Source organism: Equus asinus, chromosome 15 (genome assembly GCF_041296235.1).
Source record: "Equus asinus isolate D_3611 breed Donkey chromosome 15, EquAss-T2T_v2, whole genome shotgun sequence".
Classification (NCBI taxonomy): domain Eukaryota; kingdom Metazoa; phylum Chordata; class Mammalia; order Perissodactyla; family Equidae; genus Equus; species Equus asinus.
In genome coordinates this window covers 10,751,505-10,895,683 of record NC_091804.1, presented here as the reverse complement: position 1 = coordinate 10,895,683, position 144,179 = coordinate 10,751,505, and the positions used below count along the sequence as shown (strand labels likewise).

The 144,179-nt window shown below is 38.1% G+C and overlaps 2 protein-coding genes across 5 annotated transcripts; one reads left to right on the top strand and one right to left on the bottom strand.

The window, feature by feature from the left end:
* Positions 1–41,800: 41,800 nt before the first annotated feature.
* Positions 41,801–100,483, bottom strand: ESF1 (ESF1 nucleolar pre-rRNA processing protein homolog). 2 transcript variants are annotated; one of them, XM_014832765.3, is made up of 14 exons: positions 100,330–100,483; positions 98,248–98,929; positions 94,060–94,442; positions 93,348–93,461; positions 90,878–90,978; positions 89,748–89,900; positions 87,462–87,576; positions 85,619–85,766; positions 80,411–80,572; positions 55,633–55,754; positions 53,248–53,335; positions 45,959–46,035; positions 43,938–44,084; positions 41,801–42,634 (listed from the first exon to the last, which is right to left on the bottom strand). In XM_014832765.3, exons 2-14 carry the CDS (start codon positions 98,885–98,887, stop codon positions 42,341–42,343), a joined length of 2,544 nt encoding a protein of 847 aa, XP_014688251.2. In that variant the 5' UTR covers positions 98,888–98,929; positions 100,330–100,483; the 3' UTR covers positions 41,801–42,340. The 2 variants fall into 2 exon arrangements, with proteins under 2 accessions (XP_014688251.2, XP_044603913.2); XM_044747978.2 differs by having other exon boundaries at positions 100,251–100,332.
* NDUFAF5 (NADH:ubiquinone oxidoreductase complex assembly factor 5) lies at positions 100,384–132,447 on the top strand. Of its 3 annotated transcripts, XR_011494550.1 has the most exons (12): positions 100,410–100,742; positions 102,922–102,962; positions 105,426–105,489; positions 110,132–110,179; positions 111,351–111,454; positions 114,633–114,672; positions 117,408–117,605; positions 123,771–123,831; positions 129,057–129,153; positions 131,646–131,729; positions 132,080–132,162; positions 132,336–132,447. XR_011494550.1 is itself a non-coding variant. In XM_014832766.3 (11 exons), the coding sequence occupies exons 1-11, from the start codon at positions 100,521–100,523 to the stop codon at positions 132,426–132,428; spliced, it is 1,038 nt and encodes a 345-aa protein (XP_014688252.2). In that variant the 5' UTR covers positions 100,384–100,520; the 3' UTR covers positions 132,429–132,447. The 3 variants fall into 3 exon arrangements, 2 of the variants coding, with proteins under 2 accessions (XP_014688252.2, XP_044603914.1); XM_014832766.3 differs by lacking the exon at positions 129,057–129,153 and having other exon boundaries at positions 100,384–100,742; XM_044747979.2 differs by lacking the exons at positions 100,410–100,742; positions 102,922–102,962; positions 105,426–105,489; positions 110,132–110,179; positions 129,057–129,153 and having other exon boundaries at positions 111,356–111,454; positions 117,430–117,605.
* Positions 132,448–144,179: the final 11,732 nt, after the last annotated feature.

Genomic DNA, 144,179 nt, shown 5'->3' with positions numbered 1-144,179 from the left:
CTACCCAATTGCATCCTGGAGCCATTCTCCCAAGAAGGGGTTCCCATACTCCACCAAAGGTTAGAGTTTGGTACTTCCCTTGAACTGGAGCCCCGAGTGGGACTTTCCTCGCAGTTCAGAGCGTGGTCAGGTGCCAGAGGGAGGGATCCCAATCCAGCCTTAGGAAAAGAAACCTTCCACGGGAGTCTTGGAGATTGGCGGCCGTCCTAATGACTTAAGTGGCCGACCCGCGCCCACGTAAAATTTGTCTATTAGAGATAGAGTCAGGAAGGAATGGATTAATTCATTTTCCATCACCCTGAGGCTTAAGGTACTGATTCTCTTCAAGCTGAATGCCACAATTTGCCCCATGGAGTAGCCATGGGCAGCAAACGTGGATTCATACAGCTGTCCGAGAAAGTTCCCGATGGAGCAGTGAATCTAGATCCATCCTTGAAAAAGAGCAGGAAGGAATGGATTAATTCATTTTCCATCACCCTCAGGCTTAAGGTACTGATTCTCTTCAGGCTGAATGCCACAATTTGCCCCATAGAGTAGCCATGGGCAGCAAACGTGGATTCATACAGCCATCCAAGAAAGTTCCCGATGGAGAAGTGAATTTAGATCCATCCTTGAAAAAGAGAAAGGCACAAGGAATAAAAGGGCACTTACCAGAACTCGAGCTCACAAGCCGATGAAGCAATTCCCCGTACGGGCCACCAGAAATGATGCGGGGTCGGTGAGCCGAGGAGTCGAAAGAAAGATTTCTTAGACTCTCAAGATCTGGCAGTAGTGCTCTTTTATTTAGAGAATAGTGTGGAATAGCATGGGGACAGGACCCATGGGCAGTCGGAGCTTCTGCTGCCGCCGCTTCTGCTGCCCCCGCTGGCATGGGGACAGAGCCCATGGGCAGGCAGAGCTGCTGCTGCTGCCCCCGCTGGCATGGGACAGGACCCATGGGCAGGCAGAGCTGGTGCGTGGGGACAGGACCCACGGGCAGTCAGAGCTCCTGCTGCTGCTAGTTGAGGGTTAGGGCTAAATTTAAGGCATGGGTATGTGAGTCATCTCTTTACAAGACAAAGGAAAAAAGTTAAAATGGTACCAGTGCCGGTAGGGTCCGGCCATTGGGCGGTCCCACAGCTTTTAGATAAGAATCAAACCGGATTGAGTAAATGGCAGAAGTCACCGCTCAAATATTATCTTCAACTAAAGACAAAGGAGGATTTTGGGGTGGGGGGTCAGTTACATGAGGTTGCCAGACAGTAAACGACTTAAGTTCTTGCCTTCCCCATTAAGAGTTTCCAGAGATAAGGCCATCCCCCCTTCCTTCTGGCGCAGAGAGGGAGGCATGGAGATTTCCTTCACAAATGCAATTGTCTCTGATCAAAGGGCAAACAAATTCCACTCCTTGGAGCCTGCTTCTTATCTGTAGTTTTAAAAGTAACCAGCCTAAAAATCCTCATCAATTCAGTTGAACATTAACAAATATTTATTGAGTGCTGACCATGTGCCAGGAACTGCTCTATGAGCTGGGGATTCATCCGTGACAAAGCTGTCTGCCCTTGTGAAACTTTTATTCTGGTGCAGGGAGGCAGGCAATAAACTAGATTGGTAAGTACTATGTTGAAGATGGTAAGTGCAATGAGAAAAAAAAGAGCAGGATATGTAAGATGGAGTAGGGGTGCTATGATTTAAATTGGGTGGGTAAGGTAAGCTTTGCTTTAAAAAGTGGCATTTGCAAAAAGACTTAAAGAAGTTGAGGAACCCAGCCATTTCAGACAAAGGAAACAACCGGTTCAATGGCTATGAGGCAAGAGCAAGCCAGAGGGTTCAGGAGCAGCAAGGTCAATATAGCTGGAGCAGGAGAAAAGGCGGAGAGAGTTAGGAGATGAGGGAAAGGCAATTGAGGGGGAAGACTGACCAACTTTGAATGAAATAGGAAGCTGATTCTGCACCCAATTACAATGTGTGAGTTTTTACCCCACACCAAGCAATTGTCTGACACCAGCTGGATGTCCTACAATTCAACTCAATTCTGACACTCTACTTGGAGATAGTGTCAGATTCCACATGTTAAGGGCTCAGTCCCACAAGACTGTCCCCTGTTCCAGATGCCAATTATAAGTCCTGGTTGTCACCTGTGCTTCTGACTCACTGGCTGTATTCAGAGGTGCCAACAACCCCCTCTTTAGGTTCACATAATTTGCTACAGCAGTTCACAGAACTCAGAGAAACATTTTATTTACTAGAGTACTGGTTTATTATAGAAGGATATAACCCAGGAACAGCCTGATGGAAAAGATGCATAGGGCAAGATATGGGGAAAGGGCGAGAAGCTTCCATGCCCTCTCTGAGCATGCCATTCTCCCAAATCTGCAAGTGTTCACCAGCTCAAAGGCTCTCCAAACCCTGTCCTTTTGGATTTTTATGAAGGCCGTATTACAGAGACATGATTGATTAAATCACCCACCATTGGTGATTGAACTCAATCTCCAGTCCCTCTCCCCTCCAGAGAGGTTGGGGGATGGGACTGAAAGTTCCAATCCTCTAATCACTTAGTTATTCCTTTGGCAATTGGGTCTCATTCTTAGGTGCTTTCAAAAGTTCCCTCATTAACAAAACTAAAGACATCTTTACTGCTCTCCTCACTTAGAAAATTCCAAGGGTTTTAGGAGCTCTATGCCAGGAACAGGATGAAGACCAAACATATATTTCTTATCTTAAGTCCCAATATCACCAGAGCCACTACATAGCTTTAAGACCAAGAATGACGTGATCATCTGTTTTAGATGGATTGTTCTAGTTCCTGAGAATTGACTGTACAGGAACAATGGAAGAGCAGGGACACCATTCAGGAGGCAATGTTAGTAGTCTAGGTGAGGGATGATGGCAGATGGGGCCAGGGTGGTGGCACTGGATGTGGTAAGAAGTGGTCAGATTCTGTTTATATTTTGAAGGTAGATCCAACATGATTTCATGTTAGACTGCATGTATGTTTTGGGAGAAAGAGAAGGATAATAGAGCATCTTGGCCTTAGCAACTGGAAGGATGGCATTTTCAATCATCGAAATGTGGAAGACCATGGACAGAAGACTCTTTGTAGGGGAAGGGAAGATCAGAAGGTCAAGTGGGATATAACTTTGATATATCTAATAGATATCCAAGTGTTTTATCAGCTTAGCAGGGAGATATAAGAGTCTAGAGTTCAGGGGACACATCTGGTTTGGAAATATATATTTGAGAGTCATAAACGTATAGTTCATATTTAAAGTCATGAGAATAAAAATGAGATCACCTAAGGTAGATGAACAAGAGAAGTGGCCAAAAACTAAGCTCTATGGCATTCAGGATTAAGAGGCCAAAGAGATGAGGAAGAACCCACAAAGAAATATGAAAAGGAGGAGTCAGTGGGGTACAAGGAAAACCAGTAGAGTGTGGGGACCTGGAAGCCAAGTGAGGAAGTGTTCCTGGGAAGAGGGAGTGCTCAGGTAAGATGCACACTGGGAATTGCCTAGTAGATTTAGCAGCATGGAGGTCAGTGATTAACCTTGACTGGAGCGGTTTCTTGAAGTGCTCATGGCAAAGCCTAATTGGAGTAAGTTTAAAGGAGACTGGGAGGAAAACATAGACAGTTCCTTCGAAGAGTTGTGTTTATTCAAACTAAAGTGAAGAAAAGAATGAAGCTATAGCAAGAGAAGTGAGATCAAGAGAATGTTTGTTTTACAATGGGAAAAATAACAGCATGAATAAGTGTGCTGAGGGAAATGATCCAATGGAGAAGAAGAAATTGATGATATCAGAGCAGAGGGAAGAACAGTTGGAGCTATGTTGTTGAATAGGCCAAAGGAGATGGTACAGGGCAGTGGTTCCCAAGCTTTAGTGTGAGTCAGAATCTCCCAGAGGGCCTGTAAAAACACAGATTGCTGGGCCTCACCTCAAGAGCTTCTGATTCAGTGGGTCCTGGATGGAACCTGAGAATTTGCATTTCTTGGTTCCCAGCTAATGCTGATGCTGCTGGTTTGGGGACCACACTTTGGGAACCACTGGCATATTGGGACAGGCGTTGTTGACTCTAAATAGGAGTTCATTGATTACTCTGTAGTAACAGATTCATTCATTAAAGTAGTTATACAGGAGGGTTTATTTTGGAAAGCTGTAGTCAAGAAGACAAAAAAACAGCTAATATAGCCAATCTCTGTCTTAGGCTATATGATTTACCAAGAGCCTGGCAGTGTTTCCCAGGAGAAGTCACTCAGGATAAGTCTAGGTTTGCAGGCACACTACCTTCTCTTCCAAACTAGCTGGGCCATTTTTCTGATGTCCAAGCCAAGTAGAAACACTCGGTTCACATAATCACTCCGTTTACATGATTGGAACGCCTCAGTGGCCTCTCCTGGCTGAGCTTCGGCAGCGTTCTTGGGAGTCCCAGGTGCATCATACCCCCGGCCTGCTCTTTCCAGCGCATGTTCCATAACATCTCAAAAGAGCCTAACTAAATGTGATGGTATTGTTTTGCTGGCCAGCATTTGGAATCAGGACTAGCTGGGGGCCAAGCCAAAAACCTCAAGAAGCCTAAGTCTTTCACTTTTTTTTGTTCTTATTGCAATGTTCATTGCTTGCCAGAAGTGGCCACTAGCAATCAATCTTTCCACAAAGTTTTTTCTTTTTTCTTTTAGTCTCATTGAGGAGATGAGTATGGCAAAATATAGTCAGAATGTAACAACAGCAGCTGTCCTCTGCATAGCTGTTTAGGGTTTAAAAACCTTTTCATATCCAATTTATTATGCCTATCTTATACATGAGGAAACTGAGGCTCACAGAGAAGAAGCCAGGACTCTTAAGTCTTTGAATCCTAACTTTTTTTAACATACAGAACTGTATAAATTTCAGATGTACAGCATAATGACTTGACTTACATATGTTGTGAAATTATAACCACAATAAGCCTAGTTAACATTCATGATCTTGTATAGATATAAAAGAAAAAAAAAGTGTTTTCCTTATAATGAAAACTTTCAGGACTTACTCTCTTAGTAACTTTCAAATATACCATACAGCAGTGTTAACTATAATCATCATATTGTACATTACATTCCCAGTACTTATTTATCTTATAACTGGAAGTTTGTACCTTCTGACCACCTTCATCCAAATCCCCCACTCCTTACTCCCTGCCTCCAGTAACCACAAATCTGATCTCTTTTTCTATGAGTTTGTTTTGTGGTTCTTTTAGTTTCCAAATATAAGTGAGATCACACAGTATTTGCCTTTCTCTGTCTGACATTTTCACTTAGCATAATGACCTCAAGATCTATTCATATATTGTTGCAAATGACAGGATTTCCCTCTTTTTTATGGCTGAATAGTATTCCATTCTGTGAGTGTATGTTTGTGTGTTTGTGTGTGTATAAATACGTTTATCTCTATATATATACCAAATTTCTTTATCCTTTCATCTGTTGGTGGATACTTAGATTGTTTTCATGTCTTGGCTATTGTAAACAATGCTATAATGAACACAGGAGTGTAGAAATCTCATCGACATAGTGATTTTGTTTCCTTTGAAAACAAAGAAGTAGAATTGATGGCTCATATAGTAGTTCTATATTTAACTTTTTGAGGAATCTCTTTACAAAAACATCATTATTTGTATCATTCCCTTGAGGCCCAATGCTTCTTTCTTTTTTTTTTTAATAGAGTTCTTTTTTATCTTTTTTTTTTTTAAAGATTGTAGGTCCTGGTAGTTCTGCTATGTGGGATGCTGCCTCATCCTGGCTTGATGAGCGATGCTAGGTCTGTGCCCAGGATCTGAACCGGGGAAACCCTGGGCCACTGAATTGGAGTATACAAACTTAACCACTCAGCCACAGGGCCGGCCCCTCAATGCTGATTTCTAACCTGGTTCCACTCCTTGCTTCCCCACTTGTGAAGGCACGCCAGACTCCTCATGTTGAAAAATCTGGTCTCTTCTAGAAAGACAATGTTAATGTAGGTGTAGAGAAGGAAAGATTTTTCCAAAATTATGAAAACTGATTTTCTGATTAACTCTTTGTTGATGTGACTTGGTATAGTTTCATAGAAATATTAACATATAGTTTCCTGGGGGCAAAAGCTCCCAGGGCTCCAGAGATTTTAGAGCTTTAGAAATAAATTTAAAAGGCTTTTATGTTCTCAAATGATATTTCTCAGATGAGCTATTTGTGCCAGTCAGGATTTTTGTTTGCAAACAACAGAAATGAATGTGACTAACTGAAGCAGAAAAGAAATTAGTCAGTTGTTCATAGAATTGATAGGAAAGCTGGAAAATGGGCAGCAACCATGGGAAGCTAGGCTTGCAAAATTGCAACCAAAATCTTTTTTCTTTTTTTTGAGGAAGATTAGCCCTGAGCTAACATCTGCCACCAAGCCTCCTCTTTTTGCTGAGGAAGACTGGCCCTGAGCTAACATCCGTGCCCATCTTCCTCTACTTTATATGTGGACACCTACCACAGCATGACTTGCCAAGCGGTGCCATGTCTGCACCAGGGATCCAAACTGGCAAACCCTGGGCCACCAAAGCAGAGTGTGTGCACTTATCTGCTGTGCCACCAGGCCAGCCCCTGCAACTAAAATCTTACTCTAGGAAGAGTTTTGGTATGATATCATGCCCACCCTGCTACCACCAAAGAAATTAATTCCAAACTGTCTCTTCTTATCTGTATCACGTGCACCAGGTTCAAGGTTCTGGGAGGAGGACAGCATCCTATTGGCTTAGTCAGCCAATCATACGTAATCATACATAGTCATACACAGTCATAACACGACTGCGTTATCGCTCTTGGGAACGGGAATCGTCAGGGGTACTTGCCTCCCACCAAAATTCACACAATGACAAATCTTAGATGTAAAACTGAAGAATGTGTTCATTACTGGGAAAACAAGAAAGCTCTGTATCAATCAGCTATTGTTGAAGTAATGCTGTGTAACAACAATAAAAATTTCAGTGGCTTATAAAAAGGATCACTTATTTTTCACAATCTTTGATGTGCAAGTTGGCTGGGGAAGTTCTGCTTCAGGTTGTGAGTTGGCTGGGCTTGGCTGCAGACTGTGGGTCAGGTTCAGGACTGCTCCACATGTCCCTCCTTCTAGAAACAGCAGCTACCTAGAACATGCTCATGGAGACAGCAAAAGCACAAGAGTCCAAGCCAAACCATGCAAGCACACTTAAAATCTCTGCTTATATGGTATCTGTTAACATTCTGTTGGCCAAAGCAAGTCACATGGCCATAAGACAATAACGTGTGGTGTATACTCTGTCCCTTCTGCTGGCAGGCACTGGAAAGTCACCAGGCAAAGGCCAACAATATATAAATCCTATTATAAGCAGTGAAAAATTGGAAACAATAGTGCAATCAACTCAGACCCCCTGGGGTATAAAAAGCAGGATTACCAAGGAGGCTGGTAAGTAGTGCTTTGACTTAAACAAGGGATGAGACAAGGTTGGAAACCAGCATTGACCCTCAAGGGAATGATAAAATGAGAATGTTTTTGTATGGTTACACCAAACCCTGGATGGAACCTGAAGTCAGAGTTGGAAGGTCCAGAAAGCCTGAGTGGCAGGAAGACTTTTAATGCTTGTTGCTATCATTTTACTCCTGTTCTCAACATCTTACTCCCTAGAATCATGCAAAATGAAATTCTATAGTTGATGGCAAAGCAGACTGTGGTTATGGACCTGAGAAGAAGAAAGGAGACAAGAGAAGAGAAAGGAAGAAGTGGGAGAACAAAGAGTATAGAAGAGGAAATTTTAGGGAATTTGCTGTCAGAAGATAGAAAAAAGGTAAAATCGGAGATGATCCTATTTAGTATAGGGTGGCCCACCTCTGAGGTAGAAATTCAAGCAGAGGCACACGACGCTCCTCCTGAATGCCCTGAGGGTGCCATCCCCTCAGGCCCAGTCAATGCCTCACTCTAGGACAGAAAGTCCTCTAAACCTCTTCCCCAGTTAAGGCTTTGATTCCCAGAATTTGGTCGTGGCCTCCTTTTCCAGTTGCAGAATATGAATTAGAATCATAGTTAATGATTCTGAAAAATAAAACTTGAGATACTTCTCTGTACTTGGAGAAAGGAGTAAGTACACTACGCAGTGATTTCCGATGCATTTGAGAGTAATCTTCAAGTTAACTCAGCAGGAAAGTAATTAGATTTCCTCTGAAAGAGAGAAGAACATATCTCCCACATTGAAAAAAAAAACAAAACACAAGATCAATAGATTCCAGGGCCAGGAGCTACTACAAATGTTCCATTTTTGAAAAGAATTTGTTCTGACCTCACTTCTAAGGGACTCAGCATATGTGTCTTGGTCTTATTTTCCATTTGCTAATTAAAAGTTCCTTGTCAGCAGTATTTATCACTATTATTATTGGTGAGTGAATCATCCAATTTTTCCACCAAATCTATTTTCCAGGCTCACCCATTCTAAATGCTGGCTTACAACTCACTCATGGGCGCCAAAACAACCCACTCAGATGAGCCTCCTCCGCATTTCTCTGTCAAATCCTTTTGCTCTCCAATCTGAATTGAAACCCTTATTTGAACAATTGCCTGCTTTTAAAATTTTCTGGATTGACATCTGTCTTACTCTCAAACCGAAACATTTTTGCGTTCTTCCAAGCCCAGGTCAGGGACCTTAATAAGACATCATAAAAGAAATAGATTTGGCTTCAGCTTGGCATCTTCCAGAGTAGAACAATGAATTCTGAGTCTTGCAAATGCATGGGTTTCCAGGCAGTTTTGTAGACTCATACGCTCTCTGTATTCATGAAATATCACGTCAATGAAAATTCTAATCAGTGCATTAACAAAGGGTCAATCCAAACCTGTTCTTTATTTTTTTAATTAAAAATAATTTTTTCACTTTTCATTTTGAAATAATTTCCAACTTTCAAAAACTCTGCAAAAATACTACAAAGATGCTTGTATATCCTTCATCCAGCTTCCCCAAACGTTGACAATTTACATAATCCCAGATCAATTCTCAAAATCAGATAATTAATATTGATTCAAGACTATTAACTAATTTACAGACCTTATTCAAAATTTGCTAATTTTCCCACTAATCTCCTTTTTCTGGTCCAGGATCCAATTCCAGGATCACGGGTTGCATTCAGTTATCATATCTCCTTAAGCTTCTTTAATTTGGGAGAGTTACTCAATCTTTGCTCATCTTTCATGACCTTTTCACTTGTTTTTCTTTTCTTAAAGATTGGCACCTGAGCTATCAACCGCTGCCAATCTTTTTTTTTTTTCCTGCTTTTTTCTCCCCAAATCCCCCCAGTACATAGTTGTATATTTCAGTTGTAGGTCCTTCTAGTTGTGGCATGTGGGATGCTACCTCAGCATGGCCTAATGAGTAGTGCCACGTCCGCGCCCAAGATCCGAACCCTGGGCCGCTGAAGCGGAGCTAGAGAACTTAACCACTCGGCCATGGAACCGGCCCCGACCTTTTCACTTTCGAAGAGTCAGTTATTTGGGTCCAGTTATTTTATAGAATGCCCCTCAAATTGGGAAATCTATTCTCAAAGAATGACCTCTCCCTTTTGTACTCCTCCAACCAAAATTCTGGAAGGGTATTAGGGTTCTACTCTTGTAAGCACATGTGTCTAGGGGGAAAAATGGTGAAATCATGTCAAATACATATTTATTTATTCTACAGTTTGGGGACATCCTGAAAAATGAGGCCTCGTGATTAATAGTTATATGGTTAATTGAGTCTGAAAATTTGGTTATCCTTTACAAAAAAGCAATCAAGGAGAGTGTAATCAGTCACAAATAACAGAAAACCAAAATCAAACTGGTTTAAGCCAGTTTGGGAGGCTTATTGGCACATGTAACAGAAATCTGGAGGTAAGTTGAACTTCGGGTAACGGCTGATCCAGGCCCTCCAGAGTCTTTTTACTTTAACTCTACCTCCCACACTTTTGGCTTCTTCCCAAGGCTGGCTCTGTCTGTGGTCACAAACTGGTTACCAATAACAGCTGGGGTAACAGGCTCCTTCATCCACATCCGGAAAATCACCAAGAGTTGTCTCTAACCCAGTCACTAGGGCTGGGTTATGAAATAACCCAGAATATGGAAGGCACTGATTGCCTTAAACCAATCATAGCTCACCTTTTGAGCTAAGAGTAGGACCACTGTCACTCAATTCACATGTAGGGTGCTGTTAAGAGAAATGTATGCTATATAGGCAATTAACTTATGTCCACCACAAGCCAGAATCCTTAGTGGTAGAAGTGTAAGTGAGGGTGTATATGGGGGAAAGGAGATTTTGTGCAGGTGTGTTTCAATGGGTGCTCAATCAGTGCTAAGACGGACTCAACCAGAATGTCAGAATGAACACAGTCTATAAGAAACCAGGCGTGATAACTGGGAGATGGCGGTTTTTATTGTTTCAGTATAACGTTGTCTTTAGTGGCTGTTTAGACCTATGTACTCACAACTGTGTTCTGCACAACATTGCCAATGGCAGGCACCATTATCCATATGAAAAGTGGGGTCCTTAGGAAGACAAGTTTGAGAAATGTTACTTATATAAAAATACCTTGTGCCTCAACCACGTCTTCTCAGCCCACAGTTTTACTCCAGCCATTGCTGTGACAACCCCACCATGCACAAGTACCTTGCCGCAGTCACCAATGTTTCAGTTGCTTTCTGTCCCAGGGCTTCTTTGTCACTGCAGCCTGAGATGCCTGAAGGAACCTTTTGAGTGTTTCTGATGCATGTTCAGTCCTAGACATGTGAAAGAGGTAACAACTATGGAGAAAACTTTGACAAATGTGGGTTGCAGCCAGTGAATAAAAATACCTTCCATCTCTCAGAGAGAAAATTCTGAGGTGCGTTCTACACAGCTCACTAGTGGGATCCTATCCATATGGAGCCTCCATTGCCCACAGTGGTCATCGACTCACCCTTGGACTGGCTTTTTTTCTTTCTCTCTTTCCACTCTACCTATTCAAGGTTGCTTCATCAAAACAAAACAAAACTACTTGCACATAAACCCTTGTTTCAAGCTCTGCTTTTTTGGAGTAATCTAGGACATGACTCTAGATGAAACAATATCACATGAGTTTTGTTTTTTCTTTTTTTGTTTTTGAGGAAGATTAGCCCTGAGCTAACATCTGCCACCAATCCTCCTCTTTTTGCTGAGGAAGACCGGCCCTGAGCTAACATCCATGCCCATCTTCCTCTACATGCTGTGGAACACCTACCACAGCATGACTTGCCAAGCGGTGCCATGTCCGCCCCCAGGATCTGAACCAGGGAACCCTGGGCCACCAAAGCAGAACGTGTGCACTTAACCACTGCACCACCAGGCCAGCCCCAAGTCTCTAGTTTTTAATGGACAGCATGATATTCTAAAATTGTTTATAGCATGTAACATTTTCTAAACTAACTGAACCGGCAAAACTTTTTCTTTTTAAGATTGGCACCTGAGCTGACAACTGTTGCCAATCTTCTTTTTTTTCCCCTGCTTTTTCTCCCCAAATCCCCCAGTACATAGTTTCACATTTTAGTTGTGGGTCCTTCTAGTTGTGGTATGTGGGATGCCGCCTCAACATGGCCTGATGAGCGGTGCCATGTCCACGCCCAGGATTCGAACCGGTGAAACCCTGGGCCACCAAAACGGAGTGCGAGAACTTAACCACTTGGCCATGGGGCCGGCCCTGGTAATACTTTTTTCTTTCCTGAACATTTTGTAAGGTTAGTATGTGATAGAAACATTTTGGGCAAGGCTGGTCCAGACCAAAAATCTTGGGTTTCCTATGATGTGGTTTTGGTAGCTGGTCTCCAAAAATGACCCCCAGTGAACCACTCCTGGTATCCTTGCCCTTGTGTTGGACCATTTCCTGTTCCCACATTGAATCTGGGCCGGCCTGGGACTTGTGTCAGCCAATAGAATGAGCAGAAATCACACTGCAGGCTTGGCCTTTAAGAGGACTGGCAACTTCTACTTTCTCCTTCTTGAAACACTTACCTTTGGGAGCCTTGTGCTGCCATTTAACAAGTCTGGCTACCTTGCTGGAGAGACCATGTGGAGAGGCCCTGTGAAGAGGAGAGGCCTGTGACCATGCAGAAAGGGAAAGAGGCCCAGCTGCCCCAGGATCCCAGGAGAATCTCCAGATGACTCCAGCGTCAGCCACCATCTGACTGTACCCAAGCAAGGCCAGAGGAATAACTGCCCAGCTGAGGCCCGTCAACCTACAGAACCATGAAGAGAATAAAATATTTGTTGTTTTAAGCCACTAAGTTTTGGAGTGGTTTGTTACATTGCAATAGGTAGCTTGGAACTGTTGAATTTTAAGCTAGCAACATGGAACCCTAAAACAGGGAATTAGGCACAAGAATTTGATTTCTTGCTTGGAGGATTTCTTTCTTCTCTTAGGGTCACCTGTTAACCTATTTTGTGGGGTTTTCTCTTAAAATTTTATTACAAAAGTTTGGGTTTCCTGTTTTGAGTCCCAGATCTACCACTGATTTTTCACAGTTTCTGCCCCCCAACATTTCCTTCAAGCTTCTTCTCATCGTAGTTCTCTGAGGAATCAATATTTCTCACTCTCAGTCCGTATGCTGGGCCCACACTGGCTGAATGGGGGAATTTAGGACAAAGGCCTGGCCAACCAGAGCTTCCCTTTCCCCTGGCCACAGAGAATGATGACAATGATCCAAGGCAAACAGGATAAAATAGATTTATGCTTCAATGACCAGAAAATAAACATTTTCTCTTCCACTGGAATTGGGTTTGTGAGGATCTAAAGCAACAAAATTGAAGAGTTTATATTGAACCAACAGATCGCACACTGCAGGCTCCAGCCTGGATCTCTCAAAGTCAAGACATGTGTACCCAATGGACTGCTTGACATCTCTACTTACATGTTGAATAGGCATTGCAACTTTGCATGTCCAAAAACAACTCTTGCTATCCACTCATCCCAGACCTGCTATTCTCTACCTTGTAGATGGCTCCACCATTCACCCAGTTTCCTAGAGCAGAAACCACGGATTCATTCTTGATTCTTCTCTTCCTCTCGCAACATACATCTGATCCATCAGGAAACACTTTCTGCTCTACCCTCACAGGATATCCAAAATCCAATCACTTCTCATTTCCTCCACTAGCCTGTTCCAATCTATCATTATCTCTTGCTTGGATTATTGCGAGCGTTTCTTGAAGTTCTATCCCTTCTAAGCTGATACCTAGAGTTCATTCTCCACAAAACAGCCAGAGTGATCCTTTCAGCCAAAAGTCTAACCATCTCACCCCAAATTATTTGAAATCTCCTTGGTAATCTCCTCGAAACCTCCTGCTGACTCAGCAAAGTCTTTACCTCGCTTGATGCTCTCTGAGGTCTGGTTCCCAGTTAACCTCAGACCTCTCTCCTCCTACTCACCCCCTGCTTCCTTTGCTCCAGCCACTCTGTCTTCTACGCTTTTCCTTAAACATGTCCCCCTGCAGAGCCCTTGGACCAGAGCCTGCAAAGCTCTTCCCCTGGATAACTGGTGATTTGTTCCCTCACCTCCTTCAAATATCCCCTTATCATTAGGTATTCACTGATACTGAAGATTGTATTGTTAATTCTACCAGGTGCAATAATGGTATTGCAGATTATGCTAAAAATGTTCTCATCTGTCATGACTACATACCCATGGATGGAATGGTATGATGTTTTGGATTGGCTCTCTACATATGATTGCGATTGTGTGTGTGTGTGTGTGTGTGTGTGTGTGTATGATATGTGTGGAGATGGAGGGGGGATAGGTGGAACATGATTAGAAAAATGTTGTTAACTGGTGAAACTGGGTGATGGGTCCATACTGTTTTCTCTCCTTTTACGTGTTTGAAAATTTCCATACTAAAATATTTTTTTAAATTACCTTATCACAGATGCCTTTCTGACCACACTGTATAAACAGTAGACACATGTCTCCTCACTCTTACCTTCTCCTGATTTAGCTGTCTTCATAGTCCTTATCACCATCTGACATAACACACATTATTTATTTGTTTGTTTATGCCTTCTTTTTCCAGTAGAATGGAAGTTCTGTGAATATTTCTGTGAGTGTAAGAATGTAAATTTCATATTTATTGAACATAGCTGTGTGTGAGTCACTATTCTAAATGCAATGTTTTATGCACTGTGCCTACAACAATGATTAACACATAGCAGGCGTTCAATAAATATTTGTTAATTTAATGAAAAATATACAAAGAAGACAGTGATGAAATTATGGAGAAGAAACAAAGTGCTAATGCCATAGTTTGAGCTCTGGGATCCAGCTGAACCTGAGGACCTACTCCTGGGCTTTGCAATTGCATCAGCCAATAAGCTCTCATTTTTTATTGGGCCTGTTTGAATTGGGTTTTCAGGAAGAACCTGTGACTGAAGGAACCCTGATACACTACATAACTAAATGTCTCTAAACTTCTTTCCATGCAGGAAAATGGGAAAACTATTTCTATCTGTCCAGCCTACCTTATAAGACTATTAACATTTGTGAGGCTCAAATAAATTACTATATATGGAAGCGCATTTCTGACTTCAATATAACTCTGCAATGTGTAATATTGTTACTTACAACAATGTAAATAATAAAATCTCCGCATTAAAAGGAAAGTTAGACTGGGAAACTGTATTACTTACAACTTATCAGAAAAGTCATTCCATCTGCCCAAGTTTTCAACCAGGAACAGAAAACAACCCAGCTCCACTGAGTAAACTTAATGGGATGAAGGAGAACCAAGAACAAAACTGTTTTACAAGTTAAAAAAGAAAAGAAAAAGAAGTGAGTGGAGGGGGGGAATTGACAGATAACCATGCCCAGACCCCTTCCCTTTATAGAAGAGGCCAAGAAAACGTCAGTGCTTTGTTCAAGGTCACACAGCTACTTTCAGTGGCAGAGTCAAGCCCAGAAACCCAAGTCTCTTGGCTTGCAATCCCGTGCTCTTTCCAACACCACAAATGCACAGCTTCATTCTTCTGAAGTTTTTCTCTTTGTTTTTCCATCCTCTCAACTTTTGGAGATAAATCGTAGTTTGGAGAATCAAATTTGATCTCCTCCATTTAAATATTTGACCTATGGAACAATTTGCAAACAGAAGAGGGAGAGAGAGAAAAGGCAAGTCTCATTCCAGTATTTCAGAGTTTTCCTGCCCAAAGAAATCTTAATAGCTGAAGCTGTTGGCTTCCATCTATGCTTTGAAGGCCTGAAACTCTTTCTTCCAAAGTCTTTTGGCTCTGAGATCTTTAAATCACATTGGTCTTGTATTAATTCCTAAAGGTCTTTTCATAAACACTGAACTATGTAATAAAAGAAAAGGAAGAAGATCAACTTTCAAAGCAAAGGGAAAAAAACATCTACACAATTGTGTGAAATGTGAGGAGTACAAGAATTGGGGGGCTGTTGGGTGGAAGAGCTGAGGCAACAGGGATGTTTGAAGGTCTGGGGTCCACGCTTCATGGAGCCATTTCCAGGAAAATGGTCAGTCCTTGGTAAATTTGTGAAAGGGGTGATACAAGCTGTGGTACCCTGGCCTTCGTCTTCTGTGACTTTTCTGCAGCCACCATCGTTGTCTTGCTCTCTGTGTTCCCACTCCTGGATCTCGATCTCTTCATTCATTTTGAGATGGGAAAGAGATGTCAAGTTGGCAGTTGCATGCAGAGATCTGAAGCTTGGAAGATGTACTTTTGAGTCACTCATGCCTCAAGGATTGCCTTGGCTGCAGGGAGTTGACTCATCCAAGGCCACCCGCATCCAGGGGCAGTTCCCATCCAATGACTAATCAGTGCTGGAGCACAAAGGCCGACCATCTCAGCTTGACTCAGGACAACTCTGAAGATCCATTCTGGCTTCTGAGCTTCCCATGGAGTGGCTGAGTCTGCCATTAACCCCACATTGCCACTCGACTTCTTTCCTCCCTCTGTCTACTCCTGCTCCTTCTCTTTCTTTCCTCAGGCTTTGATCCCAAGGACACTCTCCAGTAAATGTCCTGCACACCAAATTCCATCTCAGAGTCTGCTTCCCAGAGAACCCAACCTGCAGAACGCTCCCTCATCTCATTCTTGTTTCAGCTATGCTCCTGGGTTCCTTAATTCCTGATATCCTGATGGCACCTCCTCCCACTTTCCAGAGACCTAACTTGACAACTTGTTCTCCTGCTCAGGGTTTTTCAGAACCTGCTACTCCAGCTGTCCTCTGTTGGATTCACCACCAGCAAACACTCTCCAGTTACCTGTTGAATCCTACTAGCCTAGGCTCTATTTTTTGGGCCCTGACATTAGCTGCCTTGGGACAGGGTGAGGACCCCTCCCACTATCTGGGGTAGATGAACATAGAATGTATAGGGGAGACATACTGAAATAGCCATTGGGTCTGCTGAAGTGGAGTAACCACAGTCTGAGATAGACGATATGACCATCTATCCATTACCCGTGTACACAGGCACCACTTGAAATCCTGTGAATGAGATCTTGAACTGCTGAGCCATTCCTGAAATACCAGAGAGGGCACTAGAGTTGTGAGGTCTCAGATGAAACTTGTATAGGAAATAATATACATGGTTTGGTGGGGTTTTTTAAAATTGGCTGCATTTTGAATAGATTCATTCAAATTTCTGAGCTTGTCACAGTTCCCCAACTTGTAAACATATATGCACTCATTTTATTATTATTCATTTACTTACCAATACATATTTAATTATTTTAAATTAACTTATAATTTGTCCATAGGCAATTTCTTTTCTCAGTTGAGTTAACCTGCCAACTACTTCTTTGGTTTAGTTTTTGGAAATAAATATTTAATGACTGTATATAATGCACAGAAGAGAATGGCCAGACTGTGGTGTTAATGTCATGGTTTGAGTGTCTGGATCAAGCTGAATCTGAAGACCTACTCCTGAGCATTTTAGTTACATGAGTCAATATGTTCTCTATTTTGCTTGAGCCAGTCTGAGTTGGTTTTTTGATAAAGGAACTTGTGGTTAGAAGAAACTTGGTATACCGTATGACCTTGGGAAAGCCATTAAATGTCTCTAAACTTATTTCCCAAAGTAGCAAAATGGTAAAACTACAAACCCTGCCTACTGCACAGGTAGCAGAAATTATCACGTTCTCTCGAGCATTTCTATCATAATGCAGGCCCACCTAAATTCCACCTACCAACATTTCAATCCCTTTGCCTGAAGGCCTCTTAGCTAGACCAGGCTCTGCCCCACTTCACTTGTAGTCAGACAGGCGCCTGAGAAGACCTCAAATAATAACTGGCATATAAATGCCTCACTCCGTCTGCCTCAGGGGGGACCACGCTAAAGTGATTGTTCTGTGCTTTCCCAACAGCATCCCAGCAGGGTTAAGCTTTAGCTGTCCTCAGTGGTAACCTGCTTATCAACCAACTCGCCCTTCATTGGCTTCTTTCCCTTTCCTGTCTCCCTTCCCTACTCCTCCATCAGTGTTCCTGGGATGTCATCCCAAATGGACTACTGGCACTCAGATTCCAGTCTCAGGGTCTGCTTCTAGGGGAGACAAAATGAAGAAAGTTACACCTTTCTGATGCCTGGGAAACTCAAATCTCTCCATGTGATTTGCCTGTGATCAGGACGTTGCTGAATTTTGATTGGCTGAAGTGGTTTAAACTCAAGTCCTCCGTGCACATTTGCAAGCACAAAAGCTGTGAGAACCCCTCTCATGTTAAAGCCATGTTGTTTAGCTCTTCATTTTATTCCATCACAATTGCGTTTATTGAAAGATAGCTCTCCAAAAATGTCCTCTTTAACAGATTCTGCATATAAAAGGATAAAGAACTTCTAAACACATCAGCTTGCTTTAAAAACAGCTGAAAGGATGTGTGCATTTACAGAATCAATCACATAAACAGCATTAAGGGGAATGAAGCTGGAATATATTCCCACGTGATGTCTGAGAGTGCCACAGAGCTGTGTTGGGTAGAAAAGTATTTAGTATGGCTTAGAGTGGCTCTTGCACATGGGAGGATGAGAAATGAGATGCCTTTTAATGAGCCCATCCACAAGTCTAAAAGCTAACTGCACCTAATGTAAGACTGTGAGTGGCAACCACAGCCCCAAAGCAAAGAGGAAATGCCATATGTTTCCAGTGTGGGAAGACCGCTGGGCCCCGCTGGTCTTATTGGCAACACCTGCTCTCCCAGCTGGGGAGCATTACTGGTGGTGTCATCTTCAAAAGCAAAGGACAGAAAACACAATCCAAGGAAGAACCAGAAGTCTGGGCAGATGGGGCTGGTAGCTTGATTAGCAGGTCCCCGTACTTAGGGAACTGGACTGGGGCCATCACATCTTCTGTTTCCTGTGCTGGTGGTCCCCAGCACTCATCTTGGCAGCAACCCATCACTTGCAAAGTTATTTCACGTGGTCAGGAACTTCCTCCCTCAACACAACCTTCTCACCCCTCCTCCAGTCCACTCCAAACCACATCATCCAGGGTTCCCTTAACATGAGGCAGTGACCTCTGGGTTATAATTTATGGATGTCCTCCAACCTATTTGCTCCTCCACCTCAATTTCCACCAATATTAAGAGAATATCAGAGTTGCAGCCCTCCTTAAAAATAAGATAATGATGCAAATATCTATATAAACATACGCACATAATAGGTAGGTAGCTAGATGATAGATGATAGACAGAAAATAAGCCAATGCAGCAAAATTTATTTTTATTTTCTTTTCCAGCTTTGTTCAGATATAACTGACATACAACATTGTGTAAATTAAGGCGTACAACGTGTTGATTTGATATACATATATACTGCAAAACGATTATCAACATAGTGTTAGTTAACACCTCCATGACATCACATATTAAAATTTCTTTCTTTTTTTGGTGAGGAAGATTGGTCCTGTGCTATAACCTGTTGCCAATCTTCCTCTTTTTGCTTGAGGAAGATTGTTGCTGAGCTAATGTATGTGCCAATCTTCCTCTTTTTGCTTGAGGAAGATTGTTGCTGAGCTAATGTATGTGCCAATCTTCCTCTATTTTTGGTATGTGGGACACCGCCACAGCACAGCTTGATGAGTGGTGTGTAGGTCTGCGCCCAGGATCTGAACCTGGGAACCCTGGGCTACCGAAGCAGAGCATGCAGACTAAACAACTATACTACCAGGCTGGCCCCTACAATTTATTTTCTGTGATGAGAACATTTAAGATCTCCTCTTTTAGCAACTTTGAAGTATATAACACAGTACTATAACTATAATTTCCACACTGTACATTAGACCCTTAGAACTTATCCATCTTCTAACTGGAAGTTTGTACCCTTTGACGAACATCTCCCCATGTCCCTTGCCCTCCCATCCCCTGGCAACCATCATTCTACTCTTTCTTTCTGTGAGTTTGCAAATTAAATAAAATTTTAACAATTTGGGAATATGGGTGGAGTGGATGTGGAAGTTCTTTTTACTCTTCTTGCAAACTTACTCTGTCTGAAGTCATTTCAAAGCTAAAATCTTAAAAAAGAGACAAATCAACCATCAGAGCGCTACTATAATTATGATCACAGTTGGCAGTATTTTTTAGTTATTATGAACCCACTTTTTAATGGCAAAACACCTAAGATATTTTTAATAGATTTTCTTTTCATTTTTGTTTTGAGGAGGATTAGCCCTGAGCTAACTACTGCCAATCCTCCTCTTTTTGCTGAGGAAGACTGGCCCTAAGCTAACATCCATGCTCATCTTCCTCTACTTTATATGTGGGATGCCTACCACAGCATGGCTTAATGAGTGGTGCCATGTCCACACCCAGGAGCTGAACCGGTGAATCCTGCCCAGGCTGCTGAGAAGCGGAACGTGTGAACATAATTGCTGTGCCACCGGGCCAGCCCCTAGTTTTCTTTTTTTTTATGTGAGGAAGATTGGCCTTAAGCTAACATGTGTTGCCAATCTTCCTCTTTTTGCTTGAGGAAGATTGTCCCTGGCTAACATCTGTGCCAATCCTCCTCTATCTTGGATGTGGGACACTGCCACAACATGGCTTAATGAGTGGTGCATAGGTCCACACCGGGCATCTGGACCCACAGATCCCGGGCCGCCAAAGAGGAGCATGTGACCTTAACCACTACACCACCAGGCCAACCCTGTCCTTTTCTTTTAACTTTTATCAAAGTGAGATTCACATAACATAAAACTAACCACTTTAAAGTGAATAATTCAGTGGCATTTAGTTCTCTGACAATGTTGTGAACCACCACCTCTATCTAGTTCAAAACGTTTAATCATAACAAAGGAAAGCCTATACCCATGAAGTAGTTACTTCTCATCTCCTGGTCTCTGGCAATCTTTGTCTGTCTCTATGAATTTGCCTATTCTGGCATTTCATATAAATGGAGCCATTCAATATTTGTCCTTTTGTGTCTGGCTGACTTCATTTAGCATAATGTGTTCAAAGTTCATCCATGTGACATGTATCAGAACTTCATTTCTTTTCATGGCTAAATAATATTCCATTGTATAGATATGTGACTATTTATATATTTTTCTGTTGATCGATCTTTGGTCTGTTTCCACCTTTTGGTAATTGTGAATGGTGCTGTTATGAACCTGGGTGTACGTGTATTAGAACGCCTGAAATCTTGATGTTTGTTAATGTCTGTTGTGACAAAGTATAAACTCATGCCTGATGCCCTCCCGGGTTTAGACTTCTCAGATATGCAAGCAGATTCTCTTTTGTGCTTGAGCTGGATTGGGTTGCTTTTCTGTAGACTTGAAAGAATGCTGACTGCTACAAAACTTCAAAATACCTTTCAAAATGCAGAGTTTTGGATCTATGGGGGAAAATCTGCTCATTAAGAATACCTTTTGAAACAAAGCCAAGTAAAATTTTCTGAAGCTCAAAGCCCTCCTGTCCCCTAGAAATTTGAAATGAATAAGAACCCGAAATATTTCTGAACTAGAAGAATGAGCTCAACTAAGCATAGCACATTCCTGAACTGTGTCTGCCGCCACAACCGGATAATCCTAACACAGTCTTGAACCTGAAGCTTTTTGTGTGTGCCAGATTTAAAGAACTTCATAGCACTTTTTGTGAAAGAATTATAACTTTAAAAACCAGTTCTTTCCTAAATCAATGGGTAATCATTTTTAGCAACTCGTCTGAACAGAAGTCCCCAAACACAAATGTTGCCCTTTATTTCTGCTTTCCCCATGTGCTTCCTGCCATCCATCTTTCATCTCTTGTGGTCATAGGAATTTTAGTATGTTTTTTTCAAAAGGCTTCTAGGAATTGCCTCCAGTTTACTTGATGAAATCTTGCACCACAAACACTTCTTCAAAAGGACATTGTTTCATCTGATTTCTGTTGAAGAAAAACCAAGTAATTGGAGAATTTATCTGCTGACAATTTATCTTTCACTTAAAAACATATTTTATCACCTTTAGTTCCCTTTGATCTTGGAGTCCTTGACTCACCTGGTTTGATCTGAGTTCTGCCAAGCTTCCCCCCAAGTGACTGATGTGAGGGATCAGCAACGGACTTTGGCCCTCCTTCTGCCGCTCGAATCTCTCCACTCTCTCACTCTTCCCTCGGGACTCCTGTGGACTGAGCCAATCAAATCCCTGATTTCCAGAAATGTGACATTGATGCAAGACATTTTGATCTAATCTGGCCTGTTCACTTGAACTGAGGTGAACCTAGGAACTATCAGTCATTTTGAGGAACCATGTTTGGCTATATGGTCAGTGAACACGGTCTGAAGAGTAAAAGGAGACAAGAGAGGACAAAAAGGAGGGGGAGGAGCAGGAAGCGAGTGGACAGGTGAGAGGGAAAGGGAGAGAGGGTGAGAGAGAGAGACAATTTTCTTGGGTTATGTGACTGAAAAGACAGGAATCTCATCTCAGGTGACACTTTGATCAAGTAGATCAATGACATCACCAAGGACTTGAATTTTGCATCTCTTCTCTGTAATGAGGCCACGATAGCTGCCACAAGCCCTCAGAGCTATATGCTTTCTTTCTTTCATCCAAAAGAGATCCAGAATTCCCACTAAAGTCCCATGAGTCATGCTGACTGGTCCGAGGTAGGTCACGTGCTCATCTCTGCATCAATCACTGTAGCTGGGCCGGGGGGGCGGGGCAGGGATCGGTGGCAGGGGGGGTTGAGGAGTGGGATGGATTATGTTGATTGGATGAGTCTAGGTCACATGCCCCCCCTCTAGAGTTGGAGCTGGGATGAGCACCCTCAGACCCATACGGATCCTCAAGTGGAAACCTGAGACTATTGGCAAGGGGGCAGGAGGGAAGTGCAAGATCGGAAAGAAACCAATGAATGTTCATCACATTGATTTTCTGGTTTGGCCAGACACCTCCATATTTATATAAGTCCTCCTTTTTTTTCTTTTTTCTTTCTTTCTCTCTTTCTTTTTTTGCTGAAGAAGATTCTCCCTGAGCTAACATCTATTGCCAATCTTCCTCTTTTTTTGCTGAGGAAGATTCACCCCAAGCTAACATCTGTTGCCCATCTTCCTCTTTTTGTATATAAGCCTCCTGCGGCGTCATGGCCACTGACAGACAAGTGGTGTAGGTCCACGCCCAGGAACCAAAGCCAGGCTGCTGAAGCAGAGTACACCAAACTTAACCACTAGGCCACTGGGGCTGGCCTGATATAAGTCCTCTTTTTAATCTACATTGGCTTCTGATACAGCCAAAGAACGTTAACTAGGACATCTGACTAGAACAGTGAAGAGAGAAAAACTGATGGTGGCCTAAGTTTCAGGGGAGAGGTTGAACACAGTGGGGTTGTATCACATGGACACTTAGCTTATACAAGAGGACAATAGCAGCTTAAATTGCTTGGGTGGCTCTGCGCACCATTGCACTTTCCATCAGAAATGGCAGGTGTGAGCAGCTCTTCCCTCAGCCCCTCTCGGTTCTGTCTTTCCCCCCATGGTGTGAGCATCTCACCAAACGTAATATGATTCTAGTATACATTTCATAAAAATGGCCCTACCCAGCCACTGCTTTAACTGGTACTCAACAAAAGGAATCCAAATGGATGGAGGAAGAACTGACCCAGCAGCGCTTATCGGGATGTCACTCTCCAATGTGGCGTATTTCTGGGGGACTTTCAAAGGTAACTTTCCTAAAAGGTTTCTAAGGAATGTTTTTCTACAACACTTCCGAGAAAAATTTTGCTGATTTATTAAATAGGACTCCATCGTATCCAGTCAGATAACCATGACTTACATGAAGCTAGTGAAGCTGGTCAGTAGGAGGAATAGCATATCACTGTGTCTATGAACATGACCAGTTTGATGGTTTGGCCCATATTGAACAATTATTAAAATGGTTCTCGGTACTTTGCACATGGTCAGTACTTAATAAACACTGTGAAATGAATATGGTTGATTTAGGCAAAATGGTCTTTCTCGGGGGACACAGCTTGGTGAGATAATCAGGACCCAGCATTCTTGAATGCTGTTTTGGGGCATTTCACAATGGTTTAGTGGACAGAGAGAGGTGTCCTAACTTCTAATACCACTTCTGCTATGAGCTATTTGTGTGATTTGAGGAAAGTTATGTAATTTCTCTGAGTATCAGGTTTCCCCCCTGGTGAAATGGGAAGAAAAATGCTTACTCTACTTGTCTTTCAGAGTTATTAAAAATCAGTGGCCTGTGCTCTCTTGGGCAACTGCTGGATGTCTTTTAGGGCAGAATGAATGCCATACAGAAGGAAAAATATTCAGATGGAAAAAAATGTCAGTGCCTCCAGAGATGGTCTTTGAACAGTTTATCCTGCCTAATGCACCCTTGGATGTTAAAATAGAACTAAGCACAAAATACAGCCCAACAGTAAGCACAACAGTCCTAATGGAGAGGCTATTTCTGATACTATATTCCCAACTCCCAGCTTAGGCTCTTTTACCCAAAAAGCTCAGGCAAGGTATAAATTATGAAAAATAGTCTCTGCTCCCCAGAACAAACCCTGATGCTAAATCAAACAATGAAAGAGACAGCAGAAGCCAACCACCCAGTACTAACTTTTCCAAGCAGAAAACGTGAATATAATGGAACCTGCTTATGGTGAATTTAGCTGTTGTGATGAACAGTGAAGTAGAATGGGGCCTAGGTTGTTCTAGGTAGAGCTCAGTTCTGGGGTTACTGAACCCCTTTTCCTCGTGAAGTTCTTTTACAATTTAAAAATTAAAAAGTTATGTCTTTCCTACATCACCCTAAATCCTGTCCTTAGGTAGCCACATGCTCTCTCAAGAGTCCGACAAGCCTTGTGATGCTAACAACCTGTCTTCTGTCCATCAAAGGGACTGCTTTCACTATTTCCCATTGCTCTGAGGAAGTAACTACAACTCTGTATCTCCAGGAACCCGGCATATCCTCTCTTGATATCTACTGAGCAGAAACGGTTGTGTGCGTCCACCACAGACACATCAAGAATGTTTACAGCTGTACTATTTCTAATAGCTCCAGAGTGGAAATAGGTAGGTATTTAACTCTTCAGCTTTATTCACTATTATTTTAGCATCTGAAAACTGTAGGAAATTAGATTAGATTAGAACCCAAGGAGAGTGAATAAGAGTTGAGTAAAATGGAAAGCTTTATCTGTTTCTAGACTGAATTTTTTTGGTAAAAATGAAGTTATTTCAATAAACCCACATCCCATGTCACAGGTAAAATTACAACAAATTTGTTAAGAACTGACACCATTTGGCTGTCTCAGAAAACAATGAGTAAGAAGGAACAGAAATCTCCCCAAGCTAACGCAAGTAAAGATGGATTTATATAAGGATACCAGGGAAGCCTGAGGATCTCAATTGTAGAAATACGACTTGGCAACCACATTCTCTCTGTCTCTGGAGTTGCATGGTGGCTCGCCTCTGCATCTTTCTGCGTGCTGGTTTCATCTCATTTGTCTTTGATGCCTGACTCTCTTTGATTGCTTATTAGCCAGCATGTTGCCAATCAACCCCAAACAATGGCCTTGGCCTGAGTCTATATGAGCCTCCAGCCTGGCTGCTTGACTTTATTTCTTTCTCCCAGGAGATACTTTGTACACTCAAAAAACATTAATTTACTTGGTAGACACTCAGTAAAACTAAATTCCCATGAATCACTTGGTAGATAATAAATACTAATTTTCTTCTCTCCTTCAGAGAATGAATACCATTTGAGTAGAAAAGAATGTTTGTTTGATGATGGGTTAATGAAGCAATATTTTTTTCCTTGTCCTCTACATATACAAGGTAGAGAAAATACTTCCAGTTGGGTGAGTCACGCTTCCAGAAAGACTTGAGGAATTCTCAGACAAGGTTGGCAAATCTGCAAGATTTAACCAGGCCACCACTGTTTCTTAAATCAGCATGCTCTTGTGTCCGTGCAAATGTTTTTCTTTTCATATCCCAAAGGTTGAAACTTATGATTTTATTATATGGTAAAAGAAAGAATAATAAAAACCATTCAATCCTCAACCTCCGGATGAGGGCTTTGGTTGCCCTTTGTGTTAACTCTGCTGTGAATAAAATTCTAAGTCTTTGACTGGGAGTGGATTGAAGTGGCACATAACCTAAATGCTCAACTCTTTCTGATGACGGCTGAGTTTCCATAGAAGCATAAAATAGGATGAGGTCAGGGACCTTCACCAGGTATTCCAGAGATGACATATATGACAATTTCCACTGGCTCACAGACTAGCTCTACAGAGTAAATAGATGTAAGACTATTCTGTGTTTTTCCACAGCCTCCATCCACCCCCCGACTCACATCCATTCCCTACCCTTCGCTTCCCTGCTCTGTACTGGGAGTCTGACCCTTGCTGACCAGAGCTCCTTAAAACTGCTTCTTAGTGTGTTTTGCCAATGGCAGCCACTGGAAGTCTTGCCCTTAGACCCAGGCTATACGGGCAAGCCCTGAGTATAGACAGCACCACGTATCGTACACACACACAAGAACAAAAACTTATTAAAGGACACATGGTCACCTGTGTCACTTTGAGGGAGAGCTCTCCCATCAGTGAGGACAATGCTTGGAGTATGGGAGAATTTGATGGTAGAGCCCTTAGACAAGAGAAAAGAAGCATTAGTTAACTTGTTAAATCCTTCCCTCTGCAGGAAGGCAGCAGGTTTTTGAATAAAGGAGTATTGTTTTCTAGTAGTGCTCGGGATCGGTTTTCTTGCTTCTCTTTGGATGTTCCAATTCACACTCCAGAAGTATTCACTATTTAGTATGGTATTTACAACAGTTTCACGTGGTGGCTGAGGAATATCCCATGTTGTGTAGATGCAATCTAGATGTCGCTAATTCTGATTCTGATTCTTTACATTTAACAATTGGATGGCCATCAAATGCTAAAACTGCAAACAGATTTATGTTATAAAAACATTTTTAAAGGTTTTATTAAATTTAAAAAAGTAAATACAAATGAGACCTTTATGTAGTTTTTATGTCAATTTGAAATTAATTAATAATTTATTTTTAAAATTTTAATATATTTTGAATATTTTAAAACTGTTGAAGAATAAAATTCAACTGAGTACATTTGAAAGACGTCATAGGCTCTACTCAGCCATTCGTGAATCGGGCAGCATCCGATCTAGCAGATAGAAAGGAGCGCCAAAGAGCTGCACAAGGCAAGAGATCTTTATAGAGCAAAGTGAGCAGGAACAAGGAGGTGACACTGGGCATCTGCTGATTGGTTAAAGCAGGATTACTTTCCTTATATGGAGCGAAGGGAAGTCTTCGAGCCAGATCAGGTCATTCGTGCTGAGCAGGAAAGCAGTTTGGTTGAGCTAGGCCCTCCTTTTCTGGGAGAGCCAAGTGCAGAAACTGAGTTAAGATTTTGTTTGCTGACATGGGGCTGAGCATGAGCGACTCCATCTTGGGCCTAATCTGGTTACTTTAACAGAACAAAAACAGTTTTTGAAGCAAAATATTTTAAAATTATTATTTTTTACATTTACGTTGCAAGTTTCATGAAAATGCATTGGACTACTGAGTACTTTAAGTACAATTATATTTTATTTTTAATCTTTTAAACTTTACTATCAACAAAACATGAATTATGTGAAATCTAGACATAAAATATAGTAATTTTGGTGAAATTAAGACAAAAAATAATTTTATGGAATACATATACATATGGAATAAATTTATAAATTTATTTTGTATTTTTTTTATTATTTATCCAAACCCTGTTGGTCATACATAAGACCAGTCATATGTAATAATTAAATTTAGTTGTCTCTAATATTTTGCTGGTTTTCAATTATATAAAAATCACAGGTTTACACATATTTTTCAATTTTATTGTTATAAAGGTGTATTTGTTGTTTTGGGGCAGGGGTTTGCAAACTTTTTTTCTTAAGAGCCAGATAATAAATATTTTAGGCATTGTGGGCCAGATAGTTTCTTTTGCAACTACTTGGCTCTTAGAGCTTGGAGTATGAAAGCAGCCATAGACAATACATAAATGAGTGGGCGTAGCCATGTTCCAATAAAACTTCACTTACAAAAATAGGCAGTGGGCTGGATCTGGCCTACAGGCTGCAGTTTGCTGACCCCTGAGACAAGGGAAGCAGACTCTGAAATGGAGATTTGCACGCAGGAAGTTTATCGGGGAGCGCTCCCAGGGGACAACTATAGGGGAAGCAGAATTGGCAGAAAGAGAAGTTGAACTGGGATGCAGCCACAACGAACACCTCAGCCGATCCCATGTGGAGCTCACGATCGGGGATGGCCCTTTAGTATTGCCCCAACTTGAGGCAAAGTGTCCTGGCCTTTATACCTTGACATGCTCGGGTGGGGAGGGTTGGGGTGTGATCTTGGACAGCAGAGGGCAATGCCTGGAGAAGGACTTAGCTGCAAGCTGTCAGCACCTGGAACTTCCAGCAACTGAGAACAAGTGCCTCCATCTTGAGGGATGTGATAATTTTATGTGTGAACTCGGCTAGGCCATGGTACCCAGATAGTTGGTCAACCATTGTTTCGGATATTTCTGTGAGGGTGTTTTGGGATGAGGTTAACATTTAAATCACTGGACTTTGAGTAAAGCAGACTGTCCTCCACAGTGTGGGTGGGCCTCATCCAATTAGCTGAAGGCCTGAATAGAACAAAAGACTGACTCCCTGAGCAAGAGGGAATTTTGCCAGCAGAGAGTCTTCAGACTTGAATTTCAACATTGGTTCTTCCCTGGGTCTCCAGCTTACAGCCATTCCTATAGATTTCGAACTTCCAGCCTCCATAATCACAGGAACCAATTCCTTAAAATAAATCTCCCTGTGTACATATATATATATATGCATCCTATTGGTTCTGTTTCTCCTAAGAATCCTGACTAATACGTGGGAACTAGGTGATGCACCATAATATTTACTACGATTATCAAAGTAAGAGGATAGAACATGCGCAGTGTGTAATCTTGCTTTATAGCTTTTGTGTATCTAGACATCTGTGGGCCTCCATTTGCTCTCTTGCCCACTCTAGTTGTGTGCTGGAGCCAGCTCATACTGGACCTCGATAACTGTACGCATCTCTTTCCCACTCCATGTTCAGTGACATCAGATTGGCAGCTTGAAATTTTCATGGTGGGAGTATTTATAACAGAGAAATCAGCAAACACTACAAATCAAGGCTGTTTATTTATTTTTCTGAATAGCTGGTTGTTAAACATTTACTATATGTGACTGCCTAGGTGCCACAAATGTTAGAAGGAGGCTTATCTCACACCAGCAGTTCCACCAGAAGTCCTTGCTGTGTGGTTCCATCTCTCCCCAGCTCTCCTAACTCCATTTCCTCCCCATAACCCTTTGCAATAGGGAGGTAACAGCTTCCCATTGTTGCTTTGCTCTGAGTGCCTTCCCACGCTTTGATTGTTCCCTGGTGAGTGGGTGCACTACAGCCTCCTCATTTGAACCATCTGGGATGAACTCTGTTTCCTGCTGGGACCTTGATACAAAAGGTGACTGGGAAATCTGCCTCTTACTCTACGCTAACCCTAAAGTTCATTGGCTATCTCCTTCTCTCCATCTCCAATTACCATCTGTAGGATCAACAGCTAATAAGATGTTTCATTTTTCATCTTCCTCCTTTCTACCCTATTCATTTCTCCCTCTTTGCCAAAGATACAGGAGAAAAGGGTTAGAATCTGTGCTGTGGCTTAAGTCCTGGTACAGACTTCCAAGATGCACTCCACGGGGACACCACCACAGCCAGTCATTTTTTCTTTGGCCACCTTGGCTATTTCAAATATGTGTCAGTATTGCCTAGTGAGGTTGTTTTTGGAATCCTCAAATATATAAAAGGAAGACAAAGCCAACTGTCACAATTAATTAGAAACAATATGTTTAATTTTAGAAGGCAAGAGTAATAGAAATCATGTGGGACTGTTCATCTCTGTTTGTCTCGTCTCTTGCAATTATTTTAAAAATAAAAACCTCTTTTGGTTTTAACCTGTAATCTTATATCCCTGCATGTCTGACTTATACTTTCAGTAATCACTCCCAATGGCGGGCCCAGGCTTAGGACAAGAGCATGGAGCTCCTGTAGGCTCTCATACCCTGTGCGCATCATGCGAGCGCTCTCATTGCCACCCAATAGCTCTGGAGTTTGGGAAGTTTTTCAGGTCGCCTCTGCTTTCCTAAGCACCTCCGGTCACACTACTTCCCTGAGTTGCATTAGTGACCCTAGACACAACATAGCTTTGGTGAGGTGTAATCAAGAGCAATAAGGAGGAACATCTCTGTCTTCTTTTTCATTTGGTTTTGCTAACAGTTCATGCTTTTTTGCTTCTCAGAAAAAAGAAGAAAGAAAGAAAGAAGGAAGGAAGGAAGGAAAGAAAAAGAAAGAAAGAAAGAAAAAGAAAGAAAGACGAAGGAAGGAAGGCAGGAAAGAGGGATAGGGGAGAAAAAGAAAAGAAAAGAAAGCAGTGGCTATTGGATTGGTCTGTTCAGCTGCTCTGCCTTCTTCTTCTTTTGAGAATAGACCCCAGATCCTCCCACCCTGCCCTCCACCCCAACCAGTGAGGGGTAAGATCCAAGGGAGTGGAGTAGACGAAATCGTCCGACACAAGCTGGACCAATCACATTTTGTTTCCAAGGATATTGCCACTGGAATACAGTTGCTGAGATGTAAGACAGTTATTTCTGAGACAACTAGAAGTGGCATCCTTGGGAGAAGGTCCCCATGCTACTGTTCACTGAGATTCCTAGAGACACCTGGGGCCTGTCATTCAGCAAGTTGTTTAGCTCTTCCTTTGAATCCATGCGCTGTGCATCGTCCTGTCAATGCATCTCTTCATTTACTTGCAACCCATGAACATTAACTGACCCAGAAATGAGGCCAAGCTTCACCAAAGGATGATATTAGCTTCCTTGAAGCTAGTCTTGGGTTCTTATTGTGTTTCATATATCTAATCCCCATTCCTCCGTCCTTCCCCCAAAAGGAAAAGAGAGAACTAACAAGTGCATGATATACTGACGGGTTACCAACAAAACCAACAGTATAAAACCAGTGAAATATGATACAATCTACTGTTGGTGAGCGCACGTCTCCTGGAGCTTTCCCCTGGTCTCTGTTTTAGAACCTGTTGAAAGACCCATCTCTAGGCTCCTGCTGACTACAGCTGATGGGTGAGCAGGGAACAAAAACTGGACCTTAACCTTCGCCAATCACATCATCTCTCTGGAAATTTATAAAATAATTTAAAAATTAAATTAAAAACAATCTCGAACTTATAGAAAAGTTGCAAGACAATACAAAGATATTTATTTGTCCCCACATCACATGAGAGGAAGCTGCCGACATGAGGCCTCATCACCATTAAACCATTTAGTGTTTATTTCCTTCGTACAAAGACCTCCTATATAACCAAAATTCAGCCATCAAAATCAGGAAATTAACACTGATACATTGCTACCAGTTAATCCTCAGGCCCTTCAGGTTCTACCACTGTTCCAGTAATGTCGTATAAAGCAAAAGGGTCCAGTTCAGAATCACTATTACATGTCTCTTTATTACAGATTGGACTATTTAAAGACTCTTTAAAGTGATATACAGCAAAACAAAGCCATATACAAAGGTGTGTAGGGAAAAGCAAGTTCCTCCTTTCCCGTCCCCCAGAGGCAATCTCTGTTACCAGATTCCTGGAAATCCTTCCCTACGGTGTATCATAACACAAGCATATGTGAGTACATGGTTGACAAGGCACATCTAAGTTCCTCTTAGCTCAGGGTAAAATAAGATCAGATGTAAGAGTTCCTCCTTTAAGAATGCTGAGTCTCTGTTAAGAACTTTATTGCTTGCCATCCAAACAAAGGTTAAAGAAAAATGTTTCCAAGTGAATACATTTTCCCAGATTTTAACATGAAAGTCATTGCTCACTTGGAGAAGATAAAAATTCTTCTTTTGCCAATAGATTTAATATTTTACTTCTCATTTTATAGAAATTAAGGATCGTTTGTCATTTAGTTGTTTCAAATGCTTGGAACATCTTTTAGATTATTATATGTCATAAAATAACAGTAAAAATAGTTTTTGTTTTTTAAATTGTACTCGTTGATATATAATATTCACAAGTAACAATACTAAGCTGTTCTTAATATTGCACTGTATGCAATCATATAAATGTTTATCTTTATTTTAATAGTATCATGATGAAAAATTCAAAATTCATTCCTGAATCTTAAATATAAGACAAAACCTTGTTTTAAAAACATGAAAAAATGGGCCTGTAACTTAAAATGTGGAGACTCTGATGAGGTCATCTTATTCCACTTGCCCATTGGTCTAAGGAAGGAGGCCTGTCGGCAGCAATCTGAGGAAAACAAGATGAAGAGAAGGAAACAGAGACGAGTGAAGGAGAGTTTCTGAGAACAGTCCAGTTCCCACTAACACTCTAGTTCCCGCTTCCAGTCTCTTCCTGAAAGCTGGTTACTTTCTTGCCTTTGGATTCTGTGCTGTGAGATCCCACAGAGTCCTTATAATAAATATCTACCCTCAGGTCTTTAAAAGCTTTTTTTTTTTTGGTAAGATTAGCCCTGAGCTAACATCTGCTGCCAATCCTCCTCTTTTTGCTGAGGAAGACTGGCACTGAGCTAACATCTGTGTCCATCTTCCTCTACTTTGTATGTGGGACACCTACCACAGCATGGCTTGATGAGTGATGCCATGTCTGCACCTGGGATCCGAACTGGTGGACCCCGGGCTGCAGAAGCATAACATGTGAATTTAACCACTGTGCCACTGGTCCGGCCCTAAAATTTTTGCTTAAGCTAGTTTGAGTTGGTTTATGTTACTTGCAACATTTCTAAGGCAACGGAGAGGGGAATTGAGGTTCACTTGAATCCAAAGAAATCTGAAGGAACACAACAATTTCTAGGTGGTTTCTGATATTATGTGGGCTCTCCAAAAGACCCCTAAAATTGTCCTAGAACAAGTCTAGATAATAGATCCAAATAGAGGAACGTATGTCACCAAATCTTCGTATTTCGAGTTTTTCTTTAGTCAAATAATGAGCTACAGTCAGATTAAACTTTTTCTATCTTCTAGAGTTGCTCCACTTCTTAACTTCTTTCCTAAATAATTCTTAGTTTATTTCAATAATTTTCCCCAAAATTAAAAAATATTTTATTGCACTTTATTGGCCATTTCCTGCCTTGCTCATCAGACGAACTTTTTGAAATATGATAGGGTTTATTATTTCATTCTGGTATAAGAGAAAAGACTGCTAATTAATTTCAGATTTTAGTAAAAGGGGTTTAAAAAACTCATGACAGGGTATTCAAGGCAAAAGCGTGTATAGTGATGAAGAATAATGACTCAATTTAATTTAAAAAATTCATGAAAACAGCTCATAACCCAAAGCTGGCATTTCTCACAACTTTCCCTAACATAATATATCTGTTAGTCTATTTGCTTTGGCACTGTCATGCAGCATGGAGTTTTCATCTCCACATTTTGGCAAAATCTGGATAGCACAGAACCCATACTTAAGGCTGAGCACAAACTCTCGTTCATGCTTTTTCATTTTCCCATGGGCCTGATTGCGGCTTGCTCTTGGCAACTAGTCCTTCATAAACTATTTGAGGAAGTGATAATGTGAACCCAGAGATGCTGAATATAGATTATGTAACTCTAATGTCAGTGGGGTTTGTAGAACAAAGGGTTCCAGCTGCCTTCTGAGGGGATTTGTCTCACTTCTCTTGACTCGTGACCATATCCAGAAATCTGGGAAACTTACATTACTGAGCATCCTATTCTGGCACTTTCAAGTTGCAAGCACTCTGACCATAATGCAATATCAAGAGTTTCTTTAAGAATATGGAGAAATGATCTGCAATAGTCTCAAAATAGGGCAAAATATAAAGATTACAGCCCAACACCACTATATTTGTCTTTGTATTAGTTAGGGTGTAGGTAGAGCAGCAAGTAACAGTGGCAGGAGAAAGCAGTGGCTTAAATGAGATAATATTATATTTTTCTGTCACATAGATGTCTCAAAAAGACAATCCATGGATGATATGGTGACTATGCTCTGTAAAGTCCTCAGGGATTCTGGCTCCTTGCAGCTTACCATCCATTATCCCTAGATAAGGAAGTGTGGCTTTGGTCCTCAAGACCCAAGATGGCTGTTGGAACTTTAGCCATTACATCTGTATACCAGGCAGTGGAGTGAAAGAAGGGAAGAAAGGAAAAGGTAAAATTTACTAGTCTGATGACTTCAAAGAAAGGTCCCTTGAAGCTGTCAGTTGCTTCTGTACCAGGCAGCAAAGGAGATGGGTAAAATAGTCTTATTATGCAAAGCCCTATGTTCTATTACTATGGAAGATGGAGAGGACAGATATTGGAGAACAAACATTGGTCTCACCCATGGTCACTTAAAGATCCTTGGGGAGCATGCTTAACCTTTCTCCTGGTCTGACTTGCTTAATGATCCTATCTACTATGGTCCAACTGCTGGTGGAGTTTTCTCTGCTGATCTGGGGTGTGACCTAGACTTTTATGGTTGCAGAGAATAAAGACTCATTCAGATGATCTCAAATAATGGAGCATTTACTGTAATCATAATATACATTTTTTAAAAGATGAGGGGTAGACGTTCATTAAATGGTCTGCGTGACAAATCTCATTTCCTAAAAATGGCTAAAACAATATTTCTGAATATGCATACTGTTCCAGAACTTTGCCACTTGCCCCATTAAGGGGGTGGAGTTTATATTCTCTCACCTGGGAAGACCTTTTTGACTGCCTCAACTAATTAATTATGGATGGCAGGAGCACTACTATGTGACATCTGAGTCTGAATCCTAATAAGTTGTATAGCCTCCATCTAATTCCTCTGGTTTCTGACCCAGCTACCATGTTCACAGTCAACAGCTGGCACCAACTTGCAAGCCACATGAAGGAACCATTTAGGAAGCAAACCCTCTAGTGCTCGGGATAATCACTGCAGCTGATGCCACATGGAGAATATGTCAGCCTTCCCCACTGAGCCCTATGCAAATTGAATATTTTTGAGAAAATAAGTGACTGTGGTTGTCTTAAGCTGCAAAGTTTTGGCATGGTTTGTTATAAAGCAATGGATAACCAGAACAGTCAGGCTTCAAGGAAAATTTTGTGATGTGGAAGGGCAATACAGCTAGGCCTCATGAGTACTGGAATATAGATTTAGGAATAAGAGGACCAGTCAGGATCCAGTATGGTTCAGGTGAGTAGATTCTCTTTGTATCCTTGAGTATCAGTTAGAATCCAATCAGGAGACAGAAACAATAATTTGAACAAGGAAAGTTTAAATAATTATTCATTGTGACAGGATATGAGAGTAACAGGATTTACAAAAAAATGGGTAACTAAAGGAAAAAGAGAACTCTAACAAATACAGGAATTGTAAATACAGAGAATAGCACCCATCCCTAGGGCTGAGGCAGAGCACTCAAATAAGGAGCAAATCTGGAAGAGCCTCTTCCCTCAGACTGAGCTCTAGACATCATCAGAGGAGCAGCAGCTGTGGCCTACTGAATGGGGAAGTTTACTGAGGTGCCACACTAACGGGACATTCTGGGAATCTGGCTTCAGGAGAGCTAGGGAAAGACTTCCATAAAGACGTAGAAATGAAAAAGCAATAGAGAAAAATGAATGAAATCAAAAGCTGATTCTTTGAAAAGATTGATAAAACTTTATCCAGATTAACTAAAAATAAGTGGCAAAGACACAAATCACCAATATTAGGAATGACAAAGGGGATAACAGACCCTTCAGACATTAAAAGAATAATAAAGGAATACTACAAAAAATATTATGCATACAAATTCAGCAACTTATATGATTTGGACTAATTCCTTGAAAGACACAAACTACCAACATTCACTCAAGAAGAAATAAATAACCGGAATAGTCCTATATCTATTAAAGAAATTGAATTTGTAGTTTAAAACTTTCCTACAAAGAAAACTGCAGGCCCACATGGTTTCATTGGTAAATTCTACCGGATATTTAAGGAAGAAATAACACCAATTCTACACAATGTTATACAGAAAAATAGAAGAGGAAGGATCACTTATTTTTTGAGGCTAGATCTATCCTGATATCCAAACCAGACAAAAATATTACAAGAAAACTACTGAGCAATATCCACAAATATCTCAAAATCCTTAACAAAATATTAGCAAATTGAAATTAACAATATATAAAAAGGATAATACGTCACAACAAGGGGAGTTTATTCTGGGAATACAAGGCTGGTTCAATATTTCAAAATCAATGTGATTAACCATATTAACAGACTAAAGAAGAAAAACCTCACATCAAGTCAACAGATGCTGAAAAAGCACCAGAAAAAATTCAACATCCTTCCATGATCTAAAACTCACAGAAAACTAGGAATAGAAAAGAACTTTCTTGATCAAGAGCATTTCTGGATAACATAATACTTAATGGTGAAAGACTGAATGAACACTCCCCTCCTAAAATGAGGAACAAGGCAATAAACTTAGCTATCACCATCCCTATCTGACATTGCACTGGAAGTTCTAGCAAGTGTACTTATAAGCAAGAAAAAGAAATGAAAGATATACAGATCAGAAAGGAAGAAATTAAACCGTCTCTATTCACAGACGACAAGACTATCTGTGGAGAATAATCTCAATCCACAAAAAACTTCTAGAATTAACAAAAATGAGTTTAAGCAAAGTTGTAGGACACAAGGCCAATACATAAAAATCTATTGTATTTCTATATTTTAGTAATAAAAAATTGGAAATTGAAATAAAAAAGTACCATTTACAATAGCACAAAAAATAATGAAATATGTAGGTATAAATCTAAAAGAACATGTGTAGGATTTGTGTGCTGAAAACTACGAGATACTGATGAAAGAAATCAAAGACCTAAACAAATGGAGACATAACGGCATGTTTACGATTTGGAAAGATTCAGTATTATTAAGATGCCAATTCTTCACAGAATAATTTATACATTCGGGTACCATTTTAATCAAAATCCCAGCAGGATTTTTCATAGGTATCAAGAAACTGATTTTAAAATTTATATGGAAATGAAAAGGAACTAGAATAGCCAAAGCAATTTTGAGAAAGAACAAAGTTGGAAGACTTATCAAGTTATAGTAATGAAGATAGTGTGGCAAGAGGATAGACATGGATTAAAGGAATAGAGAGTCCAGAAATAGACTCAAACAAAAATTGCCAATTGATTTTTAATTAAATGTTTTATTTTGAAATAATTGTAGATTCATTTGCAGTTGTAAGAAATAGTACAGAGATCCTGTGTACCCTTTACCCAGTTTCCCCTCAATAACATCTTATATAGTACAATATCACAACCAGGATACTGACATTGATACAATCCACTTGATTTTATTATAGACTTCTTGTTTCACTTAAACTCATTTGTGTGTATTTAGTTCTATATAATTTTATCACACGTGTAGGTGCATATATCCACCACCAGTTATGATATGGAACATTTCCATCACCACAAGGATCTCTCATGTTGCCCTTTTATAACCACACTCACTTTCTTTCATATCACTCCCCTTTCTTAACCTCTGGCAACCACTAACCTGTCCTTCATTTCTATAATTTTGTCATTTCAAGAATTATATAGTATGTAACCATTTGGGATTGGCTTTTTTCACTCAGCATTATTCTCTGGAGATTTATCAAAGTTGTTCCATATATGAATACTTCAGTCCTTTTTATTGCTCCATAGTACTCCATGGTATGGATATTACACAGTTTGTTTATTTGCCCTTTGAAGGACACCTGAGTTATTTCCAGTTTTTGGTTATTACAAATAAAACTGCTATGAAAATTCATGTACAAGTTTTTGTGTGAATATACATTTCCACTTCTCTAGCATAAAATGCTCGAGTGAAATTCCTGAATTATATGGTAATTGCATGTTTAGTTTTGTTTTTTTTTAAGATTTTATTTTTCCTTTTTCTCCCTAAAGCCCCCCAGTACATAGTTGTGTATTTTAGTTATGGGTCTTTCCAGTTGCGGCATGTGCACGCTGCCTCAGCATGGCCTGATGAGCAGTGCCATGTCCACGCCCAGGATCTGAACTGGTGAAACCCTGGGCCGCCGAAGTGGAGTGCGTGAACCCAACCACTCAGCCAGGGGGCCAGCCCGACGTGTTTAGTTTTACAAGAAACTGCTAAACTGTTTTGCAGAGTGGCCGTAACATTTTACATTTCCACCAGTGATCCAGTTTCTCTGCATTCTTGCCAATATTTGGTGTTGTCACTATTTTTTATTTTACACATTCTGATAGATATCTAGTGATATCTCATTATGGTTTTAATTTGCATTATCCTAATGGCTAATGAAGTTGAATATCTTTTCACAAGCTTATTTGCCATCTGTATATTCACTTTGGTGAAATGTCTGTTCATGTCTTTTGCGTGTTTTCTAGTGAGACTTTGTTTTTTACCATAGAGTTTCGAGAGCTATGTATATATTCTAGATATTAATCCTCTGCTGGATATGTGGTTTACAAATACCTTCTTTCAGTTTGTAGCTTATCCTTTCATCCTCTAAAGTGGGCCTTTCACAGAGCAAAAGATTTTTTGATGATTTATCAATTTTTCCTTCTATTGATTATTCTTTGGGTGTCAAGTAAAAGAACTCTTTGCCTAACCCTAGATTCTGAAGAATTTATCCTATTTTTGTCTAAAAGTTCCATTGTTTTACATTTTGCATTTAAGTCCACGATCCACTTTGAATTTTTTTCATAAAGTGTGAGGGTTTTTTTTTCCTGGCTGTATTTCCTCCATTAAATTGCTTTTGCACCTTTGTCAAAAATCAGCTGGGCATGTTTGTGTTGGTCTATCTCTACATTCTCTATTCAGTTCCACTAATCTGTGTCTGTCTCTCTGCCAATATCACACTGTCTTGATATAATAGCTATATAATAAACAATATAGGGTAGAGTGGTTCCTCCCACTTTGTTTTTTAAGATTGTTTTAACTATTCTAGGGCCTTGCCTTTCATTACAAATTTTAGAATAAGTTTGCCTATGTCTACAAAAAACTTTGCTGAGATTTTATTGAAATTCCATTAAACCTATAGATCAATTTTGGTGAAAACTGACAGCTTTACTATGTTGAGTTTTACAATCCATAAACAGAGAATGTCTCTTCATTTAAGCTGTCTTCGATTTCTTTCAACAGCATTTTGTAATTCACAGCATACAAATTCTATACATGTTTTTGTAGGTTTTTATCTAAGTATTTTATTTTCTTTGGAATAATTGTGTTTTTCAGTTTCCACACGTTCACTGTTAGTATATAAAAATGTGATTGATTCTTGTGTGCTGACACTGTATCCTGTGCTCTTGCTGAACTTACTAGGTTTTTTTGCTCATAGATTCCTTGGGATTTTCTATCTAGACAATCATGTCATCTGCAAATACGAAGTTTTATTTCTTCCTTTCTGATCTGTATACTTTTTATTTTTCTTGCTTTATTGCACTGTCTAGAACTTCCTGTATTGTGTTGAATAAGAGTAGTAAGAATAGACATTGTTTTAAGGGTAACTGGGGTTTACTCAGATATGGTAAGATATGCAGACATGGAAATGACTGTCATGAAGGAAGAACTTTTTTATACTCCCAGTTCCCTAGAAAGAGGCATAGCATGCAACAGAGAGGTACCACAGGGATGCCATGGGGTTGGTCAGGAGGCAGACAGAGCAGGGGGAAATGTGGGCAAGTGGCTTTACTGTGGTTTCTCTGGGAAAGGATGGGCAAGGCAGGGTAAGTAGGTTAAGGATTGGCTAATTTGAATTTCAGTAGGCTCTATGGCATTGGGGCTGTCCCTAGTTGTCTGGTGCCTGGCCTTAGGGTGATTACAGGAGGGGATAGTGGCCCAGAGTGCGAGAGCCCGATAAAATGGAGGTGGTTGGAGGCATGGGCTCTAGATCTGTTGGTTTGCACTTGCAAGGCATGCCTGCCTGCAAGTTATTTATTGTCTCTAGGAATTGGCGAGCTCTGGGAGGAGGCAGTTTCTATAGTGTTAGCAAGACGCCAGTGGTCAAAGCATCAGAATATAGAAAATAAAAGACACGGTTAAAACAGTTTTGCCTTGTTCTCAATCTTAGGAAGAAAGCATTCAGTCTTTCACTAGTATGTTAACCGTATGTTTTTTGTAGATGCTCTTTATCAAGTTAGGCATTTCTTCCCTATTCCAAACTTTTCATCATGACTGAATGTGATTTTTGTCAAATACTTTTTCTCATTGATTTGATCTAATTTTTATTCTTTAGCCTGTTGATGTAGAGGATTACACTGATTGATTCTGAATGAACCAGCTTTGCATACCTGGAGTTAAACACCATTGGTCATGGTGTATAATTCTTTTTGTACATTGTGGGATTCAATTTGCTAATATTTTCTTCAGGATTTTTTAAAGATTTTTAAAAATTTTTTCCTTTTTCTCTCCAAACCTCCCCAGTACAGTTGTGTATTTTTAGTTGTGGGTCCTTCTAGTTGTGGCATGTAGGATGCCGCCTCAGCATGGCTTGATGAGTGGTGCCATATCCTCGCCCAGGATCCGAACTTGCAAAACCCCAGGCCACCGAAGCAGAGCGCACGAACTTAACCACTGGGCCACAGGGCCAGCCCCATGTTGAGGATTTTTATGTCTAAATTTAATCACGTTTCTATAATACTAACAATGAAGATCAGTCTGTAGTTTTCTTTATGTGTACTGTCTTTGTCTGGTTTTGGTATCAAGGATACCACCAGTACCACCAACAAATATCAAAACAAATGTAACCTTAACAGTCACTCAAACTACCCTCACATTGTTTGCTGAATTGTGACAGTGGCCCTTTTTTATCCTGAGTTTTACTCCCAGCAATTATTTATTGAGAGCCTAATATTCTTCGTGTAGAATGTTTATTTAATGCAGCACCTGATAATGCGCTTCTCATTTTTTTTCCTACCTAAAAAATAGCAACTCTTTGAGAAAAGGTGTCAGGGTTGTGCATAACTTACATGCTCAATTTATCTGTTATAATCAATTATGTGCCTGACTATAAAACGAGATTTACAATTAAATAATGACTTAAAAACAAAGGGCTCAAAAACAAAAACCCAAACAAAAACAACCAAGAAACCAAATGGGCTAAATTTCACAGGAATCTTAAAACAAACTGAGTAATCCCTACACTATAATTAAACAATTTAAAGGAAACAAGCTTTTCCCCCCTGCGTAAATGAAATATGAATAACTATACAACTGTTTATAGACTATATTCATAAACATATTAAGATTCATTATCTTTCTGTGATGAGCAGATAAATACTGGGAAGTTAACAGATGGACCAATAGGAACACTGCTTTATTTGGCTGAATTAGATTATCTAACAGTGTCAGTGATTTATGATAAAAACACAATTTCCTGCACTTTTCTCTCTATTATAATGAACAATTTTTTTTTTTTTTAAATATTTTATTTTTTCCTTTTTCTCCCCAAAGCCCCCCGGTACATAGTTGTATATTCTTCCCTGTGGATCCCTCCAGCTGTGGCATGTGGGATGCTGCCTCAGCGTGGCTTGATGAGCAGTGCCATGTCCGTGCCCAGGATTCGAACCAACGAAACACTGGGCCGCCTGCAGCAGAGCGCGCGAACTTAACCACTCGGCCACGGGGCCAGCCCCTATAATGAACAATTTAAATGTGCTCTTTTTTTCCTTCCCTTTGCAGAGTGTTGATACATCTTTATTATCTTGGTATCATTGAGTTTCACATCCTTTTATTCTTGAAAAAATACACTACATTGGTAGACACGAATTTTTGTACCAAAAATGTCAAGTTTACTATTAACCACAAACCTGGCCAAACTCCTATTGCCTTTCAGAGGCTATCATATTTACAATTTGTTCCAAGTGACCATGCTGGTTTTTATTTTCATTTATTTATACAGCACACCTAATTCTCTTCTCTAAGTGGTCAGTTAATAGTTTATAAAACCTAGACCAGATGAGATCCAGGAGTATTAGGGCCTTGAAGGTATGTTTTAATTTAATTTTAGAAAGAATTAAGATTCCTTAAACTCTAAAGCAGCATATCCACCCTTCCAAGCATTCCAAAAATCTGCAGGGCAGACATAAGAATTTGTTACAAATAGAAAAGTCACTGCAGAGCTCATGAACATTTCAAATGCAATATGAGCAGTGCAAACCTGAAACTGCCTCTTCATGGAGTTGTCCTCTTAAAGAGTTAGTTAGTTTTTCAGATATTTTTCCAGACAGTAGTTTGAGGTGCATAAAATGAAATAAAACAGTGCTATACAAAATAATAAAATTTTGCACTTTTATTTACAAATTAATTTCATAAACAAACTATAGTAAAACATGACCAAACAACAGAGAAAGTTATTGGCTTCTATCCATTATGGCTAGAAAAATAACTTATTTAAATAGATATCTAAATCTGCCTCCTGCTTCCAGAGAAATTAACGTATTGCATATACATATTTTCTAAATGTTATTCAGACTTAGGCTGGGCACTGCTCTATTTTTTACACAGAATTCTCAGAAGTCTAAAAAAAGCTAAGAGTAATTTTCTACTAGTATGAAGTGAATTTCATAAAATACAAAAATTTTACAAATCCCATAATTTGGATTAATTGAATTATGATTAATGTGTGGAAATATATAGTATAAATCTGTCAATCTTCCACAATTAGGTCTAACTGTTATATACGGAGAGAAATTTTGCAATAGACAGAGTAAGATTTTATTCATATTCTTGAAAGGTAGCTTTGTTCCCAATAAATATTCCCTCTACCACTTCTGTATACTTTAGAAGACATTCTCAATCCAAAAAGAACATACAGCTACTTGACTTTTTGTTTTTTTCTTGCTTGAAACTGCTCTGTTTTGCTTTTCACAGATTTAATCAAAATTGACAAGGCAGGATCAATGGACCTCTTTTGTGATTCCTTTTGAATTTCATTCTCTTTTTTCTTTATTGCCTGAGTAAGTTCTTGTTCTTTTTGCTCTCTCTGTCGGGCTTTCTCCTCAAGGATTTTTTCCATAGCTTTTGTTTTCTTGAAATTAGGATCTGAAGGATCCAAATTGAACAAGTGGGATGTATACATTGCTTGAAAGCGTGTATCCTTAATATTTACCTGCAAATCCAAAAGGAAAATATAAATAAATAATTTAGTAAAGAAAAAGGTCCAGAAATGGAGCCAAATTTTCAAAGGTACATTAAAAAAATTTTCAACATTGGTGCCAAAATGAGTAGCTATTGAGGGAGATTCATAGACTAAAAGATTTAAAGACCACTATGGGAAAGACGGTGCCCCTGACACCAAGTTCTGACGTGACACAAACCCCAAATTTATCTTCTATCTTTTGACAAAAAACATTGTGGTTCCACATTTAAGAGAGTACCCTTAACTCCAGCCAGGCTTTTGAGTGTTGCCAGGCACAGAAATGATCAGCAAGAAAGGGAGCATGACTCACTGCCAGCCAGCATTCCCATGGGAAAGATGAGTCCACCTAGAAACTGACTGGAAAGTGAGTTAGTTATAGTTAAGGACAACAGATGTGATCCTACGACCACCATCACCAAGAAAACACTGATTAAAAATGTTTTTGTGTATGATTATTAATGTGTGAAGACAGTTCTAATAGAGGATTTGACTACAAATTGTTCTTTGCTTTTAACTTTTCATAAGAAAACCAAGTCACCAAAAAGTTCATTGGAACAGCAACATACATGGAACTGACTGACAGAAACTGGAGCTACAGAGTGGTCTCAAAGTCCCTCTATGTGCAATTAGAAGTTCTCTCTATGCTCCTCTCCATTCTTTAAACAAATTCAAAATTTCCCCCATGTTGTTCTGGGACTATTCTTTTATGCTGAAGGTTGGGAGTTATTAAGTAGCTCTTGACAGCTGTTTGTAGGTTTCCTATAGAGGACTCAAATTCATGCAGAGGGACTTTGTGGCCATCAGGAATATGTACTCAGCAAAAAGAGGGAAAAGAGGAAGAGATGGAAGTGAGAAATACAGTAAACAAACAAGCACATCCTACTGCACTGGCCATTGTACACAGTGAGAGCGTCACACGATGTGATGTGAACCTGCTATTTCTCAGTCGCGCTTAATTATGCGTATCTTTCTCAATGTGAGCATCACACGGCATGTAATTCTAACATTAAAAGCTACATATTTTTGGTGCAACACAGCTACCAAAATACAAGCCAGCTACTTCACCTTGTGCTCAACCAAAGAAACAGTGATTTGATCCACCTTGGCGATAAACTGGCTGTGTTGGATTAAAAGATGGTAGCTTTGTCTCTACCACGGGCCCTTTCCTAAGACATTTCAAGGCTAACTTTGACTATGCTGACTTTTTATCTCCAGAGTTGACTTTAGAGTCAATACCAGCCTTAAGAGGCTAATGACTTTTGTCCCTGGTTACCTCAAAGTCATCCTCTAATAATTCCTTCTTTTTCATAAGCTGTTTTTTCTTCTTTTTGCTCAGATTCTGGTGCTCCACAATCTTGTCGTAATTGAAGTGTTTCTTGCTCTCTTCCTCCTCATCCATCATGAGTAAACTCATTTCAGCCTGTGGAGAGGAAAAAAAGTTTAAATATACAACGTTTGTTTTTTTCCCCCAAATAGGAGTATGGGGGGCACAGATAACCCCTCTAGGAAAGGAAAATCTAGTCACTAATTGCCCTGCCATCCGTAAACTGATTGTAGATTACCAAAACTCATAAAGAAACCCAGAAATCTTCATATAGCAATAAGGTAAAATGTTTAGAAGCAACATCTCTGAGGGCAGGAGTGGGGCGAAAGTTTGTACAGTTATGGACTGCATAACAACATCTTGGTCAACAACGGACCACACACATGATGGTGCTTCCCTAACATTAGTACTATATAGCCTAGATGTGTAGCCTAGATGTGTAGTAGGCTATACCACCTGGGTTTGTGTAAGTACACTCTATGACGTTCCCACAACAACAAAATTGCCTAAGTGACATGTGACTGTATTCAAAAACCAGACCATATTTCACTTAGCATAACTGGTTAGTAGGCTGTAGGAATAAGTCTTCATTCAAATCCCCCGAATAAAAATTTCTTGTTTTTAATTTGGTCTTTTAAGGACACTAAATCTAGCAAACACAGCACTTTGTGATACAAACTAGACTTTCCAAACATGTACTTTAACAACAAAGAATTTCTTTTTTCTTTTTCTGCCTTTACTTTTTTCAATAGTGATGTACTTCTACGAAGGTAGAATCTTAATATCTGCTTCTGAAATCTACTATAATGTGTTTCTACTAAATAGCTATCTTCTACTGATCATGGGATTAAACATGGACCCTGAAGAATCAATAAGCAACCATATATACTAGAGAAAATACAGAGCATGCTGCTGGACTTTTGCGAATCTTCCCATATTACCACGTTAGACTGCTTTAATTTCCTTTCACTTCCACGCCTGGCACCTGCAGCTGGCTTTCTTTTTAGAGCCATTTTCTACAACCGAAAGATTTTCTCTGTGCTCCTTAACTCTACAAGCATTACTGTATATGCAACAAACAGAGAACAGAAAAGATACATTAAGATACAGAATTTAGGTGACCAGTCAGGCTCACTCCCAGATAGTCACGCGAACATCAGTCATAGGGGACATTGCTGGTTCCAATTCCTGCCTCAGCAAAAATATATATTACTTCTGTGCCATGAACCTTCGGAGCCACAGAAGTATAAAGTTCACTGCATTTCCAAGAAAGACTTTAATTTTGTACACTAAATCTATGTTATTTGCAATAATAAAAAGAGAGAAATTAGTAGCTGACGAACCATAAAAGCAGTATGCAATAGCACAGTTTCAAATTGAATTAAAACTATGGCAATATTATTTTGAGGTTTTAATAGTAATATTTTTGTCTCAGCTATAAGTAAGCATTTTTAATAATGAGATTTTTTTTTATTTTGAGGAAGATTAGCCCTGAGCTAACATCTGCTGCCATTCTTCTTCTTTTTGCTGAGGAAGCCTGGCCCTGAGCTAACATCCGTGCCCATCTTCCTCTATTTTCTATCTGGGACACCTACCACAGCATGGCTTGCCAAGCGGTGCCATGTCTGCACCTGGTATCTGAACCGGTGAACCCCGGGCCGCTGAAGTGGAACGTGCGCACTTAACTGCTACGCCACCGGGCCGGCCCCTGAGATTTCTTCTAATCACAAAGAGACGTGTCTTGGGTTTGAGGTAAATTATAACTTTGTACTAGTTGGAGAAATGTTTGGTAAAAAGATGATATTTGAAAGCTATGCTGCTAAAATATTTAATTGTGTGTTTTATAGTTTATAAATTTCATTGCTAATATCAGTTATTTTTTTAAGGGCACTAGAAACTCATGTAGACAACTTCATTTAAATTGTACATATCAATTATCCACAAAGCATGTAACAATGATCATGTTTTACCCTTTGTCTTTCTATTTCAGTTTCTTCCTCAGGAGACATGCCATCTTTTGCAGATTTCATTGACTTTTTCCTTACACCTGGCATAACAAACCAACAAAGGGTAAAAATTACAAGACTATCAGCAACAATCTGTATACACTAGGAACAAAACTGCAAGATATCTAGGAATAATCTTATCAATAAATTTACAGAAACTAAAGAAGTAAAAAAAATTTTACTGAGAGATGCCTATGGTCATGAATGGAATAAATACAAAACATCTGGATGGGGTGACTGAATATCGTAAAGAAGGAATTTCCTCTGCAAGTAATGTATAATTACATCATCAACTAAAAAAGAAAAACCATAAGATCATTTCAATAGATATAGAAGCAACTGATAAAATTCAACATCCATTCATAAAATATATACAGTTAACAAAATTCTAAATAAAATTTCATTCAAGGAAGTCTTTACACATATTAGCAAGACAGATTTGATACATCAGCGATACAGTGTAGTAAGATGTACTACAAAGTGAAAATAACCAAAAAATAATTTACTACATAATGAGAAAAACAGAACAGTATGGCTTGTATATACAATAAATTGTAGCATCATACATCACTGGAAAAAGAAGGGATTATTCAATAACTGGTGCTGGGCAATTTGTTTTATTCCAGAAAAAAAAACTGAGTTATAGCCTTACCTCATAAGTTAGAAGAAAACAAAATGCAGATGGATTAAAGAATTAAACATTAAGAAAAAAAAAACCCTATGAGAAAATACGGGGGAATAGCCACCTGATCTTAAATAGAACAAATATTTTGTTAGCATAAGAATAGAAGAAATCACAATGAAAAAAACCCCCAAGTGATTTGAAACTTAAAAGTCATCTTAAAACTGTATACAAAAAACTCATCTGCAAAATGAAACATTCATCTTTACAACTAACAGTTTAACAATAACTACCTGTACGTAAAAGTTTAACAAAACCCTTTCTTCTTCTCTAAAGACAAATCTAATCTTCAGTTAACTTTCTAGCTCTATTATAAGGGAAAACTACCTATGGTAAAAGTGGCTCCTGATTGGGAAATTGTGTGTATTTCCAGGGACACAGGGACTTCTGGAGACCACATGATGTTAGGTGAGATGCTCTCCTCCTGCATGAGAGGTAGTAATGCACAGCAGTTACGGGCACTTGACTCTGGAGCAGTTGGCCTGGGTTTAAATTCTGACTCGACCACATTCTAGCTTTGAGAGTGTGCCTGTGCCCTTAAAATGCCTGTGCCTGAGTCTGTAAGCCAGGTATTATAATAACATCTACCTCACAGGGTTATTATGAGGACTAAATAAACTAGTAAATGTAAAGAGTTTAGTTAATGCCTGGCACATGGTACTATAAAGTGCTTGCTATTCTTGCTTTGATAGTCTGACTACAAAGACGCCCTGGGTTCCTCGGTGATCATGCTGATGTCTGTTTTTTCTTCCTTTTTTGTGTCTGTCGGAGTGGGAGGGATTCAAAGGGAGTTAAAGTATGAAAGACTAGTCTGAAGAGTAAGAAGGTGCAGAATCTACAAAGCCATATTCTGTTACTCTAGAATATTATTACACAATGTCAGTCTTCTCTGAACTGTTGAACACTGCCTTTGGACAAGCTGTCCTCTATCCTTCCAATGCAGAGAAACCAATGGTCTCCACAGTAACAACTATTAACGCTTTCACAGCACTGACTGTGTGTGAGGCAGTACTACTGTTCTATTCACTTCACATTGATTAACTAATTTAATCCTCACAACAATGCTGTGAGGTAGATCCTCTTATTTTTTTATAATCTTCATTCTGTGCATGAGGAAACTGAAGCACAGGGAGGTTAAATATTTGTCTCAAGTTTAGTAAGTACAGGAATCAAGATTCGCAGCCAAGCACTCTGGTAATTAACCACTACACTACACTCCTTTGCTATGAAATGTCATTCGCCCTTTAACAGCCCCTCCCGTTTAAGTGTATTTTGTTGTGAAACAACAAAGTAAAATTCACAGAACATGTAATGCTAGTTGACTAACAGCAGCTAATGAGGGATAAGAGGAAAAGCAAAGCCTACAGTTTAGAGAGGCTTTAGAAACTTCCGAGTGTGCATTATGTCCCCGTTGTACCTATGCAGCCAAGCCCAGGCGAGAGAACCTGTCAGCATAAATGCTGCTGCCTAGCAGCCTTTCACCCCTCGTGCTACCAAGGCATTTGTCTGCACCTCCAAGAAGAAATACTATTGTATGCAACCTTTCTCCCTAAAGTGAAAATCTTTGTCTCTATCTCAAATGTTTTTCAGGAAATGATGTATCTATCCACTATAACGATTATAACTTTTTCTGTTTTAAAGCACATGTATGTATTTTTACGTATAATAATCATCAAGGTTCCACTTTCTTAGGGTCTGACTCCCGCATCCTAGGTTCACCTCTGCTCCTATGCTCTCAAGGAAAGAGCTCCTTTTGAAGTGAGTGGACAAGTGATACATGCAGGAAATTGTCCTGTGGCAGGAAAAAAATCAGGCTGCATATGATTAATACATAAAGAAGATAAAGATCTTCACATACATCTGTGGGAAATAATTTCAAAGAGCCCACAATGAATTGTTCCAGATTTTATAACAACCTGGTGAAAAGTCATAAAAATAAACTTGAAAGGAAGACTGCAACAAGGGAGAAAAAAAGAATCTTCAAGATGGTCAGGGCTAAAAATGATATTCAATTTTAGTGTGAGGAAAATTTCTTTGCTCACAAAGAATTTACTGTGTGCTAGACTGAACTGTTTAACCAAAAGATAAATAACGTGTAGAGATCCCTTCTGCACTGTTAATAAGATCATACTAAGAGGGCACAGCTTAATCCATTTTTTTAAAAAAGCAGTTTTTTCCCCTTTGGAAAGTTTTCAGACCTAAATTAGATGAAGAGTAATGGGGAAAAGGAAATCCCTGTTCTGAAATGTTACTTTTATTTATCAATGACTCTTTTAGCAAGTAAGAATTCACATCTCCTAGGACTGCTGCAAAAACCTCATATGATGGATTCCAATACTAACAGGGACTCAAAATCAGCTATTAGAGCTTTATAGCTAAAAAAAATCTAAACGATCCTTACTGAGACTATGATCCCTTTAAGCAAAAAAATGTAAGAATACATCTTTGGAAAAAGATGTGTTGCAAAAAATTGATCTGTACAGGAATATCTGTAAAGGAAATTCCGTTTTCCATTACTTGTAACGTCAGAGGAATTGTTCCCATAAAAAACTTCCTCCAGAGTGTTTAATCCAGCACTTGTGAGAGAGCAGTCAAGAGAATTCACTGGAGAACAGACATGGTCAGTACTGATCAGACCCGTCAGTGGTAAGCCCCCTAGCGATTCACTCTTTTTTGTAGCAAGTTCCCGCATTTAAAATCACTTGCCCATAATCAGATGCAGTCTGTTAATCTTCCTCTGGACCTGGGCATTCTGGTTTGCTTGCAAATCCAGCAATTTACAATGTACTTGTAGAGTTACAAAAAGTAAAGGGAGCCCATTAAGATTCAGGTTCTACCATCTACCACTGGCCCTTGTGCAATTCAGTGCTGTTTTCTGAGCTTTAGTTTACTCATCTATAAAGTGGAATGAGGTCTGAATTAGAGGACAGAAGGTATATAAAAGCATTTGTAAACTGTAAAACAATGTATGAGCAGTACACTAGTAAGCACTCAACAAACTGAATCAATAGGTGTACCATATTATTAGATTTTCATGGTGGTTTATCAAAAATCTAAAGTTGTCAAGATAAAGGATACGGGCTGGCCCGGTGGCGCAGTGGTTAAGTGCGCACGTTCTGCTTTGGCGGCCCAGGGTTCCCTGGTTTGATTCCTGGGTGCGGACACGGCACCACTTGGCAAGCCATGCTGTGGTAGGCGTTCCACATATAAAATAGAGGAAGATAGGCACGGATGTTAGCTCAGGACCAGTCTTCCTCAGCAAAAAGAGGAAGATTGGCAATGTTAGCTCAGGGCTAATCTTCCTCAAAAAAAAAAAAACGATAAAGGATACATTTTAATAAGGTATATTTACATGTGATGCAATATTATTTCACTCTTCTTTAAAAACAAAATATTATTAAAGAGTTTATGCAATTAGACAGCAATAAGCAAATTTTTCCAATAATTCATTTCTAAAAGGAAAAAATCTTTTTATTTTTGTGAGGAAAATTGTCCCTGAGCTAACATCTGTGCCAACTTTTCTCTATTTTGTATGTGAGATGCCACCACAGCATGGCTTGATGAGTGGTGTGTAGGTCCACACCTGGGATCCAAACCTGTGAACCCTAGGCAGCCAGAGCAGAGCATGAAAACTTAACCACCACGCCACTGAGCCAGCTGCAATTCTTCCATATTTTGAAGAGTGTGTAAGTTTCGCTCTATGGGATTGCCTGGGGGAAAGCTATTATAAATTACCCAAGTCCACGTGGCTTAAAATGTTTCTGTCCTGCTCAACCATGGGACTTGAACTATACACCCTTCCAAACACTAATCTTTTCCACCTTTTGCACAGCTACTCCTTGGTTTCTTAAGCTTTCTCCTTACCTTACAGGTAGTATTTTCTCCAGTATGACAAAGTAATAGTACCTTACTAGGCTTTACCCAACCTCAGAGCCGAATCCTGCATCCTCCTCTCTTAACAATACTTTCTATCTCCAGTCCCATGGTTTAACATACTATTTATATGCCACTGATCCCTAATCTATATTTGCACTCTGACTTCTCAGCTGATCTCTTAGACTAATAACTCCATTTGGATATCTAATTGACATCTCAAAGTGATTATACCCAAAATGGACTTACTGACTTTACATCCCACCCAAACCTATTGTTCCTACATTCCTCCCTAACTTAGTTATTGGAAAAGCATTCTTCTAGAGCCTCAAACCAAAAATCTAGGAGTTATGCTAAATTTCTCCCTTATTCAAATAAATCAGCAAGTCTACCTCCAAAATACATCTAGAATCCCATTCACCTTTCTCCTTCCAGTTCCATTACTGGCATGCCATCTAAACCAACCATCATCTCTTGTCTAGACCTCTGCAAAAGCCTGATCTCACCAATGCCTTTCTTCAATCTGTTCTCTTCACAGGAATCAGAATAACGTATTAAAATATATAACGTATCATGTCACATCCTTGCTTAAAGACCCTTCATGGCTTCCCACTGTCAGTAGAGTAAAATCCAAATTTGTTGCCATGACAATGAGGCCCTGCAGGATTGGTCCTGTGTCCTAGCCTGGCTTCATAGCAAACTCCCTCTCTGTCCATGCTCCAGCCACACTGGTGTCTTTCAATTTCTCCAATATGATCAGTTCTTTCTCACCTCATAGCCTTTCTACCCACTTTTCCCTCATTTGCAACGCTCCACCCCCAGATCTTTATGCTGATTCCTTCTCATTCTTCAGGTTTCAGCTCAAATGTCACCACCTCAGAGAAATCTTCTTTGCTTACCATATGTAAAGTAAGCTATTCTCCTTCCTCCCAGTTATATCCTTTATATTACCCTGTTTATTTCTTTTAGAACACTGACGATACTCTCCTAATATTCTTATTTACCTGTTTAACATGTCTTTCCTAAAACCATAGACTCCTCAAGGGATGTAACCTTGATTGTATTATTACTGCTGTATGTCTACCCTAGCAGAGTGCCCAGTACCTGGGAGGCAATTGAAAATATTTATTGATATAAAGAATAAACAAACATGGCAAGATACCATTTTTTGGTTCTAAATTTTATGTAAAAAATATTCTCAGTCTTTGTTTCTATTTTTCCTTAAAAAAAACCAACTTAAGCCCAGATATAAATAATTACCCCTAGGAAGTATTCTGAAATCAAAATTGATTTGATTCCTATATTGAAAGGAAGCAAATTTTATTTACACTTTCCCTTGGAACTTCTGATACTAACTTCAGAGAAGGCTTATTCACAATTGCAAAGTGCTGATTCCAAGAAACAAGTTACCCCAAGCCATCAAATCATTTAACTTACTTTTTGACTCCTACCCAGAATTCTGTAATCTGACCAGATTTCACATGCCAAATGAAGTACTTTGGAATGAGAACAAGGAAACTATAATTCTTTGCATTTCTCCATTATAAACTTGGTTTCCTGAAATCAGAGGAGAAGGCTAAAATCTATCATCTTTTAGAAATGGCTGCTCAGGTACGATAAAAAGCAGAATATGCTAAGTTTCCATTTCCCCTTCCAATTCCTAAGAATCTCACATCCTATAATTGACTTTATTCATCTTGATCTCCTTTTCATCAATAAAATGTCAGTGCTAAAAGGCTATAACAATCAGGAAATAATTTTGAGCAATTTTGACTTTCCTGTTGAGAACTATTCTGGCCCACTAGTCACGAGGGACAAGAAGCAGGGAAACTTCATAAAATCTTTCTCTTTACAATGCCAGCTTGGAGCTGCTCCAGGAGCAAGCCTTTTGGGGTTCATGTGTGTGGTATTCAGATCAGGGGAAGGAAAAACACATTGAGAACAAATGGAAAATGCTTACAGTCGTTTCTGTACTGACTTGTCCAAGTATGGCCTGAACCTTACCACACACATTTACACATACCAAAAAGGTATGAATGAAGGCGCACAGGAAAGAATGAGTGTTGCATATGCAATGGAAACAAGGCTCCTTGGATATAGGAAATCAGATACCAGATAGTTGAGAGATTCAAGGAAAAAAGGGAGGATGCTGGCTTTCAGGATAAATGCAAAAGGGATAAAATGAAACACAGATGCTTTTGTATATTTGAGCAGAAAAGTTTTTACACTACAATACCATGTAAAAAAATTAAAAAATATATATACATATCCACACAAACATAAATTTCACTCTTTCATTTCTTCATAGGTTTTGCAGGGAGAGACCTAGAGTGGATGTGTTATAAAAAAAGTCAGTGAAAGCACACAAGACGACTATTCCTTTTTCTTTCATCCTTTTATAGTAAATCTTTCTATAAGGCTATTTCCTAGAAAAGAATCCACAGGAAAGCGTTCAATTAATCATGTTACCAAAAGCCTCCCATAATGAAATTACCCCCTGTGTGTACAGAGGGCATGCTGATTCTTCCCAATCTGATCAGTGGTTATGCCCCACAGGACAGACCTGCTTATAAGCCTCTAAGGGAGCCATACAAATTCCAGGAATTAAAAAAAAATGAGTAGTTTATATTGTTTCTACCCGTGTCACCTTTTTTCTTTACATTCCATTAAAAACTACAAATATGAGCTGGCTTATTACCTATTTTTTTAACTTCTTCAGCAAAGTATGGGTCATTCAAATCAACATCAGAGGGAAGTTCGTCTTCACTGGCCTCTTCAGCAAGTGCCTTAAAGATAAATATAAAATACACAGAGTTTATGACAAGGACCATAATACATGCACATGAAGGAAAATCATGATTTCTTTTAAATCAAGTAGTTCAAAGTAAAATTAAACCAGTTTTTAAAATGGATCCATTTATAAAATGACTCCCAGCTGAGTTATTCTCTTGTTTGTTCAACAAATATTTACAGAAATTTGATAAATGCAGAAAACTACGTACAGCTTTTGGGAGAAATGAAAGTTACCATACAAGGTTTCTGTCTTCAAAAATTTTACAGTCTATTAAAGGAAGTTAGACACACAAACATATACAACAGTAATACTGATTCAAGATAGAAAGTGCTAGAAGAGACATGTAAAGTGATACATTCAAGGAGAATAGTTTTAGATGGGTAATCAGTGAAGAGAAGTGGCCTTATCTCTTACAAAATTGAGACTATCAATAGCTTGGAGTACTGCATTGCAGATTATCTTTTAAATTATTATTTAAAACAATTTAATTGCTGGTTAAAGACAATTATTTTTTAAAAGAAAATTTAAACATGTACAAAAGCAGTAAGGACAGCATTATGAACCACCTGTTCTTATCACCCAATTTCAACAATTACCTTATTTTATCTATAACTCACTCCTGAAAACTCTATTTGTAAGCAAATTTGTTAGTTAAATTTTCCCTAATCAAATCCAAACAGACTGTCTACTAACTTAGTATATTTAAATTAAAAAATCAAGTCAACAAAATAAATAGAACATATATGAACTAAGATCAGACTAAACAGGTTGAGTTTATCCCCAGGAATCTAAAACACCTCTAAGCCACTTAAACAAAAATATTTAGAATGCATATTGCTAAACATCACCCTGCATGCTGAAGAAGATGCACCAAGCCCTAAAGAATATTTATTTTGATGTTAATATCCTTCTAAGAACAATAACTAGATTTGGAGCACTAAGTCTAGAGCAAACTAAGCACTAAACAAATGTATTTTTAATGTTATTGATAAAACAAGTCCAGTCTTAGCCCAATGAAGGGAAAGACTAAAAGCACAAGATAAGCTCAAAGCATCTCGCAAATGAAAATCAAAGAGAATAGCTGCTAAGGGTCTCAGGAATGAGAGACTACTTTATTGACCCTATAAAGACCCACTTGTAGGAATTCCAATAAACTGACGGCTTAATCACTTGTAGAATTATTCCACCTAAAAGATATTTTGCTGCCTACTTATTATTTTAGAGACTAAGAGAGGTAGCATATCAACGGGGACAGGGCTCTTACTCCATTTCCTCATTTTATTATCGATTTCCAGAAATACTGACTATAATAGAAATAAAAAAATCACTCCATTGCATCATTCAACCTTGTAGCCCTCTATCTTTACAAACACTGAAAGTCACAGCTATACCAAAAGCACAAGCTTACACAGTAAAGAGAGAGATAATACAGTACAGCAGAAAGAACATGGAGTGAGAGATCATGGATTCTGGTCTCAGTTCGGCCATTAACAAGCTGTGTATTCTCAGACAAACTGATTAATTTTCTACAATTATAAAACACCAGGGTTGGACTAGAACTAATCATTTAAGATTCCTCAACTTGTAAGATTCTGTGATTAGTAATATCATCTTAAGGCAATGACTGTACTGCCAGAATGCTGTATTTCAGTGACAAGACAGAGTGCTTTTAGTGGCAAAAACCCTAAGTGTTCTCTGCTATTACAAAGGACTCTAACTCTGGAAAAGATGTTACCCCTAAATGATGGCAGTCAAACCAGATTTTTCACAGACAACATATTAGCACAGAGGAAATAGTCTTAATAAAGGGATCTAATGACAGAAAGATGTTAAAAGATCCACTTGATAATACTGAAAAGTGAAAAATGGAATTTGAGAAGTAGGAATGTATAGAAAAACTTTCACTCACTTTAAAAACTTCTATATGTATATATCCTCAAGTAGAAAAGTCTGTTTGTACCTCTCTTCCTCAAAAGTACAGAATAGAATCAAACTATCTAGATATCAACTAAACTATGTATTTTATTTAGGTAGCATGGAAATGTAAAATATTAAAGAACAGTGGTTAAAGTGGTTCTGGGCTTTTACTAGGCTTTGTACATCACTAAGTAGTCTTGCAGAAAACACGTAACCTATTAGGTTCTTCCTTTCCTCTTTCTTAAAACTGCCTGTTAACAAGGCCTACTCCAGTGACTGGTTAGATTATGAGATGACGCATGGCAAATACTTGGAACCTTCTGATGCATGGCTGTTGCTCAATAAATACTTGGTCATAATTATCACTGATACCTTCTGTTTCTTTTTCAGTCTTTTTTTTTCTTTCTTCTTCTCTAAAAATTGTTCCCAAGGGGTCAGTTTATCCTTTCCTTCCAATTTGTTTTTGACCATTTCTTCTGCACTTTCTTTAAGACCTGAGGAAAATCACAAATAGTTTAGTTTAAAATGTTATATCTTTATTCACTTAAAAATGTAATTTACTAAAGAAGGTAATTTACACATATTTAATAGAGTAACAAGATAAAATGCAACACTGAGGGGCCGGCCCCATGGCTGAGTGGTTAAGTTCGCACACTCCGCTTCAGTGACCCAGGGTTTCACTGGTTCAGATCCTGGGCACGGACATGGCACTGCTCATCAGGCTGTGTTGAGGTGGCATCCCACATGCCACAACTAGATGGACCCACAACAAAAAAAATATACACAACTGTATACTGGGGGGATTTCGGGAGAAAAAGCAGAAAAAAAAAAAACTAGATTGGCAACAGTTGTTGGCTGAGGTGCCAATCTTTAAAAAAAAAAAAAGCAACACTGAATTTTGTAATAATCCAAGATCATACAGTAATGCAGAATCAACATATCAAAGCTATTTCCTAATAACAAACAACACCAATAAACCTAATCAAACCAAAATAAACGAACGAATCCAGGAACTTGTTGTGTGGTCAAGCCACTAAAGAAAAATCCTTTATTTAGGCTCAAGCTTCATTTCTCTATATTTAATTTAATGGCTTTGAGCCTCTAAGAAAAATTCTGAAACAAAATCTTCTCAGGATAGAACTATTAATTGATTTTTGGTAGCAAAAGGTAAGTAGTCTGTAACATAATTATTTCTACTTGCTTCTGTCGCCCAAACCTTTATTTCCTGGAAACTACAGGTGACTAACAAAAATTGATTAGTAAGGCAATCCCTGTTGAAATATCCCAGAAGGAAAGAATTCCCATTATCTGTACTCAAGCACTCTGTGTGGCCACATCCTTAAGATCAAAAGGACCACCAAGTTCAGATTCCACTTTGTATGGTTTAGCTTGTTCAGCCATTATTGGCTCTTGTACTTTATCTCTAAAGGTCCTCATTCCTTATATTCTGCAGTTCCTGATTCATGTTTCTATATGGCTTATGTAATAAGCAGAGTAGGCTGAGAAGGGGAAAGAAAAAGCCCCAAGGCTGATCTATCAGTCCATGAAAACCCTTACTACTGCCAAAGGAAAGAAACTGTGACCACCGTGTTGTTTCCTTTAATAAAAATGTTTTATTTTGTAGTATTGTTTGGAGGTCTGGGATGGCTTTAGGGAGGAGGGGGCTTCAATATTTAGATGACACAAAATCTATTTTAAAAAAACAATAATTAACGGAATGTTTTGAAATGGTTTTTAAGACAGACATGACGGTCAGTCCGGATCATCTTCCCAGATAACATTCTAAATTCTATGAAGTGTAAACAATCCTAAAGATACAATAATCCCCCTTTTTCCTGATAAGTTTACTGAGACTAAGAATAGTGAACAACTTGCCTAAGAACATGCAGCTAGGAAGCTGTACACCTGGAATTCAAACTCCTGGGTATTCTCTATACTATTACCAGATACATCTAAAATGCTGGTTTGTCCTAGAATAAAGAAATAAATAGCTCACAAATAAAATCTAAAGCTTTGGACCTGAGGTTCCTTATCTAAGAAATAAGGTTTGTCTAGATTAGAAGCATGCAAATCCTCCCTCCCACATATACTTTTCCCTCAAAGAAAATATATGGTAGAAGTTCAAATATATAAACAACTAAAAGTAGTGTTTTGGGTCTTGCGCCCCAAAGAATAGCATGAAACAGCTGGAATAGATGATCTAAGGTCCCTTCCTTGGTTTTTCAGCCAAGACTTAATCTTCAAATTTCTGTGACTTATAAAAGTATTAAACTATATGCATACTCAAGGTTATATAGATTTGTTTTCATGACATGGTAGGATCTCTGATTTATTGGATGCCAAATCAGAAACACAATTCTCAATTCAAAAATGTTTCTTATACGAAAAACACAATTTATTTTTCTAAACAGTTTTCAGGAGAAATGTGAACTGTATTAAACCATGTCCAGATCTCTGACTGAATCAACAGATACCTACCTAGGAAATGTAAACTGGGATCCTCATTTGGGAGAAAGCAGCAAAACTTGATAAAACAAGTTGATTTCAAATAACAAAAGAAAGCAATTTATACATTATGCCTGTGGGTCAGTGCACAATCAGTCCAAAATTCTAAATGCGCAGTATTGTAGTTAGGCATGAAGCTTAAATAATAATACTTAAGGTTCTCTACTATAATTTCCTCATACATTAAGAAAGATTAAGACTTCAAAATATTAAATTAATATATTAAGAATTTTTTTCTTTTACCAAAAAGTATTCTCTGATTAATTCTGATCCTTGAAATTTAAACTCTATTTCTAACTCAGCACTGTGCTAAGAAAGATTCTGTGTTATTGTCTCTTTTAGGTGACAAGAACATTGGTTTGATGTGTCTCAATCTCTATGAACTTCTACACCACATATGAGTGAGTCTTGACCTTTTCTGGGAACATGGATATGTTGAGAATTTGATAAAAGCTATGAAATCCCTCCCTGAAACGCTATACTGGAAAAACTTACAAACAATGTTCAGGGAGTTTATGGATAGCCAATGTTCATCTCTATGTAAGGATCCAAGGGCCTCAAGCAGAGAACCTTTACACGAGCTGCGGCGGTCTAGGGGAAGACAGGAGTCCATCTCCTCAAACTTCAATACTGACCAGCATTGACATTTGTAGGTTCTACATCACGGTTTCTCCTTCAGCATTATTCTCATGTTGGACCAGATAATTCTCTGTTGTGAAGGACTATCCTGTGCGTTGCAGGATATTTGGCAATAACTCTAGCCTATCCACTAGACGCCAGTAGCCCCAGTCATGAAAATCAAAAATGTCTCCAGACATTGCCAAATGTCCTCTTGGGGAGCGCAAAATCATGCCTAGTTGAGAACCACTATTATAGACAATGATTAGGAGACATTTCTGAAAAGAAGGGCTATTTCATTATTTGTATCACACAAATGATGTTATGCTTGATTATATAATGTCTTTTCCACTTTAAAAGTTTAATCTGAGTAAGCCTTTTCTTCCAACTACACAAAAGGCAGCTAAAATCACCTTATTTTGTATTTTACAATATTTAGCATAGAGCCAGACACATAGTAAGTGATGTGGATTAAGGCTGCCCCAGCTAGAGAAGCCCAAGGTGACCTGGCCTACATGCCAAACTATATGACCCAGTGGATTTTTTTTATGGTATGAATTAGGGCTGCCCCAGGGAGAGAAGCCCAGGGCATCCTCACCTACATGCCGATCTATATGGCCAGATTTGTATCTAAAGTTATATGACCGCACAATAACCAGACCCCATCTGCACTGAAATCATTTAATGACTTTTTACATCATCTTTTCTTTTTCCAGTAAAAATAAGTCACATACCCATGCCTTATAAAATTAGCCCTAACCCTCAACTCAGAGCAGCAGGAGCTCTGACTGCCCATGGGTCCTGTCCCCACGCAGCAGCAGCAGGAGCTCTGACTGCCCATGGGTCCTGTCCCCATGCAGCAGCAGCAACAGCTCTTCACTGCCCATGGGTCCTGTCCCCATGCTATTCTGTACTATTCTCTAAATAAAAGAGCACCACTGCCAGACCTTGAGAGTCCAAGAAATCGTTCTTTCGACTCCTCGGCTCACCGACCCCGCATCAGTAAGTACTTAATAAACACTTAATTGATCTGTTTTGAAGGAGGGATTCTTATTTCAAGCCAACGGTTTGATCTTTCATGTTTGGAACATGTTCTCTCCGACAGAAAATGAATCAAAACTTTAGGATTGAAATAAATGGCCTTTATCCCCAAGTGTTTCGTGTGTGTATTTCTTTTAAAGAACCTATAGTTCTAGAATAATTCATGAAATATGCATTCTCAGGAAATATTTTATATTTTTCTGGTATTTAATTTGTTTATAACAATAAAGAAATAGTATCTTCAGTTAAATACAGTCTGTAATTTTTTGCCTGGCTCTCACTTAATACACCAAAATAGTAGAATGACAAACACATTGCAATGAATTAACACACCACCATGATAACTTAAAAATGCTTTGTTCTCTGTCATCATGAGGTCACTTAAATCTCTTGCCACGGATCATAGTTGTTTATGTTCTAAGTTCTTAAAAATATGCCCATCCCAGAAGACTCTTGGCATACGCACAAGAACATTCTTCAGACAGTTTTAGCCTCATTTGTGAGCAGCCACTATGTGACTGAAAAACAACTTCATTATAACTGTTGTTAGTTTTGCACAAATTTGTTTTAAAACATTTTAAGCATATAGCCAAAGACTGCCAAATTACTTAAAAACAACATCAATAATCCCACAAATAAGGGGTAAAAAACTCTTTTAAAGCCAACCATGAACACAGTTGATTCAACTATGACAATAATAATTTAAGTGCAATCCACTCGAATTATTTTGGCAGTTTGCATACATATGAAAATACTCTTAAATATCCTTTCAAAATCCACTAAAACAGAACATACATTCCTCCTGACCTTACTCACTTGAAACATTTGAAAAGTCTTCAGGGGACAGGATATGAACAACTTAAAATAACTATGTAGTGGTTTTTTTTATAAAAACAAAATTCACGTTTTAAGATTTCTGATATAGGCTGAAACTGGCACTTTTTATTTAAATGAGGACTAAGGATCCACTGAGAATATTTACGAACACTTATGGCTCAATCTTTATTTATGGTTGTATGTTTAAACAGACTGTGTAACACTCAATTTCAAAGGTAGCTTTTAAAATGTAACTAACCACCACCACCACCCCCCAAACTCCCAACTTGGAATTCATTCTGGGTATAAAGGTTTTTAGAGGAAAACCACCAACTATGCCCTGAGGAACGCTGACATCAAAGGCACCCCTTCAAACTGGCTAGTTATCCCCAGTGTGTGGGGAGAGGGAAGGACACATTTACTTAGATAACAGAGGTCACAGGAATACTTGGTCCATATGGGCAATGGGGATCTTTACCAGAGGCATCTTTTTCTCCATGGTATCCAAGTGATTATGTACACAGGGTATCCTTAAAGCATACCGGATAAGACAAACTATCAATCTTTGCATTGAGAAAGATGAAGATTTGAAGTGTTTTGAACTTGGTTCAAGAGTTGGTCAGAATAAGAACTTATTTAGAACAGTGTTCAGAATTTGATTCACAATTTCTTATTTGAGCTTCTGTAAAGCCCCCTCTCTTAAACACTTAAAGCACTTTATTCTTTCAGTCTGTGTCATTTATCACAGTTGGAACTATATATTTGCATGATTTTTAAAAAATTATTATTAATGGCGATATCTCTCGCCAGGTTGCAAGCTCTACGAGGGTAGAGGCCATGGCTTGTTTTTTTCTTTCTGTCTTTTTTTCCCACAAAGGTAACACAAAGGTACCTTTTCCACAAAGGTAGTGACTAGTGGAGGGCCTGGCATATAGCACTTACCTATAAATGTCTGGTGAATGAAAGTGCAGAGGAAAAGATAAATGAGTCAAATCTAATCCCAACCTTATGAACAGGGAGTGACAATGCATGAAATTAAAAGGTAAAATAACAACAAGCCATGGGAACAATAGTAAACAGCAAAAATTACTAATCAGCCAGAACCAACAAATACTCTTTGTATGTACTTAATACTATTAGAATACTGTTATATCTCCTATATGGAAACAACACAGACAGCTATAATAAAGATAATAAGGACAAAGGGGTGTAGGTAAGCTCTTAAATTGGGAACTGCTTCTTATATAGCATTTAATTCTGTATCTCCCAAAACAGTCAATGAGGTATCCACAGAAGATACCCCCAAGTATGTGTTGAATGAATCAATGTTAATGCTTTTTGTTGTTGTTGATTGTCTAAGTTATTTCGGTGGGTAGCAAATGTTTTACATTTGTCTTGAATTTGAGCTTCTCATATCCTAAACCTCTTCTAAATCTCCTCTTACTATCCCTTAAAATGATGCCTTCCATTTTCAACTATATTCAGTTTACTGTGAATCAAGCTTCTTAGAATCAAACATTCTTAAAAAGCTGACTTTAAATACAAGACATTTGGGCCTCATTAGGGAGTTGTTGTTTCCTATATTTGTATTTTAATTTTGTATTTGTATTTTGTATTTGTGTATTTTCTTTGCCTTTCAAGTACTTTGTAATCACAATGCACATAATATCAAGCTGCCCTAATAAAAGACTAAAATTCTGGCCAAGTCTGGTGAAGCCATTCTGCTATTTAGTTTATGGCAAAGAGACTGAAGAACTACTTGTTCTACTGTTATTTTTTACACATAATGTTTACAGACAAGGTAGAAAATAAATGAAAAATTTTAAATGAATGGCTAAGATGTAAGAAAACACAGGGAACTTTTCAGAGTCCCGTCACAAGAAAGCTCAAATAGAAATGTTAAACTAGCTCAGAAGCAGGGAGTTTTCCTTGGGGAAATACTCTAATCCACTATGGTCTAGTGTGGATCTTGGGTTTTAATGGGCTGCTAGCCAAGGAGACAGGGGACAAAGTTTGTAGCCTGATCATGGTGGGAAGTCCCATCAGAGACCACTACCACAAAGCCAGGATCCTTAAGGGTGCCCTCAGCGGGTGCTGCTCCTCCTCCGAAAACTCAGAGGGAATACATGACTGTTTGGGCTTTGGCTATGGGTGGAACAAGGGAAGTAAAAATATACTTACCCAGAGAATTTATAACCACAAGCCCGTAACTCCATGGTTGAGGCTGGAATTCACACTATTTGTGTGGCCCCAAACACTGCAATCGAAAAATTTGGTTACAATTGGTCTTGGATTAGAAGTGCCTTTAGGGACCTTGCAAATACTCTAAAAAAATATCCAAGAACAATGAGATCACAATCAAAATGCAGTATGAACCAGAGTAGGCAGAAACAAAATAATACAAGTCAGAGTATACAGACTACAGATTTTGGAATTGTCTGATACAGAACATAAAATCAGCACATTTATAAAAACAAAAGAAGAAATTAAAAGATTATCAAAAGTATGAGACAGATTTGGAAAAGAAAAACTTCCTGAAATAAAGTCAATGAAATGAAAAAACTCAATGAACAAGTTAAAGAGTAGACTATACAGAGGTACAGAAAAAATTAATGAACTGAAAATAAGACTGAGGAAATTAGCCAGCATGCTACACAGATTCAAAGGTAAGGAAAATATGAGTTATCAAATACAGAATGAGAAGGTACTACACATATCAAATAGGATTTCCAGAAGGAGAAAATAGAGATGAAGAAAAGGTAACATTTTAAGACAAAATGGCTGAGAAGTTTTCAGAACTGATGAAAGATACTAATCTTCAGGGTTCTGGATATCCAATTAATTCTAAGCAAGATTAAAGCTAACAAACAAAAAATGACCTAGATAGATCATACTGAAACTCTAGAACACTGAAGTACTTAAAAAATCGGGGACAAAAGACAGCATTGTAGAGTAAGGCCAATTCTTTCCTGACAGGGTTCAAAAATGTGTTTTTGGGCCCTGGGATTAACACAGTGTGTTCTTCAGTTACACTGGCTTCCTCACATGTAACTCTATCAACAGGAGTCATGGGAAAGACTTGTGAGCTCACAGCAAATTTGCCCCTCTGCAGAAATGGGTTAAGAGGAAGACTGGCTTGGCACATCCTGGCAATAGCAGATACCCTTCCTTCCCTAATGCTCAACACTCACTGCCAAAATCTGCCTCAAACCTACCAGGAATAATCTCTCTGTGCCTTCTTTCCCTATTCATTTTAGTCACCACCAAAATGCTCATCAGGTTCCCCCTAGTTTCCCATGTTGCAATCCTCAGAAGTTAACTGTATATCCATTCTTCTGCCATTATCTCCCTCCCTCTTCAACTCTCTACCACTAAATTCTCTGCAATTCACAGTAAAAACTCAATTACTGAAACATTCTCTTCATCTTCTTGCTTGAACTGAAACCTGGCTACCCCGAGGATATTGCCCACCAAAGCCCCTACAATTGGTTTGTTGTTGGTGGGGTGGTGTTCGTTTTCTTCACAGAACCCTCATACCAACTGGCTTGGCAGGGGGTAGGCGTGCACGGGGTGGGGGGTCACTAGCGCTCTTCATCCAGTTTTAAGAAGTGTGATACTGGTACAGGGATAGGCAGACTAACTAACCAACAAAACAGAGAGCCAAGCAAGAGATCCATGCAGTTTTGAAACTTTGGTCCACGATAGAGGTGACACATCAGATTACTGAGGCAAAGGAGAGATTATCCAATAAATGGAACAGGATAAAAAAGATTTTCCATGTAGAAGAAGATGAAATTGGATCCCTACCTTATATCATATAAAAGAAATCAACTCCTGATGGATCAAACACTTACATGTCAAAAATCTTACATGTCAAAAATCTTAAATCTTTCTACCTTTAGTAGAAAATAAAGGCGAACATTGGTCTCATCTGTATAGAAAAAGATTTCTTAGATAAAACATAGAAAGCACTAACTTAAATAAAGAACTCCTAAAAGTCAGCAAAAAAAGTCCAAACAATATAACAGAAAAATGGCCAAAAGACATCTATGAGTATTTTACTGAGGAGGAAACATATATGGCCAATAAATATATATGATGAGATGTTCAATCTCATTAGTGATAAGAGAAATGCAAATCAAACACTGCTGGTGGTAATGTAACCTAAGATCACCATAATGGAAAAGTAAAATTTAGTATTTCACCTTGTAAAGTTAAACATTCACATACTCTATGACCCAGTAATCACACTTTTTGATAAATACCCAGAAAAACTTATTTAAGCACATACCAAGAGACATCTAGAAATGTTCATAACAGCATGATTCACCATAGTAAACACCTAAGAACAACCCAAATGTGTATTCAACAGGAGGAAGTGTATATAAAGTGTGGCAGATAGCAGTCAAATGAATGAGCTACAGCTACACAAAATATGGATAAATCTTAGCAATGTAATGTAGAGTGGTAAAAAAAACAGTCCCAAAAGATTTAAAAATATCTAAAACAATCCCCTCACAATGTTAATAAAGTGAACAGCTTTAAGGAGATATAGTTCGTATACCACACAATTCACCCATTTAAAATACACACTTCAACAGTTTTTAGTATAGTCACAGATATATATAACCATCACCACTGTCAACTTTACGATATTTTCATCTCCTCAGAAAGAAACCGTAACTCCCTCCCCTGCAAGACACTCTGAAATACCTCCCACCCCCACCACAACTACCAATCTACTTCCTATCTCTATAATTTCCCTGTTCTGGATATTTCACATAAAATATGTGGTCTTTTGTGACTGGCTTCTTTCATTTAGCATAATACTTTCAAGGTTTACCACTTTGCAGCATACATCCCTTTTTATGCACCCACACTTTTTAGGAATACTTATAAATGAGATGAAAATATATACAATAGAAAGCAAAAGAATGAATACCGAAATCTGGATGATGGTTCTCTCAGGTATGGAGAAGCAGGGGAGATCAAATGGATAAACTTAAATTATGCATAGTTCTAGCTTTTGTAGTGGGTTCCCTTTTTAGTTACTAAAAATAAGTAAATGAAACAGGGCCATGCTGGACCAATGATGAAAGAGTGTCCCAATCCAAGGATTATAATTAATTTAATTATGTGAACCAGAGATATGTGAGAATAAAACGACAAGTTTAGTAAATTTGACTATACCATTTTTGTTCTTCAAGAGACACTATAAAGACAGTAAAAAGATAAATCACAAACTAGAAGATATCTGCAAAACATATGACTGATAAAAGACCAGCCCCCAGAATAGATGAACTTCTATGAATCAGTAAAACAAAGACATACAACACTACATAAAAATGGTCAAAAGACATGAATAGGCATTTCACATGAGGAAATATGAAGAAATGCTCTTCCTCATTAGTAATTAGGCAAATGCCTGAGCAATCCCTTGAAAACGTAAGCCACGTCACATCACTTTCACTTCCCATTTCATTTAGAGTAAAAGCTAAAGTCCACCCAGAGGTCTACAAAACCCTTTGTCTGTGATTTGGCCACCTCTGTGCCCTCATCTACTACTCTCCATTTCCTGGCTAATTCTGTTCCAGCCACATCTGCCTCCTTATCACTCCTGGACAAATGAGAACTGCATCCCCCTCAGGACTTTGGCATTTCTTGTTTCCTCTATGCGAAATGCTCTTTTCCAGGATACTATACAGGGTGCACAGTCCTTTCCATTAGGTCTTTGTGCACAGGTCACTTTCTCAACAAAGCCTTCCTTGACTGTTCTATTTAAATTGCTACCCACTCCTACCCCTGAACATCCAGGCTAATCCATTTCTTTGCATAGCCCTTAATCACCACTTGATTATTTTACCCATTTGTTTACTAACTCCCTTTCTCTCCTCTTCCCCAACACACACACTAAAATGGAGGCCCCCATGAATGTGTGGACCTTTGTCCATTTTGCTCAGTGCTATATCTCCAGAGAAAAGAACAGAGTCTGTCACACATAGGAGGAACTCAACAAATATTTGAGGATAACACACAAATTAAATCCATAATGAGATACCTTACTTACCTACTCAACTAGCGAAACCCAAAAAGCCTGACAATATTAATTAATGGTGAGGATAAAGAGCTATGAGAACGCACATTACTGGTTAGAGGAAAATAGTACAAGCACCTGGGAAAACAATTCAGCATGACCTGCTTAAGGTAACTGTGAGCATGCTCCACAACCAACAAATTCTACATACATCCAAGAAATTCTATATATACCTAGGTGACAAGTCCTGGAATATTCACAAAGGCATCGTTTATAATAGCAATAAACTACAATAACTGGCAACAGAATAGATACATTGTGATATATCTCTAATGGAATTCCATGTAGCAGTGAAAATTAATGGACCACATCTTCACATATGGATATGAATAAGTCTCAAAAATAGAAATGATAATAGCAAAAAGCAAGTGACAGAAGAATACACAGAGGATGTTTTTATAAAGTTCACATTTAACAAAACTGGATACAGACTGTTTATGGGTACATGCGTAAGTGGTAAAATTATTACAGTAGGAAAAGGGAATGATTAATATGAAATGCAGTGTCATAGTGCGCTCTGGTAGAGGAAGGAAGGAGGTATAACTGGGGAGTCTCAAGGAGGACTGCAGACGTTAATAATATTCTTTCTTAAGCTGGGTACACAGGTATTCATTTTATTATTTTCTTTAAACTGCAGATTATTATTGTGTTTACTTTTTGTAGCTATTCCCCCTCCACAATAAAAAGAAAAAAAAAGAGTAGTGAATGTTTTACTCTGACAACTGTGTGCTACACTCGCTTTCACCTACCTTTTGTTATTTAATCCCCACCAAAATAGGTACTTAACCCATTTTCTGATGCAACCCCTCTATGCTCTTTACATGATCACAGTAAACTATTAAATACAACCCAAAATTTCATTATAAGCAGGTCCCAATCTACATAGTGTATTTGAAAAATCGACCTATAAATTGGTGGCTTGAAACTCAGGGGTTCCTAATTGTTTTCCTCCCTGGGAGAGTTTCTGACTACAGAAGCTATTAATATGTAAGGATATTTTTGAGGCTGGGGTACCACCAAAATGGCATTTCTAAGTCAATTAAAGAAAAAAACCTTTCTTTTATAAAAATGAAAGGAAATGAAAAACACTTCAACTCTCTAGCATTTCCATTACTTAACTTTTCAAACTAAGTTTGCTGCAATCTAAGTATTTTCTTTCCCATTTACTGGAGTGGGTTTATAGATAAGTAACCTATAATTCTATTTCTAAAAAGACTTCCCAAATAACTATTAGGAAAGCAGTGTCTTCTTAGCCTTTTTGATATTATGATAGACATTAAAAATGATAATATATGCACAGCACACTGGAGTAAATGGAGGAAGCAACCAGAGAAGGATACCAACCTGGGGGCTCTGGTTGGCCTAGGGGCTAAACGGCTCAACACTTTGGCAAATTTGTAATCCACTGGAGGTATACTGGTTGGGAATCTATGAAATAGAGTCATCATTTAAAGTTTACTCTTTCAACTTTTCTAGAATTTGCAATTAACTTAGAGTTTATTTCATTGACAATGTCTTCTATTACAACATTTAAAAAAATTATAGAATGAGAGTAATAAAGAATGAAAGTAACATTAAAATCCAGGACTTCAGTATTTCCATGGCTTGTCTCACAAGCAAGCACTGTTTCTATTTTTAGGGATTCTCTGGAAATAATATCTGTTAAGGAAATCTATGACAGGTCAAGCATTCTTTGGGTCCAAAAAGATAATCAGAGTCTTGGAATACCAACTAATAATGTCCACATCTAGAAGCCTGCAATGTTCAACAGCAAATACTCAAAAGCCTTCCTTTGCCTTTTTTTAAACCTTCAGAACAGCTTATTCACTAGAAGATAGGTTTCTCAGATGTTGTCACATGTGACCGGCTGCAGAACAAAATGTTCCTGCACTCTGACAAGTCTGATAGCACACACTGGGTAATCCTAGGTAAGCAGTTATTATTATTTTTTGAAAATAAAACTTCCAATTCTCAAATAAAATTCACTTAAGGTCTTGGATATCTTTGTGCACACAATAGTAAACACAAGCAGATTGAGACGAGCACTAAATGAAGAGGTTGGGCCCCAGATTTACTTAGCAACCCAGGGAATAGTCTTCAAAAATTTTAATGGGTTTTGAAGTCAGACAGATCAATGTTTGAATTACAATTCTTCTCTTTCCTAGCTTTGTCACCCTGAGCAGGTCTGTGCCTCAGTTTTCTCTTCTGCAAAATGGGGTAACAACCACTTAAAGAATCATTGGAAGAATTTAATGTAATATTGTTTGTAAAGTACCTAGCACAGTTCCTGAAGCATCATGGGCATTCAATAAATATAAATTTCCCCTTCTTCCCCTAAAGAATATTTTAAAATATAATTCCTTCAGATTGAAACTATGCATCCAAATAAATGATTTTCAAAAATATGTCAAAACCTCTCTGTGTTTCTATAAAAAGAAGGAGCAATGGGAAACTAAAATGAAGCATTTTATGACAACCTAAGCTCACAACATTTAGGAAGAGCTGGTTACGTCCTATTGCAGACAGAATTCCCTAACTTATGCAAGCCAATTCTTAGCAATTCACATGCTGTTAAAGTACATGCTTTAATTTACCACTAAGGCACATTATTCCAAACACCAAAGGAAACTCACCAGAGTCCAATTATTGGCACTCATCTTTTGGCATACATAGGATCAGATTTTCAAGTTTATGTCAAATAATTTTACAGATAAAAATTTTCCATGTCACTGAATGAGTAGATTAAGCTAAGGATCTCTCTTGATAGCTCAGTTGATGAAAGCTATCCTACCCACCTTCAGTGAAGATTATCAGGAGGAAGGAAAGTACACTTACACTCTCTTCCCCTAGAAGTTTACATCAGGCAAACATTGTTAATGTGTGATGAACGAAACCAGAAGATTCAGCCTGCCTAGCCACCAACTCAAGCCACAGACATTTTTCAGGGCTTTACCTTGGACCTCAAAGCTGAAAATTATCATTGCATTATAGCCAGTAAGTAACTGTCTACAATGGTCTAACCAAAAAGTCACTGAGAAAGGCTGGCAAATCTTTCAGAGCACAGAAACATGGCATACAGTCCCACAGTGGGATAAGTTTTGTGTCAAACCAAAGATCTACAGAAAGTACTTATGCTCCATCCTTTATGTGGCTTCAAAACTTGAACCTATTGTAGAAACTAGATACGATTTTATGTATAATTTTACCAGCATTTCTGAGGAAACTTCATAAATTAAAAAATAAAAAGTTCCCCAGTTGGCACCATGAATTAATAGAACTATTTCAAGATATATGACAAGAGACATGAAGATGTTCTACTTTTTAGGAATTCATCCCTAAGAAAATTCAATATAAGGTTATTAAGTTATCCATAATAGCAAAATATTAGAAAGTGCCTAAAACATAACATCAGGGAAGTGATTCATAACTTAAAAATGAGAAACATAATGGAATCTGATGTAGGCATTATGATTATAAAGATTATCCAGAAACATACAAGTATGAGAAATGGAAGGAAAAAAGAACGCAAAATGGGGGTATAATATAGTCAACTACGTGTACTGGTAGAAGATAATGAATAAAAATGAATGTTTTATAGCTAAAACATGGAAGCGACCAAGTGTCCCTCAGTGGATATGTGGATAAATATGGTATATACACACACAATGGAATAATATTCAGCCTTAAAAATAAGGAAATTCTGACATATGCTACAACATAGATGAATCTTGAGGACATAATACTAACTGAAACAAGCCAGTCACAAAAAGACAAATACTGTATGATTCCACTTAAATTAAGTACTGAGAGCAGTTAAAACCATAAAGATAGAAAGTAGAATTGTGGTTGCCAGGCGCAGTGGGGAGGGGTAATGAAGAGTTACTGTTTAATGGATATAGAGATTCGGTTTTGCAAAGATGAAAAGAGTTGTAGAGACATAGCGGTGATGGCTGTACAACAATATGACTGTACATAATAGCACTGAACTGTACACTTCAAAATGGTCGAGATGGTAAATTTTATGTTACATGTATTTTATCGCAACAAAAAAATTAGGAAAAAAATTGAATGTATTAAAGTAGTAATCTTAAGGTTATATGACTTCTCTGTTTTAGAAAAAAAAGAACAGCAATAATGAAACTGTTGAAAGTAAGTAGTCTAAGTGAATTCTGTCAAAAAATTACATGGAACACATGTAAGAAAAATGATCGTTTGCTAGTCAGACAGTTAGTTTGTAGAATGATGACGTGTGACAACCTCAAATAGAATGGCAAAAGTTCTGCTTTAAAGACCAAAGAATTCACAACTTCAAACAAATCAGCACAGCTGTGGGCTATGGGAAAACAATACATGAAACAAACTCTCTCTTCTTCTTGAATCGACTTCAGGCAGATTGTAAATCTAAGACAAAGTTAAAAAAAGTACTACTGTCTGGAAATAGTGGCTACAGATGCAAACAGTACCACTGACGTGATATATGTGCAGAGAGAGAAGAACCACATTAACAGAATCATCCTAGATGCTTGGAACCAGAGGCCCTTATCGATTTCCATATTTAACTGGGATCCTAAAACAGCAGACCAATCAACCTGAAACTTCATAAAGTATGGAATTTTAACACTTTCTGAAACTACTGCTAGTATAAAAATCTGTTTTTGCTTTAGATCTTTTTTAAAGCTTCTTGGAAAAACCTTTTTTAAAATTAAATCTTAATATTATTACGAGAGAAAATAATTTTTAAAATAATCCAGGAAATTCTGAGAAATTTACTGGCAACTCTATGGAGAAAATGTGCTAGTAACATTTTTAGATAACCCTAGCTGCTTCTAATTTTTATTACACATTCCAGAAGTGATTCAAATATTTTTTTGCACAGGAAAGTTTCAGTTTATTACTCTTACAAAGCCCTTGCTGTCAACCTGTTAGCTAGGTGATTCAAGGAGGAAGCACAACCTATGTTTTAAAATTTTAGCTACTTACTAGCTGTGTACAAGTTATAACAGGACATTGTGAACCGGTTTCTTCCCTGTCAACAAAATATGAAGCAAAATGCAAATTCTTTTAGCTTATTTTAAGTTCAGGTTTTCCATTTAACGCTCTCCTCCACACTCAACTCAAAATTTTAAACATCTGGTTATTTTAAAAGTTCTGACCAAAAAACCATTTTTGTGAATATATTTCAAATAACATACATTGGCAAAAAATGGAAAAAGAGATATAGCCAAAAGTAAACAGTGAACAGGCTTTGAGATATCTGAAAATTAAATTGTTTGAAACTGGGCTGCCTAGAAAAATGAATGCCCAACTGATTCAAAAACACTTAATTCTTTTTTTTTCTTTTTTTTTTTTTTTAGATTTTTTATTTTTTCATTTTTCTCCCCAAGGCCCCCTGGTACATAGTTGTGTATTCTTCGTTGTGGGTTCTTCTAGTTGTGGCATGTGGGACGCTGCCTCAGCGTGGTCTGACGAGCAGTGCCATGTCCGCGCCCAGGATTCGAACTAACGAAACACTGGGCCGCCTGCAGCGGAGCGCACGAACTTAACCACTCGGCCACGGGGCCAGCCCCGTCAAAAACACTTAATTCTGAATAAAAAATGAATAAAACTATGACTACAGAAATATGTCACTGATGTCTCTGTATTTAAGCTTCCCAATGGGATACTTAACAGAGGAATGGAGATCAAACAAAGGTGGGAAAAAAGAAAGGACAAAAGATAAAGAGCAGATACCAGAATAAAAATAGAATACAACCATGAAGAATAAAGGAAAGAGTACGTAGAGTAAGGAAGAGCTGCACCCTCACCTCCTGCCTGACAGTGGGAGTCAAGAAAGGGCTCCTTGCAGGGTGAGAAAGAAAAGGAGTCCTTGCTTCTTCTCTTCTGGCTTCCATGCCTCCTTCAAAAGAGTTAAGTATCCTACAGCTCTGGGTGTTCCTAACAAGATGTCCTCAAAGACACCGACAGTTTCACCACTGTTATAGCTTTAAGTTCATCAGTACTAACCTTAATATGCCCTTTATCCCTATTTAAATCTGTCACCACAAGAAGTCTACAATTTCCAAATCTTTCCTTTTCCTAGAAAGGTACCAAACATTCCCATTTCCCATCCTTCCAACAATGAAGCCCTTCTAGATATTAGTCAGTAATAGTCCGTCATTAATAGTCGTTAACAAAATCCTCTTTATTCATTCACCCGCTAATATGAGTCTCACTGAAACCCGGTTCTCCTCTGGGGACACTGCTTCCCCTGAATCCCTTTTAGGTGGCAAATTTTTCTCTCCCATAGTCTGTCCTTGCTACTCACTGCTAACTCCAGTTCTCTAGCTGGCCCTCCTCCCAAAAGCCCCCAACTTTGAATATCATGTTATCAGACTATAAGACCTACTAGCCCTCCTTATTGCAGATATCTAATGACTGTAGTCTTTCCCATCATTTCTTGAACAGCTAAGCTCTTGGCTCACTGCCATCCACTCCAATACTAGCCATGTTATTATTCTTGGTGATTTCAACATTCATACAGATGACCCTTCCAATACCCTGGGCCACACCATTCACTGACCTCCTCTTCTCCAACCATTCTGTACTCCACCTCACTCCCAGGATCATAACTAGATCATGCCATTACCAAAAACTGCAATCCCACTATAATCTTAATTTCAAGTATCCCACTCTTCAGCCGTTAGCTCCAATCTTTCCATTTTATTCTCTCTAGTGCCCTAAGGCTAAGAATTCTTCTGTCTCAATCCATTACAATCCATCAATACTCTCACCTTTTCCCCATCCCCTACACTCAACATACTCTCATTTCCCTTCTAATCCAACAGAGATACCATGGTCCATCATTACGATCACTCCCTTGCATATAACCTCAATCCCCTTGCCCCTCTCTTGCTTTGTCATACTTGGTTTGACAAATCTAGTTTGGTTTAATCCAGCTGTCTCCTTACTCCATGCTTGCACCACACCAAAAAATGCGGCTAAAGAAAAACATAATTATATTGAGTCATCTCACTTTACATAACCATGAACTTCAACTGCACCCTTACTGTTGCTCAGAAATACTCTTAAATTTCCCTCTTCCCCACTCTCTTAGATGACTATTTTCTATCTTCCCTTTTTTCAAACTTCTACCTCCTCCTTTCTCCCTACTCTCCGCTGATGACCTTTCTTCCTATTTCACTAGGAAAATACAAGCAAATAGAAGACCACCACAGGCTCCTACCATCATTTCTACCCTTTAGCCTCTGTGACCATATTCTTTGCCTTCTTCTCTCCTGTTACAAAGGATGAAATGTCCATGCACATCTACCAAATGCCAGTTCCTCCACTTGTGCAAAAATATTCCAACTCCTTCTGCCTACTTTAGAACGTCGTTCTCTGCTTCATCATTTTTTCTTGTCTCTGGTGGATCATTCCCAGAAGTATATAGCATGCTCTTTCCCCATGCGAAAGAAAAATGCTCTCTTGATCTCACTTGCCCCTCCAGTTTCTTTCTTATTCCTCTGTGACCCATTATAGGAAAACTCCCCAAGATTTGTCAATCCATGAGTCCACAGTAACTTTAAAAAGGGGTGGGGAGGGAGCTCTACTAGCACTAGTTAGAATACTAACTAATAAATGTAGAAGGAATGATAGAAACAGAAAATCAGCATTTTGCAACCAACAGTATAATAACTGACTCAAGTAAGGATCATCAATGAATGCTAACACCACCAAGTAAAATGCTAGGGAATAGGATATTCACATACCTCACAAATTCTTACCAACTACACAGGAAAAAATGTGCCTTTACAATGGAAAAATCAGTTGGACACCACCTAAACTGAGTAATCCAAGTTAACAGTATAAATAATGGGACAAATTGACATTATGTGCCTCCTGATGTGAGGCAATGGGAAGTATACAACATATTTTATGGAGAATTCTTGTTAAAAACTTTTTACTTGAATTAATTGTGAGGAAACAATCAGACAATCCAGACTGTGGGTATTCTCAAAGCCAACTATTGTAGACACTTTAAAACTGATTGATCCTGGATCAAGAAAAAATTATAAAGACTATTATTGGAACGAGTGAAAAATTTGACTATTATGGTATCAATATTAAATTCCCTTAGTGTGATAATGGCATTGTGCATACGCAGAAGAATGTCTTTGTTTTTGGAAGTTACATATTGAAGTATTTTTAGGGATGAAGTGTCATGACGCCTACAACTTTATAATAGTCAAATATTTTAAAAAAGAAGTTGTCTGTACTTGCTATCTCCAATTCCACTCTTCATTCTCTTGAACCTGCATTGACTTCATTCTCTCTATTCCACCAAAACTGTTCAATATCTCTGATGATCTTCACATTGCTAAATCCAATGGTCATTCTTAGTTTGTATTTTACTGACCCATCTTCTCACTGAAATGCTTTCTTTACTTGGCTGTCCGGACTTTTTTGCCCAGCTGCCTTTGGATGGTCCCTACTCACCACCTCAACCTCTAAATGCTGGAGTGCTCCAGGCATCAGTTTATTTTTATTTTTTTTATTTTTCAAGATTTTATTTTTTCCCTTTTTCTCCCCAAAGCCCCCCGGTACATAGTTGTATATTCTTTGTTGTGGGTCCTTCTAGTTGTGGCATGTGGGATGCTGCCTCAGCGTGGTTTGATGAGCAGTGCCATGTCTGCGCCCAGGATTCGAACCAACGAAACACTGGGCCGCCTGCAGCCGAGCGCGCGAACTTAACCACTCAGCCACGAGGCTAGCCCCCAGGCATCAGTTTTTGAACCTCTTTTCTTCTCTACCTATACTCGCTCCCTTGGTGTTCTTCATTTTCAGAGATCTATGCAAAGAAGATGCCCAAATTTCTCTCTCCAGACCTGATCTCTTCCCTGAACTCTAAACTGTCTATTTTGATATTTAATAGGCATCTTAAAATTATGTGACCAAAACAGCATTTTTCAGGTTCCCTTGCAAACCTGTTTCACCCACAAACTTCATTATATCACGATTACTGCAATTGCCTCTTGTCTGATCTCCCCAATTTTATCCTTGCCTCCTCCCACTTTAATCTACTCTCAAGACAGCAGCCAGAGTGATCCTGTTAAAAATAAGTCAGATCTTATTGCTTTTCAGGTCAAACTCTCCAATGGCTTCTCATCTCACTCAGAGAAGTTGAACTCCTTAAGATGGCCTGTAAGACCTCATGATCTGGCCCAATGTTACCTCTCTGACCTCATCTATTATTTTTTCCTCCACTCACTCACTCCAGTCATGCTGTTCTCCTTGCTATTCTTCAAACACAACAGATAACCTAGAGTTTCAAGGCCACTCATTTGCTATTTCCTCTACTCTCACACTCTTATCTGCATGGCTCACTCCCTGACCTCTACTAGTCTCTGCTCAAATATTTTTCTTAATAGAGACTCAGCTGTCTCCCCTTCACCAGAATATAAGATTTATGAGGTCAAGGACATGTATGTTTTGTTCACATAGTGTCTAGAATAGTTCCTGGCTTATAGTTGGTTCTCGGTAAGTATCTGAAAGAAAGCTGGAGTACTGAGGATGGTGAGTAGAAAAAAGACCAGATATCCTTTTCACCAGCATCTATTAAACCAGAGATAAAAGAAGGAAGAAAATAAAATAAATAGATAAATAAAAGAAAAAGAGGACTTTTATCATATCTAATCTCTTTAAGACTATGAACAAGGAAATGTCATTTTTTGCTCATATTCTGGATGGAATTTCAAAGATAGTATTTATATACAGCTTGCATTATCTACAACAAAAAATTATTATATAGATTAAACTATTAATATAGGGGAGGTTATTTAATATGTAAGAGATAAAACTGATTATGCCTCATTTATACATATATTAAAAGATTCCCTAATAAAGTACATTCATTGATGAAAGTCCAATATGCTAATTATATGCATCACCTTATCTACTCTTCAAAGTGAGTCAGGCAGGATTATCTTTTTAGCAACACACTGAGATGGGAAATATTACTCCACATACATCAAAATAATGAATTACAATTTTCTTTAGAAATCTTATAATTTAACATTTTAACTTATTATTAATGAGGTTGTATTATCACATTTCCACAAGGAACTAGAATATCAATAGAAAGAGTAGTTCATTCTAGTTGTTACACCCATATACCTGTTATCTGTCCTTAATACTTTACCCTTAAGTAATTAAACTCCTGATGTTACTATACAGTATAATCCAATGTAAAATGACAGGAAGTTTAAATAGTCTAAACTAAAATTTCTTTTAAAAGGCAACCAAACCAAACCATACTCCAACAAGTGTTAGTGATTAAGACTACTTATGTTTCTGAAGAGCTTGATATTTGGAAATTCAAGACACAGAGAAACTGATGAATGATATCATATAATCTCCTGCTGACCCTCTGTGGTTTACTGAAGTATAACATCACAAGAGTCCTGAGGTTCAGGGTAATTTTTACTGGGAACACACATTTCTTAAGACACAAATCCACTGAAATACACATATGGCATGAATAGTACTCTGGCTTATAAGGTCCCTTTATAAATATTTCAAATTCAGCAAGAAAGGTAGTATTAGTCCCACTTTCAAAATGAGTAACTGAGGTCCTGAAAGATTAGCTCATTTATTTCATTTAACATGTCTAGCATGTAAAAGCTCCTTTACATTTATACATACCCACAGCCCCCCGTGTGCACTCATACGCATATACTTACCACGGATTCACAGTAACCAATACCCCACCTGAGGCCTTCAAAAATACTATGGTTAAAGACCTTTAAAAATGTATTATACATCAGAATACCAATTTTCATCCATTCAATTAACAGTAAAAAATACAGCCCAATGTTGATGATAATTCCATAAAACTGCCATTTTTTACTCACTGTTGAAGGCATTATAAGTTGGTACAACCGTTTGGAAAGCAATTTGGCAATAATCTCAAGACACAAAAATGGTTCGTGCCCTTTCCTAGTAATTCCATTTCTGGAAAGTTATCCTATAAAAATAATTTAAAATATGGAAAAAGCTATAGATTATTTATAACATTCTAGATGCTTGGCATCTGAGATTTAACATTTGAGGTTTTGACACTGGTAGTTTTAACAGCTTGTAAGAGAACCACAGGTTGATCCACAGCATATGTAAAGTGCTATGTGAATGGGGAAGTCACATAACTGACTAGTGACTGAGCCTGACTGCCAGTATAAGCTTCTCTTTGTGGTCTGACTGCTCTCTACTAGTTCTAACATGTATAGAAATATTGCTAAAATAGGGAGGAGGGGGACATCTTTGTGAAAAATTGTTTTTAAAAGTAAAAGGTGCTAAAATAGCAAGCCAATTACTTGCCTGGTGATGAAAGTGAAGAGATCCAAAAAAATACTGATATTCGTGGGTTTGGGATCAGTAATGGCCTTAGGTCACATTTCTTTCCAACGCCACAGGTCTACTGTGGTCAAAGACTAGAAATATGATTAAATATTCAACAATAGAGAAACAATAAGTTAAACCATTATCTACCTAATCACTCAGTGGCTGAACTGGGGTAGTGGAATTACAGATGATAATTTTTCATCTTACATTTCTAAAATATTTTATGTTACATTAATATTGCATCAAAAAATTACAAAGTCAAGATAAAAATCTACTGCTAAATAGAAGAGAGAATAGTTCCCAATTCACTTCATGAGGTTAGCATTACCCTGATAACAAAAACCAAAGATACCGCAAGAAACAAAAACTATAGACAAATATTCCTCACTAATACAGGTGCAAAAATCTTTAAAAAAACAATACTAAATTGAGTCTAGGAATATATAAAAAGGATAATACACCATGACCAAGTGAGGTTTATTCCAGGAAAACTGTATTGCTTCCAGTTATAGACAGAAGTATAAATACCACTTTTTGGTATTTGCTCTACATAGCTGTATTAATAAAGACAAAGCTTAGATCTGGTCCACTCAATTTAACTCCGAAATATTTGCTATAAAACTTCTCAATCAAGTTTATTTTAAAGCTGCTTTCTCAGTTAACTGAATACCTCAATTTGAAATACATTTATTTAAAATATCTTCACTCAAGCTCACTCTAAGATTAGAATTAAGCTACAATTATAACATATTTGACTTAAAAGATAGAATTCAACATTCCTTGGAATCATAAAGCCAAGGACCTTAAGCAAAAAATTCCTTCACAAACATCCCCAAGTGGTATGGTTATATCGTCTTATTGTGAAATGTACTGATAAAGAGGCTCAACTTAAAGTCGCCTTTGTGCTCTTTTGCTGAATAATTCTAACAATATAGAGAATTTTTCTTTATATTATGTTGAAATCTACTTTCCTTCAACTTTTATCCACTGGCAAAAGCACTGACTGCTGAGGTAATAAAAGCAATTCAGTCTTCATTTATGTATTCATCCTGCAAGTACTTGCTTTTTTTTTTTTTTTTGGCTAAGGATGATTTGCCCTGAGCTAACATCTGTTGCCAATCTTTCTCATTTTGTATGTGAGCTGCCACCATTGCACGGACACTGACAGGAGTGGTGTAGGTCTGTGCCCAGGAACCAAACCTGGGCTGCAGAAGCTGAGCATGCTAAACTTAACCACTAGACCACCAGGGCTGGCCCCATCCTGCAAGTACTAGAAAATAACTGTTAAGTCACTTTTTAGACTTTTCCTCTCCAGGTTAAATTAACTGAGTTCTCCCAACCACTGCTCATATGATAATGCTACAAAACTTCATTTTTTCTTACCACCACTTCCTGCAAAAGCCAAACATTTAAAACAAATGGGTTATAACACCACCACATTCCTGTAGGAATAAGCAAGAGATGTGTCCATTCTAGTAAATTTACTAAAGTAGTCAATCAATTCTCCAATACCAAAATATGCCAGTTTTCTTTCCCCCAAAAAACTACCTATGCAAACAAACGTTTTATTCCCAGTGCAAAAACATACTAGTTGTAAGAAACAGAAATAACTGAATACAGAACACTTACTTTTTAAGGCAATAGTATTCCTACAAGTTGTTAGTACTCTTTCATCTAGAGACTAATTGAGGCTAAAGAACTGAATCCTTGTCAAAAATTATGCCTAGCTTTAAAAGATATATATGTATGTAAACAGCAGCGATCTGCAAATACAGTATTGGTTGAAAACGTACATGCTGATTTGCCCAGGATTGTTGGAAAACTGCACATGCTAGAAAACAATCCTCATTTATCCTAGCTTTTATCCATCTAGCTTTGATACAGTTTTAATTAGTATTGTACCACTCTAAAAAAATTGCTGAACCCTTCACAGTTATAAAAATCACTTACTAGTCTACTACTTCTTTGACTATTCACAGCAAAATTGAGATGGAAAACTATGTTACATATTTTGAGTTAGTAAAACCTCACTAATTAAAGTCTAGTAGGAGTTATGTGAGAAAAGTCTACTTATGAATTACATATCTTGAAAAGTTTAATGATTTTAGAACACATGGTGCCTGGATTCAAGTTTCTAATATCCTGAGAATACTGGAATCGAACCTAGGAAAGGCCTACTTTCATAAATGAACAGGAATAATTTGCAGTTAATAAATCAAAGAAATCTATTAAGAATAAGCTGGCAAGAGTCTAACCCACTAGTCCCTAAGTGAATTAAATGATGTGTGCAAATACCATGTTAACTTCCTCACCAAAACATTCCTGGAAAATAAGTTTTTTTTTTGGTGAGGAAGATTGGCCCTGAGCTAAGATCTGTTGCCAGTCTTCCTTTTTGCTTGAGGAAGATTCTTCCTGAGCTACCATCTGTGCCAATCTTTCTCTACTTTGTATGTGGGACCCTGCCACAGCATGGCTTGATGAGCAGTGCGTAGGTCCACGCCTGCAATCTGAACCCACGAACCCTGGGCCACCCAAGTGGAGTGTGCAAACTTAACCATTACACCACTGGGGCCGTCCCCAAGATTTTTTGTTTATTTTTCCAAACAAGAATTAATCTTCTTTTCCTTCACATCTAAAACACACTCAACACCCTGAAATGAAGAAAAACAAACAAACATTTAGTTAGTTTCTAATTCTTACCTGGAACCCACTTAATTTCCATTTCCATATCATTTTCTTTGCCTTTCTTCTCCTTTTCTTGAATAACTTGCAAGAGCTGCCTATATTTAGCAATTTGTTCTTCATCATCCTTCTGACTTTTCTTTGTTTTCCCATCTTCTTCTACATTGACTCCAACATTGTCTGACCAAAAAATCAATTTCACTTAATACACAGAAATAATTCACTTGTAACTCTAGTATTTAAATCTCACAGTCACTATAGCACCCTTCCAAAAGCTGCTGTCAGACATAATGCAACAATAGAATATCAAACTCAGACTTAAACTTCTTAATTTCTCTTTTCATTAAAATTTGCATTTCAAAATAATTCGGTAGTCATATAACATCCTTGATTTCTCTTCCTTATAAGCAAGACAGCAGGGATGGCATTTTACTCCTCTTTATGTCTTCTACCATTCAGCAGAGTGGATTTAAAATTTATGGTTCATAAAAGGAAGCTGAATATTATTGGGATGTATTTGGTACATGGACTTAGCTGTTTATGCTGAAGAAACAGATAAAGGAAGTTACTTGTAATTTGTAACAAGGAATAATGAATCTTTTTCATTTGATGGTGGGCACACATGCTTATTCTCAGGATCTCATTAATATATTAAGAATAAAAATGAATAAAGCAGAAGTTAATTCAATTAATTTCCCCATGTGGAAAAATATTCATATTTCCATTTCCTAATTTTATAAAAATAATTAAAGTACAAATGAACAGAATAAAATTCATGGGCAACAAACACCAAAGAAAACTAATATGTGAGAAGTTTGTTTGCTTTATATTTCCACTATAATTCTCCAAGTCAAAAACATAAATTAAGAACGCGAGTTTTAATGCAAACCACACAGACTTACTGAACTGACTAAATGTCCCCAGTAAAGGGAAATTTAGAAGCAGCATAATGAAGACCTTCTCTTTCATGAGCTATGGCTAACTGGTCACTAAAAATGTCTAACATTATTAAGCATTTAGCTGTGAAACATCAATGTTAACAGATTGTCCTTACATCTCAAAAAAGGTGATACAGAAAAAAATGGTTAAGTAAATGTTTTTATAGTTTTTTTCCTAAATGAATGAACAATAGTCCAGGACATTCTTTCCATCCTATCACACTTTTACATTTTCATTCAAACAGCTGAATTTCATTTTTTTCCTGTTTGTGCTTTGTGCCACAATAATAATGTTGGATGGAATTCTGTCATGTATCCCGTAATTCAATGGATAAAACATCAGGAACACATTAACAAAATGGCAACGTATTTCTTTCTATTAAAAGCTTACTTCTGAAAACATAATTAGAAGCAAGCTCCTTCCAGGTTGAAATTTTAGTGGTAAGTCTCTGATGGCCTACTTTAAATTGATTTTTTCCAGTACTAAAATTTTACTTTGTGAAGCTCTGAAATGTGGGATAACTCATGTAGGTCTGTTTTTTCACAATTCAAGGACAAGAGTTTGTGAAAGCTTTGGCACTATATAAGGATTGAAAAAAAAATTATAACAGTAAGAAGCCCTGCTATGATCTTTTATAAATGACACCAGGAACATCTAGTAACTCTAAGGCATTCAAATATACTAATGTATCTATCAGAGGTACTAAATTACAGATTAAGGTAAGCTTGCAATCAATTAAAATATTGAAGAAAAATGCATGCTTTTAAAAACTTAACAGTAGTATATTTCAAACAAAAGTCACTAATTCTTAAAGTCTTAGAAATAAAAATATATAATATCAGGTAGTTTGCCAAGCACTTTATGAAATTATCTCAATCTTTCCAACCGTGAGCCAGGTCCTATTATGAGCCTCATTTTATAGCTATGGAAAGAAGGGCATGGGGGCTAAGGAAACTTAACCTATGTAACTTCACTAGGAGGTGACATCAGGATTTGAAAGTAGGAGACCCCAAGATCTTAACAAGAATATATTGATAAATTAATACTTATTTTTTCATAATATTAGCTGCCCAAATGTCAATAATGTCATTTTAAAATCCAGTTTAGTTCTCCCAAACCAATGAAAGAAACTTATTTGAAAAATGTGTTCCCAATCTTCACAAGTATACATTGAATGTTCTTTTTTCCTTTATCTTAGAGCTGTTAGTGAAGAAAAAGTACCTAGAATTTTCAGAAAAGTGCTAAATGACCATAAAGGCATATGAATAAAAGGAAAAGGTAGATAAGATAGTATATCTATGGGGGAAAAGACATAAAGGTTATTTGAAAAAGGACTTGACTGTTCTGTGTACACTAGAAATAAAGTAGTCACTCAATTGTTTGGAATGCCAAAAAAGTTAACAAGCAACAGCCCAGTGAGGCCTTAAAAAAATGTGAAGGCTTTTGTGCCCAACATAACTACCATTGCAGATCATACACTTTTTCAGACTATTAAATATCTAAGAAATTATGTGGTTTTATTACTATTAGATGTCTGAACAAAGAAACTAGAATGATTAAACATGATTTTCCATTCCACAGTTCAAGAGTAGTACTTCATGAAAAACTCAGAAAAACGAAGCAGTGTCTTCAGTAGTCTAAAAGAAATGGTGATAGACCAACCACAGGATCTCTAAGAGTTAAGACTTAATGGTCTTCGATAATACTGAAGAAGCACTTAAGGACTTATTTAATTTGACATTCAGTTTATAAAAACAATACATATGCAAAAGGAAAACCAAAAGGATAGCTATAAAAAATGTTAAGCTACAAGTAAAAGTCAGACTATCCATTCCTCTTAAATTAAAATGCTTATATCTATGTTTCACATTTATGGTTCTTCATTTGCTGTCAGCACTAAACCTCTTACTCAGAATTTCACGTAACTGGGAATTCTTCTATTAGATGTGAAGATATCAGGGAGACAGTATCAACTGAACATACAATTATAATCAAGTAACCAAATTTCCAAATACAGCCAGATACAGTATAGGGGAAAAAAGATGTTTTGGCTCTCTTTTTAAAAAATGAGTTATTTTAAGCAAACAGCATAAATGATTTTAAAATATACCATTGATCACTAAAATCATCAAAAACAATTTTTTTAAAATTAAAGATAGTCTAGGAACTTCTCGCTTCCATTAAATGGCAAGCCAGGTACTTCACCAACCCTTTCACTGGACATCAAGTTGGATGAAATATTTTAAAAATCTTTCAAAAAGCTTCAAAGGAGTTTTAAAAAGAAAAAAGAAAAGTTCAAAGAACTGACAAATTAGTGAAGAATTACCAACTCAAAATCAAGGAGAAGGAAGCACCAAAGAGATGACTCTAGCATTCACAACCTATTTTGCCTTGAGAGCATTTATTGATCCACAAATGAAATAGCTGTGAGACTAAACTACAGTTTTGGCAGCCTAGCAGGGCCAAGAGAACAAAAGTTAAAGAACCATAGAGGGGATTTCAACTAGTACCCCTATATTAAGCAGGGACCCAGAGGGATATACTCTTAGGGCAAGGGTCAACCAGAAGTAAAATAACCCTCACACAGACTTGTATCAGCCACAAAGTACAGGGAACCTCAAGCCTTAAAACTTAAAGTAATGTGGTCCCAGAATGACCACAGTAAACAAAAGTTCTCCTTTGGTAAGATACTCTCACCGCAAATATCAAATTAGCACACAAACTTAACCAGGCACACAAATAAACAAAAGAGAAATATCTTGTAAAGTAATAGAAATCAACCCAGAACAACCTGAAATACTGAAATTATCAGACATAGACTACAAAAACATGTTTATTCTGTAGAAACAAAAGCAAGCACTCAAAATAGCTGCAAGGAGTAGAAAACTATAAAATGTGATATTGCTGATTTGAAAAATAGCCAAAAAGGACTTTTAGAAGTAAAAAATACAGTAACCAAAATAAAAACTCAGTGGATACATCTATCAGTAGATTCAACACTTCAAAGAAAATTAATGAATTGAAAGATAGGTCACAAAAAAAAATATCCAGAATGCAGCACAGAGACAATAGGTTAAAAACGCCAAATAGTAACATGAAAGTTAGAGTGAAAAAATCTAACATATATTTAATTGGAGTCCCAGAAGGAGAGGGGAGAAGAAATATCTGAACAGAGACTGGATGGGAACATTCCAAAACTGATGAAAGAACCATGGCACAAATTCAAGAAACCCAACAAACTCCAAACACAATAAATAAAGAGACATCTACTCTTAGCTCACAGTAAAACTGCAGAAAGAGAAAAAGGAGAAAACTTTAAAAGCATCAAAAGAATCCAGACAACCTTCAAAAGACTGGAAAAAGTTAGAGTGAACAGCTGACATCTCAAAAACAACGAAGCTAGAAGTCAGCAAAATACTATAATCAATGTGGGAGTGGGGAGGACTGTCCACCTAGAATCTTTTACCAGTGAAAATATGTTCACAAATGAAGGCAAAATAAGGACATTTTTAGACTAAACTAAAACTCAAGAGAATTTGGCACCAGTAGATATTGGAAATTTTCAATGATATACTTAAGGTAGAAGGAAAATGATCCCAGACAGCAGCATGAGATTTACAAAAGAATAAGGAGCAAAAGAATTGCGGAAAATGTGGGTAAATTTAAACAAAAGCAGTATAGAACAGTTATATTAACATCCTGTGGGACTTAAAAAAAAAAGAATTACAATACACAGGATAGCATGAAAGTTGTTTTAAGATTCGTTGTATTGTCTATGAGGGTAAAATGTTAATTATCATTAGATTTTAATAAGTTAAGGATGCAAGTCATAATTTCTAAGATAATCATTAAATGAACAGAAACAGAGTCTACTTCCTAAACTAGTCAAGAACAAAAACAGACTGTAAGAAATATTCAGTCAATCCAAAAGAAGCTCTTAGTTTAAAAAAGGGGTGCAATAAAGCATTTTAGTAGTTTACTAAGAGACTGCATAACTACACGAATTATGACAAGTCTAAAAGGCCAGGCTTTTATTGGTAGGGCAGGGTTTTAAAGAAAATGTTTACAGTTAAAGAAATTCAGGCTAAGAAAATAGTTTTAACTAAAAAAATTTCAATTACTATCTACAGCTGTATATAATACCGTACCTGTGAGTCTGCCTTGCAGACAGTTTACAAATTAGTTTGATATTTCCTTTTAAGCTACTGCCAAAGACATATTTCCAATAACAAGTCTATTTAGGTATCTGAATGCTTACAAACGTAGAACACCAAAGATTAACAGTACCTTTTTGCTCCTCTTCTATCTCCTCTTCATCTTCACTAGAGGAAGCTAAGTAGGCTTGAAAATCCATGTCCAAAAGCTCTTCCTTTTTAAACTTCCTATTGAGTGTTGTAATTCTTTCATGATCAGTCTCATCCCAAGTGATCTCCACCTTTCACCAATGAACAGGAAAAAAACAAAAATGGAAATGTCAGCGACTCAAACTTGTTAAAGAATATTTATTGTTAACTTGGACATTTAACAGCAAGCTAAAAAACGTTGAGACATGCTAAAACAAATAATAAATGACATACTTAATAAAAAGTATTCTAATTGAGGAAAGGGAACCATTTCTATTAACCTGTACTTTCCTCCTCCTAACTCTCTGCTATATGCAACATATTCCATTATTGGGAGGAAAAATTCATCAATGTGTGAATTAATTGTGGTGAAAAGAAATAAAGAAAATGCAGTAGTGAAAAAGCTAACATTATTATGAATCAATGAAAACATGTTTTTCACCTTGAGTTCCAGTTATTTCAAGAAGTCTACAAAGTACGCGAAATCTCTTGATAAAGCTTTCAACATAATCTCAGTGGGGTCTATTTTCCAAAAAAGATTAAGAGCCACTGATGAGAAAGGAATCTATTGGTTGGAAGAACAGTAAACCCCCATGATACAAGAATTCATCTATAACATGATCAGTGTGGTGATTGTCTCCTGTCCTCCAGGAAGCCCCCATTCTCAGAAAGGGTCCTGTTAAAGGTTTTATCTTCATCACAGGGTGGGTCTCACATCCGTATTTTTTTCCTCAGGCTAATCTCCCCATATCAGGACAACAAACTGGGCACCAATTAACAACAGACCCTTAAAGCAGCTGTCACTGTCTTAAAAGTTCCAGCCAGTCACAGGATTCAGCACTATCCCTATTCTGATAATTAAGCCTGAGCTGATGATCACAAAACCACTGCTGGAACTGGGGCAGATGTAGATGATACAGTCAGATCCTAGGAACTTCTGACTGGCTGGCTGGACAGGCTTGCCCTGGCCATTTTTAGTCTTGAAAATAACATGACCCTACTTTACTACATTTTATCTGATTATATCTTTTAGATTTCACTTATTGCATAATGGTGGGGTTTTACTATACTCAGTAACTAATCAAGGCCACACAGTGCCCACCACAGCATGTAGCTGACAGATACAGCAGCTCTCTCTGCCACCAGTCCATCCTTAGAATAGCACAGTGGTTTGTCACAAGAAAGGCAGGGGGAAGCCTGAATGGCTGCTGCAGAATCCAGCTGTGGGGAGAAGGTTTATGGGAGGGAAGAGAAGAGAAAAGGTAGGCAGTTAAGTAACAAACTAATTCAATAGAAATCTTTTGGCTGTTTGTTATTAAGCATTAATGCGACATCTAGTAGTTCTGAATTATTCTACTTCAACTGTTTTTACAATTTTGGATTATATCTGCAGAAAAAATGTGTTCCTATTTTAAATTTCCACTAGTTTTGTTTTAACTGTGATCTGAGGTAATGTTACCTCCTTCTCCCTACTCCCTAGGATATTAATAACTGACATATTACTTATTAAAAAATCTACTCGAATAAGAATGTATGAAAAAGAAGAGAAAAAAGAAACATTTGCAGGTCACAGACTCAGATTTAAAGGCATAACAAAAATCTGAAAATAGGTTCAAACGGATGTGGCAGATAAAATGCAAATACACTTGTGTCTCATTTCTATTTGTACCTGTGCATTAAAATTTTGAATACTTTCCATTTCTAAAGATGCTATAAGTAAATAATACACAAAGGCTTTTCTTAAAGCAACAGAGTCCAGCCACACATTTTTAAAAGTTAAGAAATACCGTTGATGTTCCCATTGCAGCAGATGTGAAATATTTTGGTTTATATGCTGTTAAATCCACTTCTGAGGCTATGTCCTTGGGCTCATCATCAAAAGTAATATCATCTGGTATAAACCTAGGAAACAAAGAAAAAACAAATCTATTTAAACATATGCCACAGTGATAAACAACCAGAGCTTAGATTCTCTTCTAATTAGTTGTAGTTTATACATACATAACATACAAAAGTTTCTGCAGAACACACATGTAGATGAAGTAAACAATGTTAGAAATAACCTTGGAACAAAATTTCCAAAATTCTTAAGCTATAAATCTGTAATTCCACTAACTCTGAGTGAACTACGTGTAGGTAGAAATCCTGCATTAGGAGTCAGTTAATACGAGTCAGGTGCAAACACACATGGGTCCCTCATGTTTCAAAAAGACCTAGACTCTTGACAGCATAGTCACTGGCTTGCTACATGATATTCTGAAGATCAAACAGAATTATTAATGGGTAAGTGTTCTGAATATAAAGTATCATACACAAAGTGTCAATGAAAATAAAGAAAAGCTTAAGGTTGATTCTTCAAGACCAAAAAAATCTTAATACTATCTTACAATTTTTTTCACAAATAAATAGCTGTTAATTGTAAATAAGGCACTGAAATTGTTTGACAATTCTTAGGCATCAGGCTAAGGAATGGGGGAGGGAGGTGAAGTGTTAAATAATCCATGATTATTATGTTCAGGTTTGTAATTTATATAAAAGATTTTATTTCCACACACAAAAAAAGCATATACATATTCTATCAAAACTGACTTTTGGCGGGGGAGGAATGGATAATTAAGTTCATTAAGTCTACATAATCTCCTCCTCCAGCTACACTTTTGCACAGACTTAGTATAAGAAAAATAAATATCTGAGATCAATATCTTTAAATGTTATTAATATGTATGCTTTTATATCTTGGGGCAGATGAAAAAAATTTTCCCTAGATAACTGGGTGGCAGCAGAAAACAATTTTCTTTTCTGATGTTGTGTATGACAAAATAAAACAAGGAATGTAAATTTTTTCCATGGTCATTGATGTTATTTTTTTAGGCACCACCAGAGCTTATTCTAACACCACATGGAAATGTTCCCCAAAAGGAAACAGAAAGAACAAAAGGATCCTGAAAACAACATGTTAACATGAATTCATGTACCCAAAGAGTTAGACATTCTAACAAATGTTTGGTAACTACTATTTAGACATTCAAAAGAAGCACCTCCTATTGAAGTTGTTAACAGAAAAGGAAATAACTTGTCTGATGAGATATGCCCTTCTTGCTATATACTTAAGCATGCTAAAATCTTACCCTAAATTATTAATTTGAAATTTTTATTTTTATTTTTCTACCAGTCAGAATGCCTTTGAAGTATCAAAGCCATAGTTAGCATGAAATGATGAATTTTTTTTTTCTGAAATATTTCATTTTGAGAACAAAGCCTCTAGCAAACCTGGATATAAAGAAGTGATATCTATTGAAAGTGTCACAGTAGAATGGTTTACTGGGTTCAAAAGGACCAGGCTAACGACAAAATGCTATAGTAGTTCAGCTTTCCATTTCTTTAGAGTGGACATTCACAACCATCTAAGGTTTTTCAGCTCTGGGTCAGTGAAGCCTGAGCACTCGGAGAAAATAATGCCCAAGTCTGACGACAATGCAAGCAACATCATCCATTCACTGAGGAGCATTGAGAGCAGCTGTCCCATAGAACTTTCTATGATGATGGCAATGTTCTGTATCTACTCTGTCCAACATGTGGCCAACAAGTACCTAAAACGTGTCTAATTTGACTAAGCAAATGAATTTCAAATTTTTAAAATTTTTAATTGAATGAATTTAAATAGCCAGATGTGACTAATGGCTACTATACTGGACAGCACAGATCTAGAGGTACCAGTTTATTAGCAAATTCCTTTGCCACCATCTCAATGCTTTTTTTAAAGTTACTTCACCTGGTTCCTAGTTCTAAAAGAGCTGCAAAGAAATATCATTACATATAACCCATCATCCTAAAAACATAGTCAATATACTTGAAGAGACATAAATGTGGGTGATTCACACATAATACTTTAGCATTTTCTTAGTCCAGTTTTCTTTTTTAAGAGTGATACTCCACAGGACAAAGTTCACCCAAAAGCAAAAAATCTTCTTTTAAAATATGAAACAACAGAGAGCACTACCAGTTCAAATATTTCACTTCTTATAACCACGCTGTGCTACAAGATTAAATTGGTCAAACACACACTGGCTTACCTTAAATCTATGAACGAACAACTACTTTCAAATTCCAGGCCATCACAATCCTCATAAATTTTACTGGCTGTTTCAAGAGAATCACAGTCCACTACTGCATAATAATACTTCAGTCGTTTGAATTGATAATCTCTCAATTTTTCTCTAGAGGTCCTAAAAGGGGAAAAAACCATTAAGCCTACTTATATGGGGACAGAAATACCTATCTCCCTTTAAAAAACAACCTGGCCTTCATTCTAAACCATCCTTCCTTCATGACTTTGCCTTTATGAACATTAAATACTTAAGCTCAATTTATTATTTTGAAAGGTACAGACTAGGTATTTTGATTGGAATTTGCTATCTAGAAAAGGAGAGTCTAAGAATTACATGTGCTTACCTATATTAATTCTCAGAATTTTTCATTTGTTTTGCTATCATATACAGCCTTCTCAAGTAAAACTGCTGGACACGATCACTATATTATGAAATACGCTAGGAAAGCATTAGCTCTAATTACAAAGAAATTCCTTATTTTGTAAAACGATTACTCTAAATTCATGTGTTGTCAAGTTTAAATGGTTCTAAGTTTAATTTCACTTAAACACATTACATTCTTTGAGAGTCTTCATCGGCTGTCTTCTGCCACCAATCTATTTAACCATCATTTTTAAGTGCACATATAGCCCCACCTAGTGGCTTAAAAACCACCTTAATTTTTCTTCCTATACTACATTACGATGATAAAGAACTTTCCATCATTCTTTCATTTTTCTATTTAATCCTCAAATAAGAAAAATTATATAATTTGAAGGCAAATAGAGTTTCAATGCCACTTATATGTAAAGCAACATCTCAGAAAAAAGGGAAACTTACTAATTCAGAGCAACAAAGCTGAGACGTCTAAATCAGTTTAACCATGAAATGCTTTTCAAAACTGCAATAATTATTTTTATGTATATAGAAATATACACACAAAATGTTGTTGGAATAGTGTGCCACTTCTGACAGACTTTAATCTGCTTTTCAACCTGTTTTAACCATAAATGGCACACAGTAAACTTCAGTCCTAACTATTAAAGTAACCAGAATTCTGAATTAGTGACATGAACATATGAGGTTTAGTTTTATTTTCTATAGTGACTTAATACCAGTCCTTTTCAGGGGCATCCTCAGGAATACTTAATAACTCTACTGGTCCTTGAACTTGCTCTTCCTTCATCCTCTCCTTTCCAAACTCCGAAGGATATATCTAAAAAATATAAAGATTTATATACAAAAAAATAAGATGAATGTAACTTACACTTTCTTTTTCTTACAATATCCAGACCTGTCAAGGTCAGGAATTTTAAGAATTACAAGTGGACTCAATGAAAAAGGCAAGGATGATTCACTTCTAAACCTACTAGAGGAAGCTAAACCACCTGAGGAATCTCCTTTTAAAAACAGCCATTTTGGCTGGAAAGTAACAGATGTGGAGCTTGGGAACAAAAGGAGAATATCTACTCTATACATCAACTGGAACAAGACGGTTCTGGGATCCAAGGGAAAAATTAAGAAAAGTGAAACAAGATTCTAAGCTCGAGGAACTCAATGTAAACATACACATGAAAAACGACTCGATTAGTTTGCATGAAATATACAAAAATGATTAAAGAAATATATAAAACCTAAGTAATAAAGAAGAACAATTTTCTAATATCCAACTTATCTCTAAGGCATATCATTTACCCAATGCTTTCTTTTAAAGAAATTCTTTAAACAGAAAAGAACTGATGATAATCTTATCACACAAAGTAGATATACTCTTGGTCTAAGAAAAAGGATTCACCATCACCAGAATTTGGTTATTTTTATATCTTGGCTATTTTTGAGAGTCAAAAAATGTAACTGTATTACTTTGCATTGTTTTGATACTACTGGGCTTAATACACATTTGTTAAATAACACATGCTTTGTCGGGTTGTCTGAACTATGTAATCTATCAACTAGCAGATCTGAGTTTTCCTTACAAATTTGAGTTGCACACAGGAAGTTTGGATGTAGAAGTTTTAAATATATATGTAGTCATACCTGTTGATTCTCTTTGTTTCTTTTTCCTCTTTTTTAAGAGAAATTTCTACTAACGCACCCATTTCCTGAAATATGAGATTTAACAAAAACACAATTCTATTTTATTCTGTTTCTGTGGTTTGACTTTTTTTTTTTTTTTTTAAGGAAGATTAGCCCTGAGCTAAGATCTGTGCCCATCTTCCTCTATTTTTATATGTGGGACACCTGCCACAGCATGGCTTGATAGGCAGTGCGTAGGTCTGCGCCCAGGATCTGAACCAGGGAACCCCAGGCCACTGAAGCGGAATGTGTGAACTTAACCACTATGCCATGGGGCTGGCCCTGATTTTTAATTTTTTCCTTTATTTCATGTGGAGTTTATTTTGGGCTATTAGGAGGTGAGGATCTGAACTAAGTTCTCTGTACAAAGACTTGTCCATTTGTCCCAATACTATGTATTCAAGAAGCTTATTTTGATCTAAATTATCATATAAACCCTTCTATTTGCCTATTCCATTCCATCAATTTGTCTCCCTATTTTTACCCAAACTTGTTAACTTTAGTAGCATTATAAAATGTTTAGACATTGTAACTGGTAGGGTGAATCCTTTTAAACTGGTATGATTTCTCAAAAATTTATTAGTCATTCTCACTTGTTTATTTTTTTAGATAATTACTGGTGTCCTTTTTCTTTACTTTCCCTTGAACTGAGATTTTGACTGAAACTACACTAAAACTGTAGAATGACATCTTTAAATATTTAAACAGAAAAATAATAATTTAGAGCTGTTTTAGGCGTTGTACTAAATACTTAATGTAAGCTCCTTTTCATTTAACCCTTACAACTACCCTAGGAAATACTATTTTATATCCACTTGTCAGATGAGAAAAATTTAAGAGATTAATAAAATGCCCAAGATCACATAGCATGTTTCAGAATCAAGATTTGAATGTAGGTCTGTCATATTGCAAAGCCTGGATTCTTAATCAATATGCTGGCCCTATAGAAGGTATCTCAAAATGTATTTAAGTTTTTCAAATTTATCAAGGGTTATAGTTTACTTCATTAGGGTTATATATTTGTTTTGTTTTGTTTTGTTCTCCCCAAAGCCCCACAGTACATAGTTGTATGTTGTAGTTGTGAGTGCCTCTGGTTGTACCTGGGGCACGATGCCTCAGTATGGCCTCATGAGTGCTGCCACGTCCGTGCCGAGGATCCAAACCGGTGAAACCCTGGATTGCTGAAGCAGAGCATGCAAACTTAACCACTTGGCCACGGGGCCAGCCCAATTATATGTTCTTAAGGTAATTTCCAAGGATTTTATATGTTTCTGCTGCTAATAAAAATAGGATTTTTTTCTTAAATCACCAGCCCAATCACCTAATGGTTAAGTTTGGTGAGATCCACTTTGGCGGCCCAGGTTCAGTTCCCAGGCATGGACCTACACCACTCAGTGCCGGCTGTGTTATGGCAGCAACCCACACACAAAATAGAGGAAGACTGCCACAGATGTTAGCTCAGGGTGAATTTTCCTCACCGAAAAAAAAAAAAAAGAAATTAATTCTTACCTTTACAGAAAATATAACACCTCCTTTAGGTTTAAATGAATTGAACAGAGCCAGCAAATCTTTTGCCTTTAATCTATCCCAGTCCATGTTGCAAACTGCTAATCGACGTGTAATCTAAGAAATGAGAGAAATTAAATATTACATGATCTATATCATTCCCAATGCTTGCAAAATAAAGGTACTAAAAATGTAATGCCTTCTTTCCCCTAAATTCTGAAATCATCAATATAGTACTTATCTAAGTGGTTTCAATATGTAAAAGAGAACTTCCAATGAATTACACAATAGTAAAACTGGCAACATATAAGCACTTTCTCTTAGGTTCTTAGTTCTTAAATCAGAACATGATGATACACTGATTTTTAAATACCAAGTTTGTTCAGCTATTTTGCCACCCATGCATGAATATGGAAGTTGAGTATGTTACCCTGTAGAATTTCTAACAGGTGCAAGAGAAACTGAAATATAAACTACCAGCTAAAGCAAGTATTTTCTAAAAATTTCATGTGACTTTTATTTATTTAATCATTTCTTATCTGCTTTGACAGATATCTAATTTATATAGATATATTCCATAGCAAGAAGTTTTAACCAGAACCATCATTCATCAATAAAGCTTTTCCCACTTAATTTAATAACAGCAATCCTGCCATCCACAGAAGGTACTTGTACCACGCTCTTCACAAACAATCGTCTTCATTCAAAAGCTCACCTCATCAGTCCGAGGAGCATCTTTATCTAATTCTCTCCAAGCATGCTCAAAACCAGACTCCTCTGGAAGTAAATCTGTCATATCTTCTTCATCTTCAGAACTAGTTTCTATATTTCCTTTGCCCCTCGCAAGATCAGGGCCACTGTCACTTTCATCACCATCCTCACTATCTTCATCCTCCTCCTCCCCACTTCCAGCATCATCGACATCGTCATCCTCATCAGCTGAAGCTCTATCAATGCCTGTAATTCCATCTTCAGATTCTTCATCACCTCCTGTTTCACTAGCACTTTCTGAATCTTCTTCCAGAGTGTTTTTGTCAAACATTTTACCACCTGTTGAGTTATAACTATCAATGTCTCTTGCCATTACGAGTGGAACCACTGAAAAAGGTTAAAGGAAGGAGAAGCAGTCATTCATTGACCAAATACTGAGTGTCTACTATGTACAAAGCATTGAGCTAGGGAAAGAGAAAGATGATTCCATGCTCTTGATGGGTTCAAAAACAAAAAGAAATTGTTTACTAACTTATGAAACTATGTTCTAACACACCAAAGAGAGAAACACCTAAATTTGTCTGCAGAAAGGTATTTATAATAAGGAAAACTTCACAAAGATATCATGTGACTTGAAACTAAATGAAAAGGAGTCTTGTTAGGAGGAAAAGTAGGAAATGGGCTTTTATTTTAATATCACAAGAGAGTGGGGAGTAATGAAAAATAACTAGCCAGGAGATGTGAAATAGCCCAAAAAAGAGCATTATCATAAGTTATGTATATGGGGGTCAGAAAAACACTATTGCAATAGTGAAAGAAAGTTACTATGAGGTAAGCACCAGAATTCATTTTTCTTTCCTTCTTTCTTTTTTTTGCTGAGGAAGATTTGCCCTGAGCCAAGATCTGTTGCCAATCTTACTCTTGAGGAAGATTTGCCCTGAGTTAACATCCGTGCCAATCTTCCTCTATTTTGTATGTGGGTTGTTGCCAAAGTACAGCTGCCACCAAGTGGTGTAGGTCTGCACCTGGCAACCAAAACCAGGCTGCTGAAGTGGAGCGTGCTGAACTTAACCACTAGGCCATGGGGTCAGCCTCCCACAATTCACTTTTAAGCAACATGCTCAAAAATAACACCTTGGGGACCTAGCTCCATCAAGTAATGCAATATTTCCCGTGCACCAGTCATTAACCATACTATCTTCATGATTTTTGCATATCACTGATATTTTTCATTAAATTGAATTTTTTTAATTAAAGAAATCAGTTTTAGCTTTGTTCTAAACAATATCCCTGAAGTCACAGATGTGATATGGTGGTTACATTTTTTTCTAAGATGTTGAAATAAATACATAACTATCAATATAAAAATGTTCCAGTATCATCTCACATCTCTTTTCACATATGACATCTTTTCACATATGACAATAGTACACAAACCACACTATGGGTTGTACAATAAATTGATACATGGGAGAGTTAAAGAGATCTAGTATTTTAATATTTTTGACACCAATGAATAAAAATTAAAATATTTATTCATTCAGCAAATATTTGCTCAGAACCCACCATGTATGAAGCCATATGCCAGATAATTTGGGTTACCTCTATTCCTAGATGATATTGCTCTAGTAGTGACTGTAAAAACTACTACTTATCCAGCTACTTAAAAAAAATGCTTTATGATTTTCTTCCTAATTATAAAAGTAATGAATACTCACCGCAAAAAATTTAAAAAAATATGGTTTAATGAAGAAAATACAGATCATTAGTAATTTTTTACTCTGAGATAACTGGATGGTTATTTTGGTACATAACTGCCTAAATTTGTTTTCCATGATATACCTACCAATTTTTTTAAGTGGCTAACCACACCATTTATGCTCTTTTGCAACCTATTTTTAAAACTTCATATATCACAGACATGTTTGGCTAGGTCACAATTTATTTAATCAATCCTTTAATGATTTATGTTGCCATTTTTTTAATTTTTAAAAACAATGCTACAATGCACATCCTTTGCACACATGTCCAATTACTTACTTAAAATAAGTTCTTAGCAGTACAAGTGCTGGGCACCAACATTTTAAAATGACACATAATACCAAACGGCAACTCCTCATATCACCTTTATCTTATAGCACTTAAAAAAAAGTCCCTTGTACACAGAGTTGATGGAATGATAGCTGATGAAAGATGTTTACATGTAGAGTCACTTAATCCCTACTGACAGATAATGCCTTTTCTAGACAATGAAACCAATGTAAATTACTACAAGCAACACGCGGGGCAAAAAGATTCAAAGACTTGAGTTACAGGCCCAGCTCGGTGTATCCTCACATAAATCACTTCGACCTTGATTCCTGATTAATATATCCTAATTTCTTGAGGTTATTGAGAAAATTAAGTGAAAAAAAGATATGTAAAAAGATTCTGTAAAATCAATCCAAAGAATTACATGGATATATCACTCTAGTGCTCTAAATCAAGTGAAATTCAAAAGATGCTAGACTAACTTACTTCACAAACCAGCATCAAACCAACTTTGTTGCTGTTCCCATTCTGATCTTATTCTTCAATTTCAGTAACCAGACTCATATCTCTTCTCCCCATACCTTAGTCTGCTGTAGAAAAGGAATGGGACGCCACCCCTGATCCACTAAGTCCCTGCTATCTAGAATTCTGTCCACTGCCTGATACTTTCTACCTTCTCAGTGTGATCTTGGCCTGTCAAGACCTCTCTCTGCCTTTTCCTGATGGCTACCCTCACTGGATCCTGTAATCATAGCCAGCCTTCATCTGGCTTATGTGAACAACACAAATTTTCAGTTATATCAACGATCAGCAACACCAACACTCAAATTTTGCTGCTGTGAGAGGTAACACAAAATTTTAATAAGCTTAGTAAACATGTAAACATGAATTAGAATCAGATATTTCCTACTTTTAGCTCCAAATAATCACTTCTAGCTGTATTATCCACTCACCCCTTCAGAGACCTTATAATCTAATCAAACAAGAACACTGACGTCTTCTGAACATAACCATATCTTTGCTCACAAAGTTCTTTCCACATAGAATGCTCAGGTCCCCAATTTTTCCAAATTCCAATCAAAATACTGCTTCAAGTATAAATTTTCCTCTAATTACCATTATCTCGAGCAATCTCTTCCTCCGAGTTCTCATACCCCTCTGCTAAACATCTTCTACGGTACTATTATCCTATTTTGTATCATGGCTCTGACTAACTTCTTCCACTTTAGATCTGCACTGTCCAATATAGTAGTCAGCAGCTACATGTGGCAACTGAGCACTTGAAATGTGGCTCCTCCAACTTGACATTAGTATGAAAGTAGAATGCAAGATATTCCATTAAAATTTTTATGTTGACTACATATTGAAATTTTTTTGATATATTGGGTTAGATAAAATGTATTAATAAAACAATTCCATCTGTTTCTTTTTACTTTTTAATGTCTCTACTAGAAAATTCAAAATTATGTATTCCTATTGGACCATGCTGCTTTAGACCAGTGTCACCGCATAGAGTTTAGCAGACTGTTATTTGCAAAAGAGGATATACAAGAGGGGCAAGAAGGGCTTGAATTGAAGCCAAACTCCTCTCACCAAGCCATGTACCCTTCAAGGGCACTGTGTCTGTTCCGGGAAAAAGAACCTGTTACTTCACTCAAAGGTGCTGTCTCTCACAAAACTGTGAGCTCTGGCAGCTCTGTGTCCAGAGGGGCACATCTTTTTCTAACTTGCAGAGGCATCACATAAACTAGCAGCAGCCCTGACAAGGGGGATCACGTCTTAATCATGTTCTATCTGCCAGACACTAGTTACTAAAAGTGGTTGAATGAATGAAAGAATGGATGAGTACTCAACTCTACTTAATCTTTTTCAGAGCTTTTTCTTCTTTTCATGTGGTGAGAACATATAACACTTCATCTGGTTAGAGAATATAGCTCTCACTAGTGCCCAGTACAAATCAAAATCATTGTTTAGCCTCAAGATTCAAGATTTTATTTGTTTCTCTTCTAGCCATTACAGCACCAAATCAAAAATTATTAATTATTATACGGTATTTTTTCTTTCATAGCTTTATACTTCCAAATAAGCATTTGACCATTCCTATTACACTATGAAAATAAATAATGTTATACCAAAAAATCCCTAGTTTCTTTCAACCAACCTGATTGCGTTTCTCCTCTTGTTTCAGAAAACTTGATCTTGGGAGATTCCACAATTTCAGAGGTGCCTGAGTCTACTGTCCTTAGTTTTCCTTTGGGATACAAGTCTGTACTATGTCGAACAACGTTTTTTTTCCCTTTTGCACTTTTTTGTGTAAATTCTTCATTATCTTTCTTGGGACTTATTTTTGAATCTATCTTCTTAGACTTGCATGAGTTTTTCATTTTCTGAATTCTGTCAGAGTTCTCTAAGTCATTTTCATTTTTGGAATCCTTTCGACTAATGTTCTTAGTTTCTTTCTTTTTTTCTTCAACTAGATTTTTTGATTCTATTTCGTTTTTAGTTTGGGGTCTTTTCTTCATTTTCTTTTGGTTCAATAGTTTGTTATCTTCATCAGATAGATCTGAATCAGAATCTGAAAGGTCATAAAAACGTTTCAAGTCCTCTGTAGTGCTGTGGTTGATGGGGCGTCCTCTTTTATCCACAGCATAATTCAACTTGAACTTTTTGTCATGAAACATTGCTCGAAATCTCTTGTCGATTTTGATTTTTCGTTCTTTTTCTGGCATCTCCCAAAATCTCGGGTCCTTTGTAACCCGCCTAAACCGCTGGTCACTCATTATCTCTTGTTTGGATGCCATTTTTAAATGTCTGACTGGACAGACGCTTGAAGAAGCCAAATACTGAAAAACAAAACAAACGTTACAAAAATGCAGGGTTAGTAGTATAATAGGTGCTTCAGGAAAAAATATTAATTCACAATATATCCTAAGCTAAACGTAAATAAAATAAAGGTAACAAGTGTAATTTCATTTTCCAAACTTATTCTGCGTCACACGCAAAAAAACAAAACCTAACAGAATCTCCTCTTTTGATTACAGACCTCTTGGAGAAATAAACTTAAGGCAAAATCAAGCAGAATTCCAGGGCTTTATAGAGGCGGCAAATGCTTACTAGCCAATTGCACTCACCTAGAATTCGGCTTTTTCTCTTTGTATACCTGTATATGTTACAAATTAAAAGCTAATATAATCAAAAGATCCCAGGCCTGGGTCTCATTTGTTTCTTCACATTCTGGCCCCCTTCTCTCTGTTAATCTTAACCTTATGTTACTTTAAACAGCCTTTAGTTCTACAATACTAGTCTCCTAACTAAATAGACCAAAATCAATTCAGGTTTAGCTCACAAAATTCCCTCTTTAAGTCTGACCATCCTTTAAGAACCAGGTAAAGTCTCTCACTCTTTTTAATAAAGATCACTTCTTTCCATAATTTCTTACTCTACCAGTGACTAAGGCTGATTACCCCCAAAACATATTAGAATACGTGTGTGTGTGTATAATTACTATCGTTCCCTTGAAAATAGTCGCTAATGGTTTAGCATCTCTAGATTTGACTTTTGCAAAGAGCCAAAAGTAATTGATTATTAAGAGCAAAAAGGAACTGACCAAATAGGGTAGTGGTGCTTTGTTTTAAAAGAAAGCCTTGACTATAAAGCTATATTTTTCCCTTAAATTTGAAACAACTTTTTATACACCAAGAAAAATCAAAGATGTCAATAATCCACTTACACACTTAAAAAGATAACATTAGTATTAACGATGGCGAGCTCTTACTATGTGCGGGTTACTGTTCCATGAATTTTAGAAATATTAAAGCATTTAACCCTCTGAATAGCCTTAGGAGGTAGGAAACACCTCATTCAACTATTAGAGGTAATGCATATAAAGGTTGGGAACGAAAGCACTGGACAAACGCCAGATATTTGAAGAGCGAAAGGCGACCTGACCTCACCTCCGACGCCCGCCCTCATCTCCGGAGGCCACTCTCCCGTTCTACCCACCCCCTAACGCGGGGAACACCGAGTTGCCTCCGGAACGAAGGTCTCCTTCCCAATTCCCAAACCTCAGCGCGCGGCTACTGGGCTGAGGACCCTCGACAGGACCCTAGGAGGACCAAGCAAGTCTGAAAAATGAAGCCGGAAAGGCAAGGAGGAAGGGCGCACCCTCACGAATCCGAAGGAGACCCTATCAGACACCGGTTCTGTACCCGCTACGGCCCTTCTTGAACCCAACCCCACTCACCTCGGAGGAGCCCTCTCAGAGCCTCACATGGGACCCATACCCACAATCCTCCGCGTGTCGCTCCGCCGTAATGGCACGCGAACTGGGCCAAACTACTTCTCTTTTCCCTCTGCGAAATCTGGAGTAGTCGCCGAAGCCGCGGCGGCGCATGCGCACAAGAAGGGCTTCGGCGAGTGGCGTAGCCGCTGGAGATGCTGCGGCTCACCCGAGTCTGGCTGCTGTGGCGGCGACCTCCGGCGGCGGGGGTTCTCGCCAAGAACCTCGGCCTCAGGAAGGTCGCGTCTGGTGTCTCTCCCCCGGGCAGCGCCTCACCCAGAGCCCTAAATATCTTCGACCGGGATTTGAAGAGGAAACAGAAGAACTGGGCGGCCCGGCAGCCCGAGCCGAGGAAGTTTGACTACCTGAAGGAGGAGGTGAGGCCGCGGGGCAGCGGGGCAGGGCGGCGCCGGCCTTGGCCTCGGGTCCAGCAGCTCCGGCCGGGCCCGGACCGACCCCAGCTCGCCGTGTGACCTTGAGCAGCTGCCCAGGCTGTCCGGGCCTCTACTGTAATCACGGAAGGGCTGGGCTCGGGTATTTCTAAGGTGCTATTCATTCATTCATTCATTCACTCACTCAGCAGTTACTGCTTGAGTCACAAGTGTGTCTAGAGCAAAGTAGATCGCTGCCCTCATGAGATTACATTCTTGCGGGAGGCGAAACAGTGAACGAGAAATGTAATGTCAGCTAAAGAAATAAAGTGAAGTCGTGCAGTGATTGCGGTGGTCCGGGAAGACCACTGTAGCAGACACCGTGATGAGGAATTGGCCAAGCTGAGATCTTGGGGGAGAAGCGTTACAGGCAAAGGGGAGGAGAAATGCAGAGTCCCCGAGGCCTCCAGTGAAGGAAGGAGTGGGAGAGAGAGGTCAGGGGGCGCCCAAGTGATTAGGGCCTTAAGGAGTAAGGACTTTGGATTTTTTCTCTCTCTGAGCTGTCCCTTTAGTATGGTAATCTCTGGCCACATGTGGCTGTTCAGTACTTGAAATGTGGCTAGTCCAACTGAGATGTGCTGTAAGTGTAAAATACACTGGATGTCAGTGACTTAGTGTGAAAAAAGGATGTAAAATACTTCATTAATAATTTTTATCTTGATTACATGTTGAAATTATATTTTGATATGTTGGGTTAAATAAAATGTTAAAATTAATTTCTCCTGTTTCTTTTTACTTTTTTAAAGTGGTTATTAGAAAATTTAAAATTACACTTGTGGCTCTCGTTTTTCTGTTGGCCAGCAGTGCTCTAGAGGAATGTGAGGCTGTTGAATGGTTTTAAGCAGTGGAGTCATAGGATCTGGTTTATGTTTTAGGAAGATTAATTGAGATAAATTAAGATCTCTGATTTGTGTTGGTTTGAAAGACCTCTTCCTCGCTGCCCAGGTGGGCTAGAGACTGAGAGTTTTTACTCTCTGGACCTGCAGCACAGAGCTCAGGCCTAAGTAAATGTGTCTTCAGGGATAGAGCAATATTGAAGTTGAGTATAATGAGCTCTTTCAGGCCAAAGCAACAAACTTTGAGCTCCTTTGGGCAGAGCTCTTTGCAAGCCCTGGCCTGATCAGGTGATTGACTGTGTTTGTTCTCAGGGTTCATAATGGCATGTACTTAGAAGATGTGTGTTCCTAGCCACTCTTCTCCAAGAAAAGTACCTAGAGATTGCAACTGGACTGAGGCCTCACCAGGGTGCAGGACTAGAATAAATGAGATAAAGTATTTGAGAGTTCTTTTTATGATAAACGAAAGACATTCATGTTAGGAATGACGTACAAAGTGGACTCCTCTGGGGAAAGACTTCTGCTGTACCTCCTCCCTTCAACCTCCCTCTCCTAAAAAGCAGATACACATGTCCTAAACTTTCAAGTTCTAATAGAAACTCTGGGGTGTTTATGAGGGAATAAGTAGAATGTGGGGGATATTTGGCTCCCACATCTTTATTCCTGCCAGATGAAGCTAGCCCACCAAAAGGAGGCACCTACCTTATGACATTTTTTAGATTGGGATGGGATTGGGGAGGGAGGCAGGAAGTGCGGTTTCTTCAGATTTGGCTGACTTTTTCTAATTTACAGACATTGCTCAGAAAAATTCTTTACCTGTTTAGGAGTTACACAAAATTTGTTAATAGTCATCAAATAATAGAATTTTTATTACGTGACAGCTTCTACAGTCATCTGTAATAAACCCCAGCTAACTAAATAATTTTTCACTTTCATATTCCTCATGCTAATATCTATGGGCAATAATGTGTCTTTTATGCTCCAATTGCTTTTCGTCCTTGCAACCTTATACCACAAAAAATATATGTATATAAGGAATGTTTAGTCTTGAATTCATTAAACTGACTTCTGAAGTCAATTTGTTTCCTGGGATTTTAATTTATTATGTTTCTATTCAGAATTTGAAAAGAAAGCTGCTGTAGATAAATTGAAACAGGGATAAAGGGGAGTACTTACCAACATGTTGAAACATAAGTAACCTATGGATTGTTGAATACTGGAAAAAGAGTATTACTTCTCTGTTAAACCTACTCAACTTGTCTCCATCATTGCCTCCTGTAATCCTTCAGGTTGGAAGTCGGATCGCAGATCGTGTATATGACATAGCCAGGTAAGTGATGATTAGCATAATAAAACACAGTTAACTTTTGACTGGAGACTTGAGAGACTGAATGCTGAAAGCTTGATATCTGGAATGGCGGAATCTGGAGGAATTTATTATCAGGATTAGTGATTTTAATCACTCTCTAAGTCTCTGCTTTTTTCTGTCTGGGAGAGGAAGTGTTCTTTTCTTCACTTTTGCCTAAAAAGAGAATGAATGGAAACACAACTCATAGCTTCTATCTGAGCCTGAATGTCTGATCCACTTGATTTGGCCAAAAGCCAGTAATGGAAAGATTGCTCCAAAAATGGAGATAAAGAATTAACTACACATGAATTTTTAAGATTTACTGAATCTAGCTTTAAAAGTTTAACTAAAATTAATGGAATCTTTTACCATCTAAATGGAGAAGAGAGTCTACCTAGATTTGTTCCCCAATCAGGTTATATGAAACTTTGGCCATTTTTGGTTTAAATATTATTAATGGCAATAAGGGTTCTCTCACCATTCTATAGAGGCAGATTTGAGAAAAGACTGCATTCATCAAGTCTTATTAAAACCATGATGGATTTCTTGCTCTGTATTAAGCATAACAAAAGCTCTACAGATTGAAGTTTATAGCTGCATGGCAGGAACCACAGTTAAATAATGAGTTTGCCATAGAATTGCTGTATTTTGTTAGCAAATCACTTTCTGTGTTCTTTTGTCTGAAAAACAGAGATTAAATTAGGCCAAGATGGGGTGAATTTATTACATTTGTCTATAAAAAGGGGAATTTTGTAAAATCACAAATTCAGTCATATTTTAGATATATCCTTGCTACTTAAAGGAGTCTTGGGATGCATTAATTTCATACAGTAGAAAAAAATTCTTCATTGTTTCAAATAATCACCCCATTTCATTTGTTTCGTTAGTTTTGTTATTGTAAAGATCTGAAAAATAGCTACTTCTCTATAGTCATTCATTTGCTTGGATTTTTAGGCCATTTTCAATATCATAAATGAAACATTAAATTTTCCAAAACAGTTTGGATTTTACAATCTTTTTATGTGATAGTACTGAGCAAAACACAGGTCTATAGAGAGACCTATGCTTATGGCTAAAAGCATGTCCTAAGCTAACATTAACTCTTAGGAATTTAATTATTAAAAATACCAGTCTAAATGTTCTTGCACTGATGTTTTATTATTAGAAATAATAGTTTATATTGTCAATATTGATCTTTTGTTGATTTTTTAGAACTTGCCCCACAGATTATTAAATGTCTTAATTTGTGGTATCTGAGACTCACTTAATACTGTTATAATCAGTGATAATAATAACTCATTAACTAACTTTTGTTGAGTATTTGTACTGTGCTAAAAACTTTACATGCGTTATTTCATAAAATTCTCACAACCACCCTGAGGAAGTTAGTAACTTTTCCATTTTATAGATGGTGAAACTGAGATCCAGTAATATTAAATCACTGTGTATGGTCACAGAGCCAGTAAATTGCAGGCCCAGAATTCTAACTCATGTCTTTGATTCCAAAGCCTGTGTACTTCATGTCACACTGTGTTCACAATCAAGATAAAGGGCATTAGGTAGATAAGTGGTTGTTTCTCACTAGCTGTTCTCCAACTGTGTACTGGTGTTCTATACTTTTGACATAAGTTTTTAGCAGAAATTGGAAAGAGTCTCTTGGTTCAATAGGAAAAATATTATTAGTGGATAAAATTAAATTTTCTTGTTAAAAATTTTTCTTAAACCTATAGATGTGTGTTTCTTAAACAATTAGATGTGTGTACTGATTTATGACATGATATATTTAGAGGAGACAGCATAGCATAGGGGTTAATAGTTCCAGTTCCGGATTCAAACTGACTGAATTCAGGTTCTGACTGCCACTTAGTTGCGTGAACTTGGGTTGACCTACTTTACTCTGAACACTTAGCACACCACTTTGAACCTAGTAAGATTTCAGTAAAAGTTAGCTGTTATTTAGTTGGTGTTTTGTATTGTTTTGAGTTTAACGTATTAATATTTCATGGTATTTCACATGCTGATTTCTAAGTCATCTGCTGCCTCAGTAAATTTGAGAAATGGGGATAATTAGTAAGTTCCTGATAAGTATCACAAATATTTTCATGTTGATTTACGTTAGCTTCTTTTCGTTCTTTATCTGGATATATTATCAGATCAAAATACCCCCACTAAACCTGTTCTTTGAATTCATGTCATGGAGCAATCTGATGGAAAGCCAGTTGACTGTGAGGTCTTGTGAATGGCTGGACATGAGACATACTTGCTCTGTCTGGTATGTTCTCTGGTAGATACAGCTTGTAAGATGAAACAGAAAAAGTAGATTATAGAACTTTCTGAAAGTTGTGTTCACTAAAATGTTTTTACTTAAAAAACATTACTTCTTAATAATTATTTTATGGACTGTATTATTACAGACAAAACTTAACTTCTGTGTGTATTTTTTAGAGATTTCCCCCTTGCTTTGGATCTCGGTTGTGGAAGAGGTTACATAGCACAACATTTGAATAAGGTATATTTATTTGATGACTTAATTTACTTTGAAAAATAAAATTGGCTAATTTTAAGGACAAATTTTCTTATGCAATTCTTAATTAAGTGGTTGAACCAATGGTTGTTTTGTGTCCCCTTTTAACTATTTTTTTCTTAAAGTGATTTTTCTTTCCTTTGAATCCATATTATACAGTGGTTCCTACTGATAGTTTCTTTAAGTCTATTTAAGATACATTGCTCTTAATTCCCACTTTGTTCAAATGTGATTTTGTTTTTTGCTGAGGAAGATTTGCCCTGAGTTAACAACTGTTGCCAATCTTCCTCTTTTTGTATGTGAGCTGCCGCCACAGCATGGCCACTGAGACAGGTGGTGAACGTCTGCACCTGGGAACCAAGCCTGGGCTGCTGAAGTGGAGTGCACTGAACTTAACCACTAGGCAACTGGGGCTGGCCTCTTAAGATGTTTTTGATAATTCACAATTAAAATCAGATTAACATTCATTTGGAACATGGATTAAGCTAATTTTCTAGCTAAGAAAAATATTAATTTCATCAGTTGGTTAGAAATCTTTCTGTGTGATTAAATATAGGTAGCCTTTATTAATGCTTATACTGTTTTATTTTGCATTTTCTAGTTCAGACCATAAAGACCATTTATTGTTTTAGTCCCTATATATACTATGCTGTGATGGACACAGATTAAAGTGGGCTTCCTATTTAAAATCTACTTAGAAAATACATACACTTGGGCCAGGGCGGGGAGAGAGGGGTTGTGTGAGTCTCCTAAAACACTGTTATTGATAATAGTAAATGACACAGAAACGGTACAGTCATTAAACTGCAACAGGAGTTAAGGGAAAGGGAAAATCAGTAGGGGGGCATGTGTCAAAGGCTTCTGAAAGGGCACAGAATCTGACCTGGGATTTGAAAGGAACTGAGTTGGTGTTTCATAGGCAGTGGAAGTTAGGGCATAGCGGTAGGAAAGGCACAGAGGTAGAATGCGGTAGCGTGTGATATAGTGATGTTTTGGAAAGATTTATTTGGGGATAGTATGCAAGAAGGATTGAAGAAGAGAGAAGATAAAGATACAGACCAAATAGGAGGCTGTATTAAAGGTAGTGCAGGCATGAAAGAGAAAGGCCTGCCACCCACGTAGAGGCAGCAGGATATAAAGGAAGGGATGTATAAAGAGACGTAATAGAACCCATAGAACTTGATGACTGATCAGATATGGTGGGCAGAGCAAACCCATTCTTCTGGTTGCTCAGGCCAGAAAACTTAGTCATTGATTCCTCTTGTGTCCTCCCCTCCGACATCAAATCCATCAGCAAATCTTATTTGGATTTCAAAATAGATCCATAATTCTACTACTTTCAGTATTACCATATTGGTCCATATTGCAGTAGCCTCCTTATTGGCCTCCCTTCTATTCTTGTTCTGACAGTTTGTTCTCATAACAAACTAATCCTTTTAAAACGTGTCAGTTGGTTGTCAGTCCTCTGCTCAGAACTCTTGGCAGTTGTCGTCTAATAATTTGATAATAATCCAGGGTCCTAATCCATAAAGCCCTCAATGATCTGACTCTCCATGATGTCTTTGACCTTATCTCCTTCCCCTCATTCCCTACTTTTTAGCAACCCTGGCCTCCTTGCTGTCTCTCAGACTGGCCAGGGCTTTGCACTGTACTTGTTCTCTACGTTCTTCCCCAAGATGTCTGTGTGGCTTACTGCCTCACCTCTCAGGTTTTTGCTTAAATGACCCCTCATCAAAAATCCCTTCCCTGACTATTCTATAAAACAGGGCCCCCACTCTTGACTGGCTAGTTGCTTTATTTGTTTCCATAGCACTTATTAGCACCTGCTGTATGTTTGTTTATTTGGCGTCTGTCTTCTCCTACTGGAATATAAGCTCCACAGACTTGCTCATTTTTGTTCACTACTAAATTTCCAGTAGCTAGAACACACAGTGAAGATTTATTAAATGAATATTGCATAAATAAATGCGTGGTAACTTTGAAGTTATTACTTCAGTTACTGGAAAAAGTCAGGGGATGTGGTGGCAAGGAGCAAGTGGTATTCCTATTTTGGATATGTTGCGTTTGAGGTGACAGTGGACTATATTACTGTTAATGTCCGGCAGGTAGTTGGAAATGTGGAACTGGAATTGGGTGTTGAGGTTAAGAGCGTTGACTCAAGTTGGGCAGATCGGGATTCAAAATTCAGCTCTGCCACGTGCTGTCTATATACCCTTAGACCAGTTACCCAACTTCTCCAGACCTCAGTTTCTGTAAAATGTGAGCAGTAATATGTATCTCCGAAGGTGGGCAAGAGGATTAAGTGAGATGAGATAAGTCTGGCAAAGTGGAAGCTGTTGTTCTCATTTGGAAGCCTCTGTCAGAGGTGACAGCAGAAGCCACAGGAATAGGTAAACTGGGGCAAAAATATAGAAAAGAACCGTCCACAATTTTATTTAGGGGTAGAAGAATGAGGAGGAGCCAACAAAGATGCTGGGAATAGTAAGCAAGATGGAAAGTGCCTTAATATGGTATCTTTTGACTGTGAGAAGCAGAAATCCACTGAAGCCAGTTTAAATACAGGGACATTTGTTACTTAGAGGCTCTTATGTCACTCAAGGATCTGAAAGTACAGCCAGCCTCACAAGGCCTGTTTGAAACAGAATGAAGGCCCTCCTGTTCACTTGCTCTCTGGGATTACTAGATGCTGCATGGTTGCCTTCTTTCTTTTTTTAATTTTTTTTTAAAGATTGGCACCTGAGCTAACAACTGTTGCCAATCTTCTTTTTTTTTTTTTTTTCTGCTTTTTCTCCCCAAATTCCCCCGGTACATAGTTGTATATTTTAGTTGTGGGTCTTTCTAGTTGTGGCACGCGGGATGCTGCCTCAGCGTGGCCTGATGAGTGGTGCCATGTCTGTGCCCAGGATCTGAACTGGCGAAACCCTGGGCCGCTGAAGTGGAGCGCACAAACTTAGCCGCTTGGCCACGGGGCCGGCCCCGCCTTCTTTCTTTTTTCTCTCTGCAGACTATCACTGGTATTCATCAGGGCATGTGGCCCCAATATGAGTATCCTACACCCAGTGGTGTGCTGAGGCTAGCTTATAGCAGCTCATGAAAACTGATTGTTAGTATCTCTTCCCAACTCTGTATTCAGTGATGTCATGTTGATAACTTGAAATCAGCCATGGTGGAGTGTTTATGCCACAGAAATTGACAAATGCTACAAAGCAGTCCCTTACCAAAAGCCCGCTATTAAAAATTTACCAGCATACCACTGCCTGCACCCTGAAGTCTACATACTCTTCCAACTCCAGGAACCTCTGCCCCTGTCTCTGTCTCGTATTTAAATTTTCAAGTCAGAGACAGGGGTAGATAGTCTGGATTGGCCTATTTTTCCACCCCTCCCACTGGTATGCTGGAATTAGCTCATGAGAGCCAATTGTGCACATTTTTTCCCAGCTCTACTTTCAGCAACATCATGTTGGTGGCATGAAATCTGCCATTCTTGGAGTGGTTGCACTGTGGAAATTGGGCACCTTTTTTTTGAGACCCAAAGTTAAACATTTACCTGCACACAAGTTGCCCTTAGGTAATCAGCAGTGTTCAGGTAATGGTAGGGTACCCACGTAATGGTACAGTACCCTTTCCAAGTTGTGGGCAGGGAAGTTCCTTAAGAAGGAGGTGTGGATGAAGTGCAAAGGATTGGTTTCTCTAACAGAGAAGGTACTCAAAGAAAGTGCTGAAGAAGTTTCGAGTAGACCGTCAGCAGTGCTCTGCTTCAAAGAGGTCAAGTGAAGTAAGATTGGTAGCAGACAGACTGTTGTGGTTGGTGATTAGTTTATTGGTAATCTTTACAAATAGTTTTAGTAGAGCAGTGAAAGTGGAAATAGATTACCAAGAATTGGGGAGAAAAACATTAGTGAGAAGTAGAGTTGTGGATTGCAAACAAAACAACCACAAGACTGTTAGAGGTGAGGAAATTTTTCAAAATTGGGAGGCTTATGCCTGTTTTAAGGTGAGAGGGAAAGAAACACAGAAGATGGAGATTGAAGATAGGTAGAGATGGTGATGGAGGGAGCAGGATCCTGGATAAAAAAGTGCATAGTGGAAGGTGTTAATCTGGGAAAGAAATAGTGCAATACTCTTTCCTCTGGAAAGGAAGGGAGAATAGGTGAAACAGGGAAAATGAAACCAGTTAGGCCCCTCTTAAGTAACTGTTTATTAAGTCTTTCTTTATTCTTTGTAAACTCTTTGAATGAACAAGTAAAAAGTGAGAAAACCATTCCAGGTCTTTTATGGCACAAGAGTGGGGACTGGCTCTCAGCATTTTATGCCATGGCAAAGGTAACACGTAAGCCTTAACCCAGTGAAGTAAATGAAGGATGTTGATTATTCACACTTGTGTTCTCTATTTTATTAAACATAGGGTTAGTTGCATGTATTTAAATCTGTGTAACTTAATATGTGTTATTAAAAGTAATTGTGTACCATACTGGTTTTATGCAGCAAAATACCCTTACAAAGCTGAAAATTAGCTTATAATTATCACTTTCTCCTTTAGCAATTTCAACAGTCATTCTGTTTTATTTGTTAGTGGGTTTTTGTTTGTTTGTTTTTGTATTATCTGATCAACTTTATTTCATTACAGGAAACCGTTGGAAAGTTTTTCCAAGCAGACATTGCAGAAAATGCTTTGGTAGGTAGCTTTTTAACACATGGTTTCTGATCTCTTGGTTTGATTTTTAGTTCTTTGTTTTTTATTTCCTTCAACTTCGAAATAGCATTGTTGTTTGTTTTTTTTTCCTGTTTATAAATATAACACATATAAAGAAGAATTAAACAACATAGGAAATACAAAGGAAGAAGAAAATATCACCCCTAGTCCCACCACTCAGAGGCAACCACTGGTGACATTTTGGTCTCCCCCTTTGTAGGTGAATATCTATCTCCCCAACACACAATTTTGTAGAAATGGTGTTATGCTAATGTGCCATGTTTTTCACAGAACATCGTCCTTTTATATACATGCACATACCATCTTTTTAAAGGGCTATGTAGTATTCCAATATATGATTTATTTATTCCATGATGTATTTGGCTAAGTTTCTATTGAACGGTTATATTTCTATTTTCTCAATAACCAACACTGTGATGAACATTCTTATATAAAGCAACTCTGTATGTTTGATTTGTTTTTCTCCCTGAGAATAAATTCCTAGTAGTGGAATTTATGGATTCGTTGATGTTCATCTTTAAATTTTTGATATACATCTCCAGACTGCTCTTAGAAAGACTGAATGACAATATTCGATGAAAGTACCTTTTTCTCCTTCTCTTTGCCTCTTTGGTTTGTAAGAGCTTGTTTTTTAGAGATATTAATTTTTCATCATGTATGTTATAAATATTTTTCCCAATGTTTTGTTTACACTGTTTATTGCTTTTTAGAAGTTTTTGATTAGTTTATCGTCAAATATATCAATCTTTTCCTTTTCAGTTTCTATCTTTTAAGCCATGTTTACTTAGGTGTTTTTATTTGAGTATAACAACGTTGACCCAGATTTTCATCTAGTACTTTTATGGCTTCAATTATTCCACTGAAGCTTTCAGCCTTTTGAGATTTGTTTTGGTGTGAGATAGGTGTCCTATTTATGTTTTTCCAACCAGCTAGGCAGTTTTCATGGCTGGTCTTTAGTGTCATTTCAGAAATATTTTTTGAGTTTCTGTGTGGCTCTTTTGTTTGGTTAATTTTTTTTGAAGGGATAGAAACTGCCAAGTAAATGTAACATTACTTAAATTTAACAATGATTGCATTAGTAACTGAGATTCTATATAAATGTGTTTTTGAACTTTTATTTTTTAACCATTAGAAAAATACCTTAGAAACAGAAATTCCTACTGTCAGTGTTTTAGCTGATGAAGAATTCCTTCCCTTCCGAGAAAATACATTTGACCTGGTGGTTAGCAGTTTAAGGTTGGTAATCCATTTGTACTTTAAAAAATATATGTGTTATAAATAGATAATTTATGCTTTAAAGTTTTAGTATTATAAGGTAAAGAAAATAGATAATGGAGTAAATTCTTAACTTTTTTTTAAAGTCACAAACCCACTTATGTTGGTTTATAAGCTATAAGATTTCTCTGCTAAAGAATTTTGGATTATATGCTCCCTAGTGGAGATAATATGATACAGCATGTCAACTTTTTTTTCCAACTTTCCTCAATTTGCAAAGGCTCATCTGTGATAGAAGGGTTTTCCTCCCTGATGCAACTTGGTATCCTGGAATTGATATTGATGTGGGCAGGAGTTTGAAAGAGTATACTGGCTCCAATATTCAAATGTTAGAGCACCCTTTATAAGCTTGTTCTTCCAAATAAGGAAAAGCTAGTATTTCTTTCAACTAAAATTCTTTTTCTACACAGAAGTATAGTCCTCAAAGTTACTTTTTTCCCTCTGTGCTTCCTACCATGTCCCTCCACATTTATTACACAAACATATTATAAATATTTATTGGATAGATTATAATATGCAAGGCACTGAACTAGGTGCTTTGGGGGAGTACAAAATCAGTTCAGACAGGGATCCTGTCCTCAAAGAACTCAGCATCTAATAGAGAAAATAAAATATTCTATGCAGTACCTTATTTCTTCTTATTATAGTCAGATAAATTTTCTTTCAAAGATTTAACATGCTCTCCTTGTCAGTACAACCGTTTTGATAGCTGATTTTAGGGTGACCAGTCATCACAGTTTGCCCAAGACCTCGCCAGTGTTAGTGGTGAAAGGCCTGTGTGCCAGGAAACCCCTCAGTCCCAGGCGAACTGGGAGTTGGTCACCCTTGCTGCTTTCTTCAGTGAGTTTGTAATTTCTTCCCTGCTTTTTGACATGTGCTGAACAAAATTAGAAAAGTGTTCAGATTCTGTCATGAAGTGAAAAACATTACAGAGCCTTGGTCTGAGGGCAAGAGCTCTGCGCAGGGAGTCAGAACTCGAGTTTTAACTTTAGCTCATCTGCTTGCTATTGGCAAGTAACTGATTCCATTGCTTTCATTTTCTCCACAAGTATGATAGAGTTTATAATATGACCTCCTTAATTTTTAAAATATCTAATAATTGTTAGAAAGCCTTATGAAAGATACATTTGAACTTAACACAGTACAGTGTGAAATGGGTCTTCAGTACTATCCTGAAAGTCAACATAAGATGATGCCAACTCTACCAGGAAAGTGTGACCACACTCTATAGAGACTCAGAATATGATTCTTGCCATCATATTCTTGCGTATCACCACACACTGGGACAAGGTCAGTAGGGTCAAAAGACAATGCAAGAAGTTCTTTAAATTAAATTTTAAGTACATGGAGCTCTGGGTTGTTTTTGTTTTATGATCTTAAAAAATATGGGATGTTATTTATCAGAAAACTTATTAAGTTTTTGATGAATAATACTATTTGCCTTGGAAAAATAATGTGTGCTGATAAATTTTATTTCTTTCCAGGAAAGTAGGGCTTAGAATGCTAGTATATATCTCTAGCTTAATTGTTTGATTTAATTAATGAACTTCCTTGAACATGTCATCAAGTGCTTATTTTTATTACTTTCTTTCAGTAAAGTCTCAGAGTAGCACTGTTTAGATGAGATGTCAGATAGGAACGACTTTCACTTTATTTTTTTTTCCTAGCTTTATTGAGATATTATTGATATATAGCAAATGTAAGTTTAAGGTGTACAATATGATGATTATACATACATGTATATATTGCAGAATGATTACCACAGTAAGGTTAGTTAACATCTCCATCCCTTCAATAATTACGATATTTTGTATATGTCTGTAGTGGTAACATTTAAGATCGACTCTTTTAAAAACTTTCAAGTTATTGATACAGTATTGTTAATTATAGTCATCATGCTGGGCATTAGATTCCCAAATATGTTTCTTATAGCTAGGAGTTTGAACCCGTTGACCAACATCTCACCATTTCCCCCTCTCCCAGCCTCTGGCAGCCTCCATTCTATTCTTCTCTTTCTGTGAATTCAGCCTTTTTTAGATTTTGCATGTAAGCGAGAGCATACAGTATTTGTCTTTATTTGTCTGACTTATTTCACTTAGTATAATTCCCTCAAGGTCCATTCATGTTGTCACAAAAATGCAGATTTCCTTCCATTTTTATGGCTGAATAATATTCCATTGTAGATATATACCACATCTTCTTTATCCATTCATCTATTGATAGACACTTAGGTTGTTTCCATGTCTTTCTCGGCTGTTGTGAATAATGCTGCAGTGAACATGGGGGTGCAGATAGCTCTTTGAGATAGTGTTTTCACTTCCTTCAGATATATATCCAGTAGTGGGATTGTTGGATTAAATGGCAGTTCAATTTTTAATTTTTTGAGGAACCTCCGTACCGTTTTCCATAGTGGCTATAACAGTTTATGTGCCCATCAGCAGTGCACAGGAGTTGCCTTTTCTCTACATCCTCACCAGCATTTATTATCTCCCGTCTTTTTGATAATATGATATCCTAATAGGTATAAGGTGATAGTTCATTGTGGTTTTGATTTGCTTTTCCCTAATGATTGGTGATGTTAATCACCTTTTCATGTGCGTTTTGGCCATTTGTATGTCTTCTTTGGAGAAACTGACTTTTAGTTTATTCAGTGAAGAATAACTGGACAGATAATTATATCAACAAAGTGATTTGCTGTCACATTTTGTAGTGTGACAGAAAGAGGGTTTTCCCCTAGGAAAATTTTTCATTTTAAAGATTTTATTTTTATTTTTCCTTTTTCTCCCCAAAGCCCCCCCAGTACGTAGTTGTATATTTTTAGCTGTGGGTACTTCTAGTTCTGGCAATGTGGGATGCCGCCTCACCTGGCCTGATGAGCGGTGCCATGTCCGCGCCCAGGACCTGAACCGGCGAAACCTCAGACTGCTGAGGCGGAGCACGTGAACCCCACCACTCGGCCATAGGGCTGGCCCCCAAAATTTTTTATTTTAAAACTTGTATGAAACCAGTCAGTGAATTTTGATATGTAATTTCAGGCTTCAAAATTAACACCTTTTTTGTAGCTTGTCATTATACTAGAGGCAATTATAGTGATTAATTAAACGAATTAAGCTAAAACAAATGTGTTTTCATATTGTAGTTTGCACTGGGTGAATGATCTTCCTAGAGCACTTGAACAGGTAAGAACCTTAATGTTGATTGTAATAGCCTGTGTTATTTTATTTATTATTAGGAACTTAGCATTTGTTTCAGTTTTTATACAGAAAGTTATAGATGTTTCTGTTTTATAGTTCTGACAGTAGAAAATGGAAGCAAATCCAGTATTTATTATCTTCTGTGGGCCAGGTACACTTGCTGGCCTTTGGCATATTAGGAAGTACAATGATTGACTCCCTCCTTCCTGGGAATTCAAAAAATCTAATTATAGAGATGTTTTATCTATTTGTGAAAACTTTAATAACTTGTACAAAATGATATTAGAAGACATTTTCTATATGTGTTTCTTTTCTTCCTTTATTGCCTATAAATTTTTTGTGGGTAAGAACTTATTTGTTTATATTTGTATCTTCTCCATGAATTATACTTAGAGAATGCTAGGTAATGTTTGTTGGTTAACTTTTATCAGGTGATAAGGCAGGTAAGGAGTAGGTAAAAAATTGTGTTCAGAGGAAGGAAGGAGATACTGTGGCTTGGAATGGCCTAGGAAGGCTTCAAGAGGAAGGAATTACTTGAACAGGGCCTTAGAGGACAGGTCAGATTTGGAAAGAGAAGGCGTTCCAGGAAGGCAGAATCACAGGATAGATGGGGAGGTACAAGAGCTTCAGGAGCATGAAAGGACAAAGAGGAAGCCTGTTGGAGAATTAGCTTAGTGCTGAGAGATGAGGCATATTGGAACCAAATTTAGGAGGACTTGGGTCACACGTAGGAATTCAGAGTTTATTCTTGATGCAATTCAGAGCTCCTGGAAAATTTGAAAGAGGAAAGTGACATGATTAAAAAGCTAGTGGGCAGTGTAATAACTACCATATCTTAAGCACATACTATTTGCCAGTCATTGTGCTCTGTTTTATATATGTGTTAAATAACCCTGCAAGATATCTTCATTTTGCTGATTAGAAAACTGATTCCAGAAGAAGTTGGTTAAATTGAAGAGACTATTTTCAGTGGTCCAGTCATGAGATAAACTAAATCTAGGTGGCAATGGTAGGCGTTAAAAGGAAGGTAGGGATAGTTAGGACTCTGCAAAGGAAGAATCAACAATTTTGTGGCTGGTTAGAGCTGAAGATCAAAGAGAGGGAGGAGTCAAGGCTCACCTTAAAGTTTTGAGTCTGGATGCCTGGGAGAATAATTAGTAATAGTAGTAGAAAGAATGGTAGAGGGAGTAGAAAAGATAAAGGGAAGAGAAAATGGTAATTAACAAATATAGCAATTGGAAAGAGGAGTTAGTTTGAGAATAAGTGTTGTGTGTGTTGGATCTGTTGGGGGGATCTATTTGCCAAGAGACAGATGTCCGTGACATAGGCGGTTGAACATGAGTTTAGAGTTCTGGGAAGATGTCCGTGCTAAAGATAGAGATTGGAAAGTAATCCTTTTGAAATCCAGGGGAATTGATAAACTCCCCGAGTTAGAGAGAAGCTGCAGAGAGTTGAGGACTAAATCTTAGTCTCTATATTAGACTTTGGTGACAAGAGAGGGAAGTAAGACTACAGGGGCAGAAGGGAAGAAACCAAAGATTTTACAGTTGATTTGCTTATATACTGTTTTGTAATTACTTCATAATATATTAAATATAAATTCAAGATGGATGCTTTGATTAGAAGCGCCTACTCTGATTTGGATTCTGGTTTACTTTAGAATCCTCCTTTTCCTGTAACATTCCTCATTGTTGGGAATAGTCACAGTCAGACTAGTTACAGATTGTAGTCTAAGAGAGTTAGTGAACAAACATTGTGGTTCTCAAATTCACTCTGGCCACTATTTTGCTGAAGTTATCAATTACAAATTGTTTTTGTTTTAAAGCTGGAAAATAAGTTAGATACTTCTCCTTAAAAAAAAAAAATAGTGTGTTGCTAGGTTAATGTTGTGAATTATAATGGTTTCTCTAAAAATTAGCTTTTTCTGTGTAATAAGACACCATAACTTAGTGATTTAAAACAACAATTCATTTAGCTCACGATTTTGTAGTTTGGGAATTTGGGTAAGACTTAGTTAGGAAATTCTTCTGGGTCTGGCTTGGCTCACCCATGTGTCTGTGATCTGCTGCTAGATTGTCTTGGGGCTGGCTGGTCAAAGATGGCCTCAGCCAGGATGCCTGGCTCCTCTCTGCTCCTCATGTCCCTCATCCTTCACCAGGCTAGCTCAGGCTTGTTCACAACATGGTGGCCTGACAGGGCTCCAGGAGAACAGGTGGAAGCATGCAAGGCTCTTTGAGACCTTAGCTTGCCGCTAACACACTGTCACTTTCACTGCATTCTTTTGGCCAAAGCTAGTCACAAGGCTAGCCCAGATTCAGGGAGGGGGAAGTAGACTCCATCTCTTGATGGGAGTTGTTACAAAGTGACATTTCAAAGGGCACAGATACAGGGAAGGTTATGATTTTTGCAGTCTACCATACTTTACAATTGCAGTATTTTTCTGATTATAAAATTTGTCTATTAGAAAATTTGAAAACATAACATATTTTATTGATATCAATACTATCAATGAATGTATTGTATCTTTACAATAATGTTATACTGCATCAACTTTCTGATAGTTTGTTGCCTTAGATGTTATTTATTAAATTATCTGATTATTAATTTGACAAAATAAGAATGGTAATCATAAAGTATTGATTGCGCCACCATATATTTATTCGATTAACATTTTTGTGTATAAAATTTTGAATAGTTTTGTTGTCTTGTATTTATTACAGATTCATTATGTTTTAAAACCAGATGGAGTGTTTCTTGGCGCAATGTTTGGAGGTGACACACTCTATGAACTTCGGTGTTCATTACAGTTAGCAGAAACAGAAAGGGAAGGAGGATTTTCTCCACACGTTTCTCCTTTCACTGCTGTCAATGACCTAGGACATTTGCTCGGGAGAGCTGGCTTTAATACACTGACTGTGGTAAGTATCAAGAGGATCAAGTAACCCATTAATTACACAGTTCAGAAACAACTTCTCATATGAAAGATAGGACACTCTGGGTATTGATGGTGTTGTGGAAAGGTTTTGGCACTCTCTCTCTCTCTTTTAATTGAGTTTGTATAAACTCATCTTGATTGACACAAGCTAGGAATGTAAAATTTTTAGTTGTTACCTGAATAGGTCACATCACTCCCCCCACCCCCTCCAAAAAAGGACCTCAGTTAACAAGGAGCCTATTTTCTAAGACATACTACTCCATCTGAATCTTGAAATGCAGAGTTAGGTGTAATAGGAGAGCTAGAACATTCCAGATAAGAGGGAAAAGATACAACACTACCTCTACTACCAGTCCTCAATTGAAATAGTGCCATATGAGGCAGAAGTGAGAGAATATGCATTTGCGAGGCCTAGGGTAGATCAAGGTTAGAGAAGGTAGGACATGGACTACACTCCATTAGGGCTGGAGAGATCTGGAAAGAGGACCCTTAGGCCGTCAGGGCAGCAGGGTAGAGGAAACATGGAGTCAGCATGGTACAGTGATGGTATAGGGTATTGGTGTCTGACAGGTATAATTTGGATCCTTACCTTGCCCTTTTACTGGCCGGGGGAATTTGTTGGATATGCTTCACCTCTCTGAACGTTCATTTAAAAAAAAATGCAAATGTCACTCACTTCAGGTGGCTATTAGTATTAAATAAGATAAAGGGTGTGAAGTGCCTGGACCATGGTAGATGCTTAATAAATATTAATTTCTACCTTCCTCTCCCCCCAGCCCTCCCCCCCAGGACTTTGCGAGCCAAGGCTTCCAACAGGAAGTCATCTGGAGAGACTGATTGCTCCCTTCTAACTCTCTTCAATAGAAAAGTCATTCTAAAAGATGTCATTACTGTCTTCAGAGATTGATTGAGTAGACTTGCCATGATTTTTCCAAACCCCTCAGGCCTAGAAACATTTCTAAACCTGATTAGAGGAGATAGAAATTTCTTGATGAAGAAAGCTTCTCATCACATAATTAGAGATGATAAGCTTTAAATTAAAATAACTGTTTAAGGTGATTTAGTGTGAATCTATTTCGTAAACCAACCAACCAAAAGTGGATTGTCATATCCTTTCATGTTTTGATAGAAAGCAAGGGGATAGACCCCCAGAGCCCTTAATGTTGGAAAGGGGCTTCCAGGGAATGGAAGAGAGACAATAGGCTAGGAACTGATGACAACCCTTAAATGTGTCTAGGGTTGACCTTTTGTAAACTTTTAAATGGGCTGAGTCAATAGAAACTGCATTCTGAGACGTTGGGCAGCTAGAAAATGGGCGAACTCTGCTTCACATGACTATTCTGCTTTGTAATTTAATATAGGCAATTTTATGTTTAGGGATCACTGTATATTTTTAATATATTTTAATTATGTAAGTAATTACACAAATATATTTTAATTGTAAACATTAAACCATATAGATAAAGTGAAAGTTTGTCATTCTCCCATAATCCCTAAAATCTTATCACTCTCTTTAACAGTTATCAAAACCCTAGTTCAGGACCCCTCTACACACTTAAAATTATTGACGATCTTAAAGAGCTTTTGCTTATGAGGTTTATATCTATCAATATTAACCATATGAGAAATTAAAACTGAATTTTTGTGTTTATTCATTTAAAACTAACAATAATAGGGGCTGGCCTGGTGGCGCAGCAGTTAAGTTCACACATTTCGCTTTGGTGGCCTGGGGTTCACCAGTTGGGGTCCTGGGGGGCGGACCTGTGCACTGCTTATCAAGACAAACTGTGGCAGGTGTCCTACATATAAAGTAGAGGACGATGGGCACAGATGTTAGCTCAGGGCCAGTCTTCCTCAGCAAAAAGAGGAGGATTGGCGCCAGTTGTTAGCTCAGGGCTAATCTTCCTCAAAAATAAATAAATGAAAGTTCAAAATAGTATTTAAAAAACTAACAATAATATTACATGTTAACATAACCTATTTTTTGTGAAAAAGAACTATTTTCAAAAAAGAAGAAGAATGTCATTGCTTTATATTTTTACAAATTTCTTTAGTGTATGGGGTAATAAAAGAGAACTAGATTCTCGTCTGATTCTGTGTTCACATCTATTGCAATATCACATGTCACGTAACTTCTGAAAAATCCCATTGTATACTCATGAGAGAATGAGACGTGAAGAAGTCAAAAAACATCTCATTATTATTATGAAAGTAGTTTTGACTTTGCAGATCCCCAAAAGGGTCCTGGGGAGCCCAGGACTCTCCAGACCACACTTTGAGAACTGCTGCCCTAGAGATAGCTACCATTATCACTTTGGTGTGTAACGTTCCAGACTTTTTTAAACAAGAAATACTTTACTGTATGTAGACACACATACATATGTATGTATTTCAGAAACTTATTTTTCATTCTTCACAGTATTTAGAGAGTTTTTAAAATGAATGTGGATATAGTTGCCCTTCTTCTTAACTTGTGCATGTTATTCCCTGGTGTGAATGTACCACAATTTTATTTAACTGTTTCTTTCATGAACGACATTTAGGTTTGTTCCAGTTTTTTTTACCAATAGAAATAATGCGGAAATGAATATCCTTCTATTCTGTTTTCGTTTATTTATTCTTTCTTATAACAAACATTTATTGAGTACCTTCTATGTGCCAGGCACTATTCTAGATATTTGGGATACAGCAATGAACAGACAGAAATCCCTGCCTGATATTCTTGGATTTATAGAGGGCCTGTCAGTAGATTGTAGAGAGTCCAGTGACACTGGGACATTGTTTGTACACAAACTTGGTTTTTGTCTTTTGAATGTGGAGGAAGGGGCCCATAGTTTTCATCAGATCTTGAGAGAGTATTATGACTGAAAATAGATCAGAAACTACTTGTTTAAAGCATTAATGTCTAATATTTACTTTCCTTATAATAAGGAAAAGATTATCCTTATAGTCCACCCTCTTAAGAGTTGTCTCCTGTATTGCCATGTTACAAACTGAAGTGAAAAAAAAGAATTTCTGACTGGGAATGTAATGCCACTGAAAAGTGTAGGGGGGAATGTAAGGGACATGAGTCACACAGAGAAGCATAGTGCAAATGTTCATGGGGTGATGTTAAAGAATTTGTGCCAGATCATACAGGTTAGGCAGCAATATTAGGGGAGTCAAAAGTTGTTGCCTATTAAGAAAAAGATAAGACTTCTGAGTCATCAAAAGAAAGTTAAATTATGTTAACCACATGCAGTTTTTTACAGTTATAAAGTGGGTTGTGCATTTTAGAAAGATTTCTACTAAAAACGTTTAACCTGAGCGGCCAGCCCAGTGGCATAGTGATTAAGTTTGTGCGCTCCGCTTTGGCTGCCCGGGGTTCACGGGTTCAGATCCCAGGCACAGACCTACACACCACTCATCAAGCCATACTGTGTTGGCATCCCACATACAAGATAGAGGAAGATTGATATGGATGTTAGCTCAGGGACGATCCTCCTCAAGCAAAAAGAGGAAGATTGGCAGTAGGTGTTAGTTCAGGGCCAATCTTCCTCACCAAAAAAAACAAAAGAAGAAGTTTAACCTGACATTATAGTGTTTAAAAGCCTACATTTCTGTTAATTGGGAGATCTATTAATTCAGAATATCTTCCATATTCTTCTCCACAAATGAGCTGAATGACTCAAACATTAATATAATACAAAAATATTGATGTAGAGCCTTCTTTATAGTGTGTGAAATTAGAGAGTTGCTGATTTAATAATAAATCTATACAAATTTATTCCTCTTTTAAGACATATACAGTGTCTCTAAAGTGCTGTATTAGCATTGTATGCTAATTCATTTTCTAAAACTCCCATCCAAAAAAGCTTTTATATAATCGATTATACAGGTTTATGTTGCATATGACATATGGCAATGGATTTTTATTTTTAAAGTGAAATCAAGTCAAATTAACATAATATATTTATGTTTATATAACCCTCTTAGTGAATTATTTTCAGAGTTAATTGGCATTCTAAATGAAGCTCATTTCTTTTAGAGTAGAGCTGCCAGTCTAGTATATTAGGAGAGAACAGCAGATGTGGTTCATCTTAATTGAGAAGGCTTTTGACAAAGCTATTGTGGTACTCTTTTGACTGAGATGTGCTTGTAGTTGGTTTCACTGAAGATTTTTTTCCCCCAAAAGATATTGCTTAATGACTAGGTATCAGTCTGGAAGGAATTTTGTTTTTAATCTTAGGATCTCTTTTTAAAAATAGTTAATGTAGAAGAGTACATAGAAGAAATAAGTGGGCTGCCCAGGATGATCTTATAAAAAGTGCACACACAACCTGATCCATGTATACATTTTTAAAAAAAGGAAATAAGAAAATGTATAGAGAGAATGAAATAAATAGAGCAGGTCTAAGGTGAAAGCAGTCTCCTCCTCCTGACTTCTGACAGCCGTCCCCTCCCCAAAGATGACCTTTGTTAACTGTCTTGCACATCCTTTCAGAACAGTTTTTCCATGTAGACCAGAATATATTTATATAGCTAACCTCCATATGCAATAATATATACACTCTTGTTTTTCCTCTATGTACTCTTTTGATTTTTTAAGTCAATAATATATCTTGGAAATCTCCTTCTACAAATATTTATCTCCCACATTCTTTTTTAACACATGCATAGTATTTCATTGAATAGATACACTTTATTTAACCATTTCTCAAATGGACATTTAGATTGTTTCCAGTTTTTTTGTTTTTTTTACTCATTCAAGCAATGCTGCAATGAATTTCCTTTCACATAATCTTGGCACATCTGTCAGGCCAGTTTCTAGCAATGGAATTGCTGGGTCAAAGAATCTGTGCATTTCAAATTTTGATGATAAAGTCAAATTACTCTCCAAAAGGTATCATAAATTTACATGCCCCATCAGCAGTGTATGAAAGTTCCTGCTTATATTTTTGTTTTGTATCACTAAGGTTAAAAACAAAATAAAGATAACTGTTCATTTTGTTTTGCATTTCTTTAGGAATTAGAATGGGTGTTTTTGATGTGTTCTTTTGGGTTTTGTACTTGATTCTGTGCAACATTAAAGTCTAAAATTGGGAAGAATAGTTAACACATTAGGTAAAGTTACAGAACATAAATCTAGACACTTCAAAAGTGGGTAGTGCAAAGAAGATGAAGTTTGAGATACACGCAGCTTTTTGATAGCAAACTTGAAAAAAAAGAAGTATGTATCCTGTATTTAGGGCTAGTTTTCAATATAGACAAACTCCTACATCTTAGTGCTTAACACAGAATTTTATCATATCACAGCCCCACGCTGGCTAGGCAGCCTGTCTCCATCTTGTAGTTGTGCCATGTGGCCTTTGCATACTCTAAGGTCACCACTGCAGAAGAGATAGCCTGGGAAAGGCTCATTAGCTCTTTACCAACTTGCTTCCCCCCACCCCTTTTCTTTGGCCATCAGTAATGTCTGTTTCAGGCTGGAAAGTGTCAAGGAACACCTGGATATTTGGGGAGCATCAGTGGTCTCTGCCACTGTACTAATAGTAAATTCCTGTATCAGTCTTCAAAAGGGGTAGGGCATCATTAACCAATAGTCATTTGAAAAATAGTGTATATGCCAGTAGTGTGCCCACCCCCTAAACAAGCCAGTGCAGTATTGCCGCATTATTAGAAGTAGAATGAATACATCTTGGGAGATGACCCTGTTTGGCTTGATTCTGGATGCCACATTTTAGGAGAGAGATTGATGTTGCCGATGTACAGAGAAATGTAGTCAGAACATGTAAGAATCCATAAATTTTGTCTAGAAATTAACCCCCATCCCTAGAAAATTATGGTGTTTTGGGAGACTTTTCAAAGACTTGAAGAAGAGGGTAATGGTTTGCAGAGTACAGAATAGACTTCCTCTGTGTTGTTCCCAAGGAGAAAACTGGAACCAATTGATGGAATTTTAGGAAGATTTCTCATAGAATAGTGAATATTTATTCTGCAATTTGAAATCTTCATAAATCAAGCATAAGCCAGATGACATCTGTGAAGAATGTTGTAAGGAAGATCCCTTTACCGTGAAAGGTTGGTCTGGTAATCTCTACGACCTCTTTTCAAATCTGGATTTTTTGTGATGATTGTCAAATGAATATTCCTTTTTCTTTGTAAATAGGACACTGATGAAATTCAAGTTAACTATCCTGGAATGTTTGAATTGATGGAAGATTTACAAGGTAAGACACTTTAAAGGATTTTTAGACTCCATTTAAGAGTAATATTTTGAGAGCTGACTCTGGCAGGCACTGGGGGTAAGCATTAGGGATATTCTGGGTAAGGAGAAAGCAGACTGTCTTCATGGAGCTTCTAATATAAAATGGGCAAAGCGGACATCAGGCAGCTGCCACAAAGATAAATGTTAAATTAGAATTGTGGTAAGTGCCGTGATGTAGAGGTTCATAGTGCTGTGACTGCCTATAAAAGGATGGCAGGACTCTCTTGAAGGGAGCATCTGAAGATGATTGAACACACCAGTGACTTCTTCTAGCAACAGTTGGCAGCTCAAGTCCAAGCACAAGAAAGCAGCAGGTAGTTGGGTTAGTTTAGGAGTGAGGTTTGTAAAAGGGATAGGTCCTGGTCAGAGAGAGTCAATGAAGTCTTGTCTGAGGAAGTGATGATTGTGTTCTGAAAAAATGAAGATGAGGTAACTAGGTGAAGAAGGGAGGGAAGTGAGTCACAGGCAAGGAGAGTAGCATGTGCAAAGGCCCTGTTGCAAGAAAGAGCATGGCAGAAACTGAAAGAAGGGCATTTTGGCTAGACTACAGGGAGTAAAAAGAAGAGTTAAGTGATTAAACTAGTAGGTAGATGGGGACCAGAGATCATGCAGTAGGGTCACATAGTCCTTGTTAAGATTATGTGTCTTTATCTTAAAACACCCTTTGAGGCAGTTTAATGAGAAGAGGGTAGGAGGGGGTTCAGATGTCAGATTTGTATTTTGAAAAGAATGGATTGACAGATAAACTCGTAGGGAGACTTATTGCTGTAAAGCTCTGTGAGAAATGATAGTAATTTGGACTAAGGTGGTGGCAATGGAGAAGGAGAAGTGAATGCATTCTATGGATATTTAGAAGGTAAATTTGACAGTTGCTGGTAGATTATATGTGGGCCAATGTAGGGGAAAGACATTTCAAACATAACTGCTGTGCCCACATAACCAGATACATGGTGCCCTTCATTGATCAGGAAGCAGTTGAAGAAGACCAAGTATGGGCAGGGACAGCTCTTGAGTTCATATTTGGGTATGTTGGGTTTAAAGCGCTTTTGAAATATCTGAGAGGAGTTGTCAAATAGGCAGTTGGGTATGTGGGTATATAGCTTAGAGGAGGCAACTGGCCTGGTTAAAAATTGTGACTCATTTGTGAATAGGTAGTATTTGAAGCAATTGCCTAGAGCAAGAGCATGGAGGGAGAAGAGAAAGTGGCCTGGTATTGATCCTTTAGGAACCTAATGTATAGTGACTGCATAAAAGAAGGAGGAACCTGCAAAGAGACTGAGAAGGTATAGACAGCAAGGTATTAAGGAGAAACAGCAAAAAAGTCTAGAATTGCCTAAACCAAGGGAAAGAGTTCAAAACAAAGATGCATCAAATGCTGCTGAGAAGCAAGATACATACTGAAAAGAAAATCCACTAGATTTAGGAACAAGGTCATTGGTGACAGTGGTGGGAGCTCTTGTTGGAGTTACGGGAGTAGATGTAATGGGAGTAGGATGAGGACTAAGTAGAAGGTGAGGGGCTGGAGACAGAAAATAACTACTATTCTCTCAAGAAGTTTGACTGTGAAGAGATGTGAGATGGAAAGGTTCCAGGTGTCAGAGGGGGTGAGCTTTTTATTTTGTCTTCTCTTAAGATGTGAATTTATTTAACTGCTGATTGGAAGAATCTAAGTGCTTCCATGGAAGTGACTCTAGAAGGGAGAGAAGGGATGTCAAATAGCTGAGAAGGTGGAAGGGGCTGAGATACGAAGACCTGGGGGAGGGATTGACCTTGGATAAAGGGAGGGGAGACTTACAGAAGGAACGAGGGAGGGTTAGTGCCACTGGACATAGGTGTTTATGTCTGATAGCAGGAAGTTCCCATCTAATGGATCTGTTTTCTTTGTCAAACAGAAAATAGGGTCATATACTGAGAATGAAAAGATCAGAGGTTTATGAATGGAGTGGAGCGGATTTGAAATAGTCATTGTAGAGAATAGGAAGCTGAATTGATCAGGGAAAGTTATAAAATTTGAAGGGTGCATCTGAAGTTGGTCAAACGCATCTGTGACTTTATCCAACAATAGTTGGTAGCTTAGGACAAGGCACAAAACAGATAGTTGGGTTAGTTTGAATTGGGGCTTTGCTCATTGAAAGTGACAAAAAGACAAAGACAAAAGATAATTCCAAGAGTGTAGTTGAAATAATAGCCCAAAGGATCTGAGCTGGAAGAAAGAGGAAGTAGGGGGGAAAAAAAAGAATGCGCTAATGGATTGGGAGAAAGCAGAGGAGATGTGCACAAGCGATCCCAGGGTGGTCAGAGAATGATCATGATTAAAGTACCTGAACATGCTTGAAGGACAGGAGAATATGGTCAGAAAATGGGACATTAGAATTGATGATTTTGAAAGTGAAGCAGTTACAAGTGATAACGCAGTCTCGGACATGTGACATGTGTGATGGCAGAGGTGGAGTGATGGAGAAGTCCATTAGTGAGGAGGAGACTAAAAAATCTTAGAGGCTGTGTTACTTGATGGTTATTAACACTGAAGTCACCAGAATGGTGGCAGGACTTGGTGCACAGAGGGAAACTGAGCCAGGTGCCAAACCCTTTGATGAAAGAAGGGGGACTAGGAACCTGATGTCACAGCAAGCAGGAATGAGAGAGGGTTATGGCCAGATGGTATGGATCTCAGCTGGGCAAGGGTTTTTAATAGGGTGGAGAAGTAATGGCCTGAAGAGGCTTTGAGGAGCAAGAGGAACACACACCCCACTTCCTATACCTAAAGAGGTGAGCTATGCGAAAGTAAACTTCTACTGAGAGAACTACTGGAGAAGGGATTTTTCTCAAAGGAGAGGCTCAGTTTACCTCAGGAGAGTTTATGAGGTTATTTTTGTATTACACAAATGGCACAGACAGTTTTGATGAATGGGGGAAGCTGAATGGATTAAAGGTGTCTTCTATGAAACTGGAACTACACTTACGTAGGGGAGCCTTAATTTGGATCCCGAAAAGTTAATAAGATGATTTATAGTTTTTCATGAGCATTGTTGCACTTGCTTCTCTCAATAGCCCTCTGGTAACTACTTTATCCCTGTATTGCAAGAAAGAAAAATTAGGCCCAAAGAGAATACTTGTCTGTTAGTGGAAGAATTAGGTGCCAAACTCTTGCCTTCTTGACTCCTGCTCTAGCACTCTCTTAACTGACTCTGCTGTTTTTTTGTAGCTACTCATTTGTAACAGATCCATTTTACCCATTATCTAGCCTCCTCTGAGTACGGTGCTTCTATCAACTTTGCAAGAGGAAAGAAGTGTAGCTGAAAACTTACTATTGTAGTTACTTTTCATTCATTATAGTTTAATACAGGGATTGGCAGCCTTAGCATGCATGCCCAAGATGACAGGGGACCAATAATAAATCACATACTGCCTCCCCAGTGCTGCCCCGAGCACTTGGTTCCCCCTGATATAATCACAGAGCCCCTTCACCTGAAGACTTGAGAGATGGTGCTGGGCTGGTGATTTATCATTCAGACTCTAGTGATAAAAATATTTTCCAAATACGCCATTTGCTTTTGTTCTGCTGTAAAATAAATCCTGCACTCATGATTCATTTCAAGAAAGAAAAAAGAAAGAGACTAGAAATTAGACCTATCAATTGGAAAAGGTTACTGCCCACTGATTTAAAAATACAGTTTTTACCCTGTTCTAGGTGCGATTCTGTGAGGTTTTCTAATATCCTAATTTTATAGATGAGCAAATTGAAACGTTGAGAAGTTATGTATCTTGTCTATGGTTTCACTAAATCTGGAGTTATGACTTGAATCCAGAGTCTTATACTGCATTCAGCGAAGTTAGCATAGATCTCTAGTAAAATGCACTAATCTCAAGTGTATAGCTGCTTGTATTTTTAACCACTAGCCAAACCAACATATATAATATTTCCAGCCCTCCAAAGGTTGCCTCGTGCCCCTTCCCAGTTGATGACCCCCTCTTCCCTTAAGGGTTTTAAATAGGTCATTATTTTGAAGAACAGTTGCCTAATATTTACCTTTAAGAGGCTTTGCCAGTGTTTGTCTTATTTTTACTGTAACACCTTTTACATAAATCGTGTGTTTTAGTCTTTGATACTTCTTTATCCTTAGGAGGATTAAGAGGAATTATCTAAAGATAATTTGTAAAAGTGATATTTAACTAAGTAGATATAAACATTAACTGGTTGATTTTGTATTCATTCACTTGCCATTTACTGAGCATCTACCACTGAGCCAGTGATGGAAATACATAGTTCCTGATCTCAGGGAGCTTATGCTCTAGTAGAGAGAAAGAGAGACTTAGGATAGACAGACATATGCATTTAACTGTAAAATGAGATCACTGTTTTATAAGCACAGGGAGAAACACAAGAGAAAAAGTCCCTAAATCTGCTTAGGGAGTGAGGGGTGCTTTTGTGGAAGAGGCAGCATCTAAGCTAAAATGAGTTTGCCAGGAGAATGAACAGGTGGGTGCAGGTTGGGGGGGGGGAGGGGCAGGGTGGAGAGGACATTGCATTCCAAGCCAAGGAAATGGGTTGTGTAAAATGATAGAGATATAAGAGGATACATACTTCCTTTACTTTCCTAGTTAGGAAGTGTACAATAATTCACTATTGGTTGAACATGTAGATTGGGGAGCTGATGGAAAGTGATGCGGGATAGTCCATCAGAGGCTTCTAGATTCTATCAGGTGAGCCTTGTAGTGTCTTGGAAGAATTTTGCACAGAGAAGAGACAGTCGGGTTAGTGTGTTAGAGAGTTCACCCTCCAGTGTTGTTTATGGGGCATATCTTATGAGGAAGGTAAGACTAGAACTAGCATGGTTAACTTCTCTTGCTACACATCAGGAAATTGAGGCACAGAAAGAAGTAACTTGCAGGATGACGTATTTAGAAAGTGGTAGAGCCAGGATTTAAGGCTAGTGTAGCAGCCTGACTCAGATCCTGAAATCTCAACCATTCTACTGTGAAAAGGTCAGCGGCAACTGAGATGGGAAGATGAGTGATCGGGGATGATGGGAGGAGCAGAGGAGCTTGGGACATTTTCGGGTGTGGTGCTTTGCAGACTGGAAGATACTACCTTCAAATTGGTTTTGGTAGCTCACGTTATGTTACACTTTTTTCTTGATGGTTGTGGTGTTTCTCATTTAAGCTGCCATTATTATTAATTCACAGAAAACAGTCCAGAACGTTGACCTAATTTTACAAAACAAGTTGCATATCAGCTGATGAATGCATGAAAAGTTTTGGAGGCTTTCACAGTAGTTTTAAGGTAAGTTCAGTTATTTTTTTAGACAATACTCAGTATTGTTCCTAGTAAACCATAATAAATTAGACTTTTTTATAAGCAGTTGAACTTACCCTTAAAAACACTGTGAGAGTCTTAATTACCTGCTTCCCAGATTTTTCTGTTATCCCAAAGCCCAGAGCTGGTCAGAACTCCCCCAATGTGTTTCCCATGTGGTCTTCAGTAAAGGTCTACCATGATGCATCATGAAGTATTATCATTCCATTTTGAAGATGATAAAACTGAGTTTAATAGAGGTTAAATGACTTTGCCCCAGGTTACCTAAGAATCAGAACTGGGATTGTGATCCCAAAGTCTAGACTCTTTGCACCACATTACACTGCTCCTTCCACAAGGAGAAGGGAAATTTGATATGGCTGTGCACTTCTCTTGTGAGAGAAGGGAAGTTTGATGTGCTTTGTACTTCTCTTGCTCTCCCTAGCAGCAGAATTTCTAACTATGCTGTACAGTAGTGCTCTTGAATTTCTGTCTCAGAAAGAGTATTATGCCAAATAATCTTAATTAGTATATCCTAATGCCAGTTATTTAGAAGGCATTTTAAAATTTCTAGTGCAGTAAATATTTACATTAAAAAAATTATGGGGCTGGCCCCATGGCATAATGATTAAGTTTGGCATACTCCACTTCAGTGGCCTGGGTTTGCTGGTTCAGATCCTGCACATAGACCTACACCACTTGTCAGCCATGCTGTGGTGGCGACCCACCTGTAAAGTGGAGGAAGATTGGCACAGATATTAGCTCAGGACTAATCTTCCTGAGCAAAAAAAAAAAAATCTGTTTTCCATTGGTGTTGCCTCTATTAATTTGTAAGTCTGTCATAGCAAGGGCAGTTAAGCAGAAATGAAAGCACCACAGCCATCATCAAGAATAGACTCTTCCAATATGAGTTCCAGTTTACCTCTGATCTCTTCATATAGTTGATACTCACTATGTAGGAGAATGTTTTTAAATTAGATTATGTAATGAGTCTAAAATGTTAGCATTAGAAGCCTTTAGAGATCATCTAGTCTGACCACCTTACAGACCCAGAGCGATTGGTCTAAGAGTATCTATCTGCTCGTGATAGCAAGAATAAGAACATCCTTCTTCTTCATGATGATTAATCTACTAGTTTGTATGTCTATTGTTCATCATGAATTGGGGCTCTTATACTCACAGGTTGCGGGACATGGCTTTTAGTATCAGAGAACTATTATTTTAGGGAAGAATAGGAACCTTTTGGGATGGGAAAGAAGAAAAAGGGTTACTTATTACAGCTAATTTGTTGATTGTTTTTAATAAGGTCGTTAAAAACTTGGGAGATTATTTTTAAGCTTCTAAAGAACACTGATATTGGGAAGTTTGTTTCTTTTGTCAAAGTAGAAAACCAAAACTAAGAAACTGATTTTTGATCATCTATATTGAGAATAAATATAAAAGATTTTACTTTTGAAACTTTTAATTTTGCAGACTAGTTTAAAATAAGGCCATTCAAAGTAATTTTAAGTATATGCATAAAGAAAAATCAAATATACAACACTAATTTTTAATGAACAATAGAATAATATTAACCTAGCTTGTAGCTACCAGCTGGAGGGAAAGAAATCTAAAGATAAATTTTAAAACATTAAGAGAAGTGCCCCTGGGTTGGCCCCGGTGGCCTAGTGGTTAAGCACAGAGGTGTGCTCTGCTTTGGCCGTGTGGGTTTGGTTCCTGGGCGTGGACCCACACCATTTGTCTGTCAATGGCCATGCTGTGACAGCGGCTCACATAGAAAATAGAGAAAGATTCACAACAGTTGTTAGCTCAGGGTGAATCTTCCTCAGCCAAAAAAAGAGGAAGTTTGGCTACAGATGTTAGCTCAGGGCGAATCTTCCTCAACAACATCAAAAAAAGTGCCCCTGAAAAGAATGCACATAGTCTTTCTCAATCTGAGATTGGTAAAATATTGTAAAATCTGAAACACATCGTAGTTTTGGTACTTTCTAAGGAGTCTCAAACCCCTCTTTCAAGTTTCATGATCTTGCTTACATTTATGGCTTAGAAGGAGTGAGGCATTGTAGCAGTGTCCTGTCTTCCTTCGAAGGGCAGCTAAAAGGGACATAAAATGTGACATCCTTGGAAAGGCACTTGCCATTTTTTGATGACTCCCCTGGAGGGCCAGTCGCCTTGCTTTTGCTCAGCTGGCTTCCTAATTTAGACCACTGCTGGCAAGTAAAGTGTGTTTGTGGGGCTTGCCGCCTGAAGTTTGACTTCTTCACTTCTCTTAATATCCAGAAGCTTCAAGTAATTTACCTTAGAGTCACTAAGAAGCCTAGCTACAATCTGAGAGGGAAATAAGACTATTTAGGTTATTTTATGTGACTATTAGAGAATAGAGGTGGGTATACTGTTGGATGAGATGAGTTAAATCTGTGATATTGAGCTGCTCAGGGTATTTGCTGAGTTATCAGAAACTGCCTGTGGTGTGTTTTTAGGTATGGGGGAGAGCAACTGTGCTTGGAATAGGAAAGCCCTGCTGCACCGAAACACGATGCTGGCGGCCGCAGCGGTGTACGGAGGTAAGGGGGCTGCCCCTGCTCTCCACCTCAGCCTCCTGAGGAACTTGTGTCCCATCGTGTTTATCCCTTCAAATTGCCAGTGCTTTTTCCTTTTTTGTTAAGGCGCCATCAGATTTCTTGTCCTTCCTTTCAAAACACAGATCCTGTAGCTCCGTATCCTTTTTCCAAACAGCCCTTACTATTTCCTGACTGTCCTCTTCTCAGGGGTGAGGATTTGTCATGTGAGACGTTCTCAGGATCCTACAAGTATCCTAATACCCAGTTCTCTTTGGAGGAGATGACTTTTATTGAGCAGATTTTTCTTCCTACTTGCCTTTTTTTCAGACTTTAACCCTTATTTGTCTTTATAGAAATGTACAGAAATGAGGATGGTTCGGTACCTGCCACATACCAGATCTATTACATGATAGGATGGAAATACCATGATTCACAGGTAACATTATTAAGACAAATCACTTTTCTTAGTGGGTTCATGTTTCTATTTACTTTTTATTGTTTATTTACTTAGGGTGGGGGATTTGTTGTTAACATAAGACAGCATTAAGGGGTTTAATTAGAGCTGTATATTTACTTATTTCTAATATCTTTAATCTTTATCATTTTCAGGCAAGACCAGCTGAAAGAGGTTCGGCAACTGTATCATTTGGAGAGCTAGGGAAAATAAACAGTCTTATGTCCCAAGAGAAAAAATCACAATAAATATTTTATTCAATGGTAATGTAGTCCAGAATTTTCATCAGAGATGAGTAACTTTCATATCTAAAATTATTATATTTTGAAGCAAGAAGCTTACATAAGCCATTTCCTAGCAGACTTTTCTAATAATTAGAATACCTAACACTACATCTATATTTAGTAACCATTTCAGTGTCACGTGGTTTCTGTTTTCTTATGGATACTGTTATGTAGTGATTTGAGTGCCTTATTTGCAGATTCAGCCCAAAAAGCAAGAAGATATTTCTTTGAAAAATCCACAAATATGTTCATATATATAAATGCCTGAGTGGATGGAAAAACATTACTCATGCTGACATTTTGTCCCTTTTTCCTTTTCTTATCTTTTGTTATTTCTGTGAGAGGACCATAGCCATGGAAATGAGGGGAAGGACAAGTTGGTAGGTTCTTTAGAGTTCTGGCTCATTTAGAATAAAAACATAGCCTTTTTATAATGACTACTTTAAGATACTACAGCCAAAATTATTTGTCACACTGTCTTTGTCATGAAGAGACAGAGGATGATGTGCCTCCCCAGAGCTATTATGTCGTTTTGTACTTTAGAAGAGTGGCTCTTTATTGAATCTTTCCTCACCTTTTTTTTTTAAAGCATCTGAATTCTAATTATTATTTCTTTTTTACCTCTGTGATCTGGGCAGCACCCCTGTGGTTTTACACCCCCTCTCTACCTTAGGTAGGAAGAAAACATTTTAAGGAATTACAAAGGTAAAATCACGTGTAAAGGTATCTACACAGTGAGGAAAAGTGCTGTTTGGCTTTCCTTTGTCATTTCAGGCCTTTGGCACTGTTACTCTAGTCAAAGTCCACTGTCCCATTGTCATCTAGTAGTGATCAAAATTATTTGGAAGTAGTCAAGCTCAGAACAGGTGGGAAGAAGGTGGTGGTGAGGAAGCAGGGAGGAAGCTGGGAAGCACACAAGAGTGAGTGCCAGGTCTGTTTTCACCAGTCAGTGGCCAGCTGTTTGCTGCCCTTTCCATTTAACCAGGCATGGCCCCAGCCTCCTCTTCAGCCTTCGGTAAGTTGCTATCATATTTCCTTCTTTCTCTCCCACTAACCCTCCCTACCTCTACCCTATGAGCACCAAGCTCTTCCCAGGTAGGGCTGTGTCTGCCTGGTACATTGCATAGTGCTTTGCACGTAGTAGATAGTCAGTTACATTTTGAATTAACTTAAATTATGTGAAAAACATACCCTTTGAAAGACTAAGTTACAGTTAAAAAACAAAGTTTTATAGGAGAAAAAGAAATTATTGCTGTCTTCAGTTAGGAAATTCATCGATATTAGAAATTAGGATATTCTTCATAGCTTTTTGTTTTATTTTGTCTTTGTTCTTAACACAAAGGAAAAGAATACTTAGGATATAGAATTTGGGGAAGTTTTTTTAAGCTTAATTTTCAGAAATTGAAGGGAGAAGAGAACAAAAAAAAAACACCTATGTTTTAAAATGCAAAGTGATGACTGAGGAATGAATAAATTCCATGGTGTCTGTGTTTCCTAAAGGACGTGTTTATATGCATTAACATTTGTTTTTGAAGAATGCATACAAAATTTTTAAGTGATTATTGCTCAAAAAATGGACTGAGGAACTGGACGTTTCTGCATCTGTCATCATGTTTGAATGTCTGTCAGGGGTGCAGGAGGTGAGCAGAAACTAAGAGGGAGACTTGTACTTTTCATTTTTTAACTTTCTGCAGATTTTGAAGTTTCTTAACAAGGATGTTACCTTCGCTTATTTCATGCCAACAGTGAATATGTGGATGTTTGGGTGGGGCTGGGGAGGACTCTACCCTGGGCTATTTCAAAAATAAGCTCCATTGGTTTAAAAAAATAAAGAAGAGAAAAATTAACACAACTAATTGAGGATACTTAATATTTAACGTGACTGACAATAGTAAAATTATTTATTTTAATGTGAGTGGCAGTAGTAAAATTATTTTTTTAGTTAATATCTGCTTGAAATATCTATCCAGCTTTAATTGTTTGGAACCCTGAGGAAATTCATTTTTCTGAATAACCATGTTTTCCAAATGATTAAGAACTCATTCTTTTAAGCAACAAAGCTTTAAAAAATGTCTTATCAAAAAATATTTTTCAAAATGTGTTAACATTCTTAAACAGTGTATGGAACATAACCATTTCTTTATAACCACAGTTATTGTCATAAACTCAGGTTGTACTGCATTGATTGTACACTGACTGGCTCTAGGAATGATGTGGTTTGTTTTGTGTCTGTTTTCCAACACTTTCTTATTTGCTGTCACTTGTCAATCTCAACAGCTTGTCAAAATTGAACTTCCTTGAGTTAGTTCTTCTTGCCCCTTCAGATCTGCTGTAAGATTAGGATTCAGACAAAGCTTTCTAGGACTAGTGTGTAAAGTAGGAAAGAGGAATGAGGTTCAGGAGAAGGACTCTCCTGTGGAGTAAAATGCATGGGCTTTACTGGTTCCCTTAAATCCTCATTGAGGTCCATGTGCCAGGCTTCCAATTCTTCTCTGCTCTTTTCATTGTCAGTCTAACAGAGCTTCAGTGTGTAGACACTGGGACATCTGTTGGCTGCTGGGAGACTTTTTGGATTATTTTTTGGTTCTTAGCAGTATTGCAGGTTGTTGGCCTGGAGAATTCCAGGGATGGCAGTGTATATGAACATTTATATTTGTAAAACAAAGATTGTTTGCTTTATAAAAGGAATTTCTGTAGGATTTGTTGAGGGGGAAGCTACCCGTAGACATCAAGTATGTGGTATTGTGCAAAGTTGCACATCTGGAAGTGTGTAACTCATGAAGTATCTATGAAGCAAATTTTGTTTTTCAATCCCTTTTAGTACCATTTTTATCCACTAGGTGGAAACAATTACAATATGGCCTGTACTGAGGACATGTACAGTTTTTATACTCAGCATATATCCCTTAAGTTAGGATGGAATAAAAGTATTTTACCATGGATCGACTTCTGTGTAGGAAAGAAATTGATATTAATAGATATTTGGGGAAAAGAAAGATACTTGGTGCATTGATTATTATTTTATTCCTTTATAAGTTGTTATTTAGCCTCTCTTGCCTAAGAAATGTTTTGAGCTTTTTGGGGGAGTTGGGGTTGGAGGGTGTTTTATTATTCTTTTTGTCCTTAATAACATGAAGCTCATCCTCAGGAAACTTATCATTAGTGGACCTGCCCTTCCAGAAATTGGTTTACTTTAATTCTCTGCCTGGATATTTGACAAGATATTTATCTTGCTGGTTTAAAAAAATTAATTAGAAAATAATGGAAGGTAGAGTGGACAGTGGTAAGTTGTTGTTAGCAAATAAGGAAATAATGCTTTGGTATCTGTGGTAGTTTTAAAATCTATCCACAAATTCCTTGATATACTTCTTTCTAAGAGGTGGAGCTTTATTCCCCTCCCTTTGAGTACAGGCTGAATTTTAGTGATTCCCTTCCAACAAATAGAATATAGAAGTGATAGTGTGTCACTCCGAGAGAAGGTAAGAAAAAGGCATTGCTTCCCCTTTGCTCTGTCTGGGATCACTTGCTCTGGGAAAGGTAGCTGCCATATCATGAGGGAGGAACTGCCAGCACCTGTGTGAGGGAGCCATCCTTGAAGCAGATACTCCAACCCCAGTCTAACTTTCAGATGACTGCAGTTCCAGCTGACACCTTGACAGCAACCTCATGAGAGACCCTGATCCAGAACCACATAGCTAAGCCACTTCCAAACTTCTGACCCACAGAAACTGTGAGATAATAAATGTTCGTTGTATAAGCCACTATGTTTGGAGTAATTTGTTAACACAACAATAAATAACTACTATGCTCTCTTTGGGAAAAGTTGGGTGTCTAGGGTATGCTGAGTTGTTGCTTTAAGTCTAGGACATACCCTATTTATTTGAAATTAAGTAAAGTCAACATAAACTACCATTATTACATTTGTTCTCAGGGAAAACAGCCTGAAATACTCTTACCTTGAGGTTTGATTTCGTGGTGTCTTGAAATAGAACTAACCTTTCAAGGTACATTTAGTAGACCTTTAATTGCATTTCCTAGGCATCTTAGGATCAATTATCTGGAAGCCTGACTGGAGTTAGTCCAAAATGAAGCCAGATAATTTGAGAAGATTGATCTTGAGAATTCAGTGAGCTAAACAACTGCATATGGTTTCCTCCATCAGTTACCTCTGCCTTAGCTGTTGAGTTATTCACTGCTCCTTATCAGGATGGACTGGTGACACTGCACATTGTTCCCAAGCTCTCAGATGAGCACAATGCTATGGAAATAGTTAAGAGCTTTTTAAAAGCCAGAGTTGATCCTGTCTTGCTAGCCATTGCTGAAACCAGTCAAAAGTCAACTGCCTGCACTTTCAAAGTAGCAAATGGAGTCCAGCCAGTCCCTGAACTCCTTGTACAAGAACCTCATGCATGTGCTCAGGATGCCCGTTGCTAGCTCTGTCAGGAATAATCAGGAGCAATTCCAGATCTAAACGTTAGGAGTCTGTGTTTAGACTGGGATTGGGAAATTGGGGGAGGAGACTTCCAAAAGAGGACTTACTAGCCCTTGCTAAAGAAACTGGAAGTAGAGGGAGGGGCAGGGACTGGTAGTCGGGTGGTTGGGGATCAGTCCTGGCTCTGGTGGATCCTAACACTCAGGCAAACTCCATCTCTCTGACCTCAGGATTTTCATCTGTAAAATTACAGGTTTAGTACTTAGTGAGCCTCAAAGCCCACAGGCCTGCCTTCTGAGTTCCTGAGGGGCTTTTTCAAACATGTCCACCTTCCTTCTGTTGGTTGAGAATCATGGCCATAGGGAGCCCGTGTTATTGAGGGGAGCGTGGGACATCCCTCCACTGTGTTATGGTGGGAAAACGGCTGTGAGCTGTTGGGCTGGAGGATCTTAGGAGCATTCAGCCCGATCCTAGGATTTGGGTCCCAAGACAAAAGTAGACAGGCTTGCCCTCCCATCTTTACAGTTTCTCAGACTCCATGTTGACATTTGAAGACTTCTTTTCTTTGCAGAGTTAACTTGGGTTTCATCTGAGCATCAGTTTTGAGAAGGCAAGCACAGGGTGACTTGCCTTGGGTCCCCTGGTCTTAAAAGTGGTCCAGAATGCATTATTGCTGTAAGTTTCTGGGCCACAAAGAAAAGCCCCAGACCCTTACATATTCAGCAGGGACTGCCTTCTACATTTCCCATGGGAGAAGACATTTTCTCATAGTTGTCAAGCAATCAGCATTTGGGAAGTGTTCCTGAACCTTGCAGAAAGTTCCCAAGTGACAAGGTCCTGAGTCCAGGTGACAAGGTCCTGAGTACAAATCATACCAGAATAGGCAATGCTCAGGCTTCAAGTGGCAGCACTCTAGAGGACCAAGTGAAGGGATAGTTATGAAATAGATGTTTACAATCTCTGGGTCAGATTGTCTGTATCATTTCTTGAGAAGCCAGCTGAACTCAACAAAGGCTGCTTCATTTCACCCATGCTAAGATGTCATGGGTTGGTAAAGTCCTCCTTTTAAAGCTCAGTGTATATTTTCGTTCTTGCCATACAGTGTGCTAAGCCTTTGATATGCATTCTCAATTTTCATTTCATCCTCACAGCTCCCTAAGAGGTAGATACTGATACTGTTGTGCTCATTTTTCAGGTGAAGAAACAAGCTTAGAGAGGTGGTGACTTCTCCAAGGTCACATAAATGGCAGAGCCAATATGTGACTTCAGTCTCGTATGTGACAAAGCTAGTACAATTAACAATTTTATTATGCTGCTGCTTTTGGAGGTCAACGCCTTTTATGAGCTACTGCTTCTTCCCTCCGTGTCCTCCTCTACCATAATCATTGTACACCCCAGCCAGCATATTGGAACCAGGAAGGTGATTCCATCCACTGTCCCCAACACATGCTCAGCACTATGCTTGAATCTGTCCCTGTGGAGCTGCCTGCCCCCCCCCCCCAAACTCTTCTGACTCCCTTCCACTCTAAGCTCAGTCATCCTTTAAATTCAGCTCAAGCTCCTCTTGCTTTCCTGCCCCAGGCCAGCTTGAACTTTTGTTAGTTCCACCTCCTTTAGACTTTATATGTTGTTTTCTGTCCATGAGTTCTGCCTCTTCAGCTAAATGTTCAACTACTTGAGTATTGGCACTGCTATCATCAGGGTTCCATTAGCCACAGGGAAGGCCCAGATGGAGTCACTGCCAGGCAGACAATGGTGGAATCCCTGTGAGCACAACAAACTGCAGAAGACTGGAAAGAGAGGCAGTTGGCATTGGGCACATTCAGCTGAAGATTCCAAGGATCAGCTACTTGATTGGGATTCAAGGCTAGACTCTTTTTCTAGTGGAGTCTGGGTATCAAGCAAAGCAGTTGGGACGTGGATAACAGGAGGCAGGAATAGAATTGCTGGGATTGGGAGACAGGGAAGACCTTGGTCCTAGAGAATAGGAGTAGAACCATGATGCGAGGTCAAAGTGAGGCCTGCAGCAGAGCTGACTGGGCATTACACTGTGGAATGGTAGGTCTCAAGTCCGGGCAAGATGTCCAGCTGTCATTTAGATACCAGGGTGGCTGGTAGAGTGATTAGTGTGAGTTCTGAAATCAGACCTTCCCATTGAATCCCCTCTCCACCACTAACTAGCTTACCTTTTATAAATTACTCAACTGCTGTGAAATGAGCCATTCTTAGAAGCATTCGTTCAATGCCTAGCAGAGAATAAGTGTCACACTTATTACTTCTTAGGCTTGGAAAGCCAAGCTCATAAGATGCTTTATATGTCTGGTGCAATAGGTCTTAAAGTACAAGATGTTAATAGGTGTTACAAAAGGAGGTGACACTTGGAGCAGGGGGAGAGGAAGAGTTTCCAGAGGTAAATTGCTTGGAAAAGCTGGGTCAAACAAAATTAAATTATCTTTCCTGTAAGATTTCTCAGAACCTTCTTTTTTTTGGTGAGGAAGATTGACCATGAGCTAACATCTGTTGCCAATCTTCCTCTTTTACTTGAGGAAGATTGTTCCTGAGGTAATATCTGTGCCAATCTTCCTCTATTTTATATGTGGGACACCACCACAGCATGGCTTGATGAGTAGTGTGTTGGTCGTGCCTGGGATCCAAACCCATGAACTCCAGGCCACTGAAGCGGAGTGTGCAAACTATGCCACCACACTGGTGCCCTCAGAACCTTTAATATGCCCATGTGGTTGTGAATCTTCCAGGGGAGCCTATATTTTATGGCGTCTTCCAGACTTAATCACCCAATAACCCTTTCATCAAGGAGCACCTTACAAGACTGAACCTGCTTTGGGAAACATTAGCCCACCACAATGCTAGGCATTGTAGAGGTTTGTTAAATAATTTGATTCCAGGAAAACCTACATTCACTTATCAGAATCTACTCACCTGCAGAGTTGTTGATGAACTTTCTCAAGGGAATCCAGTGCAGTGGTAAAGAGCATGGACTCTGGACCTGGTCATCCTTGCTATGTGGCCTTGGACAGCTTCCTTGACTCCAGTTTCCTCTTTTGTAAAAGACAGATGATACAGTATCCTCCTGGGAAGGTAGTTGTGAAGACCAAATGAGTTAATAATGCATTTGTTTACAACAGTGCCTGGGACATAATAAGCATGATATGTTAGCTATTATTGTTCTAGACAGAATGAATTTTAGAGATGCTTTCAAGAATAAATTATTGACTACTGTTGTGATGCTAGCTTACCATTTGTCCTACATGAAATTCCCTCCTGGTCACACAAGAAGATTTATTAATAAACAGATACTGCTTAAAGTCACTGTCCCTTTTTTTAAAAAGAATAAATCGTACGGCCTCAGCTGTTTTGCCTCTAGGCAAAATCCAAATAGATCTCAAATATGAGAGATTTGTTCTAATGCTGTATTAGGTAAAGACCGAACATTTCTTTTTTTAGAGGCACTTTGTCTTTACCTAGAAGTTACTTTTTAATTAATGAAATACAAATTATGTTAACTCATTTCACACAAGCACACACCACAAAAAGTGTTTCCATATCAAAACATAGGCACAAATGCTGGATGAAATAATTTGGGTGGCAAAAAAAGAGCTAGGAAAATAAGTCTCACAGCCTAAAAAATAATTCTATTCTTGCCACATGTGGAAACATTTTAAAACATTTTTCTGTTATAGACCTTCACCTGAGAGGCTAGATTGTAATTATAAAACTTTTGAGCTATAAGACATCAAAGAAATCTTTCTTGTTTTGCTGTTGAGGAAACTGAGTCCCACAGAGGGACTGATTTGCCTGAGGTCATTAGCTGGTCAGGGAGAGACAGGCTTGGAATGTAGATGATCCAGAGTATTGTCCAGTGACCTATGGCAGGCTTGATGTCATTCACGCAACCCCAGCAAAGGCCCAGCTGTCGAACCTCCCCTACACAGGCAGTTGAGTCTGGCACATGAGCTTTATTGAGGTTCCTAGCACAGCTCTCAATTCCAAGGGCCTTTGATATTGAGTCCTTTGCAAAACTCAAAGTCACTCCTTACATTGAATTTATTTGGAGCAAATTTCTGTGTTGCAAGTTCAGTAGACCTCAACCTGGGCTGCACGTTGAGAGCTGAAAAAAATATACCGCCTGGCTCCCATCCACAGAGATTTTAGTTTGGCATCAGGAATTTTAAAAGTTATAGATCTTGCTCCAGAGCACCAGCTTTCCTGAAGAGAGAAAAATCACAGATAGGACCCCATTTTAACCTCCCTTCTGTTTTAGTTGGGAATTTTGAAGGACTTCTGCAGTTCTGTTGGTTATAAAAACGTATGAGTCATTGTGCACCTCATGATGTGCTTGTGTTGGAGACGGAGGATGTGTTAGACTGGGCTGGGGATGAAGAAAGGTGGGTGTGGACAAGTTCATCAATCTGGACTTGTTGAGCACCTGCTATATGTGATGCACTGGATATCTGGAGATAAGAAGAATCTTATCACTACCCTCACAGAGCCCACAGCTGGGCTGACTGGAGACCACGGTGAAGCTGACATTGTGTATTTTCTTGCAACCAAAAGCACTTTGAGACACTTAGGTGAAGGCATGTGCAAAGTAGTCCATGGTGATCCTCAGATAAATAAGGCGGGGGCCCTGCCTTCATTTCAGTGGTGTAGGGTAACACAGGCACTCTGCTATAGTTTGAGGTAGAATATGAGAAATGCTAGGAAAGAGGTCTGACCACAGTACCTTGGGAGTTCAGGCAAGAGATGATGCAGTCCATGTGCGGTGGGGTTGGGGGTGGAGCAAGGAAGACTGTGTTCATTTTTTCATTCATTCCACCAATTCACTGAGCACCTATCAGATCCCAGGCACCATGCCAGGTTCTGGGGTTTAATGAAGGAGCTGCAGCTATTAAAAGGCCTCCAGTCAAGCGGAGTGGAACAGCAACAAGTAATAGAGGATTTCTTCAATTTTAAGTGCCGTTTATTGTGAGTTGTATCCTGATTTTGGAGATATTAAAATCTGGAAAAAGAAACATTTTAGAATTAATGAAATAAGGTAGTAATGGATAACCAAGAGTGCTTACTATGGACCAGGTACCATCCTAAGTGCTTACACATAGCAATTTTTACTTATGTAATAGGCAATTATATGCAGTGACAAGTGGCTTGCACTGAGTAAACTCTTGGGAAATATGGTGAAGAAATGAATGAATGAATGCTAGAAGGGTAAACCCTCTGCCCTCCACCATTAGACCATCTGAGGAAGAAAGTTCCTTGTCTAAGAATTTAGATCTTTACAAATGGTAATTATAAAACTGTAGTGTTATCAAGGAAACAACCACTAAGAGATAGATGGCTTAGTAATAATCCCATTTCTTATTTCTAACAGTTCAAAGAGGCAGGATTTTAAAAGTGGAGGTGGGTCGGGGAATGCAGAAGGCAAGGAGAGGAGATGCAAAGAAACCAAAAAGCTATTAATCTTTTAAATTATTACCCAGAGTGCTAATTTCATTTTGAAAGTGGGTAGAGTTGCAAATTGTGGGTACCTTAGGCAAATAGGATCCATGCATTGCATATAGAGTTTGGCAGTAGGGTCTGCAGATCTAGACAATTGGAATTCTTGTGGCAGGACCCAGGAATTTTTTAAAATAGAATTGAAAGCCCAGAGATAAAACCACACATCTATGGACAGCTAATCTTCGACAAAGGAGCAGAGGGCCTACAATGGAGAAAAGAAAGTCTCTTCAACAAATGGTGCTGGGAAAACTGGACAGCCACATGCAAAAGACTGAAAATCGACCATTCTTTTTCACCACACACCAAAATAAACTCAAAATGGATCAAAGACCTAAAGATTAGGCCTGAGACAATAAGTCTTTTGGAAGAGAATATAGGCAGTACACTCTTTGACATCAGTTTCAAAAGAATCTTTTCGGACACTGTAACTCCTCAGTTGAGGGAAACAATAGAAAGAATAAACAAATGGGACTTCATCAGACTAAAGAGCTTCTTCAAGGCGAGGGAAAACAGAATTGAAACAAAAAAACAGCTCACTAATTGGGAAAAAATATTTACAAGCCACTTATCCGACAAAGGGTTAATCTCCATAATATACAAAGAACTCACACTGCTTAACAACAAAAAAAACAAACAACCCGATCAAAAAATGGGCAGTGGACATGAACAGACATTTCTCAAAAGAAGATATGAATATAGCCAATAGACACATGAAAAGATGTTCATCATCGCTAATCATCAGGGAAATGCAAATCAAAACTACACTAAGATATCACCTTACCCCCGTTAGATTGGCAAAAACATCCAAAACCAAGAACGACAAATGTTGGAGAGGTTGTGGAGAAAGAGGAACCCTCATACACTGTTGGTGGGAATGCAAACTGGTACAGCCACTATGGAAAACAGTATGGAGATTTCTCAAAAAGTTAAAAATAGAAATACCCTATGACCCAGCCATCCCATTACTGGGTATCTATCCTAAGAACCTGATATCAGATATCTCAAGAGTCCGTTGCACCCCTATGTTCATCGCAGCATTATTTACAATAGCCAAGACGTGGAACCAGCCTACATGCCCAGAAACTGATGATTGGATAAAGAAGATGTGGTATATATACACAATGGAATACTACTCAGCCATAAAAAAAGACGAAATTGGCCCATTCACAACAACATGGATGGACCTCAAGGGCATTATGTTAAGCGAAATAAGTCAGTCAGAGAAAGACGAACTCTATATGACTCCACTCATAGGTGGAAATTAGTATATTGAGAAGGAGATCTGATCGGTGGTTACCAGGGAAAAGGGGGGGTGGGGGGAGGGCACGGAGGGGGAAGTGGTGTACCCACAACATGACTAACAAAAATGTACAACTGAAATTTCACAAGCTTGTAATCCATCATAACATTAATAAAAAAAATAATAATAATAATAATAAAGAGACAAGAAAATAAAAAAATAAATAAATAAAAAAAAAATAAAAACAGCCCTCTGGGTAATTCTTCTGCACATTAAACTTTGAGAATCACTACTTTAGACTTGTTCTCTGAAAATAAAGAGTCATGTTTGCCACAGACACTAGTGGAGAGACTAAATGGGATCTGGGGTTCGAGGGCCAGAGATGTGTCCAGACTGCTTTGCTGAGTTTGGTGTGCAGAAAGCCACTCTGGAATGGCCTGTGAGTTGGACTTGAAGTGGGGGAAGTGTCTTGTTGGCTGATGGATCCTGAGAAAGGCTCGTCTCTGCAGGAAGCAGCTGCAGCCTC

Coding starts and splice junctions, on each gene's coding strand:
- ESF1 (XM_014832765.3), bottom strand. CDS start 98,887: ATGGCATCCAAACAAGAGATAATGAGTGACCAGCGGTTTAGGCGGGTT. Junction 44,085..45,958: donor CTGAAATAGAAAGACAAAGG/GTAAAACATGAT, acceptor TCCTCTCCACAG/GCTGAAATGAGTTTACTCAT. Junction 42,635..43,937: donor TATTAGAGGATGACTTTGAG/GTAACCAGGGAC, acceptor TTGGATTTGCAG/GTAAATATTAAGGATACACG.
- NDUFAF5 (XM_014832766.3), top strand. CDS start 100,521: ATGCTGCGGCTCACCCGAGTCTGGCTGCTGTGGCGGCGACCTCCGGCG. Junction 100,743..102,921: donor TTGACTACCTGAAGGAGGAG/GTGAGGCCGCGG, acceptor GTAATCCTTCAG/GTTGGAAGTCGGATCGCAGA. Junction 111,455..114,632: donor CTGGTGGTTAGCAGTTTAAG/GTTGGTAATCCA, acceptor TTCATATTGTAG/TTTGCACTGGGTGAATGATC.